This window comes from Osmia lignaria, unplaced genomic scaffold (assembly GCF_051020975.1).
Source record: "Osmia lignaria lignaria isolate PbOS001 unplaced genomic scaffold, iyOsmLign1 scaffold0039, whole genome shotgun sequence".
In the NCBI taxonomy this organism is placed as follows: Eukaryota; Metazoa; Arthropoda; class Insecta; order Hymenoptera; family Megachilidae; genus Osmia; species Osmia lignaria.
In genome coordinates, this window is record NW_027478180.1 from 239520 (window position 1) to 383698 (window position 144179).

At 38.5% G+C, this 144179-nt stretch overlaps 3 protein-coding genes across 3 annotated transcripts; 2 read left to right on the plus strand and 1 right to left on the minus strand.

Annotated features, from left to right (window-relative positions):
* Positions 1-31607: 31607 nt before the first annotated feature.
* On the minus strand, positions 31608-96980 carry LOC143306885 (pyroglutamylated RF-amide peptide receptor-like). Its single transcript, XM_076693125.1, has 8 exons — positions 96320-96980; positions 95362-95492; positions 71745-71866; positions 66907-67030; positions 65949-66121; positions 58602-58722; positions 32402-32562; positions 31608-32319 (listed from the first exon to the last, which is right to left on the minus strand). The coding sequence occupies exons 1-8, from the start codon at positions 96441-96443 to the stop codon at positions 31608-31610; spliced, it is 1668 nt and encodes a 555-aa protein (XP_076549240.1). The 5' UTR covers positions 96444-96980.
* LOC143306882 (uncharacterized) lies at positions 34050-34727 on the plus strand. Its single transcript, XM_076693122.1, has 3 exons — positions 34050-34138; positions 34213-34365; positions 34536-34727. The coding sequence occupies exons 1-3, from the start codon at positions 34124-34126 to the stop codon at positions 34725-34727; spliced, it is 360 nt and encodes a 119-aa protein (XP_076549237.1). The 5' UTR covers positions 34050-34123.
* Positions 76975-104947, plus strand: LOC143306880 (uncharacterized). Its single transcript, XM_076693119.1, has 3 exons — positions 76975-77234; positions 101500-101726; positions 101826-104947. Exons 2-3 carry the CDS (start codon positions 101538-101540, stop codon positions 102084-102086), a joined length of 450 nt encoding a protein of 149 aa, XP_076549234.1. The 5' UTR covers positions 76975-77234; positions 101500-101537; the 3' UTR covers positions 102087-104947.
* The last annotated feature ends 39232 nt before the right edge of the window (positions 104948-144179 follow it).

Below are 144179 nucleotides of genomic sequence, written 5' to 3' on the forward strand. Positions count from 1 at the left end.
TGAAAAAATGATTTCTCAAACCTTACAGAAAAACTAGAACAACTAATAATGGATGAAGAAATTAAAATAAAAAGATTAAATGAAGGACAATGTGTACGTCATAAAAGCAACAAAAAAACTATAATAAGAAATAAAAGAATTGAAACAATACAGAAAGATCTTGCTAATAGAAGGTTAGTTCCTGCATCAATTGTTATAAATACTTAGGTTTCTTAAACTACATTTAATTGTTTTCATGATACTTATTACTATATAATTGTTATGTTCTAAAAAATATTTAAATTTAGAAAATACAAATTAGACTTTTATGTAAAATAATATACATATACTGCTTTTTAGGTTAACTCTGACAGAATTTTTATTATCGTTTTATAAAGGGAATAAGATATTGATATATGGAGATTATGAATGTAAAGTATGAAAGTTATTGTTACTGCAGAAAAGTACTTGAGTACATCTCGAAATGTTAATAATCTAATCACGCGGAACCGACTGAAACTGTGCATAATGGGGGTTCTCACGAAAACTAGAAGCGATTTTTGTGATTATTTGTTGAAGCTGTACAATTTGCAGCACTTTAATTATATGTATATGTTATTACGTACAAATGTATACACTATAAATTAATACTTAATACTTAGAATTTCTTTCATTATACAATATTACTTTAAAATCGATTTCTGTTATAGAAAATGAAATCATTGATAATGTTGCGCCTGATCATGCATCGTTACTAAACTTCGAGAGGCACAACAATAAAAATCAAAGTAAGTTAATATAAAATATATTTTATAAAAAAAGGTTTAATTAAAACTTTATTACGATTGATAAACCTATATCTTCAGTAACTCTTTTTAGATTTTCCAGAAACATCCCAAGACAGTACGGCTCATTCAATGAATTTAATTGTAAGCAAAGAAAATGAAGAAGAAATAAGAAAAAAACGAAACAACCAAAAAGTAGAAGACAAAGGTACAATTTAAGTAGATTAAACTTATTATTATTTAATGTTATTTACATAGATTTAACTTAATGTTAGAAAAAAAACTTATTTTACTGAATTGATTTTTTTTTACAGAAAATCTGAGTGGAAAAATAAATGAAGAATTATTACGCAAAAAATCTAAAGCCACAAACTTAAATGTTAGTACTTATGAGCTACGTATAATATTAAAAAGACTCAATATATAATAATAATGGGTAAAATGATGACGCAAAACATGTATAGTGTAGACGCGGACATCTGGGGAAGGCCCTACAAATTGATAATGAGGACAATTAAGGGCAAAATAACTAAACCAGCTTCCTTATCCCCCGAAGAGGTGGACACGGTAGTGTCCAAGCTGTTTATTGTAAAGCCGAGTCTGGATGATACGCCAAAGGAGACAGATGGTAGCATGGCGGAAGAGGTGCACGATGGAAGCCGGGACCAACGGGAACCCTCACCCTCACCATACCGTGTGTTTTTTACGCAGGATGACATTGTCAAAATAGCGATGAAATTGTCGGCAAAAAAGGCTGCAGGGCCGGACGGAATCACGTCGGCAGCCGCAAAAAAGATAGGCCTAAAGGCGCCAAGATGGCTGGCATATATTTTCAACGTATGCTATAGGAGAGGATACTGGCCTACCGCATAGAAAACCGGTAGACTGGTGCTTTTGCCAAAAGGTAAAGCGACCACCGCCTCTGAAAAGGCCTATAGACCGATAACAATTATCTCATGCATAGCGAAGATCTTTGAGCACGCGGTAAAGGATAAGTTGTTATTGGCCCTTAAGTGTAACGACTTCGCTCCAAACCAGTTTGGGTTTCGCAAGGGGAGGTCCACCCTTAATGCGATGAAACTGGTTATGGAACACTACCAGAACGCAAGAGAGTATAGGCGCCACTGCCTGTTGGTATTGCTGGATGTCAAGAATGCGTTTAATACTGTGAGGTGGGATAGTATTATGCGGAACTTGAAAGAACGAGGATTCCCGGCAGAACTGATTGACATTGTGCGCAGCTACCTGCAGGATCGATGGATCGTCTACAGCGGAAAAGACATCGAAACGCGATATCAAGTATTCGGAGGGGTACCACAGGGATCAGTGATAGGCCCGCTTCTCTGGAATTTAGTATATGATGAACTGCTGAGGATGAATACCAGGAAAAACGTACATCTGGTCGGATATGCCGACGACATAGGGGTGATAGCAGTCGACCGCGATCTCGAGAACATGAAGAGAGTCGTGGAACTGACTATACGAGATATGGCAGCCTGGTATGAGAAGGAAGGGCTCAGCCTGGCACACCAAAAGACAGAGGCCATCCTCCTAACAGGCAGAAAGGTAACCGGGGGGATGAAAATAAAGTGCGGGCAAGCAGAAGTTAAGACGGCCAAAGAGGCAAGATATCTAGGAGTTACCCTAGAAATGAACAGCACATTCAAAAGACACATGATTTCGGTATGTAACAAGGCACTAAAGTATGCCAATGCACTGGCACTACTGATGCCAAACACGCACGGTGCAGGTAAGACGGCCAGGAAGCTGTATTACAAGGTTATTGAATCAGTAATCTTATATGCAGCACCGATCTGGGCAATAGGATTGAGCAACAAAGGTAATGTAGGCGTTCTAACCAGCACACAACGGATAGCACTAATACGGGTAGCACATGCGTATAGGACGGTCTCGGCGGACGCATTATGCGTATTGACAGGGCAGGTTCCTTTAGATCTCATTGTGAAAGAAAGAGAATACCTCTTCAATAAGAGAACAAGCCTGGAAATTGAAGACGAAGAAGAGGGTGCTACAGGCAGACGGAGAATAGATGCCCGGGCCTACACCGTGAGTGTATGGCAGGAAAGGTGGGAGAGTTCGGACAAGGGTAGGTGGACGTTTGAGCTGATACCAAAAATCTCTGACTGGCTAACCTGGGGCCCCAACATCTTAAATTTTCATTTAACCCAGGTACTGACAGGGCACGGATGTTTTGGGGCATTTTTAAACAAGATAAGAAAACAAGATTCGGATAGTTGCTGGTTCTGCCCAGGAAGGGTGGACGACCCGGCACACTTTTTATTCGAGTGTGACAGGTGGGCGTCGGAAAGGAATAATCTGGACACCACATTGCAGGTCGACTTCTGTAAAGAGAATCTGATGGATTTGCTAAGGAAGGAGGAGACCAGGAACGAAGTGCTGGCGTTCATAAAAGGGACACTGAAGGAAAAAGTAGAGCTTGAAAGGGCCAGGAAAAGAGCAGCGACAGCAACAACAGCAAGCGATATATCAAGAGGATGAAGAAGAATGAAGAAGAACAAAAATCTAATCCAATAGAAAAGAGCAATAAATAAATGGAAAAGTAAAGAAGTGATGGATGTGCACTTGATCTATTGGAAAACGAGAGGTTGTCGAGGTTGAGAGGTCCAGTATAAGATGTTTATTTGTTCTCATGGACACACGGAATTACAGAGACCAAGTAGGTAACCCTGAATAAGTTTGATACAAACTGTTAGTGACTGTCACCTCGTGAATCGAGGCCCTGGTTTTAATATTAGTTAACAAATATATTTTATTCGTTTATTTATTTATATATTTATTCGTTTTATCAATTTACGAACTTGACGCAAGCGACAGCATAAGATGTTTAAAACTGATTGTAACGACAAACTGACGGTACAACCTCCAATTTTAAAAAACCTGACCTAGTGTAGTGAGATTCCCACGGGCTGGGTATCACCTGTAAGTGGAGAGGCACCAACCAGGTAACAGCCGCTATTACGTCGCCCCGCCCCCGAAGTAATGCTCAACAGCGGTTCCGGGGGCGTGGTCCGCGACCGGCATCATGACGTGAAATCGAGGTGGGTTTTTTAGTGGGTAAGTTACGGGATAACAGCCCCACACTACCGAGGGAACATCTAACTCGGTGTGCGTAAGGCATTTTTCCCCCTCGTAAAAAAAAAAAAAAAAAAACATGTATAATATAAAATAAGTGTACAAAAAAGGATACAAATGATCCAGAAAAGTCCTACGGAATGTTATGATTCGCGCTTTTGAGGAGTGTTCCCTGTTACGTTGCGCGGCGAGCACGCGAGGCGAGCGAGCGCGCAATGCAAAAGAAGAAAAAGAAAAATAAGATAGAGATATTGAATTTGATTCTTCTTATTTTTGGGCGATGAGAAAGGTATCGCTGCCACCAGTTCTGACCGCGTATGACGCAGAAACGTCCTCTACGGTCAGAACAAATTAAAAGACGGAAATTTAGATAGTATTTATTTCCGTTGGGTTCGTCAGTGTTCTGGGTCCCATACGGGTCTCTCCTTGAAACTTTGTGTTGGGGTGCGTGGATTTGAAGTATAAAGTAATACAGGAAAAGATACTGAATGGAATTTGAAAGAAATATTAATACAGTTTAGTGTGCAAAAAGAAAATAAATTTAATTCAAAATAATTATTGAAGCTAACAGAAAACTGAATTCCAAATGACTATTGTTTGAATACTGAATAAATTCTGTTTAAATTCTGATAATTACTATTAGATGAATTCAATTAAAACAATACTGATTTACAAGGGTAAAGATGCTTAACCTATTGTTTACTATAAATGTGATAGAAATCGGAAAAGATATTTAACCTTTGTTTTACAATGAGACCTTCTAATATAATATTAACCGGATTTGAAATGTAAAGTATATTTTTAATGTAGGATGACTGCCTCGACCAAGTATAGTAGAAAGTTAAGATTTTGGCGGTTTCTATCCGCAAGGTAACGACCTGAATGAAGAGACTCCTACAACCCCCGAAAGGTCTTTACAGGTCGTCCCTGATAATGTATCGTAGTCGAAACAATCGTCATACTGAACATTCGCGATGGTTCAAAATTTCGGATTATTAGTATATCGAGTAAATTATGATCGGTACCTGAATGTGGAAACGAGACGATCTTGTTACGTCGCGAGCGAGATACGGCGCGCGACGTACAAAATAAAAAAAAGAAAATTAATAACAGTTGGTTGATACGCGGTTGAGAACGGTATTAGCGCTGCCACCAGTCCTAATCGCTCGTGACGATGTTGGATCACTCACTATTAGAACAATAAAAGAGTTGTTAGATAAGTTAATAGATTAATTTAGAGATTAATCGGGTTCGTCAATGCTCTATAGTCCCATACGGGCCCCTCGTATGAATTTGTGCGAAGATGGTAGGTGTGAAAATGAAGGAAAAGGAAGTGTTTGAAACGTAAATGAATTAAAACTGGTTAGGTGCAACAAAAATATAATTTCGGAAAAATAAGTGTGACAATAAGGTGGTTAGTTAACAGGAAGTACGAACTGTTTGAAATACAAGAGAAAATAAATATATTATAAAGAAAAGTATAAATTATATGAAAATGAAGCTATTGATTACTGGTTAATTAAAGTTTTGATTCAATGATTCGATGATTCGAGCAACCATGTTCGGCGAAGAATTAAGCGCGAAAAGAAAAAAGGCCTCGGCTCCTTCTCTCCTCTTCCCTCTCACTATTTTGCTGACGCGCCTATATCTAACAGTACAATGTTTAAAAAACTAATATTTCGTGAGATATCTCATACTTTTCATATGTCTTATCATTTAACTTTTACATCAATAGCTTTTTCCTATCTCGTACTAAGAAGATATACTATGTCCCAATTGCGTGACGCTTGTATTTCCAAAAACCTATAGTAACTTTGTTTTTCGAAACTAATAAAAAATACAAAGGAGTGTTTGTCAATATTCTGAGTGAATGCAAATAGTTTAAATAAATAAATATCTCATATACAACTTATGTATGTAAACATTTGCAGAATTATTGCAAAGAGAAGGTATATTCTTCTCTTGTTATACCTCCTCTTTGAGTGAGGTTTGTTATGGGGCGCTGTGAAAAATCCAGGCGGGCATCAGTCAAAACTTAGCGAAAAAGGACGATCTCAACATTCAGAATGAGAGAAGGACAACATGACTAGTGCGTCTCACTCAGCGTTCGGGCGTTGTTGCCTTTTTCGCTTGCTTTCGTTGACACAGTCGAGTCACGTAACCAAGCTAACGCCTGATTTTGGCTACGATTCCAAATCGACAGCCTTCTTATTGTTAGTTAGACGCCACCTTATAACTACTAGCTGAACTGAATTTGTCACGTGACTTGCTCGGTATTATCCACAAAATGGCGGAACTGGTCTGTAGGAATGGTTTTACGGGATTCGACTTTTCGTCTTTATATGAGAGAATTTGGGGCTGGGTGAGGGCTTATTCGAAAGAGGAAGGTCCAGTGCAGTACGGTCAACTCATGATTTCAATCACAGTACTCTTTTAGTGGCCGAAAAATGCTTCGATTCCGCCACTGCATTTTGTCGATTTTTTCCTCTACTTTGGACGCTTATATTACTAAACATCAATATAATTCCACTGAAACATGAGTTGACTGTACTGCACTGGACCTTCCCCTTTCGAATTAGCCCTCACCCAACCCGAAATTCTCTCATATAAGGACGAAAAGTCGTATCCCGTAAACCCATGTTTAGGCCCATTTTTGCCGGTAAAGTCAACGCGCTACTATTACCCGTGTCTACTCCCTTAAGATTGCGATCCAGCAAGTCGTGACTATAGCCCGAGCTTGGACATCTCCCTTTCATTTAGTAGTGGCCTTCTACCTTGGGACTCAGCACCCTCGAAAGATCGCTCTACATAGGCATATCCTAAACGTCGTTGATTCCTAGGGAAACCTAGTCGAGTCATCCTCGTTTTGCTTGTGTTCTGGCAATTTTACATTGCAATTTGGAGGGCTGTGATCTCGCTCTCGGCAGTCTTAATTTCTTCCTTGAGTACGCCGTGTACGACAGGAAGAACGTTGACGGATTCCGGCAAATCCACGGTTATCGGATACTCTTAAATTCACGTATTTCAATCTGCAAAGGAGTCGAGGGTCGAGACTTAGTGCGCGACTTTCTCATCCTTTGATTGTGAGTGAAATCGTGAAGTCAGTGCCCCTGTCGATCTGAGGTTCGCAGGTGAAAACCTCGCTGGACCGGAAGTATCCTCGGAATCCACTGGCTCGCCATTCTGCGATTTGAGAGGCGCGTAAAAGTCAATATTTCGCCGCATGGTTAGTAAATTTGAACGTTCCTTTTTGCCTACGCGCTCCACGATCACGCGACCTTCGTGCGTCGTGATTTCGGTGTATGTTTCCGAGACAAATCGAGCGAACAATAACTCGACCTTGGTGAAAGGCGTTTGAATCGTAGACGACCGACGAAATTTTGTAACCGTCGTGTGTATATTACTTTTCGCATTCAGATTAGAGTCACTGTATAATACTGCGACTTGAAACCGTTGTGTCGATCTCAAATGTCCCAGTTATCCTCGAATAAATTAACATTCGAGAATTGTTTACGTTAAATGATTGGGATCCGTTGATTTGTTTAATATGAATTGTATTTTAATAACTAACTGTATGATGCACAAGATGATAGTGTATGTTTCCGAGGTATTATTAGTGTGAAAGTTGTCAGAGTTCTGAGTCTGATTTTTCGAGTGCGTGTATAAAAGGAAATGATCTATGCCTAGAACTATCGCTGATTGGCGGAAAAAATGTGGTGGGGGGTGTGAAAGAGTGGAAGTGAAGCAGTCGATGAGTTGCCGTGGGTTTTTCCACAATTTTTGGAAATTCCTTAATTTGTAATTGCTGAGCGCCTAACAGTACGCGACCCCAATCAAGGGTAGTCGACCAGGCGTCGGTTTTATGACTTCTGGTGTAATTTTTACCTGATGGTTGTTTGCCGGGACCTGAAGGGTCTGCGAGGCAACAGTCACGATATTGCGTTCTGGTCCTTTTTGGTATATTCTCTTATATTTTCGTATATTTTCTTATATTTTCTTAAAGTGCGTTATTCAACCAGTCATTTTTCGGTATAAAAGAAGACTGAGTTTTTTGAGTCGCTTTAAAGTCGCTCGACTGGTTGAAATATTTTCTTTTGCGTTACCATTCTTGTATTACATTTCCGATTCGTGTAAATCCGATCTGGGTGTGTTTGGTACGAATTATTGACGATCAATCTAATCAAGTCCGGTGTATATTATATTTTTGTAATAAGCGCGTCTATTGAACATCTAGTAGATGAGAATTGCGTTCCGTTGATTGTTAAACGCGTAAACTGCCATAATATTTGCGGTGCTTCCACTATTCTGTGATAGGCTCTTTTGCCACACTCCAGTCACTACTTTTTTTTGAATAAATTATTGTTTTGTTACACCGCAAAATTACGTCTCATTACTGACTTCACCGTTCCTTCTGCCTTCGCGAACGCGAACCACTTCTTGAGAATCGTAGGGGAAATCGTACGCTCAAACTACTCGCGTCACATTCTCCTTCGTACAAGTAGAAAAATAAATAACGTTGTAACAACGGTAAAAAAGAAACTTCGCGAAAGCGACGCGGTCTGGAAACGTCCAGACGATTTCGACAAAACCGACGATAGAGTATCGCGGGAGACAGGGACGCGAGTCGCGAGCGGAGACGCGGAACGCGAGCGCGGAAAACGCCAAATTCATTCCTGACGACGAGATCGTTGATTTCGGCGACCGCGGATAGCAACGAGCGGATATAAAATAAGGGCTCGCGACGGCCTTGGTCTACTTCGCCTGCTGTTAACAGAGAGAAAGGACGAGGTAAGACCATCGGCCGCTCTTGGTCAGCAGGTTAGGGACTCCGGCAGGAGAGTACGGTGATAATACCTGGACGCCTGCCGGAGAAGAGAGAGAGAGATCCCGGTAGGAGAGTTCGGCGACAATTCCTGGACGCCTACCGGAAGAAGGGAGAGTACGGGAGACCTGTTCCTGGACGCTCGATCGACACGGAAAGTACGGCGATAATACCTGGACGCATGTCGGTCGAGAGAGTACAGAGCATCTCCTGGACGCCCTAGTAGAGTTAGTTTTCGAGACGCCCGTTCGATATGGAGAGTTCGGCGATAATACCTGGACGCCTATCGAACGGGAAAAGTATAAGCATGGCGCTCTTTGTAAAAAGTTTTGTACGAATAAATAAAAAGGAAAACTGTATCCTACACCTTGTAACCGCTCCTAAAATAAATCCTGTCTTTCCAACAGATTTTTCTTGCATTTCGATTAACTATGGCTACAACGTTACAATAGGTTCACCATAACGTTCGTTCAAAGGAATAATTATCAAAGTTTGAAATTTTACACCTTACAGGGGTTGTATTGAAAAAAGCATTACGAAATAGGTACGTAGGATGGAACATAGCAGCATAACATATATATATCAAAAAAAATTGAAGGGAAAATGGGAGATTCAATTTTCGGGTTTTATGCTCAAAATGGGATGAAAAAATAGTTTTAAAAAAAACAAAAACTAATTATGTTGTTACGTTGCGCGCGTGCGACGGCGCAACGTAAATTGATAAGATAACATTTGGAGATATAGGTAGTTAAATTTCAATGACTATTGGTTGGAATTCAACCCCTAATTCCTGCTTCCCTATTTTAGCGCGATGGTTGGTATCGCTGCCACCAGTCTCGAGCGTGTTAACGCTCTCGACAAATTAAAAGACGAAAGACAAAAATTGATAAGATGTTAAAGATTAAGATTATTAGCCTTTCGTTGGGTTCGTTCAACGCTTAGTCCCGTACGGGACCCTCCTTGAATCTGGGTATGTTGGTAGGCGTGTTTTAACTGAAACGTGTGAGGTGTGTTCGAAATAAATAGAAACTGTTTAACTAAATGAAACTGGTTTAATCGTGAATAAAAACTCAGATAATTGGTAACTGTGAATTGCCAGAATTGAGAGTTTAATAATTTAGAAATTCCGTTAATATAGAAAATACCAGTTTTGCAAAAATGTGAACAAATGTAAAGATGCTTAAAATTAATTAACAAAATATGATTGTATAAAGCGCTCTAATATCACAACCGAAACCGACGAGTATATTACCGGGTGCGTAAAAATGATTATAACAATTTCGCTTTCCAAATTTAACTATAAAATTGGCGGTTTCCGCCTGCGGTACACCCCAGCCTGAGAACTTCTCGTAACTCTCGAAAGAGCTGGACTAAGGTGCCCCTTAGATGATGGAAAAGAAATTGGAATTGCGAGATTGTAACAAACAAAAGAATTAATACAGAAATCAGTTGATACCTGGTGCGGTGGAACGATCTGACCTGAGAAACGCTCGTAACCCCGAAGGGCTGGACCAGATCGCCCGTTTTGCCAATTGAATAAACGTCGTGATCGAAAAATGTAACTGAAACGACTTACCGTTATACTGTACAATAAAATACAAGATAATTCGCTTGCTAAGATTCTGTGTATTCGCTTGATGATCTGGAACACCAAAGAAACGGTAAGATGTCGATCACTGCACTTGTCGCGGCGAGAACGGATTATTACGGACAAGTACGTCGACGAGAGACAAACGAATATCAAATTACGATTAATATAAATTACAACGACTATAATTACGCGATATGAAGTTAGTACGAGAACTACGCGAGCAAACGATTTAAAATCAGAAAGAAGAGATAGAAATTTAGGTAGAAGGAAGATTTTTCGTGCGCGTCTGTGAGTCCTTATTCAGAATTCCGATTATTTTAACTACCACGGCACTCTGCCTCGCTACGCGGAGGACTTTACCGCAGAGAAAATATCGCGAACTTCCGAATAACTCTGTCTCTCCGACACACGGGCTCCCGATCACGTACTTACGATTGATCGATCAAGAGTGACAAATTTCGTGCGCGATCGAAGGCTGAAGGGCCCGTCGCGCGAACATCGTCCTTGGAGGGGACGGTTTGGCGAATCGTAGCCCGTTTTCGGAAGTGTCGCGTGCCCGGTGATTGGCTAAGACGCGCGAGCTAGACGAAGATCTTTCATCCCCTTTCTTTGGTGTTCCTTCCTTCTCTCATTCGTCGCCATGATAGTCTCAACGGTTTTCAGAAACTACGCAGTATTTCTCTTCGTACATATAATTAGTTAACGGCATTTATTCGAGATATAACTATTAGTTTAGCTGGAATGCAATTTGAGATTGGATATTGAAATGTAGATTAAAATTGAAATATAGATGAAATCGAAATATCGGGTCTGACAGGAAACCGTCATCCGTATATCGTGATCGAAATTATTCATCCTCGATTTGCAATAAAACAGTATGATTTTATATGTTTAACAGCGGATGATGCGCTTACGGTGGTTGTAATGCCGTGGCGAATTATGCAATCTATCGCGCATCAAATTATCGCCTCGATATATTCGGCATTTCGCATTTTATAAATTTTAAACAATTCTAGATCTGGCGAACGTTCCTTCGAGAACGTTCCTTTGTTCAAAATTTGCCGTTATCGCTAGGCAGTTCTTAGAATTCCGATACAATAGTGTTTATTGCTTCGAACGACCCTTGATTTTCGAACGGCGGTCGAACGTTCGCGACGTTCGCTTTCGTAAGGGTTCTCAACTCTTACTTTCATTGTTTAAATCTGTTTCATCCATCCACTCTCTCATACCATTATTACAATCAGGTAACGATGATCCTTGTTGGACCGGCTGACGCTTTGTGCAACAGAGTGAGAAAGAGGTTTGTAACAAAAGAGTTATTACGATTTTCCCGTTTCTACGCAGTTACCAAGGGAAATTCCCGAAATGCGAAGCACTGGCTAACTGCGCAGCGCTGGTGTTATTGCTACGGCTCTCTCTCTCTCTCACTCGAGCTAACCCGAGTTTTGTGCGTATTAGCTTCTTATTACAATGGCTGGCGACGATAGTTTCAAGGAGGGTCACGTAAACTATTGAAAAGTAGAAAAATAGAAACGACCTTTCCTCGTGTACCTCGCATGAGAAATTCTCGTAACCCTCGAAAGAGCTTGACAAGATACACGATTCCAGGGTAGAGCAGGTAAAGAAGAGAAAGCGATAAAGGAAGTCAAAAATAGAAAAGAATTAAACTCAAACTCTTCCCTGTACATCCCTGCATGAGAAATTCTCGTAACCTCGAAAGGCTTGACAAGAATGTACAAGGTCGAGGAGGAATGAAAAGGTTGGCGGAAAACCGAAACACCCGCCTATACGCCCCTTACATGAGAAATTCTCGTAACTCAAAAGGGTTTGATAAGGGACGCAAGGCGGATAAATTTCAAATTCTCCGCCGGGACGTAACAATGTCATCATTTAGAATGGTCTATCAGCATTTTCTTAATTAACTTTCTTTGTAAAAATTTACTGCGCACGTCTATCTCTTACGGTTTAGGACCGTGCAGGGGTCAAAGTTTTCATGAGATAATAGCGGCTCCTGCGCAACAAATTTTCTAACAAATTGTTACGTTGCGCATTGCGCGAGCGCGCAACGTAAAAGAAGAAGATTTATTTTATCTTATTTTTGGGCGATGAGAAAGGTATCGCTGCCACCAGTTCTGACCGCGTATGACGCGGAAGCGTCCTCTACGGTCAGAACAAAAATTAAAAGACGGAAAATTTAGATAGTGTTTATTTCCGTTGGGTTCGTCAGTGCTCTGGGTCCCATACGGGTCCCTCCTTGAAACCTTGTGTTGGGGTGCGTGGATTTGAAATGTAAAATGATAAAGGAAATGATACAAAATGGAATTTGAAAGAAATGTTAATGCAATTTAGTGTGCAAAAAGAAAGTAATTTTAATTCAAAATGATTAGTGAAGCTAACAGAAACTGAATTTGAAATAACTATCGTTTAAGTTTGAAATAACTATTGTATGATTCTATTTGAATACTGTTAATCACTGTTAAATAAATTCAATTAATAACAATACTGGTTTTACAGGGGTAAAGATGTTCAACCTTTGGTTTACAATGAGAGCTTCTAGTATAATTATTAACCGTATTTGAAATGTGAAAAATATATGTTTAACGTAGGACGACTGCCTCGACCGGATATAATGGAAAATCAAATTTTAGGCGGTTTCTATCCGCAAGGTAACGACCTGAACGAAGTGACTCTTACAACCCCCGGAAGGGCTTTACAGGTCGTCCCTAATAACGTATTCGTAGTCGAAACAATCGTCACTCACACAAATTCGCGATGATTGTAAAAGTTCGGAATATTAAAATAGCGAAATATAATATGTTCGGTACCTGAATGTAGAAACGAGACGATCTAAAATGAAGAGACTCTTATAACCCGTAGGCTTAATAGATCGCCCGTTTTGCCGTGTCTAAATTGAATATTAATGCCGTGCTCGACAAATTAGTACAGAACAGGCTTACCGTGAAACTGTAGAATGTAATACAAGATAAAAATTGCTGTGTTATTCGCTGTTTAATCGTGGAAAATCGCTGTTGAATCTGGAACACCAAGAAAGTTAAGAGATCGGTGCCGCACTAACACTTGTCGCGCACCCGTTTGTCGTTTATTGCAAAATTAATTAGACAAGTCACAAGACGATTACGATTTTCGGAAAATAATATGATGAACGCGAGTGAATTTAATACGAAAATTACGCGAGCAAACGGATTAAAAGAAAGAGGAAAAATAGAAGTTTAATAGTGTGAAAAGGTTTTACGTGCGCGTCTCTGAGTTCTTGCCGCGTATTTAGAATTTCACCCTCGCGACACTCTGCCTACGATTAGGACTTGCCGCGCAGCTAAATTACACAAAGTACGACGACAACTCTATCTCTAGACGCACGGGCTCCCGTCACGACTTACTCGATTGTTCGACGAAGAGTGATCAGAATCGATCGCGATCCTAGCCGGAAGGGCCCGTCGCGAGGACGATGTCCTGCGTGGGGACATTTCGGCAAATCATAGCGTGTGACGACAGCGTGCCAGACGAAATCCTCTAGATCATTTTCTCTCTCTCTTTCTTGGTGTTCTTTCTCTGTCTAACGGCTTTTCGGTGTTTCTACGCCGTAGAATTTCTGGATTGTTCCACGCTTTCGATAATTTCGTATCTTAGCTAATCAACGATGCGAATATCTATTAACAGTTTAAATCAGATCTACTAAACAATAAATTTGCAAGTAATTATAACATCCGTTGTACTATTGCATATGAATAATGGAACCGGTGATCACGAGGTTTCTTAATTAACAGTTGGCTTGTCCATAATCATTTTGTTCGAAGAGAAATCGATCAACAATACCAATTGCGGTGGTAGCGCATTTCTTATTCCCTTTGTTGCGAATCTCCGGCGAATAATCGCGACGGACCCGCGGGCGAGAATATTCGCGACCAGAAATTCGTACGAGTGCGAGTGAGAAAGCAAGATGACAAAATTGATGTCGTTCCGTGCGACAAAACACAGTCTGTCTCGCAAAGCCATCGGTATCGTCATCTTGCTTTCTCACTCGCACTCGTACGCATTACACCGTCCGCGTGATCAGCTGTCACCGGCGAGCATCGGCCGGCGATTCTTTGTTTTCTATTTATAAACGCGTTTAGAATTAGTGTAAAACTGTTGCATCCTCACTCCCTCCGATTCACCTTCTTGAAATTATTAATGTCCTGCAGTTTTCATTCCTATAACTTTTATGGTCGCGTACGTTATGTGTATTATTTCGTTCTTGCTACCTCTCTTTCGTTCGCGCTGTCCTTCTGTATGTCCGGCAGGAATCAAAATCTTTTCAGTAAATAATAAATACATAAATAGGAACACAAACAGCACATGTATATCGCCTTCTATATCTTTTTGCATATAGAATATGCGAATATTGCGAAATGTGCAAGTTTTATAATTCATTTCTCTGGCATATCTCTATATTTTTCATTGATAAAAAAACATGATTATAAATATGAATAAAAAAGTTTTGTGGTTTGCCACACATTATGTATTGTTTCATTCTGAGACCTCTTTATCGGCTCGAGCTGATTCATTGTGCTGATGATTAGAATTGTAACAGGTGCGAACAGCGTGACATAAGTTTTAATACGTTGCGGCAACGCGGCAACTATGCCTTACTTGTGGCTATATTCGCCTAGCCATTTGTGGTGTCAAATTAGAATTTACATTTATCGACTGATCTGTGTTTTTATCGACCCCGATGATAACGTGGTCAAATATACCATCAATGCCTCTGACGGAGAATCACTGAACTATTCTTATGTCTACTTGACGTCTGATGCGTGCAAATCGTAGATTCCATTTTACGTCTTCCAGAAGTGATAAACTGTGAAAAATCGAATTTCAGCGATATTGTGCTACTTCAAGGGAAGTTGGTCTGCTCTGTTATCAGTGAAAAAACGATTAAATCGTCCAATATTCGCTAAAATGTAGCCGAACGCAGCATTCGGCAGCCATGTTGTTTGCTTACAACAGCGTCTGTCTCAATCGTACAGTTTCCAAAATTCCATTTTTCTCAATGTATGATGTTTATTAGCGTTCAAGCGGACCAGACCGACCTGTAGCGAAGTCTACCCGTGTGTGCTGTACCCGTGAAAATTTCATTTATGCAATTATCGAGACGAAAAATGGAATCTACGAAATCGAGTGTCTCTCTCACACATGGCGTATACGTGCATGCTTTCCGTTGATTGTGTGAGTGCACGCATACAGGTCATGGCACAAGGAGTCTGTGCCCTTAAAAATCCTAATAGCATACGATGGTTTAACTGATAATTTCAGTAGTATTCAATTGTTCGATATTCGAATATTAATTCCTGTATTCGCAGCGAACTTTGTTCGAGAACGTTCTTCCTGTTCAAAATCGTACCGTTGGGTCTTAGTTTCAGGTAATTCTCGGAATTCGATACAATGACTTTTATTACCCTGTGTGACCCTTCGTCTCTAAACAGTTCTCGCATGTTGCTAACGTTCGCTGGTGAGGGTTCTCTATCCTTGCCCTTTGCACTCATTCGAATATTTAAATATCATGCTATTTCATACCTTCATTGCAACACTCAATTCGCACGTACGATCGGGTTTGGGACCGACTGGCGCCCACGCGTGAAAAAGAGGAGAGTATCGGTTAAAAATCGAAACATAAATTGATCTTTACGCTTTTGCGCAGTTAACCTGAGGAGACCCCTATAATGCGAAGCACTGGCTAACTGCGCAACGAACGGTGTTTACGATACCTCTCCTCGGTCGAAACCGAGTTTTTCTATCCCGAATTCTGTTACTACGCAAGTGAGCACGACGATAGCTTCAAGGAGAGGTTTTAACTAAGAAAAGAATTAAGAAGTATGCGAAGAATGAAAGGATAGAAAAGACAAAAGTAGAATAATTATAAGCTCAAACTTTTCCCTGTGCATTTCCCACATGAAGAAGTCTCTTGCAACCCGAAGGCTTGATGGGAAAGCACCGAGTCAAGGAGAAATTAAAGAAAGGTGAAGTAGTAATTCGCCCTCCCCACGCCCCTTACATGAGGAGACTCCTACAACCCGTAGGCTGGATAAGGGAACGTGAGGCGGACAAATTCGTAAAATTTTTCCGGATGTGACAAAATCAAATTGATGACATCTGAAAACACGACGTAATTTACACGACGTAAATCGGATCATATTTACGTTATCTAATAAACACATAATGAATCACGTACAGTAAATTATAATGTAAATCATAATGAATTATGTAGAGTAAATATGGTTGAAATTATATCGTGTTTACCTACTTGATAATTCATGAAATCCCAACAAAAATTGATGAAATCCCAACAAAAACATCTTGTAAATAGGAGCCAAGTTCCTATGGCCATAAAAAGTTGTGAGATCAAACTAAATACGGCCAAGTTCGTTAGCTTAGAAATAACGCTTGCAATACTGAGAAAAGCTTTTATGAAAATTAGGTTAAAAGAACGCTATTTAATTTTTGAAGAGTTACATGGAGGGCTAAATTATTCAAACCTGGCCGTTACCTTACACTTTTTGTGGCCATTGGTTTAAAAAGTAACGGCCAAGTTTGAATAATTTAGCCCTCCATGTAACTCTTTAAAAATTAAATAGCGTTCTTTTAACCTAATTTTCACAAAAGCTTTTCTCAGTATTGCAAGCGTTATTTCTAAGCTAACGAACTTGGCCGTATTTAGTTTGATCTCACAACTTTTTATGGCCATAAGAACTTGGCTCCTATTTATTTCAAAGTTGGCCCGTTATTTCTAAGCTAACGAACTTGGCCGTATTTAGTTTGATTTCACAACTTTTTACGGCCATAAGAACTTGGCTCCTATTTACAGGATGTTTTTGTTGGGATATATTTAGCTAGCGTGACACGCCCAGACATTACATTTGCGGCGAGTGCATTGAGTCGATTTTGTGATAATCCAGATAAAGTCATTGGCGGAAGGCAAAACGTGTATTGAGGTATTTCCGTGGAACAACAGATTGTGCGATAACATATACCAAAGGAAATACCAAATTGCAAGCGTACGTAGCCTCTGACTGGGCAAGTGATGTGGTTGATAGGCATTCGTGCACCGGATACGTTGTAACCTTAGCGATTAGTCCAATTAGTTAGGGAACAAGGAAGTAAAAATGCGTAGCGTTGTCAACTATTGAAGCCGAATACATAGCACTTTTAGAAGTCACGAAAGAAATCGTATATTTAAGAGAACTATTGTATCACATTAAACTTAAGAAATTTATACCAGATACATCGACCATGTTCTGTGACAACCAGAGCGCCATAAGTCTATGTAAAGATAGCGTACAATATTCTAGAAGTAAGCACGTAGATATAATTATAAGGTATCACTACTTACGAGAAGCACAGTGCGTGAATTTACTCAATATGCTAAACTAAAATGTGCGATTCATTGACGTGCGGATAAGGGGGCGTGTTGAAATTCACGCCATGCGATGCGTATCCTCGCGCCAATTACATATGTAGTTTACGACGCGTGTGGCACCCACCTCTTTCACTTCCGTTTGACGCGTATTGTGTTCTGACGGCATTCTTGTGATCTTCGACTTTATAACGTTTATATCATTATCAAAATATATTCTTTTGTTCAGTAAGTAAAGTTATGTTATTTATTGTCTTGATCGCACTACTCACGACAGCGTGTAACTTGTAATAGCTTTTAAACCGAATTCGTGTTTTAATTCGTCGTACAATCTTCGGTCGCGTTATCGTTTCGTTAGTTCGTTTTAATTTGTATAATACAGTAGATAACGGTCAACCCTGTGCGCGACAAGTGCGTGTGTGGCAATGTTACGTTGCGCGTGCGACGGCGCAACGTAAAAGGAAGTAAAAGATAAAATAAGAGAAGTGGATTACAATTAGATAGTTGCAAAGCAATCTCCTATTTCTTTCTCCCGAATTCTGGCGCGATGGTTGGTATTTCGCTGCCACCAGTCTTGAGCGCGGTTAACGCACTGATATATATACTACGGATACGAGATTCCCATCAGTCAGCTGTACAGCGGTTGAAGCGAATTGAAGGAGACTTTACTCGCCAAAGCTGCCACCGTTCGATCGATGTATTAAAGGAAATAGCCAATCAGCGGTAAGATTTTGAGTACCGCCACCGACGAGAGACTGTCGAAAGACGACACAATCTCTCGACGCGGGTACCGCAGGCGGTCGCGGGGTGAGGGGAAGTAAAGTACACCGGTCGAACGATGGAGGCGCATCACACCAAAACCACCTTCAAATCGCTTCAAGCATCTCCAATCTATAGTATACATATCAGTGGGATAACGTTCTCGACAATTAAAAGACGAAAGACAGAATATAATGTAACGTGATGTTAGATTACAAAGATTTTAGATAGTTGGTCTTCCGTTGGGTTCGTCAGCGCTCTGGGTCCCGTGCGGGTCCCTCCTTGAAACTGTATAGGTTGGTAAGCGTGGTTTTAAAGCTAAAGTGAAGGTATGCGTTTGAAAATGAATATGACACTGTTTAGGTAAATGAAACTGGTTTAATTTGAAAAGAAATTGAATGAATAAGTAAATATCAAAAATACAAAAATAACAAGATTGAGTTCGAATTCGAATTGATTAAGAAAATTCACTAATTTTGAAAAGTACCAGTTTATGCAAAATACGTTCTCAAGTAGTAACAAGGATAAAGATGCTTATCATTAATTAACAAGAATAAATTATTCGGAACACTTTGAGATCACAAATTGAAACGTGTGCGAATAATTAACTGGTCGTGTGTACGTGTTAAACTATTTCGTCTCTTTTACTCGAAACTTGGTTTAATGAGAAAAATTGGCGGTTCTCAACCGCGAGGGTAGCACCTCAGCCTGAGGTAGTCTCGTAACCCCTGACGGCTGGACTAAGGTACCCCTTTTGAAACAATTGATTTTGAAAAACGAAATAGTTACACTATGATGAACATTTGATAAATTACAATACTTTGATACCTCGATGGATGGAACGATCTGACATGAGATACTCTCGTAACCCCGGGAGGGCTTGATCAGATCGCCCGTTTTGCCAGATGAAACCGTCGACTTACCGATTCGCTGTTTTATAATACAAGATAATGTTTTTATTCGCTTGTTAAATTCGCTGTGTTCACCTGATGATTTCTGGAACACCAAAGAACGATAAGATTTTCGATCACGCACTTGTCGCGTCGAGAAAATCGAATTAACGGACGAGGACGTCGACGAGAGACAGACACAAACTAATTACGAGATTAACCCTCGCAGTACGGTAACGGGGTCTCCGGAGATACGTCTAGTGGGAAGAGTGGGGACGTTTGCGTGTGGTTGTAGCGAAGTGCCGATGATATTTCGTTCGCTTCATCGCGGTGGGGGGCGATCGTCAGTTGCGCTTTCTTTGTCTTTCGTTTTTCTTAGTAGACTGAAGCTTCGCGTTCTTCCGAAAGGAAATATAAGCTATTTAGTTTCTACGCTTTGAAGAGGTATGTAATACGTATGTACGAGGTAGTGAAATCGTTTATTTTTTACAATTTATTTTTCATCAAGAAATCAGGACAGTATGTATGTAATAACGAAATGCTTTTTGAGAAGAAAAGAAGAACTTGACTTTTCTCGTCCGGGAAAGTCTTTGGTTATCTTGAAACCTACTCAAGGGTCCTACGGCTAATTTTATGACGGATATGGCGCGGTATTACCAGGACCCACCGCTGTTGGGTCCATCATATTGTAAACATAAAGGTTGTGTTGTCGCCTGTACTAGGTATGGCATGTCAGGGTGGTATATGGGAATTTCTAACATCTGGAAAATTACAAGCAGTAAAATTATATGCAATAGATACAACGATATAGATAATGAATAAACTTTATAACTAATTATTTATTATTGTACAATTCATTATTCCTCTTTACCTTATATATATAAAAAAATAGGTTTTCGCGTAAAAAATAAACAGATATATAAACGTAGACAACAGAGAGAAATAGATTGAAAATACGTATCTTATAGAATTAGGGGAAGGGGGCAGAGTCTCGAGTCTCAGGTTCCGAGACCTGAGCAGTTCCGAACGAGCGTGGTGGGGATCATAAAGCATGTATTAGTGGAATATCGGTGTGAGTCACGAGAGACCCCGTTACCGGCCCCCGACGGACCGTACTCCGAGGGTTAAATAATTTATAATTACGCGGAATGAAGTTAATACGGAATCTACGCGAGCAAAACGATTTAAAAGAAAAGAAAAAGATAGAAATTTAGGTAGAAGGAAGGTTTAACGTGCGCGTCTATGAGTCCTCATTCGGAATTCGGATTATTTTAACTCGTACGGCACTCTGTCTCGCTACGCGGAGGACTTTATCGCAGAGAAAATATCGCGAACTTCACAAATAACTCTGTCTCTCGGACACACGGGCTCCCGATCACGTACTTACGATTGATCGATCAAGAGTGACAAATTTCGTGCGCGATTGACAGTCGAAGGGACCGTCGCGCGATCGTCGTCCTTGGAGGGGACGGTTTGACGAATCGGGGTGCGTTTTCGGCAGCGTCGCGTGCCCGGTGATTGTCTAAGACGCGCGAGCTAGACGAAAATCTTTCATCCCTTTCCTTGGTGTTCCTTTCTCTTTTCTATTTCGTCGCCATTACTGCTCAATCGGTTTCCAGAAACTATGCAGTATTTTTCTATTCGAAATTTTATATGATATTGAAATGATAACTATTGATTGAATTGTAAATATTAACTGGAATGAAATATAGAGTTCTTTAATAATTATGCCGCTACCCATGTAGTTTAACTTTTACAAAGGATCAAAATTATTTGCTGTTCCGACCGTTCGAAGGAACAGATGTGCGAGAATTTCTAAAGGGAGTTTATGACAGTTCTACGACGAATAGCTATTTTTGAGTTTAGGCATTTTAGCATTTCCGGGCAATAACCGTTTACCTTTTTGTACAATAGAGTCCGATTTTAGTTTTCGTTTTCGTCCTCAATAGCTCCGCTCATGTCATAAACTGGCTTTCCGAAGGGTAAATTAAAATTCGGTACTTCATAACGGTACTCCAGCTTTCGAGGGTCAACCCGGATGGAAAAACCCCGGCGTAGCCAGACTTTCGAAGTTCTCGTGTACGCACCGACATCGCCCCACCCTCTCTAGACGAAGACGCGCTAAGGGCGCTAGAGAGGGTGGGACCGATCTTCAGGGGAACGCGCCGATTGGAATTTTGACTTTTCGCAGGAAAACCAATCAGCGCGTTGTCCCCCAACTTGACGCCTCCATCAGAGGCAATATAGCGGCGTTCGTAACGCAACGAGACGTGACTGCTTACAAGAATTCGTACGCGATTTTTAAAGAAACCTAGCACATAGACTCAAGATAGTTTTCGAGATATAGCCATCGTTTTCGGGTAAGTTTTTTTATCGTCTGGTCTCATCGTTTTCGGAGACCAGAAAAGCCAAATAGTTAAAGGAAATTAATTTTGAATTTAACACAACGTTCGGGCAACGTTCGGGCAACGTTCGGGCAAATTACGAAATTGTCACGAGTCAGAACATTTGCTATTTGTTTGCAACGAAGGTTATTAAAAAATCATGATAATTTGACGATAGACGATGCGATTTCGCTGACTACAATGCCGTAACAATTTATGCATATTTCGCTAGGTGGATTCGACATTCGCTTTAATGAATTTCAACAGTTATAGTCTAACGAACATTCCTTCGAGAACGTTCCTTTGTTCAAATTTGCCGTTAGGTCCTTTGCCAGGCAGTTTCTTGGAATTTTAGATACAATGGTGTTTATTGCTTTAAGCGACCCTTGATTTCGAACGGCGGTCGTACGTTCGCGACGTTCGCTTTCGTAAGGGTTCTCATTCCTCACTCTCGTTGTTTAAATACATTTTCATTCGTCCACTCTTTCATATCGTCATTTCGCCCATATAATAATGATCCTTGTTGGACCGACTGACGCTTTGTGCAAAAGAGAGAGAAAGAGCGCTCTACAAAAGAAGTTATTACGGTTTTTACCGTTTCTACGCAGTTAACAGGGGAATTCCCGAAATGCGAAGCACTGGCTAACTGCGCTGGTGTTATGCTAACGTCTCTATCTCTCTCGAGCGGACTCGAGTTTTTGTGCGGTGTTTGTCGTATACTGTTTCTATTACTAAGATTGAGCGACGATAGTTTCAAGAAGGGTTACGAATACTGTTGTAAAGAAGGAAATAGAAACGATCTTTCCTCGTGTACCTCGCATGAGAAATCCTCGCAACCCCGGAGGGCTTGACAAGATACACGAGATCAGGGTAGAGCAGATAAAGAGAAGAAAGTTATAGAAGAAGTCAAAAATAGAAATACATCCTCGCATGAGAAATTCTCGTAACCCGAAACGGTTTGACAAGAATGCACAAGGTCGAGGAGGAATGGAAAAGGTTGGCGGAAAAGTGAAACACCCACCTCACGCCCCTCACATGAGAAATCCTCGTAACCCAAAAGGGCTTGATAAAGGACGCAAGGCGGATAAATTTCAAATTTCCGCCGGGGCGTAACAGCAACATACTCATCTCTTCTTGGTTTTCCAGATTCCAGGCAATCTACAGCAATGTTCCTACAAAGCAATTATATAATATTGTTATTATTACACCTTGTACGGTAAATTGTCTATTCTATTCTTATTCACGACAGTGTGATTTTCGAGAGGCAAAACGGGCGATCCACAAGACCTCTGAAGTCTCGGAAGTTTCCCATTTAGATCGTTCCCGCAATTTCATGGTATTTCGATTTTCATTATTATTAGCGATCAATCACCAATCGAGGGGCGGCTTACCAGATCGTTGGTCTCGGAAGTCTCCCATTCAAGTTGTTCCCTCGAGGAATGATTAGGTTTTGCCATTTTCCATAACATTAATATAATCACAGCAAAATAATAATGCCTCATCGTCGATCCAAGTGGAAGTAACCAATTTGTAACATTCAAGTATCGATTTCGTTAATGATTGCGCATAGATGCTCTATTTCACTATTTTGTCAGGAAACTATATCTACACTTCTTGAACTGTTAATCTATTTTTTTGTTATACACTATTTTGTTATACTGGTATTTTGTTAAAGATTTACTGATTCTGCTAATCTCTATCTATTGAATTATACAATCAGTTCACGCATACAAACCGTTTCATTTTATCTGAACACCAAACACTTTCACACTCCACCATTCCATACTTATCAACTGCGTACAGATGTCTTTCGTGATTTTACGTGCGGTTACTACCTTTACGGTTCCACCACACGGCCCCCATGGGCGTGGAATTGGGATGCGCCCAATCAGCGCGTCCCCGCCAAGGCGGTGGACTACCAGATCGGCACCAGGTAATCACGGGACCTGGTACCAGACCTCTGGTGGGGCCGAGTGACTTTCCAACACTCTACCAGCTATGCAGGCTGGTTCCCGAGCTGAGGGTACGCAGCTCACCCGCCGAAGGCCTGAGTAGAGGTCGAGACACACCACCAGGCCCTCTTGCCAGCACGCGGCCTAACCACTGCCCCCGCGATGATCCTTCCCACGACCGGGGTCAGGGTAGTAACCCTGAGGGCGCCCCGGTCCCCGCGGTACCAGTCACGACCACTGGTGAGATCGGCGTGGCCGAAGCCACTCCCATGTATGGAGGCCCCGCAGCCTCCGGCACTGGTCAGCCAGCGATTCGGGTGCGTGGGGACGCCAATCCCCAAAGGGCACGAAGCAGGAATCGATCGACAGGTCTTTCAGCCTGCTCGTGCCCCCCCTGCGCCATCCTCACGACACCCACACATTCACGCTAAACATACATTCTTCTTCTTCTTTCAAACACCTCTCTCGCATACGTACAAAACCGTTCATACTTTTCCTTGCATACTAGCACACCACTCACATCCACACTACCATCCTCTCTCCTTACCACACCACATTCACTCAGGTCCCGGAGATCCTCATACATTGAACATTCGGCCAACACATGCATCCAATCCTCCCGCTCAGCTCCACATAGACACCGCTCACTCACACTCAGACCACGCTTATACAAAAATGCATTCATACTCCCATGCCCAGTCAACAAGAAACATGCATACACATTCGGCTCAAACTGCACACACCTCTCCGCAAACCTAACATTCGTAATATACTCATACGTAACACGCCCTTTCTCGCTTTCGTCCCATCTTCTCTGCCAACGATCATACGCTCTCTCATCTACCATTTTCACACAGTCATCCACCGCTCTTCCATCCAAGTCGTTCGAAGCAACGATTTCATTCACACCTACGCTACTGCCACTCCTTAGTCTATAACACACACCCCTCCTTACACACTCCAGGTCCCAAGGCAAGGTGCCCATCAACACTTGCATACTTTCCGTCGAAACGGTTCTACATACATTCAAGCATGCGTACAATACCACACGCTGACATCTATTCATCAAATCTCTCGCATATTCATATTGCATCACTTCATACCACACACTCGCACCGTACATAACACACGCAACAAACAGTCCCTTGTATACAAGTCTCACCGCTCTCTTCCTCATACCCCATTCACTCTTCAACACTCTCCTCATCGCACCTACAACATTCATTACCTTAACCCTCAAGTACTCCAAATGCACTTTAAAGTGCATTCTCTCACTCATCCAAATTCCTAAATACTTCACACTCACCACATACTTAATTGGTTTCCCATTCATACGCACAATCGGACGTCTACTCGCAGCCATACTACCTTTCAAAAGCATTGCCACAGTTTTACCCTCGGACACACTAACACCCACTTCCGCACCCCACTCACACACTATTGCCATCCACTCTGCTCCCTTTCGTTCAACTTCCATTCGGTTCTGTCCCTCCACAATCAACGTCAGGTCGTCCGCAAAGGCAACACACTTGCACCCGCATTCTCGCAGGCGCCGCAGGAGTTTGTCCATCCTCCCGATCCAGAGAAATGGACCGGAAGTGGACCCCTGCGGACACCCTCGCTCAACATCCTTCCACACAACGTCATTCGCACTACACATACACGCTACCCTCCTCTGGAAGTAACTCTTCCAGAGGGGCATCTCTTCACAACCTGTCTCATTCAACCATTCAATCACACTACTCCACTCTAGATTGTCAAACGCTCCTTTAAAATCCACAAACACTCCAAGCACATACTTATACTCACTCTCTTCCACATACCCTCTCATTCTTAGCCAAGCACTCTCCGTCGAACGGCCCCTGCGAAAGCCGTGCTGTGCATCATCCATACTATCACACACTCTCTTTTCATGCCTTTTCATCATCATTCGTTCCAAGGTTTTCCCTAGCACAGACAACAAGCTAATCGGTCTATATGACGCAGGGTCCGAACGCGGTTTCTCCGGGGACTTCAGGAGAACTACCACACACGCTTTCTTCCACTCGTTCGGAAAGTATCCGGATTTCAAGCACTCATTATACAATCTCAACAGATATCCCGGAATTGCATACCAAATCATTCGTAACATTCTCACCGTTATTCCATCCATGCCAGGTGCCTTACCCAGTTTCGCTGCCATTATTGCCTCATTCACTTCATCCCATTCAAACTCCTCTATCTCATCCGTCCTCTCACCCACAATACTTACTCCTCCTGACATACTCGCAGCTGGGAAGAATCGCTCCAACAGCACTTCTGCACATTCTCTCCACGTGGAGTAATTCACTTCATCAACATTCAGCGAACTCATTCTCTCCCGCCCAGTCTTACCTCTACACACCCTGTACACAGGGCCCCATGGATCCAGGTTTGACGATACACTCACGAACTGTCGCCAGTCCTCCTCTTTCGCTCTCAGCATCTCCCGCTTGTACTCACTCATCAAACTTTTATACCTACTTAGTCGCGCATCCACATCCTCGCTTCTTCTCTTTCTAGCTCTCTGCCATAACTTCCTACTCCTTCGCACTTTAGCCCTCAACTTCCTCAAATCATCCGTCCACCACGCTATCTTCCTGTCATTGACTCTTTTCTTCTCTTTCATCCTCTTATCATTCACGCTCTGGATCCATTGCACCATACACTCAAGCATCCTATCCACGTTTGTCCCATTCCACACATCCTGATCACACGTCGACGCATACTCCATTAAATCATTCTTGTATCCTTCCCAGTCCACGTCCTTGCACACCCATCGCTTGCACACACTTGAGACATTCTGCTGTCGCTCATCGCACATCATCCTAATTAATATCACATTGTGATCACTTATTCCCCAGTCTCCCTTCACTTCCCATTCAAAACGGCACCTGGCTGACAATTCATTCACCAGAGTGACATCAATGTCACTCTGTCCTCTCACTCCCGAGAAAGTATAATACTCACTCGGCTCATTCAACACAATCATGCCATTCGCTAACACCCATTCTTCCAAAGTCCTTCCACGCATCTCATTCTCCCTACTGCGTCCCCCGCCCTTACTATACCATAAAGGCGAGGTCGCATTCGCATCCATCCCAAACAACACACGCTTTCCCCTCACATGCTCTTTCACTCTCTCCATGTACGTCAGGTACGGGACAATGTCATGGCCATACCTGCAGTACACTGATACTACATACAGCTCCCCAAAGTCCCCTTTGATCCACACACATACACCATATTCGTTTGTGCATTCACTCACACACATCGCTTCCACGTTCACGTCACGAATAACAACTGCAGCCTTGGCAGGGTTACTCTCACAAACATACACACGCCACGCGCTCGGTAAACCTTTCACACACCCATGCGACACATACAGCTCTTGCAAAAGAGCAACACTCACATACTGTTCATTCATAACATTACCCAGATCACACAACACACCATACGCTCTCTGACAGTTACACTGCAATATCCTTAGATTCTCACCAGTCATCGCTAATTCTCGCTTTCTCTCTTTCCAGCATTCTCACATAATCCGGGCATTCGCAGGACAAAACCGAATGGTTGGCATCTCTGCCTTTCATCTTACAGTTCCGACACACACATGCACTTCTACACTTATCCTTCAGATGTCCACTCTCTCCACACTTCTCACACAATCTCTCTTTCACACTACATTCACGCATCATATGTCCGAAGGCAAAACACTTATAGCAACGCATAACATTCACAAACTCTCTCACTTTACACGCTTTCCACTTAACATACACTCGTTCTTCACTCATCAACACATCACGCATCCTTTTCGACACCTCCACAATCACATTACCCACATCCGCACCTTTCTTGCTCGCTCTACTCACAATACGCGCCCGTTCTTTAAATTCCATCTCAACCACTCCAGCAAATTTTAAATTCTTCACATACAATTCACTCATAAACTCGTCATTCGTCATATCATTCGCAACATCAAACACAATCAATTTCGGACCCACTCTCTTAGGCATCTCAACCTTGAGACCTAGCTCAGCAAACTTTCTGCATTCCCTCAGCATTTCCATTTCCCTTGCACTCGCCGCTTCGATCGCCACTCCTCCGCTCCTAGTCTTTCGCACAGCTTTCACTCTCACATTCAGACTTCCGCTCACACCACGCATCACCTTCTCTTTCACCTGCTCACTCGTCATCTTCTCATTCTCATCCATTGCCTTCACAACTACCGCAAAGGACTTCACCTTTGCTTTCTCACCCACACTATCACTCGTCACACGATCAGACACACCAGTTACATTCTTTCCAACAACACTCGCAAAACTTCTCGACTCAGACACACAGACATGCTCATCCAAATTCCTCCTGCACTCTTCCAGACCACCAGACAATCTCTCATTCTTCCCAATCATCCTCATCACACATTCCTCATACTCACTCGCACAACCCAAAACAAACTCACTCACTACCTTGGACACACGGTTGGCTTCAGTAAAAAGAAACTTACGCAATTTCTCGCCAACCTTCCGCATTGCCCGCAGCTCCAAAAACTCCTCCTCTTCCGACGCATTATCATCGTCCGTTTCGTCCCGCTTCCTTCTTTTCTGCGGGCTCAGACTCCTCGAGCCCCACTTCCTGCCCTTCTCAATCAGCCCTCTACCACGCGAGCTGCTCGGCGCCCCACTACCACCACTTCCACCAGCACCACCACATACTTTTTCCCCCCCGATATCCCCGAGTTTAACAAATTTTTCCATGAGGTTCCCACGAGCTGGGACGAACATCGGTCACTCCCCGGGTGACGCCCTTCCCGAGGAGAAGGCTCTTACGCTCAAGAGGTCGCCAGGTGTCTTGAGGAGGCCGCTGGGAACTGGTGCACCCACCAGCCACCCCTGGCGCTAACTCCAGGAGTGCCCCTTCGCCGCGCACCGCAGCTTGAGGCTAGGGATTTTTTAAAGAGGTTGTCATCCTCGCGGGCCGGCCAATGAAGGCAAGCCCCCCGTTCCAGTGAAACATGACCACTGGTTTACGGTATATTGTGACGCCACTGCCACCTTTTCACCACTCCGACCCGGGCCTTACCGGCTAGGGAGGCCCTACCAGGATCCGAAGATCCCGCCGGCATCGCCCCGGGTCATCTGCGAGGCTACTTCGACAGCAGCGAGCGCCCCCCTTTCAGTCGCCTCTTACGACAGGCAGAGGTTACCGTGGCTGTATTCTAGCCCCCAGCCACAGGGGAATATCAACTGCGTACAGTTTCAACGAGGGGCCCGTATGGGACTAGAGCATTACCGAACTCAGCAATAAAGTCATTCATCTTTGTTTTAAATCATTCGCGTGGCTAACCGTTTGTATGTGTGAGTTTGTTATACTTCAGAATGTAAGGAATAACTAACTTTAATTGTTAATATCCTTTAAACAATTAGCCGTTTGCCCCCCCAAATGGGGACTCGTGATGGGTCTGGTGGTAGTGGGCTTGGTTATAGTGGCTAACCGTTTGTATGTGTGAGTTTGTTATACTTCAGAATGTAAGGAATAACTAACTTTAATTGTTAATATCCTTTAAACAATTAGCCGTTTGCCCCCCCAAATGGGGACTCGTGATGGGTCTGGTGGTAGTGGGCTTGGTTATAGTGGGCCTGGCCCTGTGCGCCGGATCGGGGCGCTACGGAGGCCGGTGATTGATGGTGACGGCGTCCATGTTGGTGGTACTGGTGGTCGTGCCGCAGGCGGCGATGGAGGCCTGGCCGTTCACTTGGCCAGAGGTATCGTAGCTGGCCCGAGCTGTGGCCTGGTCCTGGCTGGTGTCGTCTTGGTTCAACTGTTTGGTGCGGCCCGGGCTACCCTCAAGCGGTGCGGCGGTGGCAGTTGTTGCTGCTCGGCGGCCGCTGACGTCGTCTTCGGTGGTTCGATGACGGTTATCTCCATCGCCTCTACCGGTTGCTGGCGAGACGGTGGTTGTATTCGTGGGGATGGTCCCACGAGGTGGATGGGCCACGTCCCTCTTTCAACTCTGACGACCCATGGTCGGGCCTCGGGTGGTCGTACGTCACTGCGGCCGAGTGGTGTTGCTTCGATTTGTTAGTTCACATCGTTTGCTCTCGGCATCGTAGCGGATTGAATGAGTTCCGGCGCCTCGCGGCTCTGCCTTTATACCTGAGATCTCGTCGGTGGTCGCGGTGGTGAGGCAGGGCTTCAAGTCCTGCACATGCGCAGTGCGACTCTTCCTCCTCTTCTCGTGCAGATGCACAACGGTGGGTCTAAGTCGTTCAACGACCCTATGCGGTCCGGCGAACTTTGGGGTTAGCTTCGCGTTGAAGCTCTTTGCGGCGGAGGACAGCAGGTGCTCTCGCCTCATAACTCAGTCGTCGATCTTCGGTACCCACGGTCGCCTTCGCAGGTCGTATTATTTTTTCTGGGCTTGGTGGGCTTTGGCGAGTGCCCGCCGGGTCAGCGTGAACCGTGCTAGGACTTCCGTCTGGTCTTCTTCGGTCGTCAGGGGAAGGTAGTTGCTCCCTGGTACGGTTAGTTCTCGCCCGTAGTTGAGGTATGCCGGGGTTTGCTCTGTGACCTCGTGTCTGGCCGTATTATAGGAGAATGCCAGCTCAGGCAGCCAATCGTCCCAGTCGCGGTGGTTGTTCTTCGTGGCCTGGACGATTATGGTCTTCAGTATCCGATTACACACACATATCCGAGTACGCTCCATCGGGTTGCACTGCGGAGTGTACGGTGGCGTCTTTCGGTGGTCCATTTCGTATTTGGCGGTGAAGGCCGTAGAAGCTCCTGTTGTCGGTAATGATCTGCCGTGGACGGCCGAATCTCATGGCCACCTTTTCTCTGAAGGCCCGAGCGACGGTCGGTGCGGTGGCCTGGCGGAGCGGTTGGAGCTCGGCCCATTTGGTGAATTTGTCCTGCATCACCAGGAGCGTAGTGTGGCCCTTCTTTGATCTGGGGAGGGGCCCCATAAGGTCGGCCGTTTCTACCTCCCATGGGCCGTTGGCCGGTGTGGAATGCATGGTTCCTGCCGGCGCCTGCGAGAGCACCGTGTCTGCCAGACAGCTTTGGTAGCTCCGTAGATGGCGGGTGGCGTCCCGGAACATCCTCGGCCAGTAGTAGCGTTGGGCCAGCCGTACATTGGTCTTCCGGATGCCCAAGTGTCCAAGACATCTTTCCTCCTTGCCTTTGGGACGCATTTCTTCCACTCCAGATCGGAGTGGAGTTCTGTGGCGCTCGGTAGGTGACGGTAGAGGCGCGCGTCCTGGATGCGGAATTCCGGATGGAGCTCCGGGTTTTCCTTAACGGGAAACTTTTCCTTAGTGGGTCCTCGGGCTGCCTTGATAGAGCATCGGCCACCAGGTTGGTTTTTCCTCGGCGGTAACAGGCCGTGAAGTCGTAGTGTTGCAGCTCTATGTTCTATCATGCCAGTCACCCCGAGGAGCTGCCCATGGTTTGTAGCCAGCGGAGGGCCTGATGTTCCGTGAGCACGGCAAAATGATACCCCTATAGATAGGGCCGCATTTTGCGGATCCACCACACGATGGCCTCCGTAATTTATCGAGAGTGGCCTGGACCTGTGGCAGCGGGTAGGCGTCCTTCTCCATCAGGCGGTTGACCTGCATGTAGTCCACACAGAACTGGTACGTTCCGTTCTTCTTGCGCACCAGGACGATTCATGAGCTCCAAGGGCTACGGGAGGGCTCGGTAATACCATGACCAGATGGTGGACCTCCTGGTCGATGATGGCCTGCATGGCTGGGTTTCTCAGCATGTACCGGTGTTCAGTCAGTTCCGCGCCTTCCTTCAGTCGAAGCCTGTGAGTGGCCCAGGTGATGGTCGACCGCAGGCGTCCGGAAGCTTCTCCTCTAGGAGCTGCTGTAGAGCTTGCTGCTGCGCCGGCGTTCACTCGGTCGGCCCGGCCGGTTCGAAGGCCTCAGTTTGACAATCCCACTGGTGCTGTCCTATCCGCATACTGGTTCCCATCTGCCCGAGTACGTCCATTCCAAGCAGGATAGTCTGGCTGAGTGTAGGCAGCACCCCGTAGCGGTGTCGGATCGGCTGGCCGTCAATGGTGGCTAGTACCTCGATCTCGCCGTCGGTGACAGCCTCAGCTCCATTGGCGACGCGTACGACCCACTGGCTGGGGCTCCATGGGTCGCCGACCCGCCGGCATAGTTCGGCTAGGTCGCTCCGTAGAAGTGATCGCGTGGCCCCCGTGTCAACGAGGGCGTGGTACCTCTGTCCGTGGACGGCGAACTCCAGGTGGATGCAGCCATTCTCGTTCACTTCACGTTGACAGGTGTCTGGCCGGACCTCGGCCGGGTTGCGCCTCCTTGTTCGGTCCGGAGTTGGTTTCCCGCCGGATGGCAGTGGCAGTCGGCGGTCCTCACACCGGACGTTCCGTGGTAACTGCAAAGGAGACGTCCTGGGCACCGGCATTCCGTCTTTAGGTGACTGCGATGGCCACATCTCCACATCTCTACATCTCTCGCTGAGGCTAGGGTGCCTCTCCATCGGAGCCCTGTGCCCTCCTTTCAAACCACCGCAAAATGCGGATAGGAAACTCTTCCTAAACTGGTTTGATATAAACGCGTAAATGATTGGATTTACGCAGCTGAAATTCAGTGTTTATTCAACACAGTCAGATCAGAGTTTACTGGTTATTGTTAAAATAAAAGGACATTTGCTCGACGTACCTGTTATAAAAGGCCATCAATTGGAACGCTGTGTTGAAATGTATGTACATTCCCTGTTTCACTTGTGGCAACACACTATAGGCGGTGAGGGTGTTATCTATCAAAACTGGCCCCCAGCAGACAGCGAACACCACCCCCATAGCCACCAACATCTTCATTACCTATCGTGCAAAAGTTATATGTGAATTTGAAAAAATTCACGGTCCAAGTGAAACGAGAAGCAATTGAAGGATATTTTTATTTATTATCTTGGTCAACTTTGGTTTCATTCATTAGTGTAACTATCTCGTTAATTTTCGGAATTATTATAGTTTCTGAAAGTTCTGCCTAATTTTCGCTCTTCTCTTGATTTTTTCCCGAAAACATCAGATAAAGGCTATAATATATCCGACGCGTCCGGGAAGACTCATCGGATCGTGACCAAACTTGGTACTCTTCGGAGGAGATCACTGTGAACTTTTGCATCAAGAGAAGAGCGTTTTTTTCCTATTGGAAATGTAACTGGTAATCCTTTTTAGTCACCTCTTACGAAAAGCAGGGAATATTGTGGCTGTATTCTATCCCCAAAACCACAAGGGCCACTATGAAATTCTTATAGATTTTTGCGAGCTGAATACAAATCTGAAATCCGTTTCTCTCTTGGTCGTACAGTTTTTAAGAAAATTAATGTTAAAAAAAATTGCAAATTTTCAACTTAGATGTTTTGTGCTTTTACTGTAGCAGCTATTCAGTTACTTTTGACACGAGAAAAATCTGCGAACTTTCCCGAATAAAACGATATAAATTGTTATTACATTGAAAACATTTAAATATGTTTGGTAATTATTTAGTAATACGGACCACCCTCCGATGACCTTGACCTTGACATATGTTGTCAAGGTCATCCTCCTGAGTGATCTTCAGAAGGTTTTAGCCGTCGCTCGTTTTTTATTAAAAAATTATTAACCAAAACAGATTTGTAAAAATTAAGGTGGAAATGTCCATTAAAACTCAATTAGAAGTGTATATTATTGATGTATTAGGTTAGGTTAGGTTATATATTTAAATCCGGACGCTGTAAGGCGGCCGGCAATGCTTTTGTTATTATTTAAACAAGACTATCATTTCAAGAAAGCGTTGCCAGCCGTTGTAAGGCGGTCGGATTTAAATATATAACCTAAACTAACCTATCACATCTATATATGGTTTTAATAACAATAATAAGTTTAATATTTTATCTCCTACTCAACCCGAGGCGATTGGAGATGTGTACGTTAATTTAAATATTTCCAACAATAATAATTACTATAACATTTATTCATTTATATTTTCTGGTAAAGGATACACAATAGACATTATTTCGAAAAATGCATCTAATCGTTTATGAAAATCGCATGCTTTTTATCCGACTTCGAAAAGGAGGAGGATACTCAATTCGATGTGTATATTTTTTTTTTTTATGGATGTTCATCGATTACGCCGAGACGGATGGACCAATCAGAACGAAACCTTTTGTATCTGGTAGAATGACCAAAAAAACTTTTGAAGTTGTATTCATTTATAATATTATGAATTTAAATTATAAAACAAAAATATAACATGAAAATAAAAATGTAATCCGTAAAATAAAAAATTAGAAAATAGGAAAAGGTCTATTTTATAAGACAGTGAACACGGTCCTGATCCCCACCACCATTCGAGTGGTTTCAGCATCAACGACAAAAGACAATCAAAGAAAGCAAGATGTCAGACCACGAGGTGCGTATAATCGGCCAGTAAAATATTATATCATTAATATTACGTTATTTATATATAAATTACTTTCTTTACAGATGGAAGTTGTGAACACAGACGAGAACAAAGAAGACATAGAAAATATACAGGAAAAGAAAGAGGAGGAGAAGCAGAAAGAAGATGGAAAAAACGGACAAGAAGATGGAAAAAACAGACAAGAAGAGAAAGAGAAGCCGCTGTCGTCGTCGAAAGTAAGTAAAAACATTAATTTTTCTATGCAATAAATGTGGCCAAATTCGATTTTCGTGAAAAGAAATCATTTCTACAATAGTAGCAAATGAATTTACACGATTATTTTTTTTTTTTTTTTTTTTTTTTTAATAATGTTACAATTATAGTACAATTCATTATTATATTTCAGATTAAAAAATTACTGAAGAAAATGGTATATGGCGGTGGCGGTGGCCGTCGAGGAAAATGGGGCGGCCGCCGTGGAGGAAGGGGATGGCGTGGCGGCGGCGGCAGGGGACGGGGCGGCGGCAGAGGATGGGGCGGCGGCAGAGGACGGGGCAGCGGCACAGGAGGGCGCAATGTTATTGTCAATTATTATTGAAGAATTACAAATAAAAAAAATATATGATAAATTAGTACATATCTCTTTATTTCTTATTCCCTTTGTTGCGAATCTCCGGCGAATAATCGCGACGGACCCGCGGGCGAGAATATTCGCGACCAGAAATTCGTACGAGTGCGAGTGAGAAAGCAAGATGACAAAATTGATGTCGTTCCGTGCGACAAAACACAGTCTGTCTCGCAAAGCCATCGGTATCGTCATCTTGCTTTCTCACTCGCACTCGTACGCATTACACCGTCCGCGTGATCAGCTGTCACCGGCGAGCATCGGCCGGCGATTCTTTGTTTTCTATTTATAAACGCGTTTAGAATTAGTGTAAAACTGTTGCATCCTCACTCCCTCCGATTCATCTTCTTGAAATTATTAATGTCCTGCAGTTTTCATTCCTATAACTTTTATGGTCGCGTACGTTATGTGTATTATTTCGTTCTTGCTACCTCTCTTTCGTTCGCGCTGTCCTTCTGTATGTCCGGCAGGAATCAAAATCTTTTCAGTAAATAATAAATACATAAATAGGAACACAAACAGCACATGTATATCGCCTTCTATATCTTTTTGCATATAGAATATGCGAATATTGCGAAATGTGCAAGTTTTATAATTCATTTCTCTGGCATATCTCTATATTTTTCATTGATAAAAAAACATGATTATAAATATGAATAAAAAAGTTTTGTGGTTTGCCACACATTATGTATTGTTTCATTCTGAGACCTCTTTATCGGCTCGAGCTGATTCATTGTGCTGATGATTAGAATTGTAACAGGTGCGAACAGCGTGACATAAGTTTTAATACGTTGCGGCAACGCGGCAACTATGCCTTACTTGTGGCTATATTCGCCTAGCCATTTGTGGTGTCAAATTAGAATTTACATTTATCGACTGATCTGTGTTTTTATCGACCCCGATGATAACGTGGTCAAATATACCATCAATGCCTCTGACGGAGAATCACTGAACTATTCTTATGTCTACTTGACGTCTGATGCGTGCAAATCGTAGATTCCATTTTACGTCTTCCAGAAGTGATAAACTGTGAAAAATCGAATTTCAGTGATATTGTGCTACTTCAAGGGAAGTTGGTCTGCTCTGTTATCAGTGAAAAAACGATTAAATCGTCCAATATTCGCTAAAATGTAGCCGAACGCAGCATTCGGCAGCCATGTTGTTTGCTTACAACAGCGTCTGTCTCAATCGTACAGTTTCCAAAATTCCATTTTTCTCAACGTATGATGTTTATTAGCGTTCAAGCGGACCAGACCGACCTGTAGCGAAGTCTACCCGTGTGTGCTGTACCCGTGAAAATTTCATTTATGCAATTATCGAGACGAAAAATGGAATCTACGAAATCGAGTGTCTCTCTCACACATGGCGTATACGTGCATGTTTTCCGTTGATTGTGTGAGTGCACGCATACAGGTCATGGCACAAGGAGTCTGTGCCCTTAAGGTGATGCGAGCGTCAGCATATCAAAGCTAGAGAACTTCAGAAGGACATTTTAAGTATTCCTAGCCATATATTTGGTGAGCACAAGGAGTGCCATAGCCGCAACCAGCCGCAAACAAATATTACCTGTTACGCAATGTACACCACTAGTAAACAGATTGGAGGAACGGCGGCAGAAAAAAGTTGCGAAAACGAAAGAATTTCGAATGACCTATGGCAAGAGAAGGAAATTTAAGCCAGTGCAAGGAACGGATAAATATTATGGTCCAAACTCGCAAAGACCAGATCTTCCGAGTGACATACTGCTTCAACTTCGCAAGGAACATTTGAAAAAGCTTGCTGACAACGCAAAAAATCGTACAATAATAGAAAGGAACACAAGAGACCAAAACGATTCAGATTTATGGAGAACTTTGAAGGAGGAAATGCTAACTGCTTCGATTTTTGGAGCAGTGTGTCGCATGAGACAAACAACGTCCTGCGCAGCAATAGTAAAAAATATTTTATATCCTTCATCTGTCGATACTGCTGCTACGAAATACGGCCGTGATAAAGAACACATTGCAAGAAAAGACGTAGCGAACGCAATGAAAACAAGGATTCGAACTTGTGGATTGTTCATTGATCGTGACATTCCATACTTGGGTGCCTCTCCTGATAGACTTATCGACGATGACGGTTTACTGGAACTGAAATGCCCATTATCTGCTGAGAATTTGACAGCGATAGACGCAATAGAAAGAATACGTCACTTACGAAACATCTTCGATAAGAGAGATACACAAGAAATGAATAGCAAGCACCAGTATTTCTATCAAGTACAAGGTCAGTTGCATGTAACGCAACGGAAGTACTGTATTTTCGCTATCTGAACACCTAAAAGCATACATATGATCCGCGTAAATAGAAACGACGCGTTTTGGACAAATCATATGGAACCTTTCCTATCGCGTTTCTATGAAGAATGCATGCTTCCGGAAATATTGGACAGCCGCCACAATAGACCCAAGACCTATTAGAGATCCAGAATACATACTACGGGCAAAAGAAGACGCCGCATCCATTCAAAAATGTAGCAGACAAAAAGCGTACATACGAAAACATGACACAGAACAGTGTTGTAGCATCAAATATTACCGTTGAAGCAATAACTAGCGAGTGTATCATTGTCAGTCATTCAGGCCAAGAAGAAAACTTCATAGATGATGATGTAGGATACTATATATTGGAGACTGCTGTTTCTTCCGTAACTAACGTACAGAAAAATGTACTACCTGTGCAAAGTAAATTAAACGATGAATCGTTAGATCGATTTTTGCGTGTCGTCAGAGAAACTACTCCTTTTGAAACGCAAAGTGTCCTATATTTATAGTTTACAAAATTTATCAATCCCTGCTGTTTCTTCGGTCGCGTAGAAACTTGTGTTGCGTGTCGCCGCGCGGATTGTTTCCTTGTTGGGGTCGTAAAGCCCAACTAAACCTTTAGGTACGCGACGCTGCACAACACGTGTCCGCCAAGTTAATTTTGGACACTGTAATCGATAGTTTTTTTTGTCGACGATAAATGTGTGAATGGAGTTCGGCCGATTTCGTATGCCGTTACACTTGAACCGAACGACGTTCAAAGAAAGGATTCGACTTCGCGTCCCGACTGTTGGACGTGAAGATTATTTTATGGTGGCCGATTTCGTATGCCTGTACGCTTTGAAACTGAGAGACCTTCGTGTTCTCATCGATGCGACGTTCGAGAGAGAAGTGTCGAGCAAACCGTCCGATGTTTGCCATGGCACCTCGTAGTGCTGTCAAAAGGCGTTACTGATTTTTCCGTCTTTTCCAATCAACGTCCTTTTCTAAAAATTGTGGACTCGCGTGTCCGCCCTTTGGCCACCCCTCTTGGAGAGAGAGTGTGGGTTGTCTTGTGGAAGGAGGGGGTTCTCGAAGGTTTGACGGAGTACATGGTTTTCCTTCAAGTCGACCTTTGTTTAGCAAATGCCGTTATGCACGTGTTGCTGGTCGACTCTTCAGGTCTCCAGGTTTATAACATGTCTTCGAGTTGTTGGGACGGCGAGGCGCAAAATTCGAAGCTATTGTATTAGGATTAAGAGGTTCGAGAAAATAAAGTTTACTGTCGCGCGAAAGTGAAATTGTCGGTTGTAAAGTTTAATAAAAATGCGGAAACGTTAATCTCTACCAGAATTTGTTTTGCACGTTCATGTCATAAACCGACCTTCGAGAATTGTCGTACATTGTATTCCGTGTCGGACGAAACACCTGCTGTAGTGACAAAAGCGTGCAAATAATTGGAGGCAACTGTTCTGATCACTGGCGAAGTATCTATTTCGACGGCCGCAAACTCCTTGTATACGACAGTTTACCTGGCAGTGCATATGACAAATTTGTAGAGGAAGAAAAAAAATATATTGCATTACGATTTCCTCATATTCGCAAAAAGGATATACAGGATTACCTCGTAATAAGCAACACGCTCGGGTCTGGCCTGTTGCTTATTACGGATCAGGTAGGCTATTCGGCTCGACTGTGTTCTCGAAACGGGACGATAGAGAACACGAGAAACAAGTGCGAGATCCGAGGTAGCGGCAAATCATAAAGTGATCGGCCGAGTAAGGATGTTATTTTTTAAACAAAAATAGAATATAGCACGCCCTCTCATTCTCACACTATTTCGCTTATGTCAAGGCAAATATGCTGGCTGAGAAAGCATTATATACAGTCAACCCTCCTATAACGCGGTGAGTGCGTACCGCGTTATATGGAAACCGCGCTATAAGAAACTCGGATTTAACCGTACAAACCAGGCTAATTCGTAGCGCGTTCTATGGAAACCGTCTACCGCGTTGTATGGAAACCGCGCTATAAGAAACGCAGAATTAGTACAAATCACATTATTCGTACCGCGTTATATGGAGACCAATAAGGACAAGATAAATTATAAATTATTTTTATTGAATTGAAGAGTTTATATAAAGAAATGATACCAAAACTAAACTGAAAAACTGTTTTCCAACAAAAACAAGAAAGACTTTTGTAAAATTTAATCTTTCAACACTCATCCTCGCTGTCAGATAATATGAGTCGCCTAACTCGTCTTCTTTTAATAGGCAAAATGTCTTCCTCACTTGGCGCATCTTCATATTGGTTTTCGATTGTAGCTTTTTTTTCTAACTCCACTAAAACCTCTCTATAGGGAGCTAAGCAATCCAAAATTAGAAGAATGCAAATGTAATTAGTGTAATTTTTCTAATCACAATGAACAATGCATATAAGTAAACTTCAAAAGTTCATAAACACAGTTTATAACACTGAACTGTGATGCTGTTGACGGAAACCGCGCTGTAAGAGTATCGTGTTATAGGAGGGCTGTCGCATTTTCAGCTTCGCGTTATATGGAAACTGCGTTCTGAGAGTACCGCGTTATAGGAGGGCTGTCGCATTTTCAGCTCCGCGTTATATGGAAACCGCGTTCTGAGAGTACCGCGTTATAGGAGGGTTGACTGTATATTCCATCCTTCTTCTACTAACCGATGTCACTGCTCATCGTCAGTCGAGCGTGACAATTTATTACTCAAAACATCGGCTTCTCGCTTTCACGGACCTCTCACTCATTTCTCGGACCTCTCACTTTGCGGGCGACATTAAACGAAAAGGTGGGGATAAAGATTTGCTTATTTCAAGCCAGAAAACTGTTGCTTATTACGGATCAATACTGTACATCTTGAAAGAGTTGGGGTGTACAGTTGTGGTGTATACGCGGCGGCATACATCACTACCATAGTTTTGGGTGGAAACCCTTGCTCAAAAAACTATTCCCATGACGTACAGCGCCTGAGACGTCACTTTGTGAATATTATTGAAAATAATATACTCTTGCCCTTCCCGACAGAATAAGAGAATAGTAATATATGCACTATTGGAGCATAGGCTTATTAGCGAGGTCGTCAAGGCAATTAGTCCGACAATGCGTTAGTAAAAGTTTCATTGAGAAAAAGTCAAAAATAAAAAACCATTAGTCACACCGATACGTTTCGGCTCCTATAGCTTTCAATCCTTGGACTTCTCTCTTCTCCACTGTCTGTCTCTTTCTACGTTCACGCTTGGCTCGCGCCGCATGTAAACACAGAGTTGACACCACGGTACATTTTTTCTGCGCCTCTTCAAAATCAAATGACTGGCAACGAAGAAGTCCTTCTGCCCAGGCGGGCCGGCTCTCATAGCTTCTATCTATGCTTCAACACTGTATTTATAATATTTCCTGTAAAATGCTCTTTTTATTCACGGCCACCAGTGTTAGAAAATTTGAAATAAACGAACGGTTGAGGCAGGCCATGTGCGTTCCATCAGCGCGTTTCTCCTCCTTAAGGGGAAGTCCTTTAACTTGGAGATGTCATAAACAAAAAGGGCATACTGTCGAAGGCGTTCTCACGACGGAGGATTTTTGGGACGGCAGGGCATTCTTGTTCTGACCGTTGCCTTGTACAGGGTGTAAAAAAATTAAATGTCACGACCTATATGGGGTGATTCTACACCTCTGGATCGGTGGAGATTTGTCAAAGAAAGCGACCGCAAAATTGATCTTGACCCCTAATTTCAAAGTCAAATTTTTTTATTGGCTTATCGTATAGTGCTCGTCGAGGGGATAAAAAGTCTGAAAGGAACCATGTGCCGGAAATCAACCCTTCCCCTAGAAAAAAGCCGTCAAAGTTTCCCTATACGTTAATGCATTAAACGTTGAGTCGCGCGGTACCCCTCTCCAGTGATCCTGGCGCATCAGTCTCGCGTATCGCTCGAATTTCATGCTATATGATAATTCTTGAATTTCAATCACAATGCCAGCATATAGGAAGGGTAAATTCTAAGAGAGCATATTTAAAAAGACAAAATAACTACTGCGTTTAAATGAAAATAAAAATGAATTTAATCGAAACATTCGTAATATAATATATGATACAAGTATGATAAGTAATATAATATATAAATAACAATAATAAAAGTAATACAATAATAATAAAAATATAATAGAAAAGAATTATATAAAATAATAATATATGATATAAAATAATAGTATAAAAAGTAATAATATATGATATAACATAATATAAAAAATAATATGTAATATAATAATAAATATAATAAGGTAATAAATGTGATAAAATAATTTAATTAAAATAATTTAATTATCTGTTGACGGACGGGTGTGCTATTGACGAAGCGGGACGAAATTATTTTAGCTCGCAAGATATGCGTTTATATTCGAAGTGCAAAACTTCAGTGAATTAAATTCATTTTTATTTTCATTTAAACGCAGTAGTTATTTTGTCTTTTTAAATATGCTCTCTTAGAATTTACCCTTCCTATATGCTGGCATTGTGATTGAAATTCAAGAATTATCATATAGCATGAAATTCGAGCGATACGCGAGACTGATGCGCCAGGATCACTGGAGAGGGGTACCGCGCGACTCAACGTTTAATGCATTAACGTATAGGGAAACTTTGACGGCTTTTTTCTAGGGGAAGGGTTGATTTCCGGCACATGGTTCCTTTCAGACTTTTTATCCCCTCGACGAGCACTATACGATAAGCCAATAAAAAAATTTGACCTTGAAATTAGGGGTCAAGGTCAATTTTGCGGTCGCTTTCTTTGACAGATCTCCACCGATCCAGAGGTGTAGAATCACCCCATATAGGTCGTGACATTTAATTTTTTTACACCCTGTACTGAGCATCGCAAAATACAGAGCAGAGTCAATTCTAGCTAACGCCCACAGTGTTTTATTTGATATTCATTTCCACACCAACTCATAATCCGCTCCGTTTAATCTGATCTTACACCAGCAGCATAAAAATGTCTAAATACAGTAAAATCTCGGTTAGTGTATTTCAATCCGAACCGAATGCGAACTCGAATCGTATACAGAACACGTTTCTCGAGTAAGTTCGGCTCGCGTTTGATGTGGTGACAGCCGAGAGTCGAGGCAGAGTGCAGGAAAAAATCAAAATACAGTAAAACCTGGATAAATGCAACGAAAGAATGCTTGGATAAGTGCAACATCGCTATCCCCTCCACTTGGGGGGATCCTTCTAGACGAACCGAGCCGCTCGACGAGAAAACCGTGTAATATGATCCGACCGTAATATCGGTGTGACTAATACTAATTGAACGATAAAACTTTTTTATTTTTAACTTTTTCTTAATGAAACTTTTATTAACGCATTTGTGAGATTTTTCTGATTAAAATGACACCAAACATGATATAGTTTGAATTATATTTATAAACAATAGTAATAGAATAAACAACATAGAATTGATACCACGACTGAATATAAATGATGTCGGCTGAATACAAAACATGTGTACGGACACAGAATCGGCATGTCGGCTGAATACAGAACATGTGTACGGACGCAGAATCGACACCTCGCTTGGATAAATGCAACATTAAATGCCCAGAGTCGACACCTCGCTTGGATAAATGCAACATTAAATGCCCAGAATCGCCACCTTGCCTGAATAAATGAAACCTTTGAAACCAGAGCCGACACCGCGACTGGTTTTGATTTCGATCTTTGTTGCTTTTCGCCAACCTTTAACATCAATTTTCGCAAGTAATTATAATTTAAACTATATCGTGTTTAGTACCATTTTAATCAGAAAAATTTCACCAATGCGTTAGTAAAAGTTTCAATAAAAAAATGTCAAAAATAAAAAAGTTTTATAGTTGAATTAGTATTAGTCACACCAATACGTTTCGGCTCTTTCCTTTCATCATCGGACCTCTCTCTTTCCGCCACTGTCTGTCCCTTTCTACGTTCACGCTTGGCTGGTCGTCGCGTGTAACCCGAGATTCGACATCTCGCTTGGATAAATGCAACCACTGGGTCCCAATCTTGGTTGCATTTATCCAGGTTTTACTGTACCCGGATACGTGTGAGACAATACTAACGCAATCAAAATTTTTGAATTTTTTTAATGAAAATGTTACTAACGTATTTGTGAGATTTTTCTGATTAAAACAAGATCAAACATGACATAATTTGAATTATAATTATTTCTTTACTTATTTATATCTAAATAAGTAAAAATAATGCAAATTATATGGTGTTTGGTCTTATTTTAATCAATAGAACCTTACAATTACATTGGTGAAAGTTTCATTTAGGAAAAATGAAAACTAAATAAGTTATTGTTGAATTAATATTGTCTCGCTCAAATGTTTTTTTTCAGGGTAGCTTTTTTGTCCCTAATTCAATATTCCTTACGCCGACAACGGGTCAGGTGTTGGATTTTCCTTACCCGAAAACGATAATTGGCACGCCCGTAAAGATAATACTTTACGAACCCTACAACTTTTGTTTTAGTCATTTTCCGTGAAAATGCGTTCTTATCGAGATAATAGAGGGGTCCCACACTTTTAGAATACCCTGTATATCTCGAGAACGGTTTATTTGCCAGTTCTGAAAATGGTCTCATTCGATTTCTCGTCCCTCAATTACTATAAATCCGAAGTTTGGTTGTCCTGGGGGGGGGGCCTTTCGGAAGTATACCCCTAAAAAAATTGAAATAAATCTGGGAACAGATTTATTTTCGGGGTGCTTTTCATAAGTAATCTAAAAATATTAAAAATCCAGGATAGTTTGTCGCTGAAATGAAATATGTAAATGATTAACAATGAATAGTATAATAAAGGTGATCGCTGTTCATCTATTTCCTTTCTACGATGTACAGTAATGTTCAGTATGCGAGTGAGGAAGAGAGAGGATGTGTGCGAGAGAGAGTGGAAGAACGAAGTGTGAATGTTCGGTGACGAGCGGGTCAAAGCAATTTCAAAACCATCTAGTGTCAAAAATCGACAAATGATAAAAAAAATCACAGTAAATCATGGCCCATATGTCAAACTAACTATTAGTGAATCGATATTTCATTGTGAGTATATTTGTATAAAAACATTTTTTACCGCATTTTGAGTGCAAATGCCCCACTGTGCGCTGATACGTTTCGGCCCCTCTCTCTCTCACCTTCACGGTTCACGGTTCACGGTCGGCTGGAGCTGCATGTAAACATCGAATTGACACGATTTGATGTCCCACTGCCTCTTGCATCTACCACTTTTGACTGTATATGAAATACATGCTTTCAGATAAAAAATTATGTAACGGTTTGAATGCAAGATATTTTTATTATTAACCGACTTCGAAAAGGAGGAGGTTACTCAATTCGATCAATATGTATGTTTTTTTTTGTTGTTTTTTTTGTGTGTTTACCGATTACTCCGAGATGGATGGACCAATCAGAACGAAACCTTTTGCATCTTGTAGGGTATATCTTCCGATTAGTCCTATTGAAAAAAAATTTTTCATTTTTTCATTGTTATTGCAAAATGCAGGAAGTCATTAATGTCAAGATTGGGCGATTTCAATGACCTTTTAATACGTTGTCGGGGACATAATTTGAACAACTTGGAGTCTGGTATATGCAGTTGTGAACGAAACCTTTACTCTCGCTCGACCCTCGTTTCTAAACAGAAAACTGGGTTGGGTTCAGGATGACGGGGTAACCTCAGATCGACCTAATTTTTTTACCATAGAAAGCCCTTGAGATGGGGATTCCAACGGTGGCCATCACATCTCTTAACTCCCACCCGCCGCCCCGGTAGAGGTCAAAAACTAAAATCGTCCAAAAAGTGGTTTCTGCACCGATCTCAGTGAGTACATTAAGAAAAAGGAAAAAAAAATGAAAAAAATGAAAAAATGGAAAAAAATAAAAAAATAAATAATGAAAAAAAATAAAAAAATAAAAAATGAAAAAAAAATATGAAAAAATGAAAAGAAACCTAACGTAACCTAAACCTAACCACATTCAACGCGTATATCCAGGGGCAAATGACTACAAAAGGCGTGTAGCAAGACCTGGTGAGTGTGCCTGCCCAACTTGCGCTTTGCTGCCGCCGGAGCAGTCAAGGGCATCAAGGCCCCGAAACCGCCCCATATAAGGGAGCAGAGGGGAGGAGTTACATTAGGTTAGGTTTTTTTTCATTTTTAAAATTTTTCTTTCATTTTTTTTTTCTCAATGTACGGGTGGGAGTTAGAGATGGGATGACCACCGTTGGAATCCCCATCTCAAAGGCTATCTATGGTGAAAAAATCAGGTCGATCTGAGGTTATCCCGTCATCCTTAACCCAACCCTCGGAAACTAAGCGTGACCGCTTCTTATATGTATAAGAAAAAGTTGTTCAAAATATCGATTTTTATAATATATCCAGAAATCATCAAAATCGGGAAGGAGTATTTGTTCTATAGTTTTAGCAAAAAGAAGAATAATAATATCAACAAAAATTAATGATAGTACGTCTCGTGACACATGGGTTGAAAATCGCTATCGTAGTTTCACTATTGATAGAACGTCGCGTGAAAAAGAAATTCAAGCGTCGGAGTTCATCGCCTCTTCCAGGCTCGAACGTCCCATTCTCCGCGATACATTGTATCGCCACAGTATAGGAAAGAATCGAAACCGAATACTGCAGTACCGAGAAACAGAATAGCACGGGGTAAGTATCTACTATTCAACGATTGTTGGTTATGACTGTACCGACCCCTGCTGACGTGACGTTCGGTCGTCGGTGGTGAGCGGATTGCAGGTTTCTGGCGCTTTTTACTCAAATTTTTAAACGTTAATAACTGGAAAACAAAGCCATAAACGCTATTTCGTCTTATTTGTGAATTGTAAAAATGTGAAACACTTCGCACTACAGCAGTCTAACACGCGTTAATGGTAACAGAAGATTGCTTTGATACCCAGGATTGTACCCCTTTGCTTACAGCTTTCAGCTCAGCGTTGCCATATCTCAGTAGACAAAGAAAGAAAATACGTGCAACGAGATAAAATGAGATAGATACATGTCAAAGGGATGTCATGAGATATCTTTGTCGAGCTCTGCTCGAGTTAATTCCTAGGAAAAAAACGTTATCTTGCAAACGAGAATTCAATTGCTGGCTCCTAATAAAGCATTACGATTGAGCATGTGCTACCGTGTGTTCACTGCCAATACTGAAATATTACGGCATAGTAATGAATTAAAGTGAAACACCGTATATGTCATATAAAAAAATGTAATAATGCGATCATCTGATATACTATTATCAAATGGTTTCAACAATTTTCTGATATGTTCTGAATCACTTTTTCCTTATACATAATTTACGGACAGTCCTAGAAATTGAATAAAAATATTATCAATGTAAAAAAAATTAATGTCTACAGAGGGGTTTGAATCTGGTACAAAACCGTTACACTGCATTTATCGTTTGTTACATTTATAAATATTAAAGATTGCATAAAACACTCCATTTGATAAAGAATGAAATTTCTGTATACATATATGTATGTGTTCTTATATCTTTTCTTAAAGACGTACGAATATAATATAAAACTTACATATTAAAAAAGAAAAATTCTCCTCCCTTTTGTTTAAATACTTCGCAAATTAATAATTATCAAGCTTTCATTTTTTAAGAGGTTACACACTAATTAAAAATAAAATTGTCTCCGTGGGATCCGAACTCGACCTTCTGGTTGTGACTTCTGCATTTGGATTGCTTGGGATTCGAGTCAGAATACGTGAATTGATGGAGGAAAGCACCGAAGCGATAGCGCACACGGATGGAAGCAGATATATACTTGTGTGTGAAGTGCGAATACTAATTGCTATACATATGGAAACAAATGTGGCAACACTGCAGTCATACTATACATGTGTACATCTTTTTACCTTACCGTAATCGATAAGGTAGTTATGCCAGTGAGGTATGGTAACAGAAGAACTGCCAAAACAGGCACAACTGTTATGCTAACTGTGGAAACCTCTCTTCATACTGGGGCACCGACGAGATACTGTTAAAGACTGCCATCCTTATGGGAGGTTGCGGCGGCGAAAAAATTCGACGTTTTCTTACGCCCTCTAGAATATATTGCGGCCGCAGTAAGAAACAGAACCTGGATCAGTGAATTTACCAACGACGAGTGTCGGTGCTGAACTGTATCATGAGACATGAGATGATATTTTATCTGGTCGATGCTATTATTATTTCTTCGGTGATTCGAGTTAAGAGGGTAGACACGGCACGTGACCTCTCCGATTCGGGACGTCGGAATTACAGCAGTTTTTTCGTTGGGCCTGGTGGAGCCACTTGCGTGGTCTGGTACGAACTTGAAAGGTTTAATTCTCAGCTAGCGTACGCGCAATACGATCTAGGAAAGGCAACAGCGCCTGAAATATTTTTACAAACATATGCAAACGCTCATCTCGCCAGAGGCGAACGAAAGCGAAACATTGGCGCGTGTTTAGAGTGAGATGTACGGTGATCGTGCTATCCTTCTTTCAACCTAAATGATAGAATTGTCCCGCTCCGGTAAATTCTGACTGACCAAACGCGTGGATTTTATATAGCGCACCGTAGCACCCCTCGCTACTGAAAAATATATGCCTACTCTGAAGAACCGAAGGAACGTGCTATCTGAGAATAATTTTTAGAAAAAGTTATTAACTTCTTTAAATAAATGTTTTTTAATTAATAAAAGTATACAGGATACGTCATGCAATGGGGACGGGTTATATCTTGAATTTGGTAAGAGATAGGAAAAAGCTGTCCATGTAAAAGTTCAATGGTATGATAATGTTTATTTTTCTATGACTTCATTTTTATTTAAGTAGAATTGCATTTCTTTCTTTACTCGTATCAACTCCCTGGAAAATTCTAGATAAAGAAGTAGTATTAGAACTAATAAATGGAGGGGCCTCGGCTCCTTCTCTCCTTCTCTCCCCTCGCTCCTATTCCCTCTCATTATTACCTATCACCTATATCTAACAGTACAATGTTTAAAAAACTAATATTTCGTGAGATATCTCATATTTTTCATAAGTCATACCATTCAACTTTTACATCAATAGCTTTTTCCTATCTCTTACTAAAAAGATATACTTCGTCTCAATTGCGTGACGCTTGTATTTCCAAAAACCTATAGTAACTTTGTTTTTCGAAACTAATAAAAAATACAAAGGAGTGTTAGTCAATGTTCTGAGTGAATTATTGCAAATTTGCAGAATTATTGCAAAGAGGAGGTATATTCTTCTCTTGTTATACCTCCTCTTTGAGCGAGGTTTGTTATGGGGCGCTGTGAAAAATCCAGGCGGGCGTCAGTCAAAACTTATTGTTAGCGAAAAGGGACGATCTCAACATTCAGAATGAGAGAAGGGCAACATGACTAGTGCGTCTCACTCAGCGTTCGGGCGTTGTTGCCTTTTTCGCTTGCCTTCGTTGACACAGTCGAGTGACGTAACCAAGCTAACGCCTGATTTTGGTTACGATTCCAAATCGACAGCCTTCTTAGTTAGACGCCACCTTATAACTACTAGCTGAACTGAATTTGTCACATGAATTGCTCTGTATTATCCACAAAATGGCGGAACTGGTCTGTGAGAATGCTTTTACGGGCATCCGTTATTCGTCCTTATTTCGCAACAAATGAAGACAAAATAGATCTTAATTTACAGGTAAGGGTTGTGGCTAGACCGCTCAACTTACAATTTCAATCACAGCTCTCTTTTAGTGGCGTAAAAATGCTTCGATTCCGCGAATGCATTTTGTCGATTTTTTACCTCTACTTTGGACGCTTATATTACTAAACATCAACATAATCCCACTGAAACATGAGTTGAGCGGTATGCATTGCACCTTCCTCTTTCGAATAAGCCCTCACCCAGCCCTAAATGTTCTCATACAAGGACGAATAACGGAAGCGCGTAAACCCATCTTTATGCCCATTTTTGCCGGTAATGTCAACGCGCTACTATTACCCGTGTCTACCCCCTTAAGTTCGTTTTACAAACCTTTCGGAGATACTTTTTAAGACGTGAAATATTTTAAAGGAGGTAACTGATTAAGGTAATTATTGAGATTAGGTTATACCTTACCGATTTTGATGAAATTTAAATATGTTATAAAATTAGACATTTTTAACAACTTTTTCCTATACAGTAAAAGCTGGATATATGCAACAAACATTGGGACCCAAACGTTGCATATATCCAGTCGAGGTGTCTAATCTCGGGTCACACGCGACGAGCAGCCAAGCGTGAACGTAGAAAAGGACAGACAGTGATGGAAAGAGAGAGGACCGATGATCAAAGGAAAGAGCCGAAACGTATCGGTGTGACTAATACTAATTGAATCAAAAAACTTTTTTATATTTGACTTTTTTTAAATGAAACTTGTACTAGCTCATTGGTGAGATTTTTGTGATTAAGGTGGTACCAAACAGAATATAGTTGAATTATAATTACTTGCTAAAATTGATGTTAAAAGTAGGCGAAAAGCAAAGGAGGATTGGAAACGAAAACCGGTTGCGGTGTCGGCTCGGGTTTCAAACGTTGCATATATCCAGCCGAGGTGTCGATTCTGGGCATTTAAACGTTGCATATATCCAGCCGAGGTGTCGATTCTGGGCATTTAATGTTGCATATATCCAGCCGAGGTGTCGATTCTGGGCATTTAAACGTTGCATATATCCAGTCTTGGTGTCGATTCTGCGTCCGTACAAATCGTTTATACCGTGCCGCGATACCTATTCTACGTTCGTACACAACATGCGACGTGGTGCATGTTGCATGTTGCGTGTTTGATGTATCTTTGGTGTACGGCCTGCCTTATACATATGTACAGTTTTATTATTATTTTAATAAATAAATATAATTCAAATCATATCGTGTTTGGTACCATTTTAATCAGAAAAATCTCACAAATGTGTTAGTAAAAGTTTCATTAAGAAAAAGTTAAAAATAAAAAAGTTTTATCGTTCAATTAGTATTAGTCACACCGATATTACGGTCGGATCATATTACACGGTTTCCTCATCGAGCGGCTCGGTTCGCCTAGGGGGATCCCCCCAAGTGGAGGGGATAGCGATGTTGCACTTATCCAAGCATTCTTTCGTTGCATTTATCCAGGTTTTACTGTATATAACAACTGTATAACACTGTATAATAACAATAGTTATTAGAAATAACGAATTCCATAAATTTTTGCAAGTGGTATCATTGCAGAAATATCTCTTATTAGATGGGAAAGCTGTTACAGGCAATGTGTTTAACGTGGGCATTTTGTAAAATGACCGGGCATTGTGTAGATTGCACATTTTTTTGGACAATGTGTATAATGGGCAGTTATTTCACAAATGGCCGGTCATTTTATAAAATGCCCACGTTAACGACATTGCCCATAACAAAAGGTTTCATCGCGATCGGTTTATTCCTTGCAGAGTAGCACCAGCGAATAGGTTTCTTGCTATAACAGTAGTTATTAATAATAACAAATTCTACAAATTTTTGCAATTGGGATCATCGCGAAAATATCTCCGATTAGAAGCAGAGTAGCGTGCATTGTTATATTTTACTGTAGTTTCAACACTCCTCCCTCAATGCATGCTTACAATGGATCAGTTTATTTTACATTTCTTTAACGCCAATGCTTTTAATGCAAAAGTAGTTTTACTTTATGAAGTGGTTTAGTCATCACATCTGCAATCATTTCTACAGATGGCAGATAATTTAAATCAAAAATTTTATTATTTATTGTATCTCTAATAAAATGATAACGTAAATCAATATGTTCTGATCTAGCATGGAAAACGTTGTTATTTGCAAGTTGCTTTGCGCTCTGATTATCATTATATAAAATAATATCTAAGTTTATATCTAACTCTAACAATAGGTTTCTTAAAAATAATATTTCTTTGACTGATTCTGACATAGCTATGTATTCTGCTTCGGCAGATGATTGAGCTACAGTTTTTTGTTTCTGACTTTTCCATAAAATAATTGAGTTACCGATTTTAAATACGGAACCAGTAAATGATTTTCTGTCGAGGACATTTTACCCCCAATCTACATCCACAAAGTCAGTCAGAGTCAAATCACCCTTTTCATACATTAAGCCTAAATCTATAGTTTTTTTCAAATATCTGACAACTCGCTTTGCTGCGTTCCAGTGTTCTTTTGAAAAACACGTATTGAATTGAGATAAGAATACTACATTATACATAATATCAGGCCGAGTGACAACAGATAGATACATCAAACTGCCAATTAGTTCTCTATACGGTAATTTTAAATTTGTTACATGTTTAGATAAAGTATATAGCGAGCTTGGGTCAGCGGGAGTTTTAGATATTTTCGTCTCTATCAAATTATATTTTTCTATAATTTCAGCAATATGTTTTGTTTGAAGAAGATATATCTTATTGCCTACCTTAAGTATTTCTATGCCTGTATAATATACGGCTTCACCTAAGTCTTTAATTTCAAATTCAGTCTTTAACCTAAGTTTAACCTCATTAAGTCTTGATAAATTATTATAAGCTGTAAGTAAGTCATCTACGTATACAATAATGATCATTTTATAGCTTTCGGTAACATCATAATATATACAAGGTTCTGCTTGTGAAACCTTCAGATCTAGACTCTTAAGAATGTTATCTATTTTTTGGTTCCATACTCTCCCGGCTTGCTTTAGTCCATACAAAGCTTTTCTTAATTTACAAACCTTGCTGTCTGCCTTTATATCATCTAGCATGTTAAGAGCTTTATTTTTAACATTTTCATTTTCATCTTCTATTATATAAACTAAAAATTGTTTTAAAAAATCTGGAAGTTTCATATACACCTGTTCATCTAGTTCCCCGTTTAGATAGGCGCTTAAGATCGTTTTAATCACGTTTTAAGATCGAACTGAACTGCGAGAGCTATTAAGACACGTAATGATTTTAGTCTTACCACTGGGGCGAATGTATGGAAATAGTCGAATCCATAGATTTGTGCATATCCCTTAGCCACCAGTCTGGCTTTTCTACCTGTAATCCTTCCAGTAGCATCCCTTTTATTTGTTAGTACTAATTTTGACTCTATTATATTAGCTTCCTTTGGTCTTTCAACTATTTCCCATGTGTCGTTTCTTATTAACTGTTTAACCTCTTTACAGATTACATCACTCCAATCTTTTCTATCTTCGCCGTTTAAAACTTTACGATAATCTATTTCCGCGTAATTAGTTTCGGCTTCTTCAAAAACATCGTCCTCTAATTCCTGATCATTCACATTAGGCATAGTGTCACCTACATTCTCTGATAACGTTGAAGATCAATATATTTTTCTTGGTCTCCCCGGTCTTCCTGTTTTTGATAATGACGGCCTTCCGGGTAAGTGTTTCTTCCTATTTGTTGTCTCTTGTTCGACCCCTCTTTCATCTTCTTTGTCGTTACAATTACTTAGGTCAACCTCGATTTCTTAAATATACTATTTTCATTTTCATCTTCACACTGTGTAATTTCTTGTGTTTTCTTAATATATGGGTTGTCATCAATAAATTTGACGTCTCTTAATATAACAACTTTTCGTAATTCAGGTATCCAAATTCTGTAAGCTTTTGCTTCATCAGAATAGCCAACCAGTCGCCCTTCCTTACTAAGTTTCAAAAGTTTCGGCTTTTGTTTCTTATCTAAAACATAAACTTTTGAACCAAAGGTTCTTATATGATTAAGATTAGGCATTCGCCCATGGCAAAACAGGTAAGGCGTTCTACCATCAAACCCTGTTGTTGGGCGTCTATTTCTAATATAGTTTGCTGCCATTACAGCTTCTCTCCAGAACGACAATGGCATACCTGACTGTATCAGTAAACACCTCACGGCGTCGATCAAGGTTCGGTTTTTCCTCTCAGCTAAACCGTTTTGCTGTGGTGTATAGGGCGTGCTCAATCTTCTAGATATTCCATTTAATTTCAAGTAGTTATCGAATTGCTCGTTACAATATTCTTTACCATTGTCCGTCTGTAAGTATTTTATTTTCTTCTCTGTAACATTTTCTGTCGCCTTTGTATACTCTTTAAATTTTTCAAGAACCTCGTCCTTATGTTTTAGTAAATATATGACACATCAGCGCGAGTAATTATCAATAAATGTAACGAAATATTTAGCTCCACCCATATTCGGTGCATTAAATGGTCCACATACATCCGAGTAAATTATCTCCAATATGTTTCTGCATCTTTCACTGGAGTGGGTAGAGGGTTGTACAGTCAGCTTGTCCATAGCACATATTTCACAATTTATGTGCTCTTTATTTGTTTTGGATTTAATATTATTCGTTTCTCTCAATAATTTTATTAAACTCTTTTCATTTAAATGTGCCATCCTATTATGGCATAATATTAATGAATTATTTTTTATCTCTTCAGTATACTGTGCAATTTCATTTGTAGACTTTCATTTGTAGCTATCATTTTCACATTCCCATTATATTTGTCTTTCACAATGGCTTTCTCTTTATCAGAAATTACAAGATTACCCTTGTCAATTATTCTTGATACAGACATAAGAGAAAGCGTTTTCTAGTTTAATGTTCTTCTCTGTATTATCTGTATTTATTTTTAACACGACTGTACCTTTTCCTTTTACGTCTGTCGAACCATTATTAGCCAGATTTAGTGATTCAGTTACCTGGGTTATACTTTCAAATTCTGTTTTATTGTTGTAGGTGTGCCGTACAGCCGCTGTTTAGGATCCATTTTGTATCATCATAGCATCTTTTACTTTTATTATCATTTTCATCGGCGACACAAGCGTAATATGCATTATCCTCGACTATGTTACTGACTGTTTGAATTTCGTTTCTCGAGAAAGGATACTGTTATTTTAATCAGGTTAGGAGTTGTTAAATGAAGGATTGTTTTATATTTTAAAGATAACTTTCCTTTATTGCAAACTTAGGACACGTTTTCTGTAGCGTAGTTAGAGAAGAAAAAAAAGGTAAGTATAAACCTGGATACAACATAACAAAACTTAATCTAGTAACTTAAACTAGTATTTTATATAGCGGCGCTCATTTTGAACTTTACTAGAATGATCATTGCTACGTTTTCAACAGATACCTTGTTCTGCACTTCATAGCATCGTGCCCTCTTCTTTGACATCTGTAACACTTTAGCTTTGAGAATTTATTATGATTATTATTTGAAAATGTGTTGTAATTGCTATTGTTCCTAGTATAATTAGTTTTATTATACTCCCTTGACGCTGAATACTCTCTCTGATTTTTAAAGTCTCTCTTAGCTCTCCTATCTAAGTCTTTATTGTTTGTCGAAGCACCCATAGCACTCGATGTTCCTGTCTTTTGCGATCGAACATCATGCTCTTCTAGTATTTTTACCTTTAGGTTTTCTGCATTTGGTACGCGTCTCTCGATTCGATCGCGCATCTAAAATTCTCAAATGAAAGTGGTAAAATGTACAACAACATTACAGCTAACAAATCTTCGTTTATGTCTACGTTCATATCCTTTAATTTTTCTACAATATCAAAGAATCTATTTATATGTGTCCTGACATCTTCTCCTTCAGACATTCTTTGCAAAGTCAGCTATTTGAAAAGAGTTGTCTTTTTTGCAGAACCTTTAGACGCACAAATATTTTCTAATTTTACCCATACCTCTCTAGAAGTTCCGCAGCCTTTTAATTGTATTAATTCACTCGGGCTTATGCATAATATTATATCAGATTTTGCTTTCAAATCATTTTTAACCCATTCGCTAACTGCGTTCGCATTTTCTGCGACACTTTCCGGTTTCACTTTTTCACCACTTACATATTGCCATAAATCGTTTTTTATAAGCACAGCTTCTATTTGCATTTTTCACGTTTCGTAATTTTCTATGTTTAACACTTCAATTTTTGTTATATTACTCATGTTGTACGATGCGCACGTGTTTTATTTGTATTTCAAAAATCTTCACGTTCGAATGCAAAAATATTTACTTTATATTTGTTATTCCCGTAACCTGGGCCCATAACCTGTTGAATTAAATACTCCGACACACGGAATGGTTTTTGGTTGTTTTGAATAATAACTCTTTGTTCTTGATTATAACTGATTTTATTCGCATTTGCAAGACTATGTGCCACGTGCGTGTACTCTACTTTCCGACATACTGAAGACTATATATACGCGTGCTCGTTCTAATACGCGTACAGCTCCCTCTCCTTTTTCGCATGATAAAGCAGAGTAGCATGCATTGTTATATTTTATTGTATTTTCAACACATGTTTATTGTTTTTTAAAGTATTATAACAGTGTTGATTGCACTTTCTTCTGCTTTTTCATATCTTCGTATATGTATATGATGATAAACCCGCAGTATTTTATCCAAGTTTCTGTTAACATGCATGCTTCGATCCATGTCTGGATCGAAAAAAGTCTCGTATTAACTGAATTTTTGTTCGCATTAAATGCGACCTGGTATCATTTTAAAATTCGCACTAAATCGAATATCGCACTATGTGAACTAGCATTAATCAAGACTTACCTGTATACTGGTTTTCGGTCGACGCGATATGTGGATAGAAACAGTACAGACAGCTGACTGTATACACCGTCAGAGTAAGCGGTAGAATACACGTAGGCATACGTAGAATTCAATGTAGTAGTAACAATAGTTTTCCACGAATATCTCGGAAACTAAAACTGTCAGTTAATTATACATAATGAAAAAGTTCTTCAGCATAATGCCCCCGACAACATATTAAAGGGTCATTGAAATCATCCTATGTTGAGATTAGAAACTTCCTGTTTTTTGCAATAATAATCCTTGACAATGAAAAAATGCAAAATATTCTTTTTACGGGACCAATCAGGAGACATACTCTACAAGATGCAAAAGGTTTCGTTCCGATTGGTCCAGCCGTCTCGGCGTAATCGGTGAACATACATTAAAAAAATATATATATATATATATACATCGAATCCTCCTCCTTTTCGAAGTCGGATACAGCTGGGTACAGACGAGCGCGCCGCGGCTGCAACGCGGCAGCAACGCAGCATGGAACGAACATTACATTTGGGCGAGTATTTGTTCGTTTGGACGGTAGCGCGAACATGTCACGAGGCAATACTGTAATGCCGCGCAACGAACCAATTTCTGTCGGTCTTTTGCGCGAACACAAAGGGGTTCCTTGCCGCAGTGTGGACGGTTTTCTTCGGGTTTGCCGTGTTCGAGCCCAAGTACCGAAAATATTGAACTGATGGCGAATGCGCGTTGAAATTCATTGTTCGTTGCACCCGCGGCGCGCTCGTCTGTGTGGTAGTATAACTTTTCGTTTGGTTGCTCAAAATAGACTGAAGGAAATCTCAAGGAAATGCGAAATATTTGGCTGTGGTGTCCTTTTTAAGGGTATTTTACCTTGTGTTTGGACAATTTATGACATGGTCAAGAGCTAAACGAGAATGGGAGAATGTACGTCTCTTAAGGTATGTGTTTCAGATGTTCAACGACAACGTTAGATTTTTATATATCGAAGAGTTCTAGAAGAAGCGTCTGAAAAATTGTATTTCATATGCATTTCACATTTTAAAGTTATTTAACTTAAACTGAAACAATTTAAGAAATAATTGCTATAAACCCTTAATTATAATTAACTATTCCAAACACATCTTCGTAATTTTGGGAAAATAGGAATTTTCTAAAACAAAATTATTGCTCTAAACATTTTACATTCATGGATATTCATGTAATAACAAAATTCATTACATAACAAAACTATACAACCATGAACTTCATAATACTATATCGCATGCACGATGTTAAAATCTAAAGCATTGATTTTAAACATTCGATTTGTTATAAACCTGGGGTGATTACTATGTTATATGTATATTATGCCACTTATTTTCCTCTGCTTATATATATACAATGATCGAATTTTTAAAACAATTGTATAAATAACATTTGATAGATATAAAGTACTAGCATCCTCGTCGCGGCTTCGCCCGCTCTCATAAATAAAAACTTCGAGCATTTGAAGTAATAATTGATGTGGCGAGTGGGTGAGCTCAACTTATAGTCTGAACTCGCCAACTCTCTTGTGGAATGCTGCTCGCCATCTAGCGGGTGATTCTCAAACTACACTCCAGCGGTGCAAGAACGCGTGCGCGGTTGCAGGCAGTAAGAGCGTATGCGCAACGGGGATTCACATATCATAAATCACTTTTTTAATCGTATAATAACATTTTAATAAAAAATCGGTAGATTTTATTATTGCTAAACCTTCCGGGGACCATAAGATGATGTAGTTAAAAGTTGGTAGCGATAGGTTCAGTAGTTTTCGCGGTTAGCAGTTCCAAACGAAAAAGGGTCTTTCCTTTTATATAGTAGTAGGATTTAGTAAACAAAATTACAAATTAAATATAAATAAAAAAGTTGAAGTTCAATAAAGGGGGCTTCAGTTCGTTAATCTAATATTAAATAGTTTATAAATGCAAAATTCAATATGTACAGTAATAATAACTGCGCGCCGCGCCGTTCAGTTATTCCGTTACGCCTAGGCAGTAGGCAGTAAGTTCGCTTGATGCTTTCTATAGCAGAAATGTCTGCTCCATCGCGTACTTTGGTTAGATTATCGCCTAGTCCTTTAGTTTTTGAAATAAATTGAAAAATATCAGCAAAAATTGGTGCGTTTTTGGTATCTTTCTCACTTTGATCATTATTTAAACATATTTAAATGTTTACAATATAATAACAATTTATATTGTTTTATTCGGGAAAATTCACAGATTTTTCTTATGTCAAAAGTAACCGAATAGCTGCTACGGTAAAAGCACAAAACATCTAAGTTGAAAATTTGCAATTTTCTTAACATTAATTTTCTCAAAAACTGTACGACCTAGAGAGAAACGGATTTCAGATTCGTATTTAGCTCGCAAAAATCTATAAGAATTTCATAGTGACGGTTACGAAATAAAAAAGAAGTCAAAATTTGTTGTACAGTGTTATCAAGTTCTATCATTTACCTGAATCCTATGAGCAACTTAATGAGACAAAGTTCCCTTAACCCCTTCGCATCGGACGACGAGATATCTCGCCACGTGATATCGTTCACGATATGCTTTGGACGAGATACTTCGCGTTCGCGTTCCCGTTTTTGAACGTTCACAACTGAATATTACTCACCGGTTGCTTTGATACAAATCGTTGAACGAGATATCTCGCATTATAAAAAAAAGGTGTGCGAGATATTCCATACACAGTGTCACATGAACGACTTTGTGTCGCGAGATATTTCTTACATTGCATTGCATGAAAGACATTGCGTTGCAAGATATCTCGTCGAAACCATATCATGAACGAAATCACGTGGCGACATATCTCGTCCTCCAATGCGAAGGGGTGAAACCTTTGAATAGCTTATCAAGATAAAACCTCCTTAAACCTGTATCATTATCACCACAGCTTACTCTAACGTAAGCTGCTAGAAGTAAGTAGACGTTTAGTTGCAAAATTAATATTTAACAGACCTGTTTCACGGTTCGGAATTCTTCCTCCGTTCGTCCGTCTTCTCGATAATAGTGATCATTTCGCATATTCTGCATCTCTGTCATGGATATTGATTCGGTATCGGCATTGTTCGAGTTTAATCTGTAACAAATCGAACCGCCTATTTCGTGTCACTAAAGTTTCCGTTCCTGTCCCAAAATAATAATTTCCACGATAAATCTTACGTCCTGATCCTACAAACTACTAGAGCAACATGCTTGTATAGAAAAACTGGATCTCGTCGAAGGAATTTCGTCATCAACTACAGTAATCTCGTTCGTCAAAGTGTTTAACGAGTACGATAAACGACAATGAATTCCCGAAAGATAGGAGGCAGAGCCCAAACGATCGATAACAAGATATCGCGCGCAAGCTGCGATCAAAAGGTTCGACAAACTTTCGCGATGATGCTCGAAAAGTATCTTATAAAATATCGAAACAATAAGATTACTTACCCATTTAACCCTCGCTACATTTACACAAAGAGAAACTTTTCAATATAATAGTAAATGCTTTTATCAGACTATATTCAATAAGTTGAACATCCTTTTCCGCTTCCAGATACCCTCAATTTCCATTGAAAATGACCTGAATTTCCCTGCATCTGCTCGAAACTTTTACAAACTTTGGTTTGAACAGAATTTTCAGAGTTTCGTTATATGGAATGTTGTTGGAAATTTAATGCTGTCTGAAATCTCCACCATGGCGATTACCATCCGAGAGCAATTATTTCAACAATGCACTTCAGTCGTACAAGCGCTCGTATAAGTTTTAAATACATCTCGAGGATCATGTAAAGGGATATAAGAATTACCTTAAGGGGGTAGACACGGGTAATGCAGCGATGTGACATTACCGGCAAATATGGGCCTATTAATGGGTTTACGGGAATCGGTTATTTGTCCTTATATGAGAACACTTGGAGCTGGGTAAGGGCTCATTCGAAAGAGGAAGGTCCAATGCAGGGCGGTCAACTCATGGTTTAACGAGATTGTGTCCATATTTAATAATATCAGTGTCCAAAGTAGAAGAAAAAGTCGACAAAATGCAGTTGCGGAATCGAAGCACTTTTAGGCCACTAAAAGAGTTTTGTGACTCAAACGGTGAGTTGACCGCCCTGCATTGAACCTTCTTCTTTCGAATAAGCCCTTATTCAGCTCAAGATCTTCTCATATAAGGACGAATAACCGATTCTCGTAAAAACATTCCCAAAGACGAGTTCCGCCATTATCTGGATACTACAGAGCAAGTCACGTGACAAATTTAGTTCAGCTAGTAATTATAAGGTGGCGTCTAAATAGAAAGGCTGCCGATTTGGAATCGTAGTTAGAATCAAGCGTTAGCGTCAACTCGAACTGTGCTGCGAAGGCAAGCGAAAAAGGCAACATCGCCTGAACGCTGAGTGAGACGCACTACAGTCATGCTATCCTTCTCTCATTCTGAATGTTGAGATTGTCCCTTTTCGCTAAGTTTTGGCTGCGGCCCGCCTGGATTTTTCACAGCGTCCCATAACCTCGCCCCATTCAAACTATATCGTGTTTGGTGTCATTTTAATCAGAAAAATTTCACCAATGCGCTAGTAAAAGTTTCAGTAAAAAAAAGTCAAAAATAAAAAAGTTTTATAGTTGAATTAGTATTAGTCACGCCGATACGTTTTGGCTCTTTCCTTTGATCAATAGACCTCTCTCTCTCTCCTCCACTGTCTGTCCCTTTCTACGTTCATGCTTGGTTGGTCGTCGCATCCAATTCGAGATTCGACATCTCGGCTGGATACATGCAACGTCTGGTTCCCAATCTCTGTTGCATATATTCAGCTTTTACTGTATATGTAGACGCGAGGTCCCTCCATTTATTAGTTCTAATAGTACCATAGTACTTTTTTATGCAGAATGTTTCAAAGAGTTGACACAAGTAAAAAAAAAAATGCAATTCCATTTAAATAAAAAGTATATTTGCATTTTTTGAGTGCATCGTTGCATTCACGGAGAAAATGAAATCACAGAAAAATAGACATTATCATACCATTGAACTTTTACATAAACAGCTATTTCCTATCTCTTACCAAATTCAAGATATAACCCGTCAGAAATTGCATGACGTATCCTGTATATTTTTATTAATTAAAAAACATTTATTTAAAGAAGTTAATAACTTTTTCTAAAAAATTTCTCAGATTGCACGTTCCTTCGGTTCTTTAGAGTAGGCATATATTTTTCAGCAGCGAGGGGTGCTATGGTGCGTTATATAAAATCCACGCGATCAGTCAGTCAGAATTTATCGGAGCGGGACAATTCTATCATTTGGGTTGAAAGAAGGATAGCACGATCACCGTACATCTCACTCTAAAGACGCGCCAATGTTTCGCTTTCGTTCTTCAGGCGTATCGTCGCGATGCCTCTGTCGAGATGAGCGTTTGAATGTGTTTGTAAAAATACTTGAGGCGTTGTTGCCTTCCTAGATCGTGTTGCGCGCACGCTAGCTGAGAATTAAACCATTCAAGTTCTTAAGTGACTCATATGCCTCATATGCCGTGTCTACCTGACCTCTCCGATTCGGGACGTTGGTATTACGGCAGTTTTTTCGTTGGGCCTGGTGGAGCCACTTGCGTGTTTTGTTAAGAACTTGAATGGTTTAATTCTCAGCTAGCGTGCGCGCAACACGATCTAGGAAGGCAACAACGCCTCAAGTATTTTTACAAACACATTCAAACGCTCATCTCGCCAGAGGCATCGCCACTGTTGCGTATACCTGGTATCCTCGCCCACCAATACTCGCCGGATACATAAATTCGTCCCTTTCCTGTCGATCTCCTGATTCCTATCACATCCTTTCCGAACAGGACACATAACTTTGAAAAGATTCCCTTTTCCTAAAAAGCATCCGAGATTTCCCAAGAAGATATTAATTCCTTCTAAACCAAAATATAAGTCCTTTCCATTTAGAAAACTTTTCCTGTGTCTATTGCTAACTCTGGATACACAACCGTACCCCTCCAAAGGCGCTTTTCAGCCCCTTAAATACAGGCTCCAAGCGAGGAGCCAAGGTATTCAAAAAGCGAACTATGTAAAGTGCGGAACTATCGACGTAGTTATTTTTAATAAAGTCTCAACAATAACCACTTGGTGTAGTCTTTTGACACCACGATACGCCTGAAGAACGAAAGCGAAACATTATCGCGTGTTTAGTGTGAGATGTACGGTGATCATGCTATCGTTCTTTCACCTCAAATGATAGAATTGTCCCGCTCCGATAAATTCTGACTCACCAAACGCGTGGATTTTATATAGTGCACCGTAGAACCCCTCGCTGCTGAAAAATATTTGCCTACTCTGAAGAACCGAAGGAACGTGCTATCTGAGAATAATTTTTAGAAAAAGTTATTAACTTCTTTAAATAAATGTTTTTTAATTAATAAAAGTATATAGGATACGTCATGCAATTGGGACGGGTTATATCTTGAATTTGGTAAGAGATAGGAAAAAGCTGTTTATGTAAAAGTTCAATGGTATGATAATGTTCATTTTTCTATGATTTCATTTTCTTCGTGAATGCAACGATGCACTAAAAAAATGCAGATACACTTTTTGTTTAAATAGAATTGCATTTCTTTCTTTACTGGTATCAACTCCTTGGAAAATTCTGGATAAAATAGTAGTATTAGAACTAATAAATGGAGGGGCCTCGGCTCCTTCTCTCCTTCTCTCCCCTCGCTACTATTCCCTCTCACTATTACCTATCACCTATATCTAACAGTACAATGTTTAAAAAACTAATATTTCGTGAGATATATCATATTTTTCATAAGTCATACCATTCAACTTTTACATCAATAGCTTTTTCCTATCTCGTACCAAAAGGATATAACTCGTCTCAATTGCGTGACGCTTGTATTTCCAGAAACCTATAGTAACTTTGTTTTACGAAACTAATAAAAAATACAAAGGAGTGTTTGTCGATATTCTGAGTGAATGCAAATAATTTAAATAAATAAATATCTCATATACAACTTATGTAGGGGGAAGTTGCCGATATCGTACTATTCTCCTAAATCGTAGCACATTCAAATTTTGCTTAATGTTGAATGGCGGTACCAGCTAGCAACATCTTTTATAAGCTAAGACATATATATTCCTATAAAACCTTAAATAGTGTATCAAAATCAATTACAGTAGCTGTTCTAACAAATTTGAAAAAGCAGATCAGCCTAATGTAAAATTTTAATCATGTTGCGCTTGCGCTGTCTCTTTTAAAAATAATTTAATGATATTTATTTTTACACAAATATAAGCCTACGTTTTTATGTGCATGCGCCAATTTTCAAATCATGTTAAAACTTACTTATAAATTAAATAAAATAAAATTATAAAAGAGCCAGCGAGTAGCCTGAATCGTACTGCGGCGTAGTTTACCAAATCGTACCAGTACGAGTTAAACAATTGATCAATATTTTAGATATTTTTTTTAGATTATAGTTATGCCAAATAGAAAGTACGGACAGTGAAGTGCAAATAACATGAATAAGGCTATAATAAAACACACGTCTTCAACTAGTGCATCTGCAAATATTTCTGTATCGCTTAACGAAGAGGAGTGGTTCTGCAGTTTGTATGAAGAAGTTCAACTTGAAAATATAATACAATGTTTAAGGGTACATGAGGCCTGTGCAGGCGTGTCAAAAGCACAAAATGTTATTATTGTCCTCAATGTTAAATAAAATCAATTTATTATTTATAACTCAGAGATAGGATGTTGGAAACCAACTAGTACGATTTAGGATACCGGTTGCCAAAATCGTACCTTCGTATCATTTTTTTACTAATGCATGTAAGACATAACAACTGCTTTCAAAATGCAGTTAACGTTGTCCACAGGTTATTTAAATGATATTTTATAAAATTGCTCAGCTAAATTCTCAAACAGACATACCAGAGCTTGATATTATGCATAATATCTTAAGTGGTATGATTTCGGCAACTTTCCCCTATGTAAACATTTGCAGAATTATTGCAAAGAGGAGGTATATTCTTCTCTTGTTATACCTCCTCTTTGAGCGAGGTTTGTTATGGGGCGCTGTGAAAAATCCAGGCGGGCAAATACTGCTCGTTCCACTAAACAGTGTGAAATAAAATAATTTTTAACAAAAAATACAACCGACTTCTAAACGCACTAAAAAGCATAAAATAATTTCTACTTCATTTATACAAACACCCAACAGCTATTAATAAAACCTATTTATTTTATATAAAATTTGTTACCTTGCGACGCGCGCGCGCGTGATGCGAGGCGAGGCACAACGTAAAGAGCAAAGAAAAGCCTTGGACGATGAGAAAGGTATCGCTGCCACCAATCCTGATCGTTTATGATGCGTTAAACGTTCCTCTATGATCAGAACGATTAAAAGACGGAAAAGTTAGATTTTGATTATTTCCGTTGGGTTTGTCAGTGTTCTGGGTCCCATACGGGTCCCTCCTTGAAACTGTATGTTGGTATGCGTGGATTTAATGTAAGATAGGTATTATAATTGAAAGAAATGAAAATAAACGTTTAGTGTGCAAAAATCAGATATAATTCAAAGAACTATTGAAGCTAACAAAGAAAGTAAATTTTTAACTGAAAACTGAATATGAAATACTGATATGTATGATCTGATAATTAACTGAATTTGAATTTGAACAATTTTGATTTACAAGGGTAAAGATGCTTAATCTATTGTATAATAATGACTATTGTTTGATTAAAGTTTGATTAAAATATGAACGGCCTTTGATCTAAATTGAGACTAGCTAATATAATTTCGAACGCAATTATAATTTTGGTTTCAAACGACTATCTGGACAATTAGTAGATGGAAAAATAGCGGATTCTATCCGCGAGGGTACGACTTGTATGAAGAGACTCTTATAACCCGCAGGCTTAACAAGTCGTCCCTCGTTTATAGCTCATAGTCGAGGCAATCGTTTCTGAAAATCGCGACAATAGAAAATTTAAAAAATATATATATTATAATTCGGTACCTGATTATGAAATGACGGGACGATCTAAAATGAAGAGGCTCTTATAACCCGTAGGCTTAATAGATCGCCCGTTTTGCATTGTTGAAATTCGATTAAAATGCCGTGCTCGAAATAATAGTAATGAACAGGCTTACTGTATAGATGAATACACTTTTTTTAATCCAGACACATATTTAAATCCGGTCGCCGCAAGACGGCCGGCAACGCTTTCGTTATTATTTAAAAGATCACAATTTGTAGAAATCGGGAAGACTCAAAAACATAAAATAAGATCAAAAACATTCGATGAATTGTCTCATTCGGTGAAACGTGCGTTCGGTGAAGTGGCATTTGGTGAATCGGTATACGGTGAAATGTCCATTCGATGAATTGTACATTCGATAAATTGTTCATTCGGTGAATTATCTTCGGTGAACTGGTTTTCGATGAATTGGCATTCGATAAACGGTTCGTAAACCGAAATTGTAATGACTAAACTTAATTCGACATTACATGTATATACCTGTACCTCTTAGGAGTATACACCGGAAGAGCTAAGTTCGGTTATCCCAATTTCGGTGAGGTTATATTTAAGTCATGACCAGATACAATTTATATAATGTAATAAGGAGTACCATAAACGTATTATCAATTTTCGATGAACTGTCAATTCGGGGAATTGTTTTCGGTGAATTGTCCCAATTAATGAATTGTCCTTTCGATGAACTGGCATTCGATGAATCATATCTTTCGGTGAATCAGTATTCGGTGATTTGTATTCAGTGAATTGTCTTTCGACGAACTTCATTCGGTGAATTGGATGGATACCATGTCAACGCGCTACTATTATCCGTGTCCACCCCCTTGAAACGCCGCACCGCGCCGGTGCATATGTTTGATAATATTGACAATGATGTTTTCCATATTGACAATAATATTTTGATGTTTTTACCGCGTGTAGACGGAAATTCTAACAAATGTAAACGATCCACACAAGTTTTTATCTGCATTTATCAAACAAGGAAATCTCGTAAAATACGAATCGAAGTACAAAACACGCGATAAAAATTACCTGGACTGCGAGTTTGCAGGTCTGTAATAAAGTTGATACACTATCGCACAAGTTTCATTTATAATTTGCTCTCGGTTGTTGCTTGTTTGTTTATACAACCATTCGAAGTCCATGCAACTTTAAAACGGTGTTGAAAAATAATCAGAAATTTGATTCCACTGCCATCGCTTTCTTCACTAATATGTTAATAATTTTTTTCGCTTTTGCATGGAATAAACAGGGAACTCTTTTTTACAGTGTTCAATTTAAAAAAGTAGGCTTACACGTGTCGTGCTGTCATGTGATATCGGCCTTTCATAACTAACCGAATCTTCCAGTAACAAAACACCATGACCGTTAGAGGTAACGCCAGAATCAAGACGAGCATGTAAACCTCGTGTCCACGCCACAAAAGAGCCGCATCTGAATCGCGGACGCACCAGTACACTTTGTGTGTCTAGAAAGAGAAAAATATTCGTGTTAGATGATTCTTCGCTAATTAACACTGCAGGATTTTCAAGCTAATTTTTATCGATTAAAGCTCAATTTATGTTATTATTCTAATTAAAATTAGTAAATTTTGCAAACACATAATTTCGAATTTTAATCGGCCTGGATTGGGGACTTTAAATTGCATGTGTAATTTAAATACAAATGTCAAGAACGATATTTATCGCCTTATTTCTGCTACTTTCTGCAGGAGACACAAGACTCATTTTTCTACATCAATCATTAATTTCCTCCCTTTGTTCATCCTTTCTTTCAGGAAGGGAAAGCGATCTCATTTAAAACCTGCTCACGGATGTTTCTACGTTCGAACGAACTAATTTACAAGTTGACGGGTAAATGAAGCTCGATGCAAGTCATTTCCAGAGGTAATAAGAGAAGAGCAACAAAGGGAGGGTTTAAAAACCCATGGAAGATATTGCGAAGAAAGCTTCTTTTCCTTTACAAAATCCATTTGATACACAATTTCACCCGATTTTCTACTCCCTGCTTGCTCCATTCTGAACGGAAATAGCTTCTTAACGGTTTGATATACAGAGGTTTCTCGCTAGAAAATATCAGTCAAATACACGTCGATTTCTGTTGATGGGCAACGCTATCTCGTACATATTTGTGTAGACCACCAATTTCTCTACATGAAGTAGGAACTGACATTTATAATAATTATATCAATTCATCGCTTGAAAATATTAAATAAAGTAAATGAAATAGAAATAAAAATGTTAATACATTTACCTGGACGAAAATCATTGGAATACCAAGAAAGAACGATGTCACCCAAATTGTAATCACCACCTTACGGGCCTGGCTTATCGTGAATCTGTATTCCGTTTTCATCGGATAAATTATCGCGAAATACCTGAAACACACAGATGGAATTTTTAATTCCAATTTAACTTTCTTAATTAATTTACGAACAACCTACCAAAAATAATTGTCGAGTGAACTGTTGCGAAATATTAAATTTTCGAGATTATAGAGCATGCAGGTGGCAAAGATGAAAAAAATAGAAAAAATATAGAGATACATTAAGAGGAGGCAATAGAGCAAAGTAATTTTTTTCATATCTCACCAATTAAACGAAAAAAAGAAAAAAAAGAAAAAGGAGCGAGTGCAGCGATTATCCGGATCTTTTTCGATTAAACGAGACTATGAATACAAAGTAGCTGGAGATTTCTGTACCGACTGTGAATCAGCCCACCCTCGTCGCCGAATGCAAACGAATTAAACGAGTATTGCTGCAAAATTGCGTATCATTTAATTATGATTGGCAAGGCCGCGCAGTCAAGAACAAATTCTATTTAGTCTGATCGATTATCCAATTGACGAATATGAATTTTACGAACCGGTAACTAAACTCCTCGTGCGAGCGACGCGTACCGCGTAGCCATATTGTTTCTTGCAACCGACTCGTGAACGTCATTCTCCGTACGGGTATCAAAGATTTGTAGTGGTTTTCAAGAGATTTTGTGCTAGTTTAGCGATAGCTGGTTCTCCTCGATTCCTCGCTGTGTTCAGAACGACGAATACCTCGGAATAACCCGTGTAGTGCGAATAACGGCGCGCCGTTATGGGGCGACCATATACGAATGTTGGACATTGAGGCAAAATATTAATGTTGTAATTTAAGAACTTAAGTATATTTTTATGAATCTTTAAGTCTTCCACAATTAAGTTCCACAATATTTTTACGTTTTGTACCACTATTAACCCTGAGGCATCCAAAATTAGTTACATCAATCAATTTTTCTTTTTGGTAATTTACGTTCTAATCCTTGTATTTTGTGACTTTACCAAAAGAATATGTTATTCTAAAATAAACAGAAAGGTGACATAAATAATCAACAGAAATGTATTGCATTTGATTATAAAAGATATAAATGTTTTATTCAATTACAAAAATCGCCTAAAAATGCCCAGAAAAAACTTTGCACCATTTGTTTTTAGGAAGTATGTAGATCGTAGCCATTCAAGTGTTTTTTGCTTTTTGTTGCTTTTTCGTCAGATATTTAATTTAATTCTTTAACAGTTTAAGCTTTATATCTTTGGTTGTAAGGTATGAAAAATGTTGAAAAAAATCAGGAACATTCTGCTCCACGACCAACATGTTTCTGAATTTTTACAGAATTTTTCATTGCAAAATGGATTTTTTAAAAATTCGGAAAATTTAAAAAAATTTTTTTTTTAAATACATTTTTTATACAGATGTATCACATTATATATAGACGCTTATGTGTCAAGAACAGTTAGTATAAAATATTTAACGAATTATATTTACTTCATACTTCATTATACCAATGTCCAACATTCGTATATGGTCGCCCCACTGTGGGGCGGTTTTCTCACCGGCTTCTCCGACGACGCCACGTGTTGTCGGGCGTCTCCCGGTTACCTCGTTCCTCTGTACGAACCGCGAGCACCGTGTGCGGGCACCTCAACCTCGTCGGTCTTTTCATTGTACCTTGAACGGGTGTAAGTGTGATACGGGAGTGATTGGCCGAATACGACGTCTTTGTACTATACGGAACCGCGCGAGCGCCTCGCCAAGGTGTAACGGCCGGTCTCCTCCATTTTGACTTTGGTTTTAATAAACTGACAACCCATAGACAACCTCGTGCATTTTTTTTTTGGTGTTCTTTTTTTTGTGTACGACCACCACCCCGGCTCCCCTCGTTCCCCTCGAAAAAACTAGTCAATACGACAAATCTGGTTGATCGTGAGGCAAAACGGGCGATCTACGGGACTGCGTGTCCTGGAAATTTCCTACTGGATCGTCCCGTTCAACACCGCGTTTTAAGGTATCGAATATATTTATATTTCTTATAAAATTCCGATCACACTAAAAGATACGGCCCACGAGACCGTGGTCTTGGTAGTTTCCCCCTGGGTCCGTTTTCTCTTTTCGCGTAATCATACCGTATTATATCGAATTAAAATCCAATTAAATCAAATAGCTCACTTGTTAACTTTCATTACGAATTTTCCGTCATATTTTCAACTCAATAGATCTCACTTTTATATTTCCTTGCTTACATATATTTCATTTGCTCTTTTCATGTATTTCAAACAGCTTGTATTTTCTGTTAACTAAACCATTTTTATTGTTATACTTATTTTTCTGAAATTATACCTTTTGTTACTCTTAATCAGTTTCTAATTAATTTATATTCAAACACATTTCCTTCTTACACAATCACGCCTACCATCTTCGCACAAATTCACACAAGGGGCCCGTATGGGACCAGAGCGTTTACGAACCCAGCAGTAAATCTAACATTGAATTTTACTGACCTTTTAATTGTCCTAATCATAGAGGACGATCGCGCAAGTGATCCTCATAAGTGGTTTGGACTGGTGGCAGCGCTAATACCTTTCTCAACCGCGCATTAACCTCAAAAATTAATAATACTAACAATCTCGTTAATTTTTCTTTTTTTATTTTGTACGTCGCGCGCCGTATCTCGCTCGCGAAGTAACACCCTAAGTCAACCGAGACGCTCGACGAGGAAGCCGTGTAATACGATCCGAACCGTTATATCGGTGTGACTAATACTAATTCAACGATAAAACTTTTTTATTTTTATCTTTTTTTTAATGAAACTTTTACTAACGCATTTGTCAGATTTTTCTGATTAAAATGATACCAAACATAAGGCAGGCCGTACACCAAAGATGCATCAAACACACAACATGCAACATGCAACACGTCGTACGTTGTGTACGAACGTACAATAGGTATCGCGGCTGAATACAAACGATGTGTACGGACGCAGATTCGACACCTCGGCTGGATATATGCAACGTCTGGGTCCCAATGTTTGTTGTATATATCCAGCTTTTACTGTAGTTATAATAAGTGCGGCGTTCGGATCGGTGATTAGAAAGCGCAACACCGATTACATTATGACTCGTCTGGTTACGACGGGATCATAGGTTATCGACCGAGGGATATTTCGCTGGATTTGAGAAGTATGTACAAAACGCGTACAGAAGGTGTAAAATATTTGTATTATGAATATGTTAAATAAGTCTTACGATGAATTCGGTGCGAAGGAAAGTGGAAGAGGAAGGAAGTAGTGATACTAGGCCGATTCTAATTCACTTGCATCAGCATTTTTTTTGCTGACTCAGCAGAAATATGATATCCCCCTCCCCCACCCCCCACCCCCGAAGGTGTCAAATTTCAGTTCAAGGTGAGGTAGTGAGGGTATCATATTTCTGCTGAGGGTGTCAAATTTCTGCTGAATCAGCAAACAAAATGCTGACGCAAATGAATTAGAACCGGCCTAGTATCACTACTGAAAGAAAACGCCTGGCAATCTCGACACCCTTGGAATCTTATCTGAAGCAGAAAAGACAATTCCTGCTCCTCTTTCCCTGTGCTAAGTGCTTTCGAAACGTGCTAAAATAAATAAGGGAACGAATTTTGTCGAAACTACCCTAACGAATGTAAACTTTTAGGTCGATTCAAGTGTTACGACGAGCCGCCTAAACGTACGTTAATCGAATTCTTCCCACGATCGGACAAACATCGTGTTACGGCCACCCGCCTAAACGATCGATATTCGAACAATTGAACTCCTCACGACCGGACACCTAAACATCATATTGCGACCACCTACTTAAGTATTCGATAAGACGCGTTCTCACGGACATCCCACCTTGTCAATCATCGGCCCCTTCTCCACCACCAACGACATTATAAAAGACCTTACCGGACATAAGCGCAGTCAGTCGGGATCATATTATAAAAATAAAGTGCTAAACCTTTAAAAGTGCCATTCATTTAAAAACCTGTGAACTTTCCACGTGACACAAGCATCGAATACCACTTCGCGTGAAATTGAAAGGAAACGATTTACGAGAGAAATATTTAGAGATTGTAAATAATTATTAAAGTTATACTAGATAAACCCTGAAATCATTATTAGTTATGAACAGTGTACTACACAATAGGGGCATGTTATTGAAAGTGCCACCTAATCCTCGTGAAACTTATAATCCTTCGGATTTATTAATCTTACCGGGAAAGAAGCAGGAGGTTAAAAAAGATCTATAGTGTTTAAATAATTTAGAAACTAATAGCCACGTTTCGTGATAGAACGAACCCTTCCAACTATGCAGACAGACAGTGCCATCGTTGGAAAATACAGCTATAAATAACCAGAATTTCTGACAATTCGTTTGTTCGCTAATTAAGTGAAACTGTCCTCCTTGGATGTGAAACGACGTTACGTTAAACGTTTTTATTCTCCTTTTCTTATGTACATCGAGCAATACAAATGTTTCATAATTTCATCTTCCAGTTAATCTCTAAGTTTTCACGTAAACGAATAATTGTTTTAACGATAGGTTTAATCGATCGGAAGACTTTTGTAATAAATTTCACATTCATTGTTGTCCTGAAGATACCTAAGAAAGTGAAACTTTGATTAAAGAAAAAGTTTCTTTATGATAAAAAATATTGGATGCAATTCTTTTTATTTTAACATGATTTAAGTTGGAAGTGGAGATAGGTACGATATGAGGTTAAATAATGGGTGGTTTAAAGGAAGTAATAATGTAAGATTTACCTTTCGATCGACATTGCGGTTAACATGACAGCCGAGCAAATAACCGATACTCTCTGAATATAATTCACCGACTTGCATAGAAACGCGCCCAAAGTCCACGTGTAAGAGAACAGCTTGGCTACCTGCGACAAATCGTTAACCATCTCGTTATTTTGCTAAGAAAAAAAAAAATGACACGTGTCATATCCCTTGGATAAATTTTCAAATAATAACACAATAATAAGTATTCTATCATTCATGATTTCATTTCCTCACCTCTGTTATGATCCTCCCATTCATTTTTCAAGTCGTTCAAAACAGTGTTTCCAGAAAAACCACAAAACAATCGCAGGGAGAACAAAAAATCATAAGAACAAAGGGACAAGTGTTGGAATGAAAGAAGAAAATCTCGGAAAATACAGGAAACGTTCCTCGGAGCTTTCGAACGGAAGAAAAAAAAGAACTTCGACGTTCCAGGCAAGAACGTGTTTAATCAAGCATCTTTGAAAGGTAGGCAAAGAAGATGAATATTCTTAACCGACTTCGAAAAAGGAGGTGGTTGCTCAATTCGATTAATATATATATACAGGGTGTTCGACAATAGCTGGGCAAAATTTTAAGGGGTGATTCCAGGAATCAAAATCAGACGAAAATCAAGAATAATGAAATAGCGTTTGCAGCTTTGTTTTCCAGTAATTAACGTTTAAAAATTCGAGTAAAGAGCGCCTGAAACCTGCAATCCGTCCAGCACCGACGTCTGAACATTAGGTCAGCAGGGGAAGGTACAGTCATAACCAAGAATTGTTGAATAGTAGAAACTTACCTCGTGCTATTCTGTTTCTCGGTACTGCAACATTCGGCTTCGATTCTTGGTTATGACTGTACCGACCCCTGTTGACCTGACGTTCAGTCGTCGGTGCTGGGCGGATTGTAGGTTTCAGGCGCTTTTTACTCGAATTTTTAAACGTTAATTACTGGAAAACAAAGCCGCAAACGCTATTTCATTATTTTTGATTTTCGTCTTATTTTGATCCCTAGAATCACCCCTTAAAATTTTGCCCACCTGTTGTCGAACACCCTGTATGCTTATACAGGATGTCCCAGAACTGGGGTAGGAGCCGAAGAGGGATGATTGGTGAGGTCATTCTAAACAACTTTTTCCTTTGCCAAAATGTTGGTTAAGGCTTCGTTTTCGAGTTATTAACGAAAGACACTGGCCAATCAGAGCGCGCCGCACAGTGGGACAAAACGGCTTTCGGCGATCAAAAGTCGATTTTCGTGTATTCGAAAATTGAAAAACTATTTACACACATCGATAGAGAATAAACTGTAGTTTAACGTGGTGTAATCCGTTTTTTCATATTTGCTTTCGTTTTGCCGTGGTTCGCACTCAAAGTCAGTAGAAATTTGTCAAAACGAAACGCTGATGATATTATCCGTAACTTCAATGTACGATTCTAATGAATTTTACTAGGAAAGATAAAATTCAAATGAATTAAAAAGTTTACTAGATTAGTATAGATTCTACTCAGTGCATAAAATAAATTAAAATGTTAACAACTTTTTAAATAATAGGATCTGATTGAAACAAAATACATTTAACTAAAATCTCAACTTTGCGTTTGATTTTAAAAAAATGTGCACATTTGTGCAGGGTGTGAATACTACTGTAGTAAAGAGTGAACCTTCCTCTATCAGAATCAGAAAAAAACGGCTGCCCCAACCTGCCACTGCTCAAAAAAATGGCGATTGAAATAAATTACACCCATCTTGGCCGCAGCGCACGATGATGGAAAAGCAGTACCAGATACGATTATTATCCAGTTAACTGCATTCGACGTGTATATTCGTCATCTAAAACTTTATTTCGGCCTTGCAATATGCCATAATAAATTTTCATAATTGTCGAAACTATTTTCACGAATGATTTGGTATAGATCATAATAAATATAAATAAATATATTATAATAACACATGTCTTGTCATTTTTTAATTATTATATCCGTTTTCATTATAGTTATTAACAGTTTTAAGTTAAATTTTTGTTAAATAACATAAACTATGTCTAACAAGTGAAGGATATTGAACGCGTTACAGTTTATACGTGAATATCTTGACACCCTGTAGTTCAATATGATTTATATTAATACGACTTAAGTATTATAATGTAGGCAAAAACTTCCCAAAATTTCATTAAAATATTTCCAATAGAACCGAAGTTACAGAATTTTGATCGCCAAAAGCAGTTTTGTCCCACTGTGCGCCGTTAGCGCGGGCCGAACCACGAGCGTGTTGGGTATGTTCTGCGTTCAAGCCGTGGTCGTGATCAAGTGCATCAGCACCACGTCGGTATATGTAATAGGGTAAAAGTTGTATGGAATAATGAATAAAAAAAAGAAAAGAATAATAATATCGAATTATTGGTTGCTCATGAACAACGAAGAATGTAATGAATCGTTGTTCATGTAGAATGAATAAATCGAATTGATCCAACACTTTTTGGTAGTCACTTTTGAAAAAAAATAAGAAAAACGAATACACGTTTTGGAAATTAAAATAAATTTGCAAATAATAAAAAGGGATTGAATGTAAATAAAACTTACCAATTTATCTGTAAATAATCCAGTTGCAATAAAAATGGTTTTTCACTGGGTCATTGTGTCGATCCTGAACATTCGAGAAGGGAACACGTTAGGAAGAATAGCTGATCTCTAGACGGGATGATTGAACTCACTCAACCACATGGTCACTATCACTTTTCACAGAATTTCACTACGTCGTGCGAGAGGGACCGATTCTTTCAACTAAATAAACATTTTTATTCACTGTCATGTTGCTATTGCACTGCGCATAAATGAAAAATGTAATATTCTGCACTATTTCGTAACGTTTTAACGACATTACTGGCCTTCCTTTCCAACTTCAAATAGGACTACTAGCTTCAGCGTCTGCGAAGTCTGTTTCACTCTTTGTCTTTTTCTACACTCGAAAGTAACCGAGAGTAAGCGAGAGAGGCTTGTGTCGACCCTTTGAATATAGCCGAACGTAGAAAAGGATAAATAGCGAAAAAACCTCGCAGACGCTCAACCTAACAGTCTCATTTGAAGTTGGAAAGGAAGATCAATAACGTCGTGAAAACGTTACGAAGTAGTGCGGAATATTACATGTTTTTCATTTGTGTCCAGTGCAATAGTAACGTGACAGTGAATAAAAATGTTTATTTACCTGAAAGAAAATTCTGTGAAAGGTGATAGTGACTGTGTGGTTGAATGGGTTGAATGATCTCGTCTGGAGATCAGTTGTTCTTCATAATTTGTTCCCTCCTCGAATGTTCAAGATCGACACAGTGACCCAGTGAAAATTATCTGTTTTCAGCATAGCAGGTTAATTTAGGAACGGATGGGTAAGTTTCATTTAAATTGTTTTTAAATTTTTATTAATTATTCCATTTCAAACATTTTTATTTGTTGTTTATAATGTTTAGAATTTCCTTTTTTACATTATGACAGGCGACAAGAGATTAGATTCCCTATTCATTTTAAACAACAACTAAAAATGTTTAACCAGTTCAACTTTTTTATCGTGCTATGCCAATGGGGTGCCGAGCCGTTCGTTCGCGACCTACAAGCCCCGCTTTCGTAGCCGATGCTGCCGTCCCTGAGTCCGCGCGCCATATGCGCTCGGATTGGTCAATGTTTTTGCTTAATAATTGAAAAAGGAAGCTTCAAACCACTTTTTCGCAAAGGAAAAAGTTGTTCAGAATAACCCCACCTACCACCACCTCAGAGGGTGAAAATACGTTACGGGACACCCTGTATACATGTGTACTCTGCAAAGCATGTACCGATTGCGATGAAACCTTTCGCATCTAATAGGAGATATTTCCGCGATATCTCACTTGCAAAAATTTATGCAATTTGTTATTGTTAATAACTATTGTTATAACTTGTATCGAACTTGTTATAATTAAAATTATCGTTATTGCAATTAACCAATAAGAACGGTAAACCACCTTACGGCATCCTACAAATACTGCTCGTTCCACTAAAAAGTGTGAAATAAAATAATTTTTAATAAAAAATACAACCGACTTCGAAATGCACTAAAAAGCATGAAATAATTTCTACTTCATTTATATAAATACCCAACAGCTATTAATAAAATCTATTTACTCGTTAAATAGTATATTAAATACATTTCAACCTTTTCGGAGGCGGCGCAAAATTAAAAATACCCGAATATACGATGCTGCCAATAATGATTTGATAGGTTGCCGACGTCTGAACTAGAATCTTCCTAGTAGAAGAAAGGTTTTTAATTTTGCGCCGCCTCCGAAAAGGTTGAAATAGCTGTTAGGTATTTGTATAAATGAAGTAGAAATTATTTCATACTTTTTAGTGCATTTCGAAGTCGGTTGTATTTTTTGTTAAAAATTATTTTTTTCTTCGTGTACAACATTTAAAGCAACAGCCTGGGCGGGCGCTGCTTCAATAATTTGCTCTGTGTCACTGAATTCGACGGTTGCGGTACCCAACATAGGTTTCAACTCGTGTTGCCGTCGAAGAAAACATTGTTCCGAAGATTCGTTTTCGGACATGAGTGTACTTTCATCACGAAATAGAATGTGACACACTATTAAATTATAGAAATATCCTTCTCTATCACTGTTCAGGGTATAATATCGGTGGCGAAGTACAGCTGGTTTTTTCTTATACGGAAACTGTTTGATATCGGACAGCAAATTCAGCTAAGCTCAAATCCTCTAGATTGTCTGGACTCTTTACGTAACGATCGAATATGTTATTGAAAAATGATATTTCATTTTCTTCGAATCGGAGAATTCTATATCTCTGTTCAGGCCGACAGCTGTTTATAAATACAGCTTTTCTCGAGCTCATTTTAAGGGGCAGATGGAATAACCGATAAGCACATTCTATAGCACAAACTACACGTTGAGATAGAATTGCCATAGATACCGAAAATAGTTGATCCCGGATGGTACCGCTCCGGCGCTCGTAAAACGACTTCTTTAATAATATTTCCCGTGTCCTGTGGCTCGCATTTACTTGCGTATTTAGCAATATAATATGTGACAGTTGTAACATTTCCGCATGGTTGAATATCCATGTTTTCTTCCTAAAGCTTTAAAAGAGTTGGGTTGTAATTATTCACCATAATTTCATTTGTGTTTCTCTTAAGTACGCAGAACCGTTCATTGTTGGTGTTGGGTCGAAACAGATCTCGATTCCTTTTAAATATCGCTCGGTTGATTTGACTGTTGTAAGGCCCTGAGACGGGTGCGCGTCAAAGAAATTTTTGACGTCGCTATGCGTCGCCCACGCTGTGGGGAAGGGGTAGCTAGGTCTAGAGCGGTCGAGCGTACCGTTCGAGGGGCCTACACAGTTCTTTCTGATTCTCAAAAGGGCACAGTATAGCATTTGCATTTATTCAGTGTTCGTTGAATTAGTGAGTTTTTATCGTTTTGAAGAAGCAGTTATCATATTCATAAAGGTACGTAACTGCAAAATCAGCATTTACTGCTCCCAGTACACAATACAAAAGCGGCCGTCCATCGGTCCAGCTGATGACGACTACATATCGTCATTAATACACTTAGCTTCCGTGTATCGGTCAAGCCGATGACGATTCCATATCGTCATCAATTACGCACTCTCTGCCGTCAATCGGTACAGTCTTTTAACAAATTAATTCTTAGTAAATACATGCTAAACGCTACCGTCAAACGGTACTGCTTACGACGACTCCACGTCGCCATACTGACAATATGCGATCATTTACGATCCGATCTGATTACGTAAAGAATAATCAGCCAAAATCAAAACACACACATAAGACACACACCTCACATTGATACAAACAAATTATCAATAAATATACTATTTCATCGAGGTTTTTTTTATTTATTCATTTACTTATCATAATGTTTTTTCCTTTTACATGAATCACGGAGCTCAGACAAAAAGTTTGAGTTTCGACGATACAGTTGGCAAGTGTGTCATCTGGACTTAAGCACATCGTTTCTTCACTTATCGGTCTGGGAAATCCAAAACGACAACAACGATTGTTACGATCTTTGTAACATGTATTAGAATGTTTATGAATTTGGACTTTTTGAACTATGTCGCTCATATCATCATTTTCTGTTTCCAATGAACAAGATATAACTTTCTCAATAACGTTGCGGCCTTCGTTGGTAAGGAAATCAGGCACGTTTGCACACCAAAGAAGCATGTGTAAATGTGGACTTCCCCTATTCTGAAATTCGATTCTATGCCAAAAATCGATAACAACGCCACCTAAGAAATAGGAGTTTTTTAAATACTGCATTAACGAGTTTACACGTAACGTAAAATGTCTTGCTATAACTACTGGGTATCTCTGAATCAACTTCAGTCGATCTGCAAAAGTTAGGTTTTAAAGTCCGATATCAGACGTATGGCTCGGGGTATCGATAGCTTAAAGAATCCTGAGAAATCCTTGAAAAGCAGGTCAAAGCCCCAAATGCAATGACCCTGCCACGTGTCAACCCTTGCACACATGCTAAGGCTAACAGCTCTTAACATATATGGCCACTTTAGATGATTGCAAGAGAACGTAGCAAACCACATGGTCGGTCCAAGACTTCGGACCATGGCGATTAATTCCGAACAGCAACGTTTCCAGTATGATGCCAATCCTCTTATGTTTCTCATCGTGAGGTGCATATTATGTACTAATCCCTGTGGAGTATGTTCCCCTTGGTGCATTCTACATGATACTGAAACGCTAGGTTTTGCGCGGTAGTATTCAACAACAGATAATGCGAAGAACAGATAATCTGTTCGTTGAAATCGTTTGTCATTGCTCAGAATACGCGCTTGGAAGTTATTGGGTTGGTTGGATGGTCGGATCGCTGATGCGTCCTTATCCGAAGGACTGGATTTCGAGGCGGTGTGAAATAATGAGAATTTTGTGATAAAGTAATTGTCGTCACTTTATTTGTCACAATGTGCTCCGTTCTATGGCACTTTGTCAGAACGAAAATGCGCGGAATATTTTTAATAAAAAATCGGTTGGAAGAATTTACTTTGACTGTTTGTTCGCACTGGTAATCGATCGAAATCTGAATTTATTCTAATTAGCGTTTAACGGTTGAGCGACACGCGTGTCTCCGTGAAACCACCGCATGGTGGGGGCTGCGCGTAGCCCGATAATTTCATATTTGCGCGGTGACGTCAGCGAATCCATTTTTTCCATCCGGAAACAAGAAGAACGAACAAAGTTTTTTCATCCTTCTCTCCCTCTCTAGGTTTAAAGGAGGCGCTGTTTTTCTATGTATATTCGCTAGGTTTATCAGGTAATTTTCTGCGTCATTATTATTATTACTGACAGAGACGATACTATCAATGTTGGGAACATCTTCGTCAATCGAACGTAACATGCTTGTGGCGAAAATAATTTGTGTTGCGCCGGATTCTCTACGAGCGGTCGCAACAGATGGTTGTATCCTTTCTATTTCAGGAGATCTATTCCTTTCGGCTGCTATTGTTAGAGGTGTTAGTGAATAGATATTTAGCACATTGCTATTGCCTTCTTTAGCATATAAATTACGACGGAAGATGATGTGTAAATCATCAATATTAGTAAATTTCATACAGCATGAGACGCCCCGTGACGATGCTTTATATCTTTTTGGATTTCTTGCATGGGAATCAAACAACCAATAGTAGGTAGTCTCTGACTGGTTACCGCATGATACAGCTACTGATGTAAAACGTAAATCAAAGCGTTCTTTAAATTTGGAAATCGTTCATCGCCGTTATCAATATCGATATGACCATTTACAGCCATTTCATAGCCAATGTTAATATTGACTCTGCTGTTATTAAATGATATGTGTGGCAATAATTTGGTAACGGCTAAATAGTCTACATTGACTTTTCTGGGGTCAGGATTACTTCGCGCTTCAATGCAATCACGGTAATATTTATCTCCTACTAAAACTACATAATCAACATCACTCGTATACATCACGTACTAGGATCGAGCAAATTAAACACAACACAAGCAACTGCAGCTATGCCAGTACATTGCTTACCGCGAGATTCGATACTGAAGCGATCGCGAGCTTGATGGCACGAGCCTCGTAAAATAGCTACATTCTGTTCAACATTCATAAATCTACTGTTTGATTCAGTATTTCTTTCTGCAACTTCCATTTCGTTTCTTACAATACAAGGCTCTTCAACGACATCAGCTATTTCCAAAATGTTATTGGTAATATTAGAAAAACATGGTCGCACATCTTTGTATAAAGCATTATTTTCTAATAGCCATTGTAATGCTACTGGAAGTTTGCCAACGTCTATTTCAAATGTTGTTGTCGCTCCAGATTTTCGAGGCTTTCCACCACAATCATTGTACCAGTTTGGTTTAATCTAACTGGAAGTTGCACGGCTACTTCGAACACATCGCGGGCAAATAGGACTACCTGACCTTTGCATCAATCCTGACTGAAGCGATTTTGAATTTTCATGTTTTTAAGAAACGGTACTATTCTGCACAACATCTGATTTCGATTTCCGATAAATCTGCTATCTCTTGAGGTACAGACATTAATTCCATTTTATTCCAGAATGCCTGAGATGGAACTTTGTGTCTTTTAAGATGATGTAGGCAACGAGAACAAGTTGTTATCTTTTCCGATTCTATTAGATTTGCAGGAATTAGATCAGACAAAGGCTGCGTGTGCAAAGCGTAACGTTGCTGCGGATATAAAATCTTGTAACACACTGCATACGGTACATCAGCAAAAATATTAATAGCCGATATAAAGTAGTTTTCCTGAAGGAGAAGTTCTTTCTTCGGTTTTTAGCTAGTTCACGCATATTCCTTAAACGTGTATTCCTTGATTCGGTACGTTCACTTATTGTAAGATACATTCTATTGCCCTGGTATCCAGCTTGCTTTTTCCTTGCCTTGGCAACCGCGTGTAAGCTAAACATCCATACGCTTTTAAATGCAGCACGCTTGGCATATTTCCGGTCCATACCCCTAAAGGCACCTCGTCATTGATTCCAGTATGACATATCCTGTTTTTAATGTAAGCTGCCGTTGTCACGGCCTCAGCCCAAAGCTTTTGCAGCAGGCAGGCCGATGTGAGCATAGATCGTGCCATGTCTAGTGTCACGCTCAAAGGATCGGTAGACAGGAAATATACAAACAACACTTGGTCGATGCTGCACTTCGGAAATCTTTTACTGAACTAACTTGTACAATGGGAGTTATGATCCTTATATACAGAGTCGCTGGTTCGGGGGTAGAAAGTCCTTTCGTGCTGGGTCCAGGGGTCATTCTTCGTCAGAGGCGTGATTCAAGGGTCCGAAGCCCATCGTCATCGGTTTGTTGTTAGACGAGCTGAATCACGGAGGATTCAGTATCCAGGGTCCAGGACTAATCTTATGACGTCATTTTTATCTCGGCTTGTACGACGTATAAGTCCTTTCTCCGTTGAGCTACACAGACTATTCTTTTAGTAATGCTGTTTTTTATTATAACGTTTCCCCTTTTAAATAATAGTACTTTATTTTTCTTTTCAATCTGTGAAACTGACAGTAGATTGCGCCGGATGTCTGGAACATAATATACATCATGTAATATAATCCAATTTTCCTTTCGATTTACCAGTGTTTGAAGGGTTATGTTTCCTATCCCCTTTGCTTTCAAGATTGAACCATTCTGTTTGGTTGGGTCTGTAGCTGTGTTCACCACTTCTGAATTCAATTCACGAAACTTTGTGAACCACTCTCTTTTCCTGCATACGTGGTGAGTACATCCACTATCAAGAAGCCATGAGTCGTTCATATCGACATTGTTTAATGATAGAAGGAAAGCATCATAGTCTTTAGAACCGCTATGGTCCTTCTTTGGCTTGGATCCATACCTTCTTCTTCCTCTTTCAGATTTTACACGGCAAAATCTTGCTAAATGGCGACCTTTTCCACAATTAAAGCACACGTTTGATTTTGCCTTATCATTGGCATGATTCCACGCAGGCTTGTGACTCTTTTCCTCTGGCTTCTTAACATATAGAGCTTCTTTAGGAGGGGCTTCGCTTTCAACATTTTCTCTTGATATCCTCCTATTATATTCTGCTAATAATACTCTTTGGACTTCTGTGGCTGTGAACTTATCGTCTGGTAAGTTTGCCAGTGTCATGTTGAAGTTGTCGTAACTGTCTGGGAGACCTGATAGTAAGGTGTAGGCCAAGTCCTCTTCACCTACCTCTGCTCCAGCCTCTCGCAGGTTTGTCGCAGCTATCTTGGTCCTTGCAAGGCCCTTGTTCCCGTCATCTCTCATTTTCAGATGATAGAACTCTTTCTTCAACTGCATAATTCTCACCCTCGATTTGGGCTGATGCACCTGTTTCAGTATAGACCATACCTCAATGTGTACCTGTTGATCAGCTTCAACATTTAACCTTATTGCAGCGATTGCTTTATTTTTATTTACCATGTGCACTACTCTTTGCGCTTCTGTAGCCCCTGAGCCTAATTCTACCTGAGTTAACACATGATCCAACAGCCCTTTTCCCCTCAGGTACCATCTCATCTCAATCTTCCATGAACGGTAGTTATTATTATTTAGCCTTGTCACTCGATTTTCACTCTGATCTTCTTTATCCATTTTTATTCGTGCAGTGACTTGCTTTTCTATACATTTTTTACCGACACTTGTTGCGTGTTACATTGCGATGCCACGTGGCCGCATTTTAGGTTATACACTGGATATTAATACACTTTTTCTTAATCAGCGCACCTGGGCCCATAACCATTGTAGCGGGTATGGGTAAAAGTAGAATGCATGACTGTTTGTATGATTAACATTTAATAAGAAAGAGTAAAATAAACTTAATACGATTACATGTGAAAACGTGCATGAACATGCCGCGACAATATAAACGTAAGTGAAGAACAAGAAGGCTCACAGCGCCTCCTACATTAACTTCTTTCCGAAATGCAGGAAATCCTTCAAAAATTAAACTAGTTTAAAAGCTAACGGTAAACAGCCGATACAAGGTTGCGCCGCAACACAGGAAATAAATAAATTGTTGTGTATTTTTCCGCGGTGAGGGTAATGACAAAACACTCAACTCCCGTGCTGATCCCACCGCCTTTTATTAGAACTTATTAAGTACAGTCTGATACGTTCGCTGACCGTAATCGTCCCGTCGCAACTGACTTCGACGGGGACCTATACACTTTCGCGCCTCGCGTGCCTTATTGTAAGTGCGCGCAACTACGTCAGTACGACAGATTGGCAATATCACACTCCCTCTTGTAGGAACAGAAAACTTGTAAAATGCTAGAACTTGGTATATTGCCAACGCGTTGGCGGTTTACGATTCATTGCCGGTTGAATGCGTAAGCCTGCAGGCGTTTTTTAATTTTCTTCCCTTTGTTCGTCCTGTACCTCTGTGTTTGTATCTGAGTAGATGTTATCGTTATTTGAGGTAGGTTTTTGGATATCAATTGTTGGCGGGGGAGGGTAATATTGCATTCTGTCCATGTCTTTCGCAGGAGTATTTCCTCCGATTTTTAACATTTGATTTACATGTCTCCGTACGATGTTTCCATTATCTAGTTTGACTTCGTAATGTAAGACACCTATTTTAGATTTTACCTTCCCTAGGAGCCAATTGTTCTTCCCTACGTAATTACGTACACTCACTCTCTCCTCATTCCGAAAAGATTTCTTACATTCCCCGTGTTCTACATGAGTCGCAGTTTGTTTGTACCTAGGGTGTATGAAGTCTAACAATAAATGCGAATTTACTTTCCTGCCAAAAAATAGTTCCGCAGGAACTTTCTCTGTCTGTGAATGTACGCTTATTCTATATTGTAGAAGCAGTTTACATAAGTTTTCGTGTACCGATGTGTTTTCTTCCCCTAGTTTTCTTAACCCATTTTTAACTGTTTTGACCATGTTTTCCGCCTGCCCGTTGGCGGCAGGGTGATATGGTGCTGTATATTTAATCGTACAATTTATTTCACGCATGAAATCTTTGAATTCACGCGATGTAAAAGTTTTCCCGTTATCTGTGATAATAACCTTCGGTATTCCATATTCGCTAAATATTTCTCTGCAAATTGAAATCGTATTTTCCGATGACATCGTATTCACTATTTTTACAACGGGGAACTTCGAGTATGCGTCCACTAAAATAAAAAATGTTTTACCCAGGAATGGCCCTGCAAAGTCTATGTGTACTCTATCGAAGACATTTTTAGCTTCTTCCCAAAAATGCGTGTCGACTTTTGCTGGGTTATCCCTGTGCAAATTACAGGATGTGCCATTTTTTACCAGGTTCTCGATATCTTTGTTCATCGAGGGCCACCATACAATTTTGCGGGTTAAATTCTTCATTTTGACAATCCCGAAATGTCCCCAGTGTAATTCCCGTAGAATTCTTTTTCTGAGTTCCTTGGGTACTGCTACTTTATCGTTACGTAAAATGACGTCGTTACAGATCGAGAATTCTTCTACGTTAATATTTTGATTTTTTAATCGGTTGCTTTGTTTTGTAATATCCTTGTAAATTTTTTGCAATTCTGTATCTGTTTTTGTGCGTTCCGCGATTTCTTTCGCCGTAATAGGTAAAAATTCTATCGATTCAAGGTGGAAGACATCCACTACATCGTGTGTATGGTTGTTTTCGACCTCTAGTGGCAACCTTGATAGGGCATCCGCATTGGCATTTTTCTTCGAGTTTTTGTAACGTATTTCGTAATTGTAGGCGCGTAAAAATAATGCGTAGTGTTGCATACGTAATGCTGAAAATGTAGGTAGATTCTTATCCGGTGACAAAATGCGCGTCAAAGCTTGGTTATCCGTAATTAGGGTAAATTTGGAACCAAATAAATATTGGTGAAATTTTTTAATGCCAAATACGATAGCGTACGCTTCTTTGTCTATATTCGCATATTTCTGTTGTGTATTGTTTAATTTCTGAGAAGCGCATTGGATGATTCGTCCTGATTCATCGGGATAAGCATGCGAAAGTACCGCGCCAACCCCGTAATTGCATGCGTCTACGGCTAGAATCAACGGTAGTTGTGGATCATAATGCGCGAGAATTTTATTTTCACAAAAAGCTCGTTTAACCTGCGTGAACGCGCTTTTGCATTGCTTATTCCAATTGAAGGGTACGTTATCTTTTAACAAGTTGTGTATAGGATGTAAGACTGCTGATAAGTTTTTTATAAATCACGCGTAATATGCGACAAAGGCCTAAAAAGCACGAACTTCCGATTTATTATTTGTAGATTTTGGCATATTTTCTATTGTCGCGATTTTCAGAAACGATTGCCTCGTCTACAAGCTATAAACGAGGGACGACTTGTTAAGCCTGCGGGTTATAAGAGTCTCTTCATACAAGTCGTACCCTCGCGGATAGAATCCGCTATTTTTCCATCTACTAATTGTCGAGATAGTCGTTTGAAACCAAAATTATAATTGCGTTCGAAATTATATTAACTAGTCTCAATTTAGATCAAAGGCCGTTCATATTTTAATCAAACTTTAATCAAACAATAGTCATTATTATACAATAGATTAAGCATCTTTACCCTTGTAAATCAAAATTGTTCAAATTCAAATTCAGTTAATTATCAGATCATACATATCAGTATTTCATACTTCAGTTTTCAGTTAAAAATTTACTTTCTTTGTTAGCTTCAATAGTTCTTTGAATTATATCTGATTTTTGCACACTAAACGTTTATTTTCATTTCTTTCAATTATAATACCTTTCTTACAGGTTAACTCCACGCATACCAACATACAGTTTCAAGGAGGGACCCGTATGGGACCCAGAACACTGACAAATCCAATGGAAATAATCAAAATCTAACTTTTCCGTCTTTTAATCGTTCTGATCGTAGAGGAACGTTTAACGCGTCATAAACGATCAGGACTGGTGGCAGCGATACCTTTCTTATCGCCCAAGACTTTTCTTTGCTTTTTACGTTGCGCCGCGCCTCGCATCACGCGCGCGTGCGTCGCAACGTAACAAATTTTATATAAAATAAATAGGTTTTATTAATAGCTGTTGGGTATTTGTATAAATGAAGTAGAAATTATTTTATCCTTTTTAGTGCGTTTAGAAGTCGGTTGTATTTTTTGTTAAAAATTATTTTATTTCACACTTTTTAGTGGAACGCGCAGTATTTGCCAGCCTGGATTTTTCACAGCGTCCCATAGCAAACCTCGCTCAAAGAGGAGGTATAAAAAGAGAAGAATATACCTCCTCTTTGCAATAATTCTGCAAATGTTTACATACATAAATTGTATATGAGATATTTATTTATTTAAATTATTTGCATTCACTTAGCATATTGATTAACACTCCTTTGTATTTTTTATTAGTTTCGTAAAACAAAGTTACTATAGGTTTCTGGAAATACAAGCGTCACGCAATTGAGACGCGTTATATCCTTTTGGTAAGAGATAGGAAAAAGCTATTGATGTAAAAGTTGAATGGTATGACTTATGAAAAATATGATATATCTCACGAAATATTAGTTTTTCAAACATTGTACTGTTAGATATAGATGATAGGTAATAGTGAGAGGGAATAGTAGCGAGGGGAGAGAAGGAAAGAAGGAGCCGAGGCCCCTCCATTTATTAGTTCTAATACTACTATTTTATCCAGAATTTTCCAAGGAGTTGATACCAGTAAAGAAAGAAATGCAATTCTATTTAAACAAAAAGTGCATCTGCATTTTTTTAATGCATTCTTGCATTCACGAAGAAAATGAAATCATAGAAAAATGAACATTATCATACCATTGAACTTTTACATAAACAGCTTTTTCCTATCTCTTACCAAATTCAAGATATAACCCGTCCAATTGCATGACGTATCCTGTATACTTTTATTAATTAAAAAACATTTATTTAAACAAGTTAATAACTTTTTCTAAAAATTATTCTCAGATAGCACGTTCCTTCGATTCTTCAGAATAGGCAAATATTTTTCAGCAGCGAGGGATGCTACGGCGCGCTATACATATAAAATCCACGCGTTTGGTCAGTCAGAATTTACCGGAGCGGGACAATAGCATGATCACCCTACATCTCACTCTAACCACGCGCCAATGTTTCGCTTTCGTTCTTCAGGCGGATCGTCGCAATGCCTCTGGCGAGATGAGCGTTTGAATGTGTTTGTAAAAATACTTGAGGTGCTGTTGCCTTCCTAGATCGTGTTACCCCCTTAAGGGGGTAGACACGCCACGTGATCGCTCCGATTCGGGACGTCGGTATTACAGCAGTTTTTTCGTTGGGCCCTGGTGGAGCCACTTGCGTGGTCTGGTACGAACTTGAAAGGTTTAATTCTCAGCTAGCGTGCGCGCAACACGATGTGTGACCCCTTTTAGTCGCCTCTTACGACAGGCAGGGGATACCGTGGCCGTATTCTAAACCCCCCGTGCCACAGGGGCCACCGATGGACCTTCCATCTCCATCCCATCTCGTTTTGCCCCTAAACGGCCGGCGCTTTTGGGGACTAATCTATCCCCTTTTTGTCCAACGAACTTTACCGGCCACGCGCCTTCGGGGATGTGCTGGCAGCCCCGCCAGCACCAAACTCCGAGCATTTTTTGAGTTATCTTATCTTTTTTCTTTATACATTTTTCCATCTATCATCAGTTTTCACATTTTCCATACTTTTTTAATCGTCTGAGCCTGTGTGTGTGTGAAAAGGCCTGAATGGCTTTAGGCAGTGAAAAAATATTAATAAAAAAAGGCCTGAATGGCTTTAGTATGTGAAAAAATATTAATAAAAATAGACCTGAATGGCTTTAATCAGTGAAAAATATTAATATTAAATTATTTTTCGGCTCTGCAGAGCTCTGTCTGACTTCCAGGTACATATACAGTACCGGACCTTCGTACGGGTACTTTATGACCCCCGCTATAAAGTAATCGGCGCAGTTCATGCACGACCATCCCCCCCACTGGGAGGGGTTCCCCCTCGGAGCAAGCACGGGAGCGATATAACACGACGCGGCTTTCCTTTGAAGATTTGCATCGCATTCGTATCGGTGAGACAACACTAATGCAGCGACGAAATTTTTTTATTTTTCATTTTTTTTTTCAATAACAATTTCATTAACACATTGATGAGATTTTCCTAATTAAAATGAGACCAAACACGATATTGTTATAATAATTTTAATTAATCTGAATAATCTTCAAATAATTTACTTTCTGTGACTGCTCGCTTCACAGAAATATTTCATGTATCAATAACATTTTTATTTAAAAAACATAATGTATAAATAAAAAAATGCCCTTGCTGCAATAGTGTTGTTAAATGTTGTAGGCATTTAATTTTTAACTCTTATGTCAACTCCGAATCCATCTTCTTTTATCTACTGTCTCTTTCTACTCCGGAATTACAGGAAAAGGAATGGAGAAAACTGCACGTGATTTTTATTGGAAAGTTCATTGTAAATTGTCTTTTGTAGTAGATTATTTATCAACTGAACGCAATAAATGTGGAATACGATAAAAGTTGAACACGATAAAAGTGGAATGCGACGTTATAATGTATGATCTGACCTGCGCGAGTAATAAAGATCAATGTATGATCAGCCATCCGTTCAGTAACACTCACACGCAATAATAGCATCACTCGTAATCAAACAAATGATGATTTAATTTTAGCGCCCGATCAAGTGCCCCCCTCTGCCTAGACAGCTAAAGATAAAAGTATTTTCTAAGTAATCAAAATCTATTTTGATAGAGTTCTAAATCTCGAGATTCTATAGCGCGAATCTTCATAAATATCACGAGAAAACTTTAGAATATTAAAGTATTTAACACTTTGACTATTAATAAAAATTATTAAGAATAAGAATAATCAATTTTCAAATTTAAGTTTTCATTTTACTATATGTTTAATTTATCTCTGTACATTATTCAATCATAACTAAATATAGATGTTATAAAATTTCGTAATGGATTATTGAAGGAGATGCTGCTTACCCGTGTATTTTGTAGGCCTAGAGAAAGTTTGTAAATGCCTATAACTGTTTAAAAGTAAATTTAATAAGCTAACAAAATCAGTAAAAATAATTCACAAATTCGATCGGAAAGTTTGTTAAAAACGAGCTTACTTTAACATGGGGGCCTATGGGAAATAGTATATTCAAGTCTGTATCTAAAAGCAGAGATGGAAGTTTGTACAGTTTTTATATACATAACATATGTTAAACGACACGTTATTCCCTTTAAACTGACATAAAATTGAAGCTTTTGTCACGACGGAAAGTTTGTCAAAAATCGAAAAATATTTATTAATACAGTCGTACCTTTATGTGTAAACGGGTCATCCAATTTAAGGACAATACAGGTAAAAATATAGACAACTTAGTCATTTTAATGGTATCGATGAAATATAAAATGATTTATAATACAACATGAATTTAACATATTAAATAATCCAACGATGTGATATACTTTTTTATATTTTTTATAAATCATTGTTGAGTTAACTATAATATTTATATAATACGCAACATCTTCATACGTGGTAAATTGCTTTGCATCAGTGGCATTCGTACCTGTTGCTTTCGATGAATTCAGGTCACCGTTACACGAGGACAACACGAGGAAAGCTAATCAATTTTATGGAAGAAAATATGATGAAATCATTTATGAATTTAATGTATTTGAAGTAAATTTTGCAGTTTACGTACTTTTAGAGTTTTAAGGTATTTAGAATATCAACAGGGTTTCAAAATTTAATCAAAGAGAAACTTTATTAGAGTGAAAATAATTTAAAGTATAAATTCAGGTTAATCGCTTGAGAATCTATAATTTCCAAGTTTATCATTGATTTCCTTATTTTGATCCGAGCAACGGGAACGTCCGTTCATTGGAAAAGTAATTTTAGCGGTTTCCATTCAAATCATAAAATTGTCTGTCATTTCAATTGTTTATAAATAGGCTTGCATCCACGATAATACGTTTGCTGAAAAACAATCGCGTTAATTTGCTTGAAACAATTACCTGATTGTAAATCACCACTATAGATAGATAATAAGGGAGCTATCAAGCTTCGGGGGATCTTCGCGTGTATATTCATTTTTTTCTTTTTTTCTACACTTTGTTAAAATTTCTTCCAACAGGTATTTTTTTATTATCTCATTTTTATTATTCATACCAGAAGTCAAATTTTTCCCTTTTCTAAGATTATATTATAGAAAGCATAAAGGGTATAGCAGGATAAGATGGTCAAAAGTGCCCTTGAGCCGATTTTACTTCGCAATGCACCATTCGATAGCTTATCCCAAAAAACCATGGTACACCAAGTTTCAACCCTGTACCTCGACCGGGAGGGTAGTTACAGGGTAAGAAAGAAAAAGTAGTTTTTGCCATATTTCTCCTATTTAACAGTAGGCAAAAAATCTGCAAAAATTCTAAAATATTCTAGACATGTTTCTTTATGATTGTGAATTTTTTCAGATTTTGCGGTTGCAAATCCCAGGCGTGAAAAATCAAAAACGCAAAAAAAAGTCGAAAAATTGAGATTTCGGGTAGAAGAAAAAATTCACTATCATAAAGAAACATGTCTAGAATATTTTGGAATTTTTGCAGATTTTTTGCATATTGTTAAATAGCCTGTAACTACCCTCCCGGTTGAGGTACAGGGCTGAAACTTGGTGTACCATGGTTTTTTGGGATAAGCTATCGAATGGTACATTGCGAAGTAAAATCGGCTCGAGGGCACTTCTGACCATCTTACCCTGCTATACCCTTTGCCAATGTTCCGTTTCTCTTCTTTGATTAACTCTCTGATGGCGGACCATGAAGAGAATCCCAACTTTAATCTAATTTTGTTAAAGGGTTAATAATCGTCCATATAATAAACTCAAAATATAAAATATATAAATTTAGACTAATAATAAGCTTGATAAGCTATTAAAACAGTAAGGAAAATCGTATAACCTCAGGAGAATGTTACAAACAGAAATATCTATCGAGAAATAAGTTTAGGAAATACGCGTGGATTGCAGAAAGTAATCCAACGGGGATAGTTTCTTTGGTACAACGACAAATATTCATCTCTGAAAGAAACTCGAGGAAGGATACAGACTCCTTGTGCCATGACGTGTATGCGTACACTCACACAAACAACAGAATGAAATTTTCGCGGATACAGCATATACGGGTAGACTTCACCACAAGATGGTTTGATCCGTTTGAACGCTAATAAACACCATACGTTGAGAGAAATGGTATTTTCGAAACTGTAAGGTTGAGACAGACGCTGATGTAAGCAAGCAAGATGGCTGCCGAATGCTGCGTTCGGCTGCATTTTAGTAAATATTGGACGATTTAATGATATTTTTATCGATAACACACCAGACCACCCTTCCTTGAACTAGCACAATATTATAGAAATTCGATTTTTCACAATTTCTTACTTCTGGAAGAAGTATCGAGCTGATTTATTTTGCCGGTGATCAGAATTGTAACAGAATTGTAACAGTATTTTACTATCTGAAAACTTTTGATGTTACGTATTTGGTGATTTAAACAATATTCGATCACTTTCAATGACTATAATTTAAATTGTTAAGTTCGTCCTCGATGAAGGCATGCATCATTTCGGGGAACAAAACTTTTTCATCGCTCTCGTCTTATAAATAGGAAGGAAAGAGAAAAATTTGTAACATTCATACCGTCATCCGTATTCTGATATGGTATCATTAAGTCGGAAAGGCTCGAATTGACCCGATAATAAATTAAAATCATGTACCCTTGAAACGTGCCGCGAGGAACGAGCACAAAAACAAGCTCGATGTCAGTGTCAACGAAATGTCAGTACATCAACACCTTGTCACTGCCATATTAAACTGTTGCCTCTTATAAAGTAATAATATCATCTTGTGAAAAGACTGCTGATTTTCATAACAACTGTTCGATCCCCTGCTAATTCTGTTCCCTCTAAATAAGAATGAACTTCTTCGAGGAATTCCTTTATCTCGCGAGGGAAAACGGGTTAGCAAACTTAGCAGGGTACGTCTTTGAAAAGAATCTTCCGCGAAAAATGTCTTCGATTCTTCGCAAAAGGAACAAGTTCATTTCCATAGAACAAAATGAAAGAGGAACTCGGTAATATAGAAAGTTTGATATGAAATAATTACGGGGATACATCTAACTACAAAAGGGTGGTTTTAATTAATTTCTTCACTATAATTTTCTCCATCCTCTGTAAATTCACTTGGAATGTTTGCAATTCGGTTCAGCGAATGAAATTGAAAGAAGAAAGAATCATAGGAATCCTCGAATGACAAAGTGACTAATTGACGCAACGTTTGATTTAAAAAGTTTCAATTAAATTTGAAATATATGAAATTCTTTCGTTCGAAGGTAGCGATATTAGTTTAAAAATTAATTGTCACAATTTTCAGATACATCATAGAACAGTCGCATCGAAACAAAGAGAAATAAATGACGAGTGTAATAAAACGCATGGGAGGCTATAACGCGTCAAAATAAAAGCAGAAAGCTCGAAATGTACGTTGGATCGTGTCAAGTTTAATTTAGTCTATCGGAAAGAAAATGACAAAATCGTAAGGAATGAAAAGTAATTGGCCTACAATAGCTGTAAAAAATAAACAGCTGTAAAGGAGCAACGAACGTGGCAAGTATTACATGTCTACTCGACTGGAGGACCGATTCTCGGATACGTAATTTTAGAACTTGGCACAATTCGATTTTATTATATGTTCCTTCAGGCCAGAACATCGCGACGCTTTCTTGACAGTGACTTCACGTGCGATATCGTTCAATGACAACGTGTCTTGTATTGCATTTGTATATTCAACGATTTGCTTATTAAAATTTCATTGAATTTGTATAGGATACAACTTGTATCACCTGGTAAAGCGATGATTATTATTCCATCGAATTTTCATAAATAAGTAAATCATTCAAAAACAATTATGGTACTACAGAATCTGTAGTACAGATTATTGTAGGGTCATTACCTCGTGCGTTCGAGGAATTACAGGTCTTGGGAAGTTGGTATTATACCATGTTATCGGTATGAGTAAGTGTGTGCGTGAGCAGGTCGGTTGCGGGGATTGAGATATTCGGCAGAATATCGTGAGTGGTGAGAGCATTGTGAGGAGAGAGCGTGAAGAGTCGTACGAGAGGTTAAAGAGCGAGTTTATTTTGTTTTCATTTTGTTTCATTTCTATTTTTTGTATTATTAAATATTCTTGTTTTGGTAATTATTTAGATTACGGACCGTACCTCCGATTCCGATGATTTTTATTTAATATGTTGTAGAAATCAATATTTTGAACAACCTTTTTCTATATATATAACCGCCGCTCGGCCTTAGTTTTCGAGATATTTTCCAAAAACTGTCGAAACTATTACATTGAATTCTGCTTATTCGTATGTGTCCGTCTTACAACTTACGCGTTACTTTGCGATCACCGCTTTTCTAGTTTCTGCAGGCAACAGTACGGCAACCGATGACCAATATATGTATACCTTGTGTACTTGTGTATTGATGATTTCAACGTATCGTAGCTATGACGGCAGCCGGGAATTTAATATTATATAACCTACATATATTGGTTGTCGGTCGCCGTGTTGCTGCCTGCAGAAAAAATAAAAAATTGGCGATCCCATATTAACGCGTACGTTGTCACGAACGCACATGGATAAGCAGAATTCAATACATATCTCGAAAACTAAGGCCGAGCGGCGCGACGCGATGTATAAGAAAAAGTTGTTCAAAATGTTGTTTTAACAACATACAGGTAAGTCTCGATTAATGCTAGTTCACATAGTGCGATATTTGATTTACTGCGAATTTTAAAATGATATCAGGAAATTCAGTTAATCCTGTTACGTCCCGACAAAGGAAATTCCATTCTCTCCAATTTCAAGTTGCAAAAGCGTTAGCAATCAGGAAATCGGTTCAATGACTGACCTCCTTAGAGTCACCAGCGTCAACAAATTCTCTCTTCTTCTCGAAACGCTGTGTCAAAAATTATGTGCAACGCATAGACATTCCAACAGGTCAGTATACTACTGAACTCTTTCCTTAATCATGCGAAATCAGCATTTTCGGCCTTCATAAAAACCCAGTTACGGACAATAGCAACACAGACGGCCATACAGTCGCGAGGTGCGCGGTCTTTCTGTCCGAGAAACATCCAGTATTGCAGAATACGTCGAGCAGAGTTTCGTGAGAATCAAGTGTCACGCGAAAAGACTCAGTTTTCTCGTTAATAAGACTCAAGTTTTCAAATCATTTGTAATTAAAACTGTTAATGTAAAGTATTTAGATTTATTGTTAGTGTAGAGTCATAGTTTCATCTTGTCAAGAACATTGTATCATCATCCGTGCGTCGAGAGAAGAGAGAGAGAAAGGAGCGAAGGATCGAACTCGTTAACCGTTTCTGTTCACCTAAATATCCGGTGAGTGCGATTAAAAAACTGGATACTCTGTCCTCAGTAATTAAAGAAAATTGTAATATCTCTTGAATGCCCATTATATTTTCATACTTCGTTTCTTTTGGCAAAATATATAATAGTTATTTATTCAATCTCGTTAATTATTTAGTGCGTATTGCCCAAACCTTGTGTCCAACGAGCGAAAGGCTTGTATCAGTCTAGACCGAATCCGAATCCTATAATATCTTACCTTCACAAAGAAGGTGTTTAAGCGTTGCGTCGGATCATATCAATCCGCAGACTAGTCACCTACCACTACGCCTGCTCCGCACGTAACAATCCGAAGCTTACGAGACTTCTTCCAATCGGTAAAACTGTGAGAAAAATTAGTCTTTTGTTTTAATGGTTTTTAACTTTTTTCTGTTTTCTAGAAACGATTCTTCTCAAAGAATTCGAAGATATATTTCAAGCTGTGGAGGTCGTAAAACAAAAAATTTCAGATGCCGATCCAGACATGGATCGAAGCATGCAAGTTAACAGAGACTTACTAAATAAAATACTGCGGGTTTATCTTCACATATACGAAGATACGAAAGAGCAGAAGAAACTGCAATCAACACTGTTAAAATACTTTAAAAAATAATAATGTTTATGATATTATAATTTAATAATATACGTATGAAAGGTATATTTCAAAATTTTTATTGTATATTTTCTTTAACTAATTGTATGAACCAATTCCTATATTTCAAGTATTCGAATAGTACGAATTCAAATAATGCGAACAATTTCTGGGATTTATTACTCGTACTAATCGAGATCTTCTGTATTTAAAAATCGTCGAAATCAGAGGTGCCGTCCGTAATCTAAATAATTACCCTTGTTTTCTAAAATATCTCTATTCACTAAAAATCTCTACATTATTATACGCTTCATATTGTTACACGCTTTGAGGTTATAATATGTACATGAATGAGAAACTCGTATATTAAATGGAATTATTGTTGTATTTATGGAGAGTTTTTAGTAAATAATGATTTGTAAATCAGGGTAAAAGGTGCTGGGATTTGTGAATGTTCAGTTGTGACTTAGATTTTGAAATCCCTTTCTTTCCGGAAAATTAGGGTATTGATTTTTGTATAAAACTCACCTTTATAAGAATGCAGAAAATTATAAGCACAAGGTCTGCCGTTGCCAAACCACCCAGGAAGACGTTAGGCGGTGTAGCGGGTAATGGTCTCAATTTCGTGCACAGTGTAGAGATAATGATGAAGACATTTCCTAAAACAAAAATTAGACATCGAACCGTAGGATACCCTGCTGCGCACCTCTTACTAACAAGAAGAAGATGAATATAATAATATCAAGGAGACCAAGTGTAGCATTTAATTACATGACATTGATTATTCCTGATTCCTGTAACCGATTATTTAAGAAAATTTCTTTAAAAATCTCTCGAAAAATAAAATTGAGTTTTATTCGATTCAGTGATTGTTATTTGACACGGATAATAATGACATAATAGAAGAAGTGGATGATAAAATTAACCATCCGTCGCCTTTTGAAATAATCATTTGTCCATACAAACTGATATGCGGACAGTAACGACGATAAGAGATAATCTATCATAGTAACCCCATACAAGCGTTTAAGCAGTTTCTATTTCCGATCAAAATATTCAAGTGCGGATGAATAATTTGTACATCAGCGAGAATTTTCTATTAAAGCAATTTTCAAATCGAAAATTGAAATTCTGTTTAATCATCTGCTCAAGTTCCCATAAAGATTTTAAAAAATAAATAGAACCAGAACATTCAAAAAGTAATATAGCTAAAACGTTTCAAATTTGAATTTTGTCCTTTTATTTACTTTTACAGAGTTTACAGAAACTCTAAACAATTTAACACATTGCAGTGATCACGTTTGTTCCGGAAAAGAACCAACGTTGAAAGCGAGGAACTGTAATCTCAGTTACGTGACATTGCAAGCAAGTTGCCCGCTACACGTTCAAAAACGTGGAAAATCGCGCTCGCATACAAAGTGTTAAAAATACGTTGAACAAAATAAACCGATTTTTTAGAAAGGGAAGATCTGATTTGTTCGCTCACCAATTAATCCAAGGGAAAAGGTGAGAGAGAAGCCAAGTGTGAATGCCAATTCTGTCCAATCGAATTGGCTGAACGTTGACTCGTTGATGTTGTAGTCGAGAAAATCGTTCGTCGTGTTCGACATGGCTGCGATTAGCTTTTTAACGACGATACTTCAGTTACAACCATTTATTAACCATTCGCACGTTTCGCTTAACTGCAACCGCAATTTGCAAAGCTTCAAACCCTTGAAAATGCTTCGCGTCCAGCTCTTGTCTGCTCCACGATCGGCGATCTTCTTCGCAGGCTTCGCACTGAAAAAGGATCAATATTAAATAGGATATTCACTCTGATACAAAACGCAGTAAAACATTTTCCAAATTACTCAGTCAGTATCGATATACAATACTGGCTGCTATGAAAATTTCTTTTGACTCGATCTCTCGAAATGTGAAAAGTTTCACTTTAAAAGCGACGCGACGTCCAATTGTATATAAGTCGAAGATCTCCATAAACGAACCGAATTCCTATTTCGATAGAAGGTTCTTTGCTGGACGCCTCCCTGGTCCGCGCAACGAGAATTTATCGAAAGCCGATCCAAGTCGTTCGATAATGTTTGTTGACAGAATTTAAGCTGGTTCGATGAATAGTTACTAAAGGTAAAATGTATTTGTACCCTGAACGACTGTAATTTATAAGTTTTCTGAAACTTCGAATGCAATATGTCAAATAATTTGAAAGAAAACATTTGATCGAGAACAAAGGGTTAAGATTCGACGAGTAGGAAAAAAGGAGAAAACGTTGTTACGTCGCGAACAAGCGAAATGGCGCGCGCGCGACGTACGAAATAAAAAAAAAACGACGAAAACGTAAATGTTAACGTTTGGTTAATTGGTGTTAATACGCGGTTGAAACGGTATTAGCGCTGCCACCAGTCCTAATCGTATTTGACGATGTTGGGTCAACCACGATTAGAACAATTTAAAAAGAATCAAATTAAATCAAGTTAAATCGAATTAAGATTCCGGATTGTTTGTGTTCGTCAATGCTCTGGTCCCATACGGGCCCCTCGTGTGAATTCGTGCAGGAAGGTAGGCGTGTTAATAAAGGAAAATGAAAAGGGGTGTTCAAACGCAAATTATTAGAAACCAAATATGGGTAACATGTGTATAATTTCGGAAAAATAATTACAACAAAATGGTTTAATTAACAAAATGTTCGAGCTGTATGAAATATATGGAAAAAGAAATTAGTATATGTTAGAATGGTTATTAAATTAGAAAAGATATATGAAATTTAAATGTAATGAACTTTAACGAGAAATTTACAGGAAAATAACAGAATTATTTGCAATAATGATGATTCGAACTTCGGTGTTTGTTTTACGATGATTCGTTAACGATCGAAAAAAAACGAAGAGACGGTCCCAGTTGGATACTTCCAAGACAGACTGTCTCGTGGGCCGTCTTCGTTTGCGCATATTCGGGAAATTTTAGTCAATTAAGAAACTCTTTTAGATAGCTCGAAAATGTGAAACGGAACGATCTAGTGGGATACTTCCACGACTGGCGGTCTCGTAGATCGCCGTTTTGCTTCACTCGACACCAGATTCGCTGTGTTAAAGTATAGACTGTGCAACTCACCAATTCGATGTAGTATATTTTATATAAAATATTAGCAATGGATCGTATACGAAAACTGTGGTGGTGGTGGTCTAGAAATCTGGAAAACCGAAGAGAGGATGAGAACTTTTTGCACGCGCACTACGCGATCGCGTTTGAGCCTTGGTCATTTACGGAAAACGAGATACAATTAGAAACTAATACGAAAACATCGCGACGCGGAAAAAGAATATAATTAATTTGCGAACGAAATAAAACGAAAGAGAAAAGATAGGAATTGAAAAGTGTGAAAAGATTTTAACGTATCCGTATGAGTCTTTGTCACAAAACCGCGAACCGAAACACTCTCGACACTCTGCCTTGATAAGGACTTTGCCGAGCAATCTAATTACACGATTTTATTAACAACTCTATCTCTACGCGAACACGGGTTCCCCGTCACGTACCTTACGATTTTTCGACGAAGAGTGATTTGCCTCAGTCAAGCGATCGTGTCTCAGGGTTCGACCCGCGATCAAGGGCCCAAAGTGGGGACATCATTTGGCAAATCAGGGTACGTGTCGAAGGGGAAAGCCCGCACGCATTGGTTTTGACTAGGCGCGTTTCCCGAATTCTCATCCCTCCTTGACCTTCGTTCCGACTCTGTCTAACGTTGACTTTCTTTCTCTTACCCCTACAGCGCTACATGAATTCTATGCGTCGCAATTTCTATACTTTCTGGAATCTTCGCAATGGCTTCCATTTGAATTTATTCGTTTCCAGACTAATTAATGAAGCTTCTACAAACGAAACCCTGGTGTCGACAAAACATTTTATTTAGCCTTTAGTTTGTTCAAAGTATTTCATAACCGATGTCCGTTATATTACAGTTTTTCACGCATATTACATGCATTTTCCAGGTTTCGTGACAAGGGATACGATGTTTTACTTTTAATAAATTATGGGAGCATTTCATTCGCTTTTTAACGAAGATTTACGCGTATTGAATATATATATTAATTGTTTCAGAATATTTCTTATAAACGCTTGGCAGTTTTTGTTGCCTATTCGCGTTTAGATTAAAGAGGTATTTGATTCGAACCAGCTAAATACAGATTTTAAGTGAAGAGAGGGACGAAGCTTTTCACGGTATTCAGTCCTGACACAGAACCACTGAACTTAACTAATCACGTTCTTATTGTTAGATGAAAAGTCGCGATTTTCGGAAATATTAATTACTTATAACTTTTAAATGCGTTGATCGATCTCAATGAAATTTTCAGCGTTCGCATAACTTATTTGAATCTAGGAAAGACATATTTTAAATTTTCCTTATAGACTTACAAAAAAAAAAGTTGAAAAATTATCATTCACTATTTTTTTTCACGATTTCAACAAACTGTAATTTTTTAAAATGATAAAAATACATATTTTAGTGAATTAATTTTTATAGTTTCTCAAAAAACCTCAAGTTATTTAGTCCAATTTTAACCGAGGTATTCTAATTTGAACAGTGTCCACTTATTTTTGCCCCCGACTGTAAATTTAAAATCCTGTCAGTTGTTGCGTTCAAAAAATTGTTTACATTTTCAAATTGGCTTAACACGATTTCTACACTCTTCGTACTAAAAATTTCGCCCGTTATATCCGACGATCGCGATGTGTTTATAGTTTATAGAAACAATAGATAAGCGACAGTCGTATATTAAGCGCATACTATGTCATGGACGTGTAGCTATACGCAGAAGGCATTGCGATAGTAGCAATAGTTTTTTGCAAATATCTCGAAAATTGAAGTCGAGCGGCGGTTACATGTATAGGAAAAAATTGTTAAAAATATCAATTTCTACAACATATTTAAGTTTAATCAAAATTGGTGGAGCAGCCCTTTTTATGCACAATTACTGAATCTTTTACAGATGTTAGGTAGTAGAATAGAATATTCGACGAGAGGATTAGACCTCAATTCAAGTTTGCCTTCAAACATTATATATTTTTTCAAATCAATAGATCTTTACCTGTAGCAGCAATAAGACCCAAGGAATCGTAACATCCTATCTAGTAATTTGGTTTATTAGTCACATCTGGTTGCCAGAACCCTTAACCTTAGCAGTAGAGTTTTTGTTTGCAGTTTTCTATTCATGTCGAGGTATTGCTTAGTTTTATTGCCCGCTACGGTCACTGAGTACACGCGGACCCACCGCGTGCGTCATTAAGAGACCCCTGACAACGAATATTTTCCACCTCCACAAAAATCAGGCCAATAGGAATGGCTCATCCGAAAATTGTACTCCTTGCCCAGAATATAAAAACCTGAAGCAAGTTCCCTAACCCAGACATTCTCGTGGAGACATTCTCTTGAAACAACTCACACACTCTCCAAAGGTTCATCAAATAAAGTAGAAATACAGTAATCACATCAAGTGCATTCATTTTTACATACAGTCCACTTATAGTTCAGAACATTGAACTTCACAGCAACGTTCAATCGTCGCAAAATATTGTCGACGCTGCGGTGCATATACAACAGAAGTATGTAAACAGAATTTCAGTATTTTTAATAGTTACGTCAGAAAATTTGTTTAAACCTGAAAAATATATTTTTTCTTCAAAATCCTCTAAAACTATACGTATATGAGCAAAACGGTTTGTAGATTCGTAATCAGCGTACAAAACACTATAAGAATCACCTAGTGGGAATCGGAACGTCAAAAAAAAAGGATCTCTTGTAGCTAGGAGAAACGTGACGAATACACGATCGAGGCGAACCGGTTAACACGTTCGCTGCCACCGTCGAAGCATTGCCGACATAGTATGAGATGAGCCGTGTGCCACCTGTCGCGTCGGCTGTAGGTTTCTTTGACGTTGTCGCGGTGGTACCCAGACGAATTACCACTACACACTCACAGCTGACAAAAAACCATCTATCGATCTTCTCGTTATGCCTAGTGCCGCTGTCGAAGCATAATCGACCTATAGGGTCTGATCATCTGTACGCCACTCGTTGACACCGTAAACAAAACACGGGTAAAACAAAAAGTAGAGTCGAATTACACTCACTGCCACGAAATCAAAGATCAGTTTTTGACTTATCGTCGAACATTTATTATAAATGATTCTATAATCTACTATTATTTTTTGTTATTGTTCTTTTGTGCTGATAGAAATGTTTTAAAAAAAGAATATTTTCGTTTATGGCAAGTACAAGCGACATTCAATATTAAGAAGCGGAAATTTTCAAACTAGTACAATTGTACTTGCCTTACCATATACTTCTTTCTCGCACGATCACCCATAAATTCCCCCTTGAGACTGACCGTATCGATATTACGCAAGCGAATTCAGGCTGAATTTCAAAACCCACGCATCGCTCGCTCCCATCACCACCCTATAGAGCTGACAACTGATTGGCTGCTGAAACACGAGTTCAGTTTTGTACTTTTGTATAAAAACCCAGAAAAATTGTACAGAAGACAGACTTTCAACGAATCCTGGAGAGAATGTTACTCTGTCAGAAAATAAAGCGCAAGATAAAATAATTTTTAACAAAAAAGAACGACTTCGATCGTTATTAAAACGATAAAAATGATTTCACCGCAGTTGTTGGAAATCCATTAAAGAGAAAGTGGTTTAAACAAATGGATGGAATACAAGCTATTAAAAAGATGAGCATACCCACAACAGCCACAAATAACAGGTATTCAGTACTGCAATATCTAATAGAAATCGATCAAGATGAAAATAATACAGCCGCACAGCAAACTCCGGTTACACAGAGGAACAACCAATTCACTAAAAAGCTTTCCCCATTGGTTATGCATGATAACGTAAGTGACTATCAGAAGTTTGTAGCTTTAATTAGAAATATTGTCAAAAACAAGTTCCATATAAAATATTAGGGAGATTCAGTGAGTGTATTTCTGCAGAACATTAGTGATTTTGAAAATCTCAAGAAGACATGGAAAGAAAAAGGATCAAACTTTCACACATATACCAGGAAAGATGAGAAGAAAAGAGTGTATGTAATCAATGGTTTACACAATAAAATCACAGCAGAAGAAACAAAGGAAGAACTCTATCGGCATGAGATAAATGCTGACAATATCACAAAAATGAAAAGAACTGTAAGATCTTTGTACATGATCTCAGTTTCAAATGCAATCAAACTAAAACATCTAAGAACATAAAATAATTTTTAACAAAAAATAAAACCGACTTCGAAATGCGCTAAGAAGTGTAAAATAATTTATATTTCGTTTATACTGTTACGTCCGGGTTCATTTTTCATTAACCCGACCTTGCGTTCCTCATCGGGTGCGCTGCATCTGGAAACTTTCCACGTGAGGGGCGCAAGGAAGGGCCTTTCTTATCTTACTTTTCCTCGTTACCTGTGCGCGCTCCTCCGATCTTGTGATCTTCCGTCGGGTGCGTGTGCGCTTGGAAGTGATTCCTCACGGAGAACACCAGAAAGGAGTTTGAGATTAAAATTATAATTCTCCTTTTTCCTTTTCTCTTATTAGTTTCAATAGTTTAACCGTCAATATACCAAATTTGTGTACCTCGCCAGTGCGAAGCACTTGGAGATAATCCCAGGCGAAGCACACAAAGGAGGCTATATTTAGTTCTTTCAAATAATACGAGTCAACCTTTCCTTGGGATGATTGCTTAGTCGAAACTACGCCGCGACAAAAACTTCGAAAGTCGAAACCGTTTAGGGAGAGGTATCGTAAACATCTTTCACCGCGCGGTTGAGCAGTGCGACGCACTTGGAAATTTCCCAACTTAACCGTGCAATACAAAGAAGAATTTTCTTCTATTTTATAGCGAGGTACCTCTCATACCTGCAAAGCATGCGTAAGCCGACCCTTCCACGAGGAATGAATGTAATTAAGAACAAAGCGATTGGAATTGAACGAAATGAAACTGTTTGAATGATATTGGAATGCGAGGGTTTGCGTGATAACCGCTGTAGTTCGAAATTGTTCACGAATGTTCGAGACAAAGGTCGATCGAGACAATAAACATCGTCGTTAAACGTTAAACGTAGAACGTTTCGAATATACGTAAATCGTCGAAATACGAATAAGAACGTTAATAACTAATAAGCGCGGAACGAATATTAACTAAATGCGACACGCATGTATCCGCAATTTGTCGACGATTATAAAACACCGGTTGCATCTTGCGTAAACCGCTAAACAAAGAGATTAATAGAATAATTAACGAATGAATAATAATTAACATTATTCAACTAATGGTCATTCAAAACAGTAAAACAAATATTTGTAATAAAACGAAGACCTCTTTCGATATCGGAAACGTCATTGTAAAAGCCTCTTTAATTAGCAAATTCAAATAAATTAAGTCGTAATAGATTTCGAATATTCCAGAAAACCTTAAAATTGCGACGCATGAAATCCGCCGTAGTGTTAGAAGGGTAGAAAGAAATGGACAACCTTAAACGAAGGTAGAAAGAAAAGTCAAGAAGGGATGAGAGAACTAGGAAGAGCGGCCAACTAGCCCAATACGCGCGGGATTTCCCCTCCGACACGCACCCTGATTTGCCAAATGATGTCCCCACTTTGGGCCCATGATCGCGGGTCGAACCCTGAGACACGATCGCTTGACTGAGGCAAATCACTCTTCGTCGAAAAATCGCAAGGTGCGTGATGGGGAGCCCGTGTTCGCGTAGAGATAGAGTTGTTAGCAAAATCGTGTAATTAGATTGCTCGGCAAGTCCTCTTCAAGGCAGAGTGTCGAGAGTGTTTCGGTTCGCGGTTTGGTGACAAGGACTCATACGAATACGTTAAATTCATTTCATACTTTTCAATTTCTATCTTTTCTCTTTCGTTTTTATATCGTTCGTAAATTAATTATTTTTCTTTCTTTTTCCGCGTCGCGTCGATTTTGCAATAGTTTTGTATTCGTCCCGTAACACCGAAATAAAAGGCCGATCGCGAACGCGTAGTGCAAGTGGCAGTTTTCTCACCTCTTCTTTGACTTCCAGATTTCTAGACGACACCAGCGACTAACGATACAAAATCAAAATATCTTATCGTATATTATTTTACATCGATCTTGGTAAGTTGTCCATTTCATTTTTATCCAATACGACGAATCTGGACGTGGTGAGGCAAAACGGGCGATCTACGAAACCGTGTATTCTGGAAAGTTTCCCTCTAGATCGTTCCGTTCAGTATAAAGACTCGAGGTATCGAAAGTTAACGTTATTGAATAAATTCCGATTCACACGTAAAGAAGACGGCCCCACGAAACCGTGGCTCTGGTAATTTACCCTCTGGGACCGTTCTTTCTTTCTTGTTCGCGCTTAATTCTTCACAGAACATCGTCGCTCGAATCATCGAATCATTTAATCAAACTTTAATTAACCAGTAATCAACAGCTTCATTTTCATATAATTTATACTTTTCTTTATAATATATCTATTTTCTCTTGTATTTCAAACAGCTCGTACTTCCTGTTAACCAACCACTTTTATTGTCACGATTATTTTTCCGAAATTATATTCTTGTTACACCTAACCTGTTTTAATTCATTTACGTTTCAAAACACTTCCTTTTCCTTCATTTTCACGTCTACCATCTTCGTACAAATTCACACGAGGGGCCCGTATGGGACTAGAGCATTGACGAACCCGATTAATCTTTCAATTAATCTATTAACTTATTTAACAACTCTTTTATTGTTCTAATCGTGAGTGACACAACATCGTCACGCGCGATTGGGACTGGTGGCAGCGCTAATACCGTCCTCAACCGCGTATTGTTAACCACAATTTTATTAATTATTAATTTTTTTTTATTTTGTACGTCGCGCGCCGTATCTCGCTCGCGACGTAACAATACAACTACGTAACAATTATTAATAAAACTTGTTGAATCAACAAAATGTGGAGCAGGAGTATCGAAGGGAGTTCGAATGCGCTAAAAAGTATAAAATAATTTCTATTTCATTTATTTATACCAATATTCGACAGCTATTAATAAAATCTACTTAATCGTTAAATAGGATACTAAATACATTTCAACCTTTTCGGAGACAGCGCAAAATTAAAAGTACCCGAACAAACGATGCTGCCAATAACGATTTGATTGCGGTATTGCAAACTTGGTAATTAATAAGTCGTAAGAGAAAAAGCAAAATGTTATAGGTCCGGCTGGAAACATTTGTAATTGTAACGATTGTATCAGAAATTGGCAGCACTCCTGATGTAAGTACATGCACTATACTGCAGTTCACGAGAGACCATACTTAAGGGCACAGACTCCTTCGAGGCCTCCTCCGAATCTCGATTCCCGTGACATCCACTCCAGCCACGTGTTATTGAAATCTTTTTCATTTGAAATATAATAATGAATTTTAATATAATTGTACCTGCATATACAGGGTGTCCCAGTCTAAGTGTGACAGAATTATATTAAAATTTATTATTAATTTCTTTATTTTTTATTCCCTTCTTGAAATTATTATGTCAGGTAGTTTTCATTCCTATAAGTCTTATGGCCGCGTACTTACGTTATGTGTATTATTTCATTCATTCTACCCCTACTAGCACCACGAATCCGTCGTTCTTTGATGTTTCCGAACATAGAAAAGGATAGCGCAAAAAGGATAAACGAAGAGAGAAAGACTCACAAGCACAACATTTAACCCAATATTATGCTATTAAATGTTGACCGATTTATATTGTGTTTAGCTTCATTTTAATCAGAAAAATCTTCTCCACATGATAGTGAAATTTTTATTAACAAAAAGTGCAAAATAAAAAACTTTATTCTGGGCATTAGTATGGTCACATTGACACGGGGCATTTAAATGAAGGCAATAAATCCCGGTTTTAGTCCCTCTTTCGTCTTTAGCTACTGACTCTTTCTAATCAGTGTTTACTGACTAGGCAATCAAATTTGAAAAATGATTCTCCTATTCCATAACAGTTGCGGAGTGGACCGGCAATAATTATGTACATTTATCGAGTTTTCACTGTATATGGTGCAAGTTTTATAATTCATTTTTCTGGCATACCATTTCAAGTATTCTGTCTGTAATTTAATTGATGAAAAAAACATGATTATAAATATGAATAAAAAAGTTTGATGGTTGCACACATTAGTACATGTATTGTTTCATTCTCGAACCTCTTTCTCTCTCGAGCGCCCTATTCTTTTCTATGTCTGGCAGGAATCAAAATCGGCTCGAGCCTGTTGCAATTGTAACAGATGTGGCAACAGCGTGACAGAAGTCTTAATACGTTGCGGCAACTATGCCATATTTCTGACTATATTCGCGTAGCTGTTTGTGGTGTCAAATTAGAATTTACATTTATCGACTGATTTCTGTTTTTATCGACCCCGATGATAACGTGGTCAAATATACCATCAATGCCTCTGACGGAAAATCAGTGAACTATTCTTCCGTCTATTTGACGTCTGATGCGTGCAAATCGTAAATTTCGTTTTACGTCTTCCAGAAGTGATAAATTGTGAAAAATCGAATTTCAGTGACATTGTGCTAGTTCAAGGAAGGGTGATCTGGTGTGCTATGGGTGGAAAAACCATTAAATCGTTCAATATTTGCTAAAATGCAGCCGAACGCAGCATTCGGCAGCCATGTTGTTTGCTTACAACAGCGTCTGTCTCAATCTTACAGTGTCGAAAATATCATTTTTCTCAACGTATGGTGTTTATTAGCGTTCAAACGGACCAGACCACCCTGTGGTGAAGTCTACCCGTGGGTGCTATACCCGCGAAAATTTCATTTGTGCAATTATCGAGACGAAAAACGAAATCTACGAAATCGAGTGTCTCTCTCACGCATGGCGTATACGTGCATGCTTTCCGTTGATTGTGTGAGTGCACGCATACAGGTCATGGCACAAGGAGTCTGTGCCCTTAACTCGCGCAGCTCACTAGGTCTAGGAAGATTTTTAATAACGTGTGTGATTCCCCTCTACAGCTTGTTTCTTATTATACTTTGCGATCATATAAATAATATAGATAACGCTCTAATAAATAATATAATGACGCGTCGCTCGCTTGTTTTTGTTGCTACGGCATACGGTACAGTCTCTTGTAAATATATAATAGATATGTGTAGTACAATCTCTTACACAATGAAATTCCTATTATTTTTTTTCAAAAAAAAAATGATGTGAAATGATGTGAATTGTTAGGTATTAGAATAGAATATTCGACTAGAGGATTAGACCTCAATTCAAGTTTGCATTCAAAATGCTATACATTTTTAACCGACTTCGAAAAGGAGGAGGTTACTCATTTCGATCAGTATGTATGTTTTATTTTTTTTGTGTTCACCGATTACTCCGAGATGGATGTACCAATCGAAACGAAACCTTTTGCATTTTGTAGGGTACGTCTTCCGGTTGGTCCCATTAAAAAAAAATTTTTCATTGTTATTGCAAAATACGAGAAGTTTTTAATCTCGACATAGGACGATTTCAATGACCCTTTAATATGTTGTCGGGGGCATGATTCTGAACAACTTTTTCATTATGCATAATTAACGAAAAGCTTTAGTTTCCGAGATATTCGTGCAAAACTATTGTTACTACTACATTGAATTGTACGTATGCCTACATGTCTGTACCGGTGTATGTAGTCGCCGATTCTTTACTGTTTCTATACACATATCGCGTCGACCGAAATTCAGTATGCATATACATATAATAATAACTATTGTTTTTGCAAAATCCGATTCTATACCGCTACTCTATAAGGAATATACCGATTGCGATGAAACTTTTCACATCTCGTACATCTTTCCACCATAATTCCATTTGCAAAAATGTATGTAACTTCTTATTGTTAATAACTATCATTATTGCAAAAAAACCTATTCTTTAGGATTACTAATCCCTGTGGAGTATGTTCCCCTTGGCGCATTCTACATGATACTGAAACGCTAGTTTTTGCGCGGTAGTATTCAACAACAGATAATGCGAAGAAAAAATAATCTGTTTGTTGGAATCGTTTGTCATTGCTCAGAATACGCGCTTGGAAGTAATCCAGTGGTGTAATTGAGATGTCTCGATGCTCTCCGAATCCATGTTTACCATCCGGAAACAGGAAGAACCAACACAGTTCTTCCATCCTTCTCTCCCTTTCTAGGTTCAAAGGAGGCACTGTTTTTCTATGTATATTCGCCAGGTTTATCGGGTCATTTTCTGCGTTATTATTATTATTACTGACAGAGACGATACTATCAATGTTGGGAACATCTTCGTCAATCGAACGTAACATGCTTGTGGCGAAAATAATTTGTGTTGCGCCGGATTCTCTACGAGCGGTCGCAACAGATGGTTGTATCCTTTCTATTTCAGGAGATCTATTCCTTTCGGCTGCTATTGTTAGAGGTGTTAGTGAATAGATATTTAGCACATTGCTATTGCCTTCTTTAGCATATAAATTACGACAGAAGATGATGTGTAAATCATCAATATTAGTAAATTTCATACAGCATGAGACGCCCCGTGACGATGCTTTATATCTTTTTGGATTTCTTGCATGGGAATCAAACAACCAATAGTAGGTAGTCTCTGACTGGTTACCGCATGATACAGCTACTGATGTAAAACGTAAATCAAAGCGTTCTTTAAATTTGGAAATCGTTCATCGCCGTTATCAATATCGATATGACCATTTACAGCCATTTCATAGCCAATGTTAATATTGACTCTGCTGTTATTAAATGATATGTGTGGCAATAATTTGGTAACGGCTAAATAGTCTACATTGACTTTTCTGGGGTCAGGATTACTTCGCGCTTCAATGCAATCACGGTAATATTTATCTCCTACTAAAAGTACATAATCGACATCACTAGTACACCACGTACTAGGGTCGAGCAAATGAAACGCAACACAAGCAACTGCAGTTATGCCAGTACATTGCTTACCGTGAGATTCGATACTGAAGCGATCGCTAGCTTGATGGCACGAGCCTCGTAAAATAGCTACATTCTGTTCAACATTCATAAATCTACTGTTTGATTCAGTATTTCTTTCTGCAACTTCCATTTCGTTTCTTACAATACAAGGCTCTTCAACGACATCAGCTATTTCCAAAATGTTATTGGTAATATTAGAAAAACATGGTCGCACATCTTTGTATAAAGCATTATTTTCTAATAGCCATTGTAAAGCTACTCGAAGTTTGCCAACGTCTATTTCAAATTGTCTTTGTCGCTCCAAATTTTCGAGGCTTTCCACTACAATCATTAGACCGGTTTGGTTTAATCTAAGTGGAAGTTGCTCGGCTACTTCGAACACATCGCGGGCAAATAGGACTACCTGACCTTTGCACCAATCCTGACTGAAGCGATTTTGAATTTTCATGATTTTAAGAAAAGGTACTATTCTGCACAACATTTGTTTCTCGATTTCCGATAAATCTGCTATCTCCTGAGGTACAGACATTAGTTCCATTTTATTCCAGATTGCCTGAGATGGAACTTTGTGTTTTTTAAGATGATGCAGGCAATGAGAACATGTTGTTATCTTCTCCGATTGTATTAGATTTGCAGGAATTACACCAGACAAAGGCTGCAAGTGCAAAGCAAAAAATAATAATAATTGTTACAATTTACCTTACAACAGAATATATTGAGAAAAAAAATTCAATAGAAAGCAGCGTTGCAAGGTATTAATTGAAACTGACTGCTGTTCGCCGTTCGTAACTTGGCCGTCGCAAAAAATTTGGGTAGGATTGGTCGTGCCCCGCCTTTGCTCACACGACTTGCAGTCGTAATATATTATTGGTCGAAACACCTACATCTACTGACTTGGCTCGTGTAAAAATAAAGAAAACGGCGGGGTGTGCAACGGATCCCTCCTTTCCCCTACGCTGGCCCTACTTTCCCCTACCTCTGAAAAGGTTGAAATGTATTTAGTATCCTATTGTTACGTCGCGAGCGAGAGACGGCGCGCGACGTACAAAATTGAAGGAAAAGAAATGATTTATTTGGAATATTAATACGCGGTAGAAAAGCGCTGCCACCAGTCCTAATCGTTTATGACGATCACTTTCGCGATCGTCCTCTAAGATTAGAACGATTAAAAAGTCAGTAAAATTTGATGTTAGATTTACTGTTGAGTCCGTCAGCTATAATAGTATGATTCACGAAAACGCGTGTCATCCGACAGTACCATTCATATAACGGGTGAGCTTAAAATTAAATTTAACTAATTTCAATAATTAACCGACTTTGAAAAAGGAGGAGGTTAATCAATTCGATCAATATATGTATATTTTTTGGATGGATGGACGGACCAATCGGAACGAAACCTTTGCATCTTGTACAGTATGTCTTCCGATTGGCCCCGTTAAAAAAACATTTTGCATTTTTTCATTCCTAACGACTTTTTTTCCTTAATACAAATTCGTCGATTACTCCGAGATGGATGGACCAATCGGAACGAAACTTTTTGCATCTTGTAGGCTATGTGAACCTGGCACCCGACTTTTAAAAAATTAACTTTTTTTTCGGAAAATGGTAGTATATCGTTTGTAGTTGATTGTAGTAAAAAAAGTTTCGTTTGTAGTTGAATAGTTTAAAAGTTATGAGCAATTCTTTATCCGCGTAACAGGTAACTTCGACAATTTTCAAGATTTTTGAAATCCGTCTTTTCCATGTGATTCAGAGTCGTTTGTAGTTGATTGTAGTGAAAAAAGTTTCGTTTGTAGTTGAATAGTTTAAAAGTTAAAGATAGCGTCGCAAAGTATGAATTCCAACTAACTGTTGTTCGCTATTCGTAACTTGGCCGTCGAAACAAATGTGCGTCTCATTGGTCGTGCCCCACCTTTCCTCACACGGCTTGCAGCCGCAACGTATTATTGGTCGAAGGAGTTACATCTACTGACTAGGCTCGTATAAGATAAAGAGATCGGCGTTGTGTGCGAAGGATCCCTCCATTTCTCTGCGCCGCGCCGGCCGAAAAAATGGTGTGACATTGCCCTACCACCAATTTTCTCGAGCCCAATCATTCACTTGATCAATTGAAATAGATTAATAACAAAACTAATCCGATTAACGTCGTGTTTTGGGTTATTTTAATCAAAAAAATATCACAAATCTGTTGATAAAAGTTTCATAGCAAAAATAAATAATATTTAAATAAAAAAAAACTGTTTAACACTTTACAGACCGCTCACATAACATGTGTTACACTGTACAACAAATTTTGACTTTCTTTTCATTTCGTAACAGCCACTATGAAATTGTTATAGATTTTTGCAAGCTGGATACGAATCTGAAATCCGTTTCTCTCTAGGTCGTAGTTTTTGAGAAACGGATTTCAGATTCGTATCTAGCTTGCCAAAATGTATAACAATTTCATAGTGGCGGTTATGAAATCATTTGGCTGTTGCACAGTGTTATTGGCTGTGTGATGATTTCTGTAAACGTTAAGCCTCATACTGACCTGTGCATTTGTGCGCCGAAAACGTTCGTTCGGGCAAAAATGCTGAAGTGAGTACGGTCCGTTAATGTGTTCGCGAAGGCCCAGAGCACGAAGGAACCATAAAGCAATTAAACGGTTTCGTTTTGCAGGCTCGACGGTCGCTTGCTGGGCGGCCGAGGAGGTCTCGGTCCCTTTCTGCTCGGGATTTCCTAGAGTCGATATTTTGTCAATACATTATACATATATTGCGCTAGAATAAGTTCACTCCCCGTAATCACTAATAATCTTTGATATCCTCTCAAAGAGGACATCCCAGTGATATGCTAGAATTAGGATGTCCCCTTAGAGGGGACAACGGAGTGCAAGTTTCATCGTTGAATTAGGATTGTTTTACAGACATATGTAAATAGAGTGGTTTGTTTTCGCTCCGTCCTCTTTTCCAGTCGCTGTCCTTTTTTACGTTCGAAGCAGCCGGCAAACTTCAAACAATGTAGGAGCTATGGGCCATTCCACGCAAAGTGATCACACTTTTTCCCGCATGGTCTTAGATTTTTGTTAAATTTTGTAGGCTTGTAGAACCCAATGTACGAACAAAAAATCGATCCTCGGTTCCTCGATATTGTTTAAATTTTCCAAGTTATAAGGACTGAAAATTTAGGGTCACTTTTTTTTCAAAAAATCATAACTCGGAAAGTATTATAGATATCCACATGCATGAACCGGTATTTTATAGGTAAAACTTCAAAGTTTAATAAAAAAATTACTATATGTGTCAACGCAATCTTCAAATTGTTGTAAATAATGTTTATAATTTTCAAATTTGAAAATAACCCTAAGGGGGAGCACGAATCGGTCTGAAATTTTTTCTGTAGAATCTTTAAAGAGTTTTCTAAATGCCCTGAAAATTTCATGATGGAACACGCAGAATTGCCGGAGTTATAAAATTTTATTGCTGCGTATGACCTGCCAGCAGACCATCGCGCAACGTCCGGTCCCCATGCGCCACTGCACTTGTCAGCGTTACTTTTCGGTCTATCCGCTTACAAATACAAATTGAAGTAAATAATTGTTTTTAATACATACTTTTTTCTTAATCTGGAGAGGTGATTTTAAAGATTTTGATGTGATAGGAGATTCACCAAGAGATTTAAGGGCACTGTTTAACGACGATAACGAATATTCCCGATCTATTTCTTCTACATAACTACAGGGTGATTCTTTCGCAACGCAACACAAAAGCCGTGCCGCACAATGGAATCCCTGCTGTTCCGTTTCTTGTCTTCGTCTCAGCCATAAACACACACAAAGCAGTTTTGGATCCGGCTTTTGTGTTGCGTTGCGGGAGAATCACCCTGTATCTGCATTTGTTCCCGAATTTGACGAATTGTTGCTTATTACTTGTTCTACATTACTTGGACCAACAACTGGCTCTTGAACTGTTGGAAAACAACCCGGCTCACTTACGTTTACGATAGGAAGATTTGGACGATTTAATCTAGATGTTCGAATTACTCGCATTCTACACATGCAGCACAAATTTTCTCCTAATATTATATTCTGATATTTTTCACGAAACGCGATTGTAACTGAACGAAGATTTTTAGTTACATTTGAATGTCGAGGTAAACTAAATGGATTGGAACAATATCTTCGCGGCATTTTTGCTTTCCACCAGTACACAATTACAGTTTTAAACTAAGAAAAACAAGAAACTGAAAAGTACACAGCATAGTTATGCACAACACTGAACGCTTAACTGAAACCGCTTGTCTCGTTGCTTTTCCAAATAAAACTGAACGGTGTTCTGGAAAAGTGAACCGCCAAAATCGGTTTGCCATACTTTTATTGCCTTTTAAGGGTTTGTAGACAAAAGTACCAAAAACGTGTCGATCTACAGTATAGACTCGTTATAAGCAAAACGCTCGGGACCGGACTTTTGCTTATAACGTGTAGTTCCACCATTGTTTGATATTTGCCGACTGCTTCGAACGTAGAAAAGGACAGCGAGTGAAAAAGAGGACGGAGCGAAAACAAACCGTTCTATGTCAGTGAGGCAACACTAATGCAACAACGTAAGTTTGTTATTTATCATTTTTTTTCTATAAAACTTTTTCCATGATATTTCTGACATTTTTGTAATTAAAATGATACCAAACACGATATAATTCGGACCATATTTACCGTGTAAACTAGTTACAACCAAACGCACGGAACTGTCTTTCGAAATCCTCGCACATTGTGTTTTGCATCGGACCGAACAAATATACACGGTAAGTATGGTCCGAATTATATCGTGTTTGGTATCATTTTAATGAGAAAAATGTCAGAAATATCATGAAAAGTTTTATAAAAAAAAAAATGAAAAATAACAAAGTTAATTTGCCTCATCGACATAGAACGGTTTGTTTTCGCTCCGTCCTCTTTTGCACTCAAGGTTCTTTTCTACGTTCGAAGCAGTCGGCTAACATCAAACAATAGTGGAACTACACGTTATAGGCAAAAGTCCGGTCCCGTGCGTTTGGTTGTAACTAGTTTACATGGTAAATATGGTCCGAATTATATCGTGTTTGGTATCATTTTAATTAGAAAAATGTCAGAAATATCATGGAAAAAGTTCTATAAAAAAAAAATGGAAAATAGCAAAGTTAGGTTGTTGCATTAGTGTTGCCTCACCGATATCTGATCCAAGATCATGTTACGCTACTCGGCGAGCGAGCTTCGCGACGTCTCGAGGGGTATACCCCCCAGTGGTGGGGATGGTTTCTTTGCAAATATCGTACAGATCTTTTTAGCTTATAACGAGTCTATACTGTATTCCGTAGTTATTAACCGATGGCTGGCTATTTGAAAAAATGTAGAATAGCGGCGCATGGGGACCGGACGTTGCGCGATGGTCTGCTGGCAGGTCATACGCAGCAATAAAATTTTATAACTCCGGCAATTCTGCGTGTTCCATCATGAAATTTTCAGGGCATTTAGAAAACTCTTTAAAGATTCTACAGAAAAAATTTCAGACCGATTTGTGCTCCCCCTTGGGGTTATTTTCAAGTTTGAAAATTATAAACATTATTTACAACAATTTGAAGATTGCGTTGACACATATAGTAATTTTTTTATTAAACTTTGAAGTTTTACCTATAAAATGCCGGTTCATGCATGTGGATATCTATAATGCTTTCCGAGTTATGATTTTTTGAAAAAAAGTGACCCTAAACTTTCAGTCCTTATAACTTGGAAAGTTTAAACAATATCGAGGAACTGAGCATCGATTTTTTGTTCGTACATTGGGTTCTACAAGCCTACAAAATTTAACAAAAATCCAAGACCATGCGGGAAAAAGTGTGATCACTTTGCGTGGAATGGCCCCTATATGATATTCGTGCATCCATACAAGGCAACAGCGAAACAATGTACAGTCACTCTCACTGAAAATCGTCTACCCGCAACGGGGCGTATATTAGTCTAAATCAAACAATAAATACAAATAAAATACAATGATTGCGCACATTAAATTATTCTACATAAATAACTACATAATATAATCTAAAAGCAAAACATCCATTTTTATCTAAATTTTACAGTTTTCGAGGTAATCAATCTTAAACACAAATTGCAAATATTCAACTTTGGAAATGATTTATACTTTTACAATAGCAGATATTCAGATTCTTTTTTCACGCAATAATTCTGTGGAATCTATCGAATAAAATGATATTGTTGGTGGAATATTTCGGGCAAAAATGAATCGATAAATGATCACACTTGATTATTGACTTTTGCACACTGCGTTTATTTCGTTTGAATATAATGAAGCACAAGCCGAGCAACGCGCTCCCCTTGTTACAAGCGGTCCAACACGGAGTGGAGCGGGAAAATCAGAAAAGCTCCGTTTCGCTCGGTCAAGAAAACAATAGAAGACTCAACACGCAAAATGCGCATGTACGCGTGGTCGCCTCACATAGAAATAATCTAACAGATATAAATTGTTACTACATTATAAACATGTAAATATGTTTAAATAATAATGGAAGCTGATAAGGACTGCTGATCACTCCTGATCACGAGATTCGTCTGGGTGAGTGAATGCAGCCCTCAAATAACTAATCGTAAGTCTTAAAGAATGGCGACTAACAATAAGACCTCACTTGTACCCCCCAAGACTTTGATTTAGCGGAGAACTGCCTTTCGTCACCACTCTCCAGGATCACCTGTACCATCCGAAGCCTGACACTCAGGATGGCACAAATGACCCGGCTGAGAAGAACCAGCAGTCCCTGCCATAAATCTAGCCCTAATGTAAACTCTGACAGAAGCGGAAGAGATGCCTAAATCGCATGACGTCTGCAGATATTTTTTAGGATATTTCAAATACTAACAATCTAACAGAAAATCTAATTATATCACATGATAGAGAAACATTTTTGCTAAGTATAACATTAAAGTAAGGTATAATATTATGTACTTTAAGATTTAAGTCTGATAATTTGGCATGGAAGGAAGGAACATAATCGCAAAACGTACACGACAATCAAGTCGTCAGCATTGAGAAGTATGTACTGCTTCTGTTTGTCGTATACGTTTTGCGATTATGTTTCTTCTTTCTACGCCAAATTATCAGACTCCGAGAGATAAGGGTGACTGGGCACTCGAGGCAGTCGGATCGAGTGAGGTGTGAATGAAAAGTGTTTGGGTCGTATAACAGTCGGATCGAGTGAGGTGTGAATAAAGAGTGTTTGGACTGAATGACAGTTCTTCACAATGAGAATGCATGTGTGTACGAATCTGTGATCGAATGTGACCGTGTGTGAGTGAATTTAAGAAACCAAGAGCGCCTTGAGAGTGGAAGAAAAAAGTACAGTAAACGGTGGATACAGGATTGCCTCCAAATAAGCAAGTGGCTCGGGACCGAACAGTTGCTTATTTCGAAGCAGGTATGATATTCGGCTTGACTTTGTTCTCGAAACGGGACGATAGAGAACGCGAGAAGCGAGTGAGAGATCCGAGGTAGCGGCAAATCATAAAGTGATCGGCCGAGCAGCGATGTTATTTTTTGAACAAGGATAGAATATAGCATGCCCTCTCATTCTCGCACTATGCGTTTCCGAAGTCATGTAGAATCACATGAACGAAACATACTCCAATTTACTAATTGCGTGTTACACTCCCTCTTATTTCTTTTGACGATTATTTTAATATTAGTACACATCTGTGTATGAATGTTATATAATTATTGCTGTTCCAGTTAATAGGTTTTAAATAATACACAGGACATGTAATTACAAATATTCAAAATGTTCCCTAAGTTATTGATATACATAAATGGATATATAATATACGAAAAGATGTTTTAAATGCCACTCTTGAAGAAATAAAGAAAATTGAAATATGTTGTAAAACTCTTTTTTACTGGCGCATCGACAAGGAGTTTTGTATATTTTGTATATTGTATATTGCTTTATATGCAGCCGAGGTGTCAATTCTATGTTGTTTATTCTATTATTATTGTTTATTTCTTCTATTATTATTGTTCGCTTGTAAATTACTTTAATTTTCAATAGGAAGAAACTGTCCGGTTTTATGGAAATCACGGGTTTTTCCTAACATCATAAAACACGTATTTTGCAGTCAATAGTTCCGCAGCTTACAAATATTCTGAACTGAACCATGGTAACAATAAGTTTATGGAGCCATCGACCAGTTTACTACTTTCCTAGAAATATTTTCGTGTTGATTGTCTATTTCTATTGCCTCGGGATTAGTATGTTTCATTTTGGGGTTCTTTATTCTCAATATGTTTTGTCAGAGTCAAAACGCTTACTCAGTTTATTGCCCGCCACGGTCACTTTGCAACCACCTGGAATTTCCTCAACGTCTCAGAGGTAGTATCGGTACCTGAGACTACCGTTAGGCCGCGTTCAGACTATGCAATAAACTTGTACAACTTTTCGTGCAACTGAGGGTCCGAATTTCTGTGTTTCTGGCCGTGCCTGTACCACGTATGCCGTCCGAAAAAGGAAATGGTTTTCTCTTGTACAAATACCAACTTCCGCATTTTTTATCAGATCTTTGCGGAAGCGACGTCAATCGATTCCTTATGTTTTTGCGATCAAAATCATACCAAACGCGACATAAGTTGGACAATAATTAACCAAGTTACGTGAAAAATCTAAATGCATAATTAAAAGCCAGTTTCGTTAAAAGTAGTCCGGTTTACGTGATATGAGGTAACATTTTAATCGGGAGAACACCAGCAATCCATTAGTACCACTTTTAGACCGATGCGGTGAAAAATAAAGAATTTCATGTTTTGAAAAATTGTATTAAATTTTTAATACTTAGAATGTATTAAAGATAGGTATCATTGTACTCAGGAAAGTCTACAAAATCTTTTAGTGTAAATAGAATTTCAATATCTTTTACAATTACATCAGAAAATTTGTTTCAATCTGAAAAATATGTTTTTTTTTTCAAAATCAAATTTCTGAAAAACTGTACGTACAGGAGCAAAATGGTTTGCACATTCATAATCAGTGTACAAAACACTACAACAATCACCTACTGGGAATCGGAACACAAAAAAAGGTTTAAATTTGTTGGACAGTGTAATTAACCCCTTTGCGTCATAAATAAAAAATTAATTCTAAACTATATGACCTATGTAACTGTTGAAATTTTACATTACAGAAAGAGGAACGGCTGCAGGTACCAGGCGGAACCCGTACCGTGGGATATTTCCAAGGGGGGAAGAAGAGGCGGCAGGGGCGAACATAACAAATATTATATCTCATTTGCATGAATAAATCATTCTTTTCAAAACAATCATTGTTAGTATGGATAATCTGCCTTGCTATTTTAGTTAGTATGTATTTTAATTTTATTTAGTTATGTAAGTTACCTTTTCATATATACAGTGGACCGTGTTACGTGCGGCGCGCGCGCATGTGCTTGTGACGCGACTGTGTCAAGTGTCAGCTGATGTATAATTGCAAGAGTATAAAAATGTGGTAGTGTACTGGTCGAGCAATGCAACTATCGATAACGTAACGCGCGGGTGACGCCGTAAAGCCAGAAAATTATTAAATATTTGTGGGTTCGGAGATACGCTAGTCCCATACGGGCCCTTTCATTAGATCGCTAATATTATGGGATTTATGAAGGAGACTAATAAAGGTATTATCAAAGAAAATTAGATTTGATTAAAAAGAATCAAATGGTATATTATAAAATAAAAGTGTTAAAATATAATGAGATACATATAATAGTGAAAGGTATAAAATATATATAAAATATTGAAATATGAAAGATATATAAAATAATGAAATAATATGAAAAATATATAAAATATTGAAATATAATAAAATATATATAAAATGTCGAAATATTATGAATGATATAAAGTATCGAAATATAATAATGATAGGTGTAAAATAAAATATAAAATATTATGAAATATAACAATGTGATTAAATATAAGAAAACGCAGGTTTAGCTCGCGTACAATTTAAACCTGAGACACACAATTATTGGCCGGAAATATGTAGACGAATACGTGTGATAAAGTACAATTTGGAATTAGGAATCTCCAGTTGAAGAAGACTCTTACAATCAAAATTGACTACGTCAATTTTGACTACTGGAAATTCCTTATCAATATATGCATGTAACGACCGGAAGAGTAATGGAAACAACTCACCGGATTATGTGGTAAAATTCCGTATAGTGATCCAAATTCTGCTGCTGCTATTTTCCTGTTGACTGTTTTCTGGAGGAAGGAGAGTGGAACACACACACCTTGAACTGCTGCACCGATACACAATTTTGAATGCGCGAACTATTACGCAGTCTATTAACTAACACTACGGAAATATATGTACTTATAAAGAAATAAAATTGAACTGCAAGGTTAAAGTAATGAATAAAATAATCAAAACAAACGAAAGTAAAATCGATACACGAAGATTGAGTCTTTTGCCCTATTTGCTACTTCCGAACAATTGAGAACAAAACTCGTCTCTAAACCACTTCGCGGACCAGCCGACACGCTGCTCGCGATTGTACGTCGAAGAGTGTCGCAATCTGCACCTCTCGGAGAAGACCAGAGTGGGCCTCGTCCGAAATTGTTTACATTGCGTTGTTGTGCGCCTAACGAATTAGGCGGCGGTGTCGATGCGTAAGGAGGCGGGATTTGCTTATCGGTGGTGCAGCAGGGATATGTGCGTTCCTCTCTCTGTTTTAATCTTTCTCTTTCTAATTCACGTATATTCCTTTACTCTTCCTGTTATATCAAAGACCTCGTTATTCATTAAAATATAATAAATTTTACAAAATTGCTTTAATCTTAGCGTTATAGGAAGAAAACATGCTTTTCAAAATTATTACAGGTTACTGAATTTGAACGAATGTTAAATGGAAATTTAAATTCGCAACTTGGACTAACCGGCGTGTCGGAATTACAATATTATAGTGCTTAGCGAATTTAGCAGAAAATTCGGATTATTATAATGTACGTATAGGGAATTTTGATCATCCTCGCGGAACCGATAAGGAACGTTCTAGAGTGGTCAAGATTATCGGACCACACGAATGATGTTTCGGGTTTACATCCGGCGATATTCAGTACCAAGAACGACACGTGATTTTGAACCGTGGGATCACGCTGATTTCGAGGAAGGAATCTGTTACGCTAACAATCGGAATTATGTCTGGAGGAGATAGACTATCTCGAAATTTCAAGGATCGTTTATGCGTTCAATCCGGGGAGGTCCGGCATGCAAGACAAGCTATCGATGTTCATGGTTTCCGTTCGCATCTCCAACCAAGGTCGAGGGTACGACGGATCAAGACGATAGGAGCTGGCCCATCAGGAAGATGACAGAGAAAGAGGGGGGGGGGGAGAACAACATGGCTTTCGCGTACAATTGCTGCCTCAAAGCAGCAACCCCAAAATGACGGAGACCATTTGCAAGGGAGCGGATAGACAGCCGTATCCCGCATGCACTGGGGATATTTCTATGATGGGGGGGGGGGGGGGGGGGGGGGGGGCAACATGGCTTTCGCCTAGACAATTGCTGCCTCAAAGCAGCAATCTCAAAAAGAGAGGGAACATTATCGAGGGGGCGGATAGATGCCCGTATCCCGCATGCACTGGGGATAATTCGATGATGGTAATGTTAATTGATCCACCCGTTAACACGGGTACAATTCAATGATGGGGGGGGGAACACGAGGAGAACGTGTAAAAATTTCTGTTCGGAACGTAACAACCGCAAAACTATTCGTCCACCTTTTAAAACAGAATACATCGCTTAAAACTGGACCAAATGACTTCAGGTTTCTCGAGAAGCTATAAAAATTAATTCACTAAGATATATGCCTTTGTCGTTTTAAAAAATTAAAATTTGCTGCAATGGGGAAAGAAATAGTAAAAGGCAATTTTTTTATTTTTTTATTTCAACCTGTAACGAAAATTTAAAATATGACATTTGTAAATTTAAATATGTTATGTGTATCCTGAAAAATTCATCGAGATCGGTCAACGTATTTAAAAGTTATAAGTAATTGAAATCTCCGAAAATCGCGACTTTTCAGCTAAGATTGTGACTAGTTCCGTTCTTAGATGAAAAGTCGCGATTTTCGCAGATTTCAATTATGTATCTACTTATAACTTTTAAATGCGTTGACCGAACTTAATGAATTTTCAGGATACACATAACATATTTAAATTTACAAATGTCATATTTTAAATTTTCGTTACAGGTTCAGATAAAAAAGTTCAAAAGTTGCCTTTTACTATTTCTTTCCCGATTTCGGCACATTTTAATTTTTTAAAACGACAAAAACACATATCTTAGTGAATTAATTTTTATAGCTTCTCGAGAAACTTGAAGTCATTTGCTCCACTTTTAAGCGAGGTATTCTGTTTTAAAAGGTGGACGAATACTTTTGCAGTCCACTGTATCGTAAGCGTCTACTAAGTTGAGACTCGAGGTGTGAAACGCTCCGCCTAATCCACACCTCGAACCCTCGTCTAGTAGTAGTAGTAGTAGTTTCTACTAGTAGTTGTAACCTAGAGAGCGAATAGCGAAAATGCGTGTGGGTCAACTGTCTAAGTCTGGCCCATCTAGCTCCGACCAATCAGACCCAATTCCTTAGGAGTCTCAACTTAGCAGACGTGTACAGTACATAGATAATCCAAATTTTATTTTAACCCTGCATGTTATCAAACTTAAACAAAAAATAAAAATATTATTCACATTGATCTCTTTTATCAATTAACCAATAATAACAATAAACCACCTTACGATATCCTACCAATTCCGCTCATCCCTCTAAAAAGTGTGAAATAAAATAATTTCTATCAACAAAATACAACCAACTTCTAGATGCACTAAAAAGTATAAAATAATTTCTATTTCGTTTCCACAATTACGTGACAATTATTAATAAAACCTCTTTCTACACTAACAAAATGCACTAAAAAGTATAAAATATAAAATAATTATTAATTACCAAGTTCGCCATACCGCGATCAAATCGTTATTGGCAGCATCATTTATTCGACTATTTTTAATTTTGCACCGCCTCCGAAAAGATTGAAATATATGTAGTATACTATTTAACGATTAAATAGGTTTTATTATTAACAGTTCTGGAATGTTGGTATAAATGAAATAGAAATTATTACATTAGGAAATAGAAGTATTTCATGTTATTTAGTGCATTTAGAACTCGGTTGTATTTTTGCTACAAATTATTTGATTTCAGTTTATTTATTATTCCAGTACCCACACCTATGTGGTGTACGCTTCTTCTTCCCATGGAAAAAACGGATTTTAAAAATATTAAAAACTGACGAAGTTGACTGATGGGTATAAACAATCACATATAACTTTTAAACTATTGAACTACAAACGAAAGGAAAATCACTACAAACAACTACAAACGATTCCCTATCACAAGGAAAAAACGGATTTTAAAAATAGTAAAAACTGACGAAGTTGACTGATGGGTATAAACCTATAACTTTTAAATTATTCAACTACAAACGAAACTTTTTTTACTACAAACAACTACAAACGATTCCCCATCCCATGGAAAAAACGGATTTTAAAAATATTAAAAATTGACGAAGTTGACTGATGGGTATAAACAATCACATATAACTTTTAAACTATTCAACTACAAACGAAACTTTTTTTACTACAAACAACTAAAACCGATTCCCTATCACATGGAAAAGACGGATTTTAAAAATATTGAAAATTGATAAAGTTACCTCTTCGGAGTATAAACAATCGGCTGTAACTTTTAAACTATTCAACTACAAACGAAACTTTTTTACTACAATCAATTACAAACGACTCTGAATCACATGGGAAAGACCGATTTCAAAAATCTTGAAAATTGACGAAGTTATCTCTTACGCGGATAAACAATTGCTCATAACTTTTAAACTATTCAACTACAAATGAAACTTTTTTTACTACAATCAACTACAAACGATTCTCTATCAAATGGAAAAACCGATTTGAAATATCTCAATGTCGGGTGCGGGTCAATTTTTCAATTTTGTTTATTTATTAATTGATCCAACTACAAACGAAACCACTGTTACTACAATCAACTACAAACGATATACTACCATTTTCCGAAAAAAAGTCCATTTTTTAAAAGTCGGGTGCCAGGTTCACATAGCCTACAAGATGCAAAAAGTTTCGTTCCGATTGGTCCATCCATCTCGGAGTAATCGACGAATTTGTATTAAGGAAAAAAAGTCGTTAGGAATGAAAAAATGCAAAATGTTTTTTTAACGGGGCCAATCGGAAGACATACTGTACAAGATGCAAAGGTTTCGTTCCGATTGGTCCGTCCATCCATCCAAAAAATATACATATATTGATCGAATTGATTAACCTCCTCCTTTTTCAAAGTCGGTTAATTATTGAAATTAGTTAAATTTAATTTTAAGCTCACCCGTTATATGAATGGTACTGTCGGATGACACGCGTTTTCGTGAATCATACTATTTTCGAAATGAAAAACTCTAATACGAGTCATAGCGATAGTAAGGCTGTGCAAAAGTCAGTTGACTTTAGATTCCAAATCTTAAGTCACGGCCTTACTCATCGTCGCAGGATTCACGGAGACGTCACTCGGCACTCCTTCCCCTTGAACCATTACGATTTAAATAAGGGCTAAAACCCCGTATACGGGCTTTTTGACCTCGGTCTGTTCCCTAGTCGTGTCTACGAATAAACGTTCTTTCTACTCAAAACGTGTTCTTCCTTGGCATCCAACAGTACATAGCCGGGCCATGTGATGCTGTTGACAGAAACACTAGAGAAGCGAGGGTCGCTTGCTGGTGCACACACAGCCGCGGACGTGTACGTGCAGGCGAAATTCAATGTATAGTACTCATAGTTTTTCGCGAATATCTCGCAAACTAATCGAATCTGACATATAGTTTAGAGGAAAAAAATTGCTTAAAATATCGAATTCTACAACATATTTAAAAATCATCAAAATCGGAGAGGGAGTAGCTCTTCTACAAGTTCACCAAAAAAAAAACTTGTGTGAACTTTTCCGTAAACTTTTGTGTGAACATTGAGAAACACTGTGATTAAAACAAGAAGCTACGGGTTTGAACGGATAACATAAATCGACCACGTTTGCTGCCATAGTCGCGTCGGAGCATTGCCGACATAGACTGTGATGTCACCCGTCGGTTGTGCTTTGACGTTGTCGCGGTGGTATACAGACGAGTTAGCACTACACACTCGCAGCTACCAAAAAAACGTCTACCGATCTTCTCGTTATGCCTAGTACCACTGTCGAAGCATAGTTGACCTAGGGTCTAATGACCTGTGCGCCACTTGTCGTCACCGTAAACAAAGCACGGGTAAAACAAAAAGTAGAGTTGAATTACTATCGAATTACACTCACTGCCACAAAATCAAAGATCACTTTTTGACTTCTTATCGAACATTTATTGCAAATGTTTCTATAATCTACTATTAATATTTGTTATTGTTCTTTTCTGCTCATAGAAATGTTTTAAAAAAAGAATATTTTCGTTTATAGCAAGTACAAGCGACATTCAATATTAAGAAACGGAAATTTTCAAACTAGTACAATTGTACTTGCCTTACCATATACTTCTTTCTCGTACGATCACCCATAAATTCTCACTTGAGACTGATTGTATCAGCATTACGCAAGCGTATCCAGGTTGAATTTCAAGACCCACCTATCGCTCACTCCCACTACCCTACAGAGCTAACAACTGATTGGCTGCTGAAACACGAGTTCAGCTTTGTAATACCTGTCCCTATCCCTACTTCCCTACTTCCCTACTTCCCTACTTCGCTACTTCCCTACTTCGCTACTTCGCTATTTCCCTACTTCCCTACTTCCTTACTTCCCTGCTTCCCTACTAATATATAAAAGTGAAAATGCTAATCGTTTGTTCCTCTTTCACGTTTAAACGGCTAAAGAGATTTTAATGAAATTTGCACCATTGGACAGCTTATTCTTTCAAGATGGACATAGGCTATGTCATATGGCGATTCGTTATGTTTTTGACTAACAAAGATGCATTAAAGAATTGGTTTGGTGAAACAATAAAAGCTGGATATATGCAACAGAGATTGGGACCCAAACGTTGTATATATCCAGCCGAGATGTCGAATTTCGGGTTACACGTGACGCGTCAAAACGGCTTGTAATTGTTGAACCGTCCCGTCAGCGATGCATGAACGTAGAAAGAGACAGACAGTGGAGGAGCGAGAGAGATCCAATGATCAAAGGAAAGAGCCGAAACATATCGGTGTGACTAATACTAATTCAATTATAAAACTCTTTTATTTTTGACTTTTTTTTAACGAAACTTTCATTAGCGCATTGGTGAAATTTTTCTGATTAAAATGATACCAAACACGATATAGTTTGAATTATAATCACTTGCTAAAATTCATGTTAAAAGTTCGTAAAAAGCCAGAGAGATCAAAATTAACACATTGCATTAATCCCTACTCCGTACTATGTAATATATAAATATAATCTCTACTAATATATAAAAGTGAAATCCCTACTGTAGAGTGTATTACAAGGTACTTTAATATAATAATATGAAATAAGGATAGCAGATGGAACGTCTATAAAAGTGTACTTTATTATAAAGAAAACCCGTGATATATATATTGTTCCTGCGACTTTACGACACAGCGACTGGACGAGGAATGCCTTCAGCCCGCAATTGATCTTCGGCTGTTCCTCGATCTCGCCCTTATCACTCGTTCCCGGAAATCGTTCGTCGCCGACCTGTCCTGTATTTATTTATCCGACGGCTCACGGTCACCGGCGCACAGTGGGACAAAACTGCTTTTGGCAATCAAAAATCTGTAACTTCGGTTCTATTGGAAATATTTTAATGAAATTTTGGGAAGTTTTTGCCTATATTATGGTACTTAAGTTGTACCAATATAAATCATATTGAACTACAGGGTGTCAAAATATTTACGTATAAAGTGTAACGCATTCAATATCCTTCACTTGTTAGACATATTTTATGTCATTTAACAAAAATTTGACTCAAAACTGTTAATAACTATAAGAGAAACGGATTTAATAATTAAAAAATGACAAGACATGTGTTATTATAATATATTTATTTATATTTATTATGATCTATACCAAATCATTCGTGAAAATAGTTTCGACAATTATGAAAATATATTATGACATATTGCAAGGACGAAAGTTTTGTATGACGAATATCCGAGTACACGTGGAATGCAGTTAACTGGTTAACCTTTAGACTGCCGGGATTTTAAGAGCTTTATTCGCCTTAGTAAGTTTTAAAATTTTGTGTTTGTATCTTATATATAACATGTATGAAGTTCCGATTACAGGTAGAGACTATATTTATATTTAGACTTTCCGGTAGCTAACGGGTAGGAAAAATGAAAAATTCTCTATTTTGCCTAAAAGTCTGTTTTTATAGGGTTTTGGGGTTGCGGAAAACGATGGTGAAGTTAGTTTTTGAGTACAGTCCATTCTCATGCCTATATGACTCTCCTTCAGCATTACCCAACGCTAACGGCGGGGACGTTGAGAGATGGTGTGGCTCTATTTTTCTTATTTTTTTTATTTATTTTTTTCTATGAATGTTTATGAATGTTTGAATGGGCTGCTCCAGAACGTCTATATTTAGATTTTCCGACAGTCTAAAGGTTAATAATCGTATCTGATACTGTTTTTCAGTCGTCATTTTCTTGAAAAAGTGGAAAAACTTGCACCTAAATTTTTCAGATTCTGATAGAGGAAGGTTCACTCTTTCCTGTAGTAATAATTAAACATTCGGCAAATGCCGGCATTTTTTAAAAATCAAACACAAATTCAAGATTCTAGTTAAATGTACTTCGTTTCAATCAGATCCTATTATTTAAAAAGTTGTTACGATTTTAACCCACTTTATGCACTGTATAGAATCTATACTAATCTAGTCAACTTTATAATTCATTTGAATTTTATCTTTCCTAGTAAAATTCATTAGAATCGTACATTGAAGTTACGGGTAATATCATCAGCGTTTCGTTGTGACGAATTTCTACTGACTTTGAGTGCGGACCACGGCAAAACGGAAGCAAATATGAAAAAACGGATTACACTACGATAAACTACAGTTTATCTTCTATCGATGTATGCAAATAGTTTTTCAATTCTCGAATTCACGAAAATCGACTTTTGATCGCAGAAAGCCGTTATGTCCCACTGTGCGGTGGTGCTAGACGAGCGCGGTGTCAGATTTGCGTCTTACACTAATATATATAAAATAATTTTTAACAAAAAAAAAATCCGACTTCGAAATGCATTAAAAAGTGTAAAATAATTTCTATTTCATTTATACCAGTATTAAATCTACTTAATCGTTAAATAGGATACTAAATAAATTTCAACCTTTTCGGAGGCGGCGCAAAATTAAAAATACCCGAATATACACTTCTGCCAATAACGATTTGATTGCGGTATGGCAATCTTGAGATTCTTGAGAAAAAAAAAAAAAAAAAAAATACATACTGATCGAATTGAGTAACCTCCTCCTTTTCGAAGTCGGTTAAAAAATGATACCAAACACGATATAGTTTGAATGGGGCGAGGTTTGTTATGGGGCGCTGTGAAAAATCCAGGCGGGCGGCAGTCAAAACAGCGAAAAGGGGCAATCTCAACATTCAGAATGAGAGAAGGACAGCATGACTGTAGTGTGTCTCACTCAGTGTTCGGGTGTTGTTGCCTTTTTCCCTTGCCTTCGCAGCACAGTCGAGTGACGTAATCAAGTTAACGCTTGATTCTGGCTATGATTCCAAATCGGTAGTCTTTCTACTTAGATGCCACCTTATAACTATTAGCTGAACTAAATTTGTCACGTGACTTGCTCTGTCTTATCCAGATAATGGCGGAATTCGTCTTTGGGAATGCTTTCACTGGAATCGGTTATTCGTCCTTATATGAGAAGATTTTGAGCTGAATGAGGGCTCATTCGAAAGAGGAAGATTCAATGCAGGGGGCTCAAGAAATCGTTTCAGTCACAAAACTCTTATAGTGACCTAAAATGTACTTAGATTCAGCGGGCGTATTTCTTCGAATTTTCCTCTACTTTGGACACTCATATTATTAGATATCAACACAATCTCGTTAAACCATCAGTTGAGCCCCCTGCATTAGACCTTCCTCTTTTGAATGAGCCTTCACCCGGACGAATAACCGATTCCCGTAAAGCCCTTAATAGGCCTATTTTTGCTGGTAATGTCACCTCGCTGCATTACCCGTGTCTACCCCCTTAATCTGATCTTACAGGGAGGTCCCGGTTTTGAATCCCGGTATATAGGTAGTTTTTTTCATTATTATTATTTTTTTTTCGTTTGATAAAGATTTTTATAATGTATTTTTTTTTTGTTTTATCTTACATTAATTTTAAAACGAAGAAAAAATATTTGAACGCATCAAAAAATATTTATAATATATTCTATTTGTTGCGTCTTAAGTTTATGTATTTTTACTGTTTTTCTATTTATTTGGTAGTACATGACCACCCATACCGTTAGACATGACCGTTATTCTAATTGCTTTTCCAAATCAGTCCGACACTTGCAGGCGTCGATATTTTAAGCTCAATATGCAACAAATAGAATATATTATAAACATTTCTTGATGCGTACAAATATTTTTTCTTCGTTTTAAAATTAATGTGAGATAAAACAAAAATTATTTGCATTATAAAAATCTTTTTTAAACGAAAAGAACCACCTTTTGTCGGGGATTCGAACACGGGACCTACCACCTTGCAATCAAGTACTGCAACGTTTTCTTTTTGCTTATTCTACTTCGCGGGTTGGTTACTGGGTTACGGAGAATTTGGAGGTTGTCTGACAAGAAACGGAGATGGTTGGCTGGTAAAATCTACTTGTATATTCTGATTATTAATGATACAACTCGGGTAGTACGTAAGATGTTATAAACGCGATATGCTGGCTCATGGATTTACTTATTATAAACGCGATAATCTTTTAATTTACAAAACGCGGTACGCCACTCCTGGCTCGCTATCTACTTCTTATAAACGCGATGATTTTTAGCTTTACAAAACGCGGTACGCCACTCCTGGCTCGCTATCTACTTCTTGCAAACGCGATGATTTTAGATTTACAAAACGCGGTACGCCACTCCTGGCTCGCTATCTACTTCTTGCAAACGCGATGATTTTAGATTTACAAAACGCGGTACGCCACTCCTGGCTCGTTGTTCTTTTTGATCCTTCCAGCTCCTATTAGATGTTATTTATCGTGTCTGCTAGAGTCGTTGTCAAAACGATAGGAGGTCTTGCCCTTGCGGGATAGAGTCCCATATCGTTGATACACACTAAGCACCGTCTGGTGCTCGTCTGAGCGGTGAGGTCCAGGAAACGTCCAGAGGCACGTTAGTGGTCTCTTAGAAGTTTCCGGAATCAGTAATTCGTGTGGGGCGTGTTCGTCTCCCACACACCCAAATCCTGAACTAGATTTTAAAACAGGAATTGAAAGAATCAACTAGATGACTTGTTTCGTTAGGCGAGAAATGTTACGGATTAACTGAGCACTATCCCTTAGAATGACTTCCTAGTCATTCCCTCCTGGTCGAACCCTCCTGGGTTCGGCAAAGCACTGTATTGTGATCGTGACGTTATCTCCGTCACTAATGGATAATAACCGTTACCTTAATAATGGATTGTTACTAGAATATTTGAAAAGAAACTATTTTGAAATTACAAAACGCAAAGCACGAATCATATGCGTCACAAACCCAGGGGTCACAAACTGAGTCGCGGCACTGCTTCACGGAATAACTACTTCACTGGTGTTGACGTGACTATAAATAAATGTAACTGAGAATTTGGATGTAATTAATTCTTTAAATTGACTACTACGACGAAACCTTGGTTATTCGCGAACGGGTATCACATTGAAGCAGTGCCGCGGCTCAGCTTGTGCACGCGACTCCTCGGTTTGAGGCGCATACGCGAAGAAAGTAGATCGGCAGTTTGACGATTGTACTAAGTCGGTTTGACTCGTCTTCGCGTATCGTTTCTCGCCCAACGGACCCTCATATTTCGCGTCTTAACGCTAGCGCTATCGAACGTAGAGTGCTAGATCATCGATCTCCTATCGACCTCCTTCAAACGATCCTAGGTAGGGATCGATCGCACGTGGGGGTCGATGTACACGCATCCTGGGCGAGTGGGAATCGTCGTCGCTTAAGGGGCATGCCCCTATTGAGCCGAATGTATATACATATTTGTGTAACATATACGGTTACGGTACCTTATCAATTCATCCATCGATCCTCTGTCTTACGATTAATTGGGTTTTCATAAATGAAATATTTGGACGTACGAAACTTTAAATCACGATATCTCGAAAATGAAAGTCCATTTTGAATAAACCCACAAGGCTTTTTTAACACTGGCTACGCACTACAACCTCCACATGGTGTTGCAAAAGCAATTTCCACACCTTGGCACTCCCCTTGTTATTGAAGCATTAGTTCAATATAAAAGTCATTCAAGCTTAATGAAGCATATGTTTAGTATCAAGTGATCATTATTGAATAATTCATCCCCAGCGTCGAAATATGATATATTGAAGTTGTGATTCATTAATAGAGGATTCCCTTATCCCGAAATAAAGCTTTATTGATTTTCTGTGTCCACGTAACTGGAAACTCGAGGTCGGATCAATTCCGTTCGCCAACTCTGCGAGTGAGCAGAAGGAATTTAGACTCTGACAATGAGACCTCATAAGGATACGTCTAAAGAATTTCAAGCACGAATACTTCAGAAAGAAGGAAAAAACAAGAACAGTCGGTATTGAATCAATTTTAATACCTTGCGTCCTTTCACCCATTTACATCCATAATCGGAATAATACGCATAGAAAACAAAAGAACGTTAGGATTATATTTATTAAATATAATCCTTTTATTCTTTTATTAAAATTAATATCTACGCTAGTGCGTATTCAGAACTGTGACGCAAATGGGTTAATTAAGTAGATTCCTTCTTAGGTATTTTAATTAAGAAATCAAATTATTGTAGGTAATATGAACGCAAACTTAAAGGTAAATGTATAATTTTCTGAACGAAAGAGTTTCATATAATAGAACTAGCTTTTAAAAGGAATAGTGTCTTTAGAAAATAAAATTAGGACTCTCTCCATGGTCCGCCGACCGAAGGTTAACTGATAACTTAATAACTGAGGTTTGCAAAGTGTTAAATGGTATTCAGCTTGAAAATAAGTTAACGAGATATTAGAGGGTAAAATATCCTCACAAGCGTGACTTACGAGAAGGAAGTCTCATTTGGTAAACGATCCGAGTCTGGCTACCTACTAATTCTAACATAATTACTTTTCTGATTCTTGATCGTTCTAATATAATTCTGTGGAACAAAAAGAAACACCGATTAGTAAGTTTGAGTCTCTTTTAAAATTAGTCGTCACATTGACGGTGTTTTTAGTTTATAAAAAAGACTGAACATATTTACATTACCACTTACATTTTTAGCATAATGAGATAAAAAAGCTGAACTACTTTAGGACATGTGAGGCTAAATTAACCATGATCGCCAGATTAGAAATAAAACCAAGTTTAATTGGTAACATGTCTCTGAATGATACACGAACTTCCGCAAGAGTTTGTCATCAAGTTTCTAAGTATACATGTACATATAAGAAAAAAAAAGTGAATATCGTGAAGATTGTCGTCCGAGACTTTCGATAAAATCAGTGGCAGGCAAAATATCCAGTTCGAAGAGAATTTACTCACTTACCATCGTAATTAATAACATTACGTGTTAATTAACCGGAACATGCTCGAACGAAACTTCAAAGGCACGTCGAGGAAAATTGGAAATTAAGTGGATATGTAATTTCTAGATAAACTTCATTTGCTGAAACTTAGTTTAATGGATGGTCCAGCAGGCATAAATTGAGTTTTGATAACAGCACAATTTACGCACCTAAGTAACTGCCACATATTGGCAGTAAGTTAGTATTCATAGGACATGGCTGACTGTGGTCCCGTATTATTCCGAACATAGACGAATTCTCAGTGTTGCTTCGTCAAATTAATAGCTTTCTTTATCCTGAATAATTTTCTATTTGATAATCCAGCTATTCTCTCTAGCACAAAGTCTTTTACGAATTTTCAGCAATTTCTGGTCAGGAATTTACACTCGAACAATTATGTAAAGATAAACAGCAGACCCTATTCAGATTATCCAAAGTGGTCAACCATCAAATCTTCAAGTAAAATATTTGCAAAAGGTTCCACAACAAAGTATTACCAGTAAAAACATCGCGAACAAAATATCGTCGCCAGAACATCGCTGGCGAAAAACAAACTTAGTCGCGACATCAAAATAATTCCGATAAAATTGTTAGGTTAGGTTAAGTTCGGTTATTACAACCGCCAAATAGACGAGTTTTTGCGAGGCATCGCGCATAACTTGGACCTGAAGGTTTAGCTTTTTCACAATGTTACGAAACTCTAGTGCCACCTTTACTACTATATTGTGATTAAAGGGCAATTGTGTAATACGTTTGATTACTTCGATGGCGATGTTCTGGTGATGTTTTGTCTGTTATGTTTTTACCGGCGATGTTTTGTCGTGAAACACTTCGTTTGCAAAGAAAAAATGATAAGCTGCATTAAAGTTCCAACTGAAAAGAGCTTTAGGAAAAGAAAATTTTTGCGTCGAATGAAACACAGTGGGCGAGGAAACGTTCCTAGTTTGGCATAGTTTTAGTGTTTAACTAAAAAATGATCGCAAAATAGTGCAATAAAAACCTACCACTGATTTATACTTAAATAGTATACTAAATACGTTTCAACCTTTTCGGAGGCGGCACAAAATTACAAATACCCGAATAAACGATGCTGCCAATAACGATTTGATTGCGGTATGGCGAACTTGGTAGTTAATAAGTCGTAAGAAAAAATATGAAACGTTATAGATACGGCTGAAAACATTTACATAATTGTAACGGTTATATCAGAAATTGGCAGTACTTCTGATGTACATGTAGTTAATCCGCAATGGGTATGTTGACAGGTATGTTGAAAAAGTTTTTAATTTTGCGCCGCCTCCGAAAAGGTTTAACCCTTTCGCTACGGATAGTGACTGTAGTCACCCAACGCCTGACGCTCGCCATATACGGACGGTGACTATAGTCATCCGTGAATTTTCACATTCACAGAGTATATTTGTTATTTCTATGATTACCAAGCGCAAGCGTTTTGCATGTGTTTTACGCTACAAGATTTCAGATTGGCAATATGAACAGCAATATAAATAAAGCGTTAATAATTTACTTCACATCACTGAACGTTAAAAGATACGTTCTCTCGGCAGTCAAAAAGTGTGTGTTCGTTGGGATTGCCCCGTAACGAGGCAGTGCTTCTACGAGCCGATCCGCCGTAACGAAAGAGTTAAATGTATTCAGTATACTACATATTTGGCTGAACTTCCGAAAAGCTCCCACACCCGATTTTCTTGACCTTGATATATCTTATCAAGGACACTATCCTGAGTAACATTCAATAGGTTTAAGTCGCCGATTATTGTTTATTCAAAAGTTATTAACAAAAAAAGATCGGGTGAACTTGTAGATGAGCTACTCCCCCTCTGATTTTGATGATTTTTAAATATGTTCTAAAATTTGTCATTTTAAGCAACTTTTTAAGCTATATGTCGGACTCGATTAGTTTGCGAGATATTCGGGAAAGAATATTATTACTAATACAGCGAATTTTGCCTATATGTATGCACCCGTGGCCATGTGTGCGCCGCATAGTGGGACAAAACTGCTTTTGGCGATCAACATTCTGTAACTTCGGTTCTATTGAAAATATTTTAATGAAATTTTGGGAAGTTTTTGCCTACATTATGATACTTAAGTTGTGTTAATATAAATCATATTGATCTACAGGGTGTCAAGATATTCACGTATAAACTGTAGCGCGTTCAATATCCTTCACTTGTTAGACATATTTTATGTCATTTAACAAAAAATTGCCTCAAAACTATTAATAACTATAAGAGCAACGGATTTAATAATTAAAAAATGACAAGACATGTGTTATTATAATATATTTATTTATATTTATTTATATTTATTATGATCGATACCAAATCATTCGTGAAAACAGTTTCGACAATTATGAAAATTTATTATGGCATATTGAGAGGACGAAATAAAGTTTTCGGATGACGAATATACACGTGGAATGCAGTTAACTGGTTAATAATCGCATCTGGTACTGTTTTTCCATCTTCGCGCGCCGCGGCCAAGGTGGGTGTAATTTATTTCAATCGCCATTTTTTTGAGCAGTGGCAGGTTGGGGCAGCCGTTTTTTTCTGATTCTGATAGAGGAAGGTTCACTCTTTACTACAGTAGTATTCACACCCTGCACAAATGTTCAATCGCCATTTTCTTGAAAAATTGCAAAAAAGTGCAACCGATGTTTTCAGATTCTGATAGAGGAAGGTCTTTCCAGTAGTAATAATTAAACATGTGGCAAGTTGTGGCATTTTTTAAAAATCAAGCTCAAAGTTGAGATTTTAGTTAAATGTACTTCGTTTCAAACAGATCCTATTATTTAAAAAGTTGTTAACATTTTAACTTATTTTATGCACTGAATAGAATCTATACTATCCTAGTAAATTTTATCATTCATTTGAATTGTATCTTTCTGAGTAAAATTCATTAGAATCGTACATTGAAGTTATGGGTAATATTATCAGCGTTTCGTTTTGACGAATTTCTACTGACTTTGAGTGCGAACCACGGCAAAACGGAAGCAAATATGAAAAAACGGATTACACTACGTTAAGCTACAGTTTATTCTCTATCGATGTATGTAATTAGTTTTTCAATTTTCGAATTCACGAAAATCGAATTTTGATCGCCGAAAGCCGTTTTGTCCCACTGTGCGCCGGCTCTCTTGCCTACCGTTTTTGTAAGCAACAGCGTGTGGTGCGGCTCCTAATCGTACAACGGGTGAGCTAAAAAATCAAATTATAACATTCGACCCGCGTGGCTAGCTGCCCAAAGGCGGCCAGAATATTAATATGATCTAACCTGACCTAACCTACATGTATAAGTAACAGAAACATAGAATACTGTTACTTACATGTTCAATTAGGTATACCTACAAGTATAAGTAAAATAAAAATAAAATACTGTTACTTACATGTCCAGATTAAGTTAGGTTAGGTTATCCCAACAAAAACATCCTGTAAATAGGAGCCAAGTTCTTATGGCCGTAAAAACGCTTAGAAATAACGCTTGCAATACTGAAAAAAGCTTTTGTGAAAATTAGGTTAAAAGAACGCTATTTAATTTTTGAAGAGTTACATGGAGGGCTAAATTATTCAAACTTGGCCGTTATCTAACACCTTTTATGGCCATTGGTTTAAAAAATAACGGCCAAGTTTGAATAATTTAGCCCTCCATGTAACTCTTCAAAAATTAAATAGCGTTCTTTTAACCTAATTTTCACAAAAGCTTTTTTCAGTATTGCAAGCGTTATTTCTAAGCTAACGAACTTGGCCTTATTTAGTTTGATCTCACAAGTTTTTACAGCCATAAGAACTTGGCTCCTATTTACAGGGTGTTTTTGTTGGGATTTCATTAATTTTTGTGGAATAAATACGATAGGAGGAAGCGAGATAGACATACTACGTCTAGCAGCGACGGTCGAAGCACGGCGCTTCAAAGGAATGCCGCGACTGGAAAAAGAAAACATGCAATAACGAGAATTTCACTATCAGTAATTTTCAACTTATTTTTATGAAAATTATATCATTGGATTATTGAGATCCTTCTGATTGAAATGAGTCCAAACACGACGTAAATCGGATTGTATTTAAACTTTCCTGAGACAATAGTGTTGTTTAAATAATAACGAAAGCGATGCCGGCCGCCTTACGGCGGCCGAATTTAATTATGTGGCCTATCCTAACCTATCATATCTATGTATGGTTTTAATAACAATAATAATAATAAGTTTAATACCAACGAACCGTGGGTATTATATAAAATGTCCAAGCCATTTGTGAAATACCTGCCCATTATATACATTGTCCCAAAAAATGGACAATCTACACAATGGCCGGTCATTTTACAAAATGCCCAGGTTAAACACATTGCCCGTAACACCTTTCATATCTAATAAGAGATATTTTTGCGATGATCCCACTTGCAAAAATTTATGGAATTCATTATTGTTAATAACTATTGTTGTTGTAATTATCCAATAAGAACGGTAAACCACCTTACGGCATCCTACGAATACTGCTCGTTCTACTAAAAAGTGTGAAATAAAATAATTTTTAACAAGAAAAAAATCCGACTTCGAAATGCACTAAAAAGTGTCAAATAATTTCTATTTCATTTATACCAGTATTCCATAGCTATTAATAAAATCTACTTAATCGTTAAATAGGATACTAAATACTTACATTTCAACCTGTTCGGAGGAGGCGCAAAATAAAAAATTTTTCTTCTACTCGGAAGATCCCAGTTCAGGGATTGGCAATCAATGACACGCCGGTTACCAAATGACCCTTTTGATAATTTGAAGTTAGCAGTGCGAATTAACTATATGTACATCATAAAATAATTTTTAACAAAAAAAAACCGACTTCGAAATGTACTAAAAAATATAAAATAATTTCTATTTCATTTATACCTAACAGTTTATTATTGTACACAAACACTACACTAGATTAACATTAGTAATATAGAAGAATACATAATATAATGTGATATAATAATTAAGAAAGAAATAAACGTTCTATCGTGTGACGCATGGACTCTGGCTAGACTAAAAGAACCAGGGGTACCACGAAATAAAAAGGAACGATCGACTACGGCGCACTCTGCAACCAATTAAGTTAAATAATAATAATACCTAAAGTATATATGGACACATATAGATGCGACTCTAACAATACCAGTATTCCACAGCTATTAATAAAATCTACTTAATCGTTAAATAAGATACTAAATACATTTCAACCTTTTCGGAGGAGGCGCAAAATTAATAACTTTTCTTCTACTCGGAAGATCCCAGTTCAGGGATTGACAACCGATGACACGCCGGTTACCGAATGACCCATTTGATAATTTCAAGTTAACAATGCGAATTAACTATGTGTACATCAAAAGTGCTGTCAATTTCTAATACAATCGTTACAGTTATAAATGTTTTCAACCGTACCTATAACGTTCCGTTTCTTACGACATATTATTTGTCAAGTTTGTCATACCGCAATCAAATCGTTATTGGCAGAATCGTATATTCGGATATTTTTAATTTTGCTCCTCCTCCGAAAAGGTTGAAATGTATTTAGTATCCTATTTAACGATTAAGTAGATTTTATTAATAGCTGTGGAATACTGGTATAAATGAAATAGAAATTATTTTATACTTTTTAGCGCATTTCCATGTCGGTTTTTTTTTGTCAAAAATTATTGTATATCATATACGCGATGTCTTACTTTAATTCATCAATGTGATTATTTCCTGGGATATAGCAAATTTCACGTATTTTACATAGATAATTTGTTACTATCTGCTGTCATATTATTTGTGTTAAAATGTAAGATCTTTAGCAAATATAAAAATCGGTCTCTACTGATAACTTTTCCAAAAAAATCGAAGTAGGCAAAAAGTAGAGGCAGGCCATGTGTTTTTTGTCAGTGCGTTTTCCCTTCTAAAGGGAAAGACTCCTAACTTGGGGGTGTCGTAAACAAAAGGGCATACTGTCGAAGACGACTCGTTATAAGCAAAACGCTCGGGACCGGACTTTTGCTTATAACGTGTAGTTCCACCATTGTTTGATATTTGCCGACTGCTTCGAACGTAGAAAAGGACAGCGAGTGAAAAAGAGGACGGAGCGAAAACAAACCGTTCTATGTCAGGGAGGCAACACTAATGCAACAACGTAAATTTGTTATTTATCATTTTTTTTCTATATAACTTTTTCCATGATATTTCTGACATTTTTGTAATTAAAATGATACCAAACACGATATAATTCACACCATATTTACCGTGTAAACTAGTTACAACCAAACGCACGGAACTGTCTTTCGAAATCCTCGCACATTGTTTTGCATCGGACCGAACAAGTATACACGGTAAATATGGTCCGAATTATATCGTGTTTGGTATCATTTTAATTAGAAAAATGTCAGAATTATCATGGAAAAAGTTTTATAAAAAAAAAATGAAAAATAGCAAAGTTAGGTTGTTGCATTAGTGTTGCCTCACCGATATCTGATCCAAGATCATGTTACGCTACTCGGCGAGCGAGCTTCGTGTCGTCTCGAGGGGTATACCCCCCAGTGGTGGGGATGGTTTCTTTGCAAATATCGTACAGATCTTTTTAGCTTATAACGAGTCTATACAGTAAAAGCTGGATATATGCAACAAACATTGGGACCCAGGCGTTGCATATATCCAGTCGAGGTGTCGAATGTCGGGTTACACGCGACGAGAAGCCAAGCGTGAACGTAGAAAAGGACAGACAGTGGCAGAAAGAGAAAGGTCCAATGATCAAAGGAAAGAGCCGAACCGTATCAGTGTGACTAATACTAATTGAATCAAAAAACTTTTTTATTTTTGACTTTTTTTTAATGAAACTTGTACCAGCGCATTGGTGAGATTTTTGTGATTAAAGTGGTACCAAACACGATATAGTTTCAATTATAATTACTTGCTAAAATAGATGTTAAAAGTTGGCGAAAAGCAAAGGAGGATTGGAAATGAAAACCGGTTGCAGTGTCGGCTCGGGTTTCAAACGTTGCATATATCCAGCCGAGGTGTCGATTCCGGGCATTTAAACGTTGCATATATCCGGCCGAGGTGTCGATTCTGGGCATTTAAACGTTGCATATATCCAGTCTTGGTATCGATTCTGTGTCCGTACAAATCGCTTGTACCGTGCCGCGTTACCTATTCTACGTTCGTACAAATTGTTTGTACCGTGCCGCGATACCTATTCTACGTTCGTACACAACATGCGACGTGTTGCATGTTGCATGTTGCGTGTTTGATGTATCTTTGGTGTACGGCCTGCCTTATATATATGTACAGTTTTATTATTATTTTAATAAATAAATATAATTCAAATCATATCGTGTTTGGTACCATTTTAATCAGAAAAATCTCACAAATGCGTTAGTAAAAGTTTCATTAAGAAATAGTTAAAAATAAAAAAGTTTTATCGTTCAATTAGTATTAGTCACACCGATATTACGGTCAGATCATATTACACAGTTTCCTCGCCGAGCGGCTCGGTTCGGCTTAGGGGGTCCCCCCAAGTGGAGGGGATAGCGATGTTGCATATATCCAGCCAAACTTTTGTTGCATATATCCAGCTTTTACTGTACTGTATTCTTATTCTGACTGTCGTCGCGCACGATTGCCTACGTATAAAGAGTATTAACTTGACATTTTAACTCTTTAACTGCGGGTACTTTTGGCACAGCGGATCGCTCGAATTTTAAATTATATTACATAAGTGATATTCTATTTTAAAAGACTTTTTTATTATATTTATTTCATTTTCATTTTAGTGGTATATAAGCTACAGCCACTATTTGATATTAGCAAAAATTAACATGTTCTTTATATCTACACACGCCTCTGGCTATAATTTTAGTATGTGGTTTATAAACCACACAAGCAGTTAAAGGTTAATCATTCACCCCAGAACGGATTAGGCTTACATTTGTATCAACCATTTTATAAAAAACATTTCCAGCATAATTTGCCCTTAATATTATTTTTTTTTTTTTTTCAAATATTTTACGTCTTAAGAAATATCTCCGAAACGTCTGTAAAACCAGCTTAACTCAAATCACCGAAGAGATAATAATAACACCGACCAGATAATATATTATCTCATATCATATGATAATCATTCGATACGGTACAGCATTGACACTCGGCAGTGGCCCCGATAATATCTTACCGGCAAACTTACTGATTCGGGTTCTGTTTTATCCTGCGGCTGCAAAATATTCTAGTGGACGTAAGAAAACGGTGAATTTTTCCGAAGACACAAATTCCCATAAGGATAGCAGTTTTTAGTAGTCTCCCGTCGGTGATTGATACCCATAGGACGTTTCAATTTTGCTTACATGGTACAAATCATTTTGAAATCCCAATATTTCCAAATATTCTGAAAAATGAAAAAAAATGGTAGATATAGGACAGTTTAACTGAAGAAGGAACTATACATTATGCAGGGTGTCCCATGTAATACTTACCACCATTTTTTAAGCACTTCCGAAGATCTAATAAAAAAGTATTTTAAACGATAATTGGTCAGTTTTTAATCAGCTACAAGTTATAAAAATATGGAGTCAGAAGTATATAGTGCTATTTAAAAAGAATCAAGATTGTAGATATTTTATTGAAAAAATCATATATTGGAAACTTTTCGGCTGTAGTTTCGAATGTCCCCGGTCGCGGATCGGCATGAAATTTGGAGGGCTGGTTGGGAGCAGATAGACCACCCCAAATATAAAGTGGTATCTTCAGCTTCCTATTAGTTTCCGAGATATTAATTAAAAGCTTTTGGTACAATACATAGACTTTTGCCTATACGACGTAACTAACACAGCTATCTTCGCTGTAGCAACCGTCGTCGTCAAGTGTTGACATCCTATGGCAGGCATGGGCACAAAATCAGCTCAAAGAGTGCGTCTGACGTCGACCCTGTTTGGGAGCACGCTTCACTTTACTTCTTATTGTTAGCTCTTTCGAGGTAGCAGGGAGCCGCTGTAGGGGAAATCGTGCTGCGGTGGTCGAGGCGATAGAAATACGAATGTGTGGCGCTCGACAAAGAACGTCACACATACATGCTTTGACTGCGTAACCTCGAGATAATGGCGGAGTGGGGGGGGATACACTATCCGACGCTCGATTCGGTTCGCGCTTCGCTTTGAGCTCACCGCCAAGCTCCGGAGCGCTCCGGCTCCGTTTATTACATGTTAGCTGCACAAGCCTGCCTATGGTGTCACGATATCGGCTTCCATTTCTATAGAGTGTCCCCTGTAAAATCCATTTTTTTTTTTTAATTTTTGTAACTTTTTCCTTTCTTTATTGTATGATGACTAAGCTAATCGACCAACCAACATAACAAAAATCGTTAGGTTAGGTTAGGTTAGACTAAATAAATTTCCGGCTCCAAAGTTTTGAATAGGACACCCTATAGATAGTCAGGTTGGAATCCCCGCTGCATTAACGACTTTATCCGAATATAATATTTTTCGTTACTTATATGGCTAGATTAGGTTATATTAATATTCCGGCCGCCTTTAGACAGCCGGTCACGCATGTCCAATGTCAAAATTATTGGAATTAGTATGTTACGGCGTAAGGGTCAAAAGTCAGAAAAACATGTATTATAGAATAACAGTTTTTTTTTTTAAATTGAAATAGGATCTGGCGGGTACGTGCGTCCGATCATCCGCGTGGACTCGAAACGTACATGTCAATCTCAGTCGTCACCTAAAAACAAACCACCAATTAGCGCTCGCGTAAAAATCACCCTCAACAGGCTACCGATTCAATATAACCTCTCGTCAGGCGCACCGCACAAGACACTCTCTGCTCTAAAACCTAGCGAGATAGACATGCTAGGTCGATTAGATACAATTATTATATGTATAAGTTCAACACATTGTTAATAAACAGTTAAATGAATTATTGAGCAGTCAATACTGGCAGTCAAGTCAGCCAGTGACGCTGAGCATGCTATGATAGTTTACTTTCAAAATAAACTAAAATTGTTGCTCATGCCAAAACATAGTAGTTAATTTTGATTTTAAGCTGACCCGTTATATGGACTGTAGTCGGGCCATGTGGTGCTGTTGACAGAAACAGTAAATAAGCGAAGGGCGCTTGTCGACGCACACACAGCCGCTGACGTATGTTAGAAATTTTTAATTAAGCTGTTCGCACTGACGGTGCTAGGGGTAAATGCCGTGGGGTTCGTCACAGTACTCTTACCAAAAGACCATGCCTTCCCCGGCATGCCTTCCCATATATCGAGCTTCCTTTGTTAATAACTTTTGAATAAACAACAATCGGCGACTTAAACCTATTGAATGTTACTTAGGAGGGTGTCCTTGATAATATACAGGGTGTCCCAGGATTAAACGATCGAACTGCACCAGCATGTTCGATGAGTAAAAATAAGAAAAAAATGTTATATAAACATAGGCCTGCAAACGCTTTGTTATGATACTTTATTAGATTGAAGAGAAATTCATGTTTCCATTTCAAAGTGCTGTTCACCGTTATGAACGCAAGCTTGACATCTTAGGAAAATTGAATTTATCACTCCCCGAATTTCATCTTTATTTGCTTTAATTCAGAGAATGCACTATTAATCCTTTCTATTAGTTCATGCCGCAAATTAACGTCTGAACGATACACGATTTTTTATTATAACTATTTTATGAAGCATCTACGGACTTACGTTTATATAACATTTATTTCTTATTTTTACTCATAGAACATATCAAGATCAAGAAAATCGGGTGTGGAAGCTTTTCGGAAGTTCAGCCAAATAGTATACTAAATACATTTAACCCTTTCGCTGCGGCGCGGCTGATCGGCTTGTAGAAGCGCTGCCTCGGTACGGGGCAATCCCAACAAAGACGCACTTAACCCTTTGACTACGAAAGGCGTGTATAGACGTCCTTACGAGTCTATCAAAATATACGAAAGGTGTCTATAGACGCCCTTCGCATTTTTCTTTCTACGACATCTTTATTGTTTCACCAATTGATTGAATAGGGAACTTATCGTTTTATGTAACATAGTAACCGAATATCAATATTGTTTCAATATTGTTCTGTCAATTGTCTTCATATTATTGCCATTGCTCCCGTACGTACGCTCTTGTCTAATTGCATCGTCCATTGATTCGTGCTGTTTCTTTATTGCATATGTAAGTGTCCATTTATTTCATTTTGTGATCAATTTTTTATTTTATCCATTCGTTATTTGGTCAGAAAGTGTTTGATCAGAAGAGAAGGAAACGTTTGCTAAGTACTACTGAAGAGGAAGAAATAGAGTTCCTTGATAAAACATTCGTAATTATTGAGATTAGGTTACACCTCACCGATTTTTATGAAATTTAAATATATTGTAAAACTCAACATTTTGAACAACTTTTTCCTATACATATAACCGCCGCTCGGCCTTAGTTTTCGAGATATTTTCGAAAAACTGTCGAAACTAACACATTGAATTCTGGCCATCCGTGAACGTCCGTGACAACGTACGCATTAGCCGTGACATCGCCGCTTTTCTACTGTTTCTGCAGGCAACAGCACGGCGACCAATGACCAATATATACCTTGTGTACTTCTGCATTCATAATTTCAATGTATCACAGCTATGATGGCAGCTAGGAATTTAATATAGCCTAACCTAACCCAATCTACTCTACCTAATCAGTGAATTAAGTTAGGTTAGGGTAAAGTGATATTCTGGTCGCCATTAGGCTGAGATTCAAAATCATGAAAATTAGTTAAATTTAATTTTTAAGCCCACCCGTAATATATGTACATTGATGTCGGTCGCCGTGCTGCTGCCTGCAAAAACAGTAGAAAAGCGGTGATCCCAAATTAATGCGTACGATGTCACGGACACACAAGGATGGCCAGAATTCAATGTGTTAGTTTCAACAGTTTTTCGAAAACATCTCGAAAACTAAGGCCCAGCGGCGGTTATATGTATAGGAAAAAGTTGATCAAAATGTCTAATTTTACAACATATTTAAATTTCCTCAAAATCGGTGAGGTGTAACCTAATCTCAATAATTACCAAACATTCTCCTCATCTGAAGAAGATAATTTAATTAGACAAAAAACGAAACGCGTTCTGCGCTTATTAAATTTGACTGCCGAGAGAACGTATCTTTTAACGTCTAGTGACGTGAGGTAAATTATTAACGCTTTATTAATACTGCTGTTCATATTGCCAATCTGAAATCTCGTAGCGTAAAACAAATGCAAAACGCTTGCGCTTGGTAACCATAGAAATACAAATACATACTCTTTGAATGTGCAAATTCAAGGATGACTATACATAGTAACTGTCCGTACATGGCGAGTGTCAGGCGTTGGGTGACTATAGTCACAGTCCGTAGCGAAAGGGTTAAACCTTTTCGGAGGCGGCGTAAAATTAAAAACTTTTTCAACATATCGTCAACGTACCCATT

Coding starts and splice junctions, on each gene's coding strand:
- LOC143306882 (XM_076693122.1), top strand. Junction 34,366..34,535: donor AGCCGCTGTCGTCGTCGAAA/GTAAGTAAAAAC, acceptor ATTATATTTCAG/ATTAAAAAATTACTGAAGAA.
- LOC143306885 (XM_076693125.1), bottom strand. CDS start 96,443: ATGTCGAACACGACGAACGATTTTCTCGACTACAACATCAACGAGTCA. Junction 58,723..65,948: donor CACATGACAGCACGACACGT/GTAAGCCTACTT, acceptor GATTTGTTACAG/ATTAAACTCGAACAATGCCG. Junction 32,320..32,401: donor TTGATGGCCTTTTATAACAG/GTACGTCGAGCA, acceptor ACTGAATTTCAG/CTGCGTAAATCCAATCATTT.
- LOC143306880 (XM_076693119.1), top strand. CDS start 101,538: ATGGATGGAATACAAGCTATTAAAAAGATGAGCATACCCACAACAGCC. Junction 101,727..101,825: donor CATTGGTTATGCATGATAAC/GTAAGTGACTAT, acceptor GTATTTCTGCAG/AACATTAGTGATTTTGAAAA.